At 37.8% G+C, this 144,179-nt stretch overlaps 1 protein-coding gene across 5 annotated transcripts; it reads right to left on the minus strand.

Moving 5' to 3' along the window:
- Positions 1-23,420: 23,420 nt before the first annotated feature.
- Positions 23,421-119,114, minus strand: EPB41L2 (erythrocyte membrane protein band 4.1 like 2). 5 transcript variants are annotated; one of them, XM_083379929.1, is made up of 21 exons: positions 119,083-119,114; positions 90,285-90,724; positions 84,082-84,282; positions 70,643-70,747; positions 66,845-66,887; positions 59,788-59,863; positions 58,626-58,844; positions 57,229-57,316; positions 55,489-55,641; positions 53,920-54,017; positions 49,278-49,450; positions 47,900-48,057; positions 41,289-41,351; positions 38,455-38,601; positions 33,215-33,268; positions 32,446-32,991; positions 31,338-31,460; positions 29,934-30,026; positions 27,932-28,012; positions 26,323-26,428; positions 23,421-24,806 (listed from the first exon to the last, which is right to left on the minus strand). In XM_083379929.1, exons 2-20 carry the CDS (start codon positions 90,708-90,710, stop codon positions 26,324-26,326), a joined length of 2,952 nt encoding a protein of 983 aa, XP_083236055.1. In that variant the 5' UTR covers positions 90,711-90,724; positions 119,083-119,114; the 3' UTR covers positions 23,421-24,806; position 26,323. The 5 variants fall into 5 exon arrangements, with proteins under 5 accessions (XP_083236055.1, XP_083236057.1, XP_083236056.1 ...); XM_083379931.1 differs by lacking the exon at positions 58,626-58,844; XM_083379930.1 differs by lacking the exon at positions 33,215-33,268.
- Positions 119,115-144,179: the final 25,065 nt, after the last annotated feature.

Raw genomic sequence — 144,179 nt, forward strand, 5'->3', positions numbered from 1 at the left:
CAGGATTTGTTTAATTACATGATTCACTTAACAACTGCAGTGATTCACTTGACAACTGTGGCCAAAAAAGGTCACAAAGTTGGGAGAAATCCTGGTTACAAATCGACTACTTGTACTTTCTAATCTGCCTTCTAAAACAGGGGTCCCCAACCCCTGGACCACGGCCCCAGTATCAGGCTACAGCTCATTCGGTACCGGGCTGCACAAGCAGCGGGCAAGCGCGTGCGCAGCTCCACTTGCGTTGAGTGGGAGGCTGAGCATATGTGCCTGCGAAGCTTCATTTGTGCAGGTGGCATGAGTGTGGGCCCGCCGCTTGCGTAAATGAAGCTGCGTGTGTGATCACCGCTGTTCACGGGGAACCATCCTCTCCCCCCCCCACTACCATGGCTGCCGGTTCATAAAGCTGGAAAGGTTGGAGACCGCTGCTCTAAAACACTGAAAGGTGATTTGCTAATACATGATGGGCAAGGCCTGAAAATGAAAGAGGTACCCTATACTTTACACGGGTACATGCTCTGGATGCCTATGTGTCCATAGAAGCTTATTAGTACCCAAACTAGTAGAAGGAGTGGTGGGGGGTTGGTGGGGGAAGGGGAAAAAGATTAAAAAGATATTAGAATCACCCATTGTCAATCATTTAGAAAAATGCCTGGGGCTGTAATATAGAGGCACAGACACTGACCTATATAGCAGCAGCAGTAGCAGCAATAGCCAGCTTGTTTTATTAGCAGTAAATTTTTATCACCAACTAGTTTTCAGTTTAATCCCTTGTTGCATGACCAGCTGGCACTTGTGCTTCTGTTTAAATCCAGTACATCTGCCAGCACCCTTCTTAAGGATGCCCCTCTTTTGGAAGATGCTTACTAGCATTACCCGTGTAATTGCATTTTGATTGCATTTCAAAATGCAAGAGCCAAGGTGGCCCAGTGGTTAGAATGCAGCACTGCAGGTTACTTCTGCTGACTGCCAGCAGTTTGGCAGTTCGATTCTCACTGCCTCAAGGTTGACTCAGCCTTCCATCCTTACGAGGTCGATAAAATCAGGACCCAAATTGTTGGGTGCAAAATGGTGACTCTGTAAACTGCTTAGAGAGGACTGTAAGGCACTGTGAAGTGGTATATAAGACTAAATGCTGTTGCTATTTCCTGGACTATTTAAAAAGTTTTTTTTAAAATGACCAACTTGCCATTGTTCTGCGTGTAGCCTTTATCAACCCGGGACTTCGACTACCTCCTTCCAAGAATGTGACAAAAAGGATGGGAAAGAAACTTGAGAGGGTTCTCCAAACCCTTTGTGGAAATAATTTAGTAACATTTAACACTGCAGCCGTGGAGGGTGGTGAGATAATGTGGGAAGAAGCCCTAAAGAGGGATCCAGTGGTAAGGTATAGCTGTGGGGGGTGGGGAGAGGGTGGAAGAAATGTCGGCCGCAGTTTGATCGTGCATTGTGAGGGCTGAGTGGGACAGCCCTGAGGAAAATCCCAGAGAAAGTGAACTCAGGCAAATGTGATCTGGCAGCATTAATTACTCTCATTTCTTCCGACTTGGTTCCAAATGAAAGAGGAAGAGAGAAAATTTGACAAAGAGGATGTTTCTCTCATCTTTTATCCCTGCCTCATTTCTAGCCATAGATCATGATGACGGGCAAACGTGGGAGTTGTCCTCCAAGAACATCTGGTTGGGAAAACTGATCTATTCCCTAATTTCTCTTCTTTGCTTATTCTGGTTTGTGGGTGTACAAAATGTTTTTAAATCCAATCAAATACCAATTGCCATATTTCAGATACATTGATCATGGTATGCTTCTGGATCATCTCAGAGGATTGGTAGTCGGTGGCATAGTACACCTCCCAGTTGCTTTTGGTGAGATGAGTAGTTATATGAATTTGACTAATAATTAAATAGAATTAATTGAATTTGAATTTTATTGAATTAATGAATTAACATATGTCATGATGATGGTAGATTGAAATACAATTAAAATTATAAAGCATAAAAATGAATAAAACAGTCATAATAAAAATATTTGGAGACTTATAAATGTACCACGGAAGAAGTCCACTAGATGCAGGTGGACTTGCCATCTTCAAGAATCCCCATCCTCTGTTACTATTATCTGCTCCCAAGCAGGATTCCTGATCTTGAGTACAGTTGCAATTTGGGAAGCTAGAATAGTACCTACGAATATGTCTATGTGTTCATCTGAATCCAACTGACAATCACTTAAATATGAGATAGCAGTGTGTGGCAGCAGCCAAAAAAGCCAATGCAATCCTAGGCTGTATTAACAGAGGGACAGAATCAAGATCATTAATACTGCTTTACAATGCCACGACAAGACCACACTTGGAATATTGCATCCACATTATAAAAAAAGATGTAGAGATTCTGGAAAGAGTGCAGAAAAGATCCAGAAAGATGGTTAGGGGTCTGGAGGCTAAAACATATGAAGACGGGTTGCAGGAATTGGTTTTGTTTAGTCTAGTGAAAAGAAGGACTGGGGTGACATGACAGCAGTGTTTTAATATTTGAGGGGCTGTGGACTTCCGGTGGCGGCGTGGCGCCGGAGACAGCCTTTTCGGGCTGCCCGCGGCTCAGCTATGTAATTTTCACCCGAAACAGCGCCGATCAGCTGTTCGGGTGAATTTGAAGCCCCCTCCTCGGGAGAAGAGGAGGGGGTGAGGCCCCAGGTAGGGGTCGAGTTCTCCGGGGCTGCCTGAGCTTAAAGCTTGGGCGGCTGAAGGATCGAACTCCCCCGTAGCCTGGGTCACTCCCAGCTGGTCAGCGTCTCTGCTCCGGATTTCTTGGAGCAGAGCCAGGCGTTTGCGACCACCCCTGCCTGAAGGAAAGACTCTGGAATAAAAGGAGCAGGCAGAGCGGTACAAGAGGAAAAGGTGAAGAGGATTATTATATTTTACTCTCGAGCTTAATGGACTTTTTAAACTTAAAGTGAAAGTGTGTCACAAGTGAAAGTAAAAGATGGCGGCTAAACCTCCTTCAAAAACTCTTCGGAGTGCTGGAACTTCTCCGGTGCAACAGACATCGTTGCAAGCCTTGCTTCCTCCTGCTGCATTGACATCGAAGGATTTACAAGATGCCCTTGAAAAGCATACCCAGGTAATTTTAGAAACATTGGGTGATAAATTGGCAAAAATGGAGGAGAGAATAGAAGAGAGGATGGAAGAGAAATTTAGTGCGATGAGGGTAGACATTTTGTCTACAGTGGAAAGTGTGGCTGAATGTGTACAAGGTTTGGAAGAAAAAGTGGAAGATTTGACTCAAAAAAATGCTGTACTAGAAGTAAAGGTATTGGAGAATGAAGATAAAGTGGACAGAGAGTTAAGCCTTATTCAGTTTCACCAGATGCAGTATGCTATCAGAATTAGGGGCTTAAAAGAAAATATTAAAGAAGATTTAAAGCAGCTGATTTCTGAGGCCCTGGAAGCAGTATTGGGTCAGCCAGCAACTGAAATAAAGGGATGTATGGATAAAGTTTTTCGTGTAAATTCATGGATTGCCAGACAGAGGAAGCTACCTAGAGATGTGGTGGTTTACTTTACAAAGAGAGAAATCAGAGATGAAGTTATCCAAGCTGCCTATGATACTAAAGTAGTGGTTGCTGACCAAGAAGTTTTGGTTTTAAAGGAAATTCCTCCAAAGATTTTAAGGAGAAGAAAGGACTTTGCATTTCTGGTGCAGGAACTTAAACAACGTGATATAAGGTTCAGATGGGAGATTCCAGTGGGGCTGGTGGCGATGCATGAAGGTAAAAGATACCGTCTGGTTACTGTGGCACAGGCGCGTGAATTCTACAATAATGTTTTAAAAGCAACCCCACTATCACTTCTGGAAGCGGCAAAGGGATCTGGTGAAGAAAAACCTCATGAGGCTGAAGATGGTCAGACAGAGGAGGATGGTGCTGGAGGGGATCAAACTACAACTTTGTTGGCTGATGTTGGAGAGCTAAGGGTGACGTGTGCTGCTTTAAAAAGAGCAAAACAAATAAAAGAACAAGACCAGCAGAAGTTTATGGAATTTTCAAAGCGCACTTACAGCGAGGCAGTGGGAGGAGCGCGGCCTAAAGGAGGCAAGGCCATTGAAGAGGTGCTCCAAAAGCTTCGGGGCGACAAGAATGGCGACTAAATTTTTGACTTGGAATGTTAATGGATTAAATTCGCCTCAGAAGAGAAAGAAAGTTTTTTTATATTTAAAACAATTTAAGACTGATGTTATATGTTTGCAAGAAACGCATATTAGGGCTATGGACCAAAAGTTTTTACTGAATTCAAGACTGGGTACGCAATTTGTTGCCTCTGCAATGAATAAGAAAAATGGAGTGGTTGTTTATGTTAAAAGTGCTATAACAGCGGACTTAATTGAAGCAGATAAGCATGGAAGATACGTAATGATAGATTTGTTGCTAGAAGGTAAAAAAATGCTTTTAGTTGGACTGTATGCTCCTAATCAACAACAACAACAGGCTGACTTTTTTAGCTTACTTCACACAAAGCTTACTCAGTTGGATTACAAATCGTTTATTTTTATGGGGGACTGGAATGGCGTTTTGGACGTACAGATGGATAAGGCTGGTTTTTTTAAGCGTATTCCGTGTCATGCCAGACTGCCTAAGTCTTTTTTTGAAATGAAGGATGATTTGGAATTGCGAGACATTTGGCGTGACACACACCCGCATGAAAAGGATTATACTTTTTTTTCTGATAGACATCAATCTTTTTCTAGGATTGACTTTATTTTGCTGACTAATGATTTTTTTTCTAGGATCAAGAAGGTAAAGATTTGTGCAAGAGCTATTTCTGACCATAGCCCAGTATGGTTAGAGATTAATAAGTATAATAGAGATAGGCGCTCGTGGCGCGTAAATGAGAATGTGTTTAGAAACCAGAAAAATGTGGAAGAGTGTAAACAGCGAATGAAGGATTTTTTTGAAATTAATATGAATAAGGATACTTCTATGGATATGGTCTGGGATGCTAGCAAGGCCTATATGAGAGGAGTGTTGATATATATGAACAACAAACATAGACGTACTTTGGAAGCTAGAAGGAAAGAATTGGAGAATGAAATTAAGGAAAAAGAGAATGCTTTGACTTTGAATCCATTGGATGTGAAGACTAAGGAGGCTATTAAGCTATTAAGAGGACAATTTGATAAATTAATGGCTGATCAAGTGGCAACCAATTTGAGGTTTGCCAGGCATAATACTTTTTGCAATGCTAATAAGCCAGGTAGATGGCTAGCTTATAGACTAAGGAAAAAGCAGAGGGCTTCTAACATAGACAAAATTGAACACAAGGGAAAAATGGTGTTTCAACAGGATTTTATTAAGGAAGCCTTTGTGGATTTTTATTCTAAATTATATGCTAAGGAGAAGATTAATGAAAAAGACATTGATGAATATTTGGAGAATGCTAGCATCCCGGTGCTTACACAAGTACAAAAAGAGGAGATTAATCAACTGATTACAGAAGAAGAAATATTTACAGTAATTAAGGAGTTGAAGGTTGACAAAGCGCCAGGTACAGATGGTTTGACTGCGGCCTACTACAAAAATTTACAATTGGAGATGGTTAAACCGTTAAAGGAATTGTTCCAGACAATCCAGAGAGGGGGAAAGGTGCCTCCATCTTGGAGAACTGCCTTTATCTCTCTGATTCCGAAGGAAGACCAAGATGCTACTCAAGTAAAAAACTATAGACCGATATCACTATTAAATACAGACTATAAGATATTTGCTAAGGTGTTGGCTAATAGATTGATGAGGGTTCTGCAACGGGTGATTCATGGGGATCAAACTGGGTTTATTAGTGGTAGGCAAATGAAAAATAATGTGAGGCATATAGTAGATGTGTTGGAATTTTTGGAAAGGAACAACCAGATCCCTGCGGCGCTAATATTTTTAGACGCTGAAAAAGCTTTTGATCAATTGAATTGGCAATTTTTGATGAAAGTTTTAGATAAAATGAATTTTGGGGATAAATTTTTGCAACCAATCAGGGCATTATATCAAAAACAAACAGCCCGAATAATAGTTAACAATAGCCTGACAGAAGTATGTAATATGGAGAAGGGCACAAGGCAAGGGTGTCCGTTATCGCCCTTGTTATTTGTGTTAACATTGGAGATATTATTGGTAAAAATACGAAATTCGGAAAGAATTAAGGGTATACAGATTAGAGATCAGGATTATAGATTGAGCGTTCGCAGACGATCTGGTTGTTACAGTGACCCAGCCGGAGAGCTCTGTTGTGGACCTGATGGAGATAATAATGCAATATGGGAAGGTTTCTGGATTCAAAGTTAATGTACAAAAAACTAAAATTTTGGCTAAAAACATGATAGCATCGCAAAAGGCCCTTTTAGAAGGGTTAACTGGATTTGAGATTGTCAAAAGGGTTAAATATTTGGGGGTGTTTTTGTCGCCCTCTAATACAAAATTATATAAAAATAACTATGAAAAATTATGGGGAAAAATCCAAAAAGAAATGGAGAGTTGGGAAAAACTGCAATTGTCTTTGTTGGGGCGAATCGCAGCAGTAAAAATGAATGTCCTGCCTAAATTTTTATTTTTATTTCAAATGATACCGGTTCTTAAGAAAGATTCTAATTTGGAGGAATGGCAGAGAGGTATCAACAAATTTGTTTGGGCAGGGAAAAGGCCACGAGTTAAACTTAAGATTATGCAGGATACTCGTGAAAGAGGTGGGCTTAAAATGCCTAATCTTAAATTATATTATGAAGCTGCTGCATTAGCAGGCATAAGTGATTGGATTAATTTGACACAAGAGAGATTATTAAATCTTGAGGGCCATGACTTGCTGTTTGGCTGGCATGCATATTTGTTGTATGATAAGAAGGTAGATAATGTGTTTAGAGTGCATATTTTAAAACAGGCATTGCTGAGAGTTTGGAAGAAGTACAGACATAAGGTAGATTGTAAGATACCATTGTGGGCAATTCCAAAACACGCAATAGAAAATATACATGCTGGTTTCAAACATGATGTGACTACGTACAAGGAGATTCTAAGCTTGGAAAGAAATGTTTGGTGTTTGAAGCCATATAGTCTCTTGCGAGACGAGAAGATTGTTCAAAATTGGTTTCAATATACTCAGCTACGGGCCAGGTGGAAAGAAGATCAGAAAAATGGTTTCACAAAGACTGATGAAAATCTGATAAAGCAAATTAGAAATCAGGGACCAGCACATATTAAACGGATATATCTTGCATTGATAGAGATTGATTCAGAAACAGAACTTGTTAAGGATTGTATGATAAAATGGGCCCAAAACATCCAGGAAGTTATCACAATGGACACGTGGGAAAAGATTTGGGTGAGGAATGTAAAATTTACACAAGCTCAAAATTTAAGAGAGAACTTTTATAAAATGTTTTATAGATGGCATCTAGATCCTAAAAAGCTTGCAAGTATGTATCCGAATTATCAGCCAAAATGCTGGAGGTGTGGTGATGAAGATGCAACATATTTTCATGTATGGTGGACTTGTAAAAAGATCAAGGTTTTCTGGATAAAAATTTGGTGGAATATGCAGAAGATTTTTAAGCAAAGGATAAAGTTTTGTCCGCAACTCTTCTTGTTGGGAATAATCACGGATGCTACGGTTGTGGACACTAAGTTGATGTTAAATTTAATTACGGCAGCAAGACTTTTGATAGGTCAGTATTGGAAGAAAGAGGATCTGCCGACCATAGAAGAATGGACTTTAAAGGTTTCCGACCTGGCAGAGATGGCAAAGATTTCGGCTTACTTGAAAGATCACTCGCAAGAACGTTATATTATGGAATGGAGAAAATGGATTGAGTATATCCAGAACAAATATAGGGTTAAGAAGTTTCATGTAGCATTTGAATAGGTCTTCTTTCTTTTTTTCCCTTTTTTTTATTTCTCTTTTTTTCTTTCTCCTCTATATATATTTAATATTACTAAGGTTTGTACTATCCTATATAAGCTAGAGAGTGATGGATTTTAGAGTTTATGGTTGTTAGTATATGGTTGTTTACGATTGTTTTTTTTTTATATATACCTTGTATTTAGCTCTGGGAAGTCGGGGGGGAAGGGGGAGGGAGAGGGGGGAGGGAGAGGGGAGGGGGAGGGGGGACTGTTAAAGATAAACTGTGTTAAAACTTTTCAATAAAAAAAAAATATTTGAGGGGCTGCCACAAAGGAGAGGAGGTCAACCTATTTTCCAAAGCACCAGAAGGCAAGACAAGAAACAATGGGTGGAAATTAATTAAGGAAAGAAGCAACCTAGAATTATAGAGTAATTTCCTAACAGCAAGAACAATTAATCAGCAGAACGGCTTGCCTTCAGAGGAAGTGGGTGCTCCATCACTGGAGACATTTAAGAAGAGGCTGGACAGCCACTTGTCTGAGATGGTATATGCTTGAGCAGGAGGTTGAACTAGAAGATCTCCAAGGTCCCTGTTATTCTGTTACTTTTGTTATTTATGTTTTGGCAAATAATAGGAAGTGCAAAAGTCTTGCCATAGTATTTACTGTTTTACTCAGCTTAAGCTCCCAATCCAAATGGAGTTCCAAAAGAAACCAAGACTAAAGTTTATCATTTATTATCAGGTTATAGTAAAACTCTGAGGATGAAAAATAAGATGAAGCTTAAAATAGAGCTTTCCTGTTGGGAAAAGATTATGAACAGGGAGACCACTGAGCCTCATTGTGATGCAGAACTATAGTACTGAAGGGCGAAATGTGATAAATTAAATTAGCATTTACAAGAAATGAATGGCATGCTATTATGAATGCCAAATGCCATTTATTATTTCTTTTTGCAATACACCTTCAATCGCTAAGTGACATAAGGTATTTAATTCGTTATGGCTAACAACTGGGTGAACTAAGTCTACAGCATTCATAAATACCAATCTTGGACCTAGCAAGAGTTTCAAAAGGGGTCTTCAAACTCACGCTGGCTGAGGAATATCTGGGAGTTGAAGTCCACAAGTCATAAAAGGGCCAAGTTTGAAGACCCCTGGTTTAAGGGTTTTGGCTTCAGCCTCAGTCAAGAGACAGACTCCAACATATTTAAATGAAGCTCTCTTGAGTCACTGGGGCCCCCCAAATATTATTCCAACCTTAACCACACTTTCCTTTTATATTGCCCTTTGAAAATTTAAGAGAAGGTAGTTGTGCTCAGCCACTATGAGATCTGTTGTGATGAGATTGGCAGAGCATAAACTGCAGAATTACCTCAAATCCTCTTCCCCGTCCTAGAAATCAATATTGTTGGTAGAAGCAAATTAAACATCTGGAATCTGAAGTTCATTGCACAGAGCAACACTCTGCATGCAAGAATGTCACTTTACTTATTATTTGGCTGACTCACAGACATATACTACACTACTCTTATTTTGATCACTATTCAGATTGCTTTCCTTGCGCCTTGTGTCACAGCATATTTATTTTAGCTCAGAATAATAATACTAAGTTGAATTCTAATATAGACGCTTTGTGATAGCTTCCAATTTTCCAATATTTTCCAGTGCTGAGGGTGCTTGACTCCTGAATAACTCTGGGCTGCTTACAAATAAAAAAATTGTCCATATAAAAAGAAATCACAGCCAACTGAAAGCACAATACAACCAGTCACAAAACCAGAGTTAGTTGAAGGAGATTCCATATCCATCCTGTTCCAAGATTTCAGACAACAGCTGTGTTTTTAATGATTTCTTGGAGGATAAGGATGCGACATATGTTTGAGGGAACTTAATATTTAAGCACTTCTACATAACTGAAAATCTTGAATGACATTATAACGTCTAGCTGACATTACATGTTGACAGTTTGCAGAATATAGTTTAGGAAAACAGCAACAGAATGTCTGAACCAGAAATCTGTATAGCTCCAATTCTAACGATGTTTGAAAATTTATATTGCTGATTCCGTGCCTGGGAACAAAATGGTTGTTGAAACTGTTGTTGTTGTGGGTTGTTGTTTTTTTTTTGGGGGGGAAGAGAGGGAGAGAAGTACAAACTACCTCTAAATTTGTGGGCATTCTCTTTAATCTCTTTTAATTTTTGTATTTTGTCTTTTAACATGCATTGCCCTGTTCACCGCCCTGAGTCCTTCGGGAGAAGGGCGGTATACAAATAAAATTAATAATAATAAATAATAATAATAAATTTAATGAGATAGATATATACAGTATATACACACACACACTTACACAAACATATATATAATTTGAGGAATGTTTTTAATGGGGCCATAAAAGTTAATCAGATAAATAGTAACTATCATTACTATGAAAACATAAAGTGTCCCTCACTATCACAAAGTTCATTGTCTATTATGTCTTTGCTGTTAAGACATAATAGCTACCCCATATACGTTAATTGGATATCTGCTAATACAAATTTGTCTAATCCCACATCTAGGCTTTAAAAAGGTTTCATTAGTTAGAATATGTATTTTTTTCAAACGTAACATCTGGTTGTAATGTTCCCAGCTTGTTATACATTTGTCCCCTTTTTAAAATTAATCTAAGTGGGTTTACACTCCAATTGACTACCTTAAATACCATACTTTCTTGTAGTCAAAATATTTCTCAAGGTCATTTTCCCAGGGTGAAAAGAACTTAACACTGTAGTAAGCCTAACAAATAGGAAAGACATAAAGAAGAAAAGATTTAACCATATGTTTCAATAAAGCAATCCTTTACTGAAATTTGACCCTAGCACAGATAGCTATCCTAATTCTTACTCTAGCTCTTAGTCCCAGTGGTATTCAAGCGCTTAAGCTTTGAATCATACATTGCATCCTAATTGCCAGCTAACCGGAAAGATGGAAGAACTTTCCTGCAAGACCTATTCTTCTAAGGCAGACATGTCAAACACAAGGCCCGGGGGCCGGATCCGGCCCGCGAAGTGGTTTCATGTGGCCCGCGAAGCCATCCTGGAAACAGTGAGGGAACGGCCCCCACTGCCTTGGCCCTGGCCCAGAGACCCTCCTTCTGCCAGAGACCCTCAGATCTGTCCCACTCCTGCCCAGGCCCCCATAGGCACCCTTGATGCGAACGATGTAGAGGTGGCCACACCCACCCAGTAGGTCATACACAGTTTAGCCACGCCCACCCAGCAGGCCACGCCCACCCAGGCCACACCCACCCGGCCCCCTGATGGCAACCGCAATGCTGATGCGGCCCTCAATGAAATTGAGTTTGACACCCCTGTTCTAAGGGCTCCAGAAGATTCTTGATAGACTGCCACCAGCCAGGCTGAACCTCCTGACTCTCTTTCATCCTGTGTTTCTCAAACTTGGCAACTTTTAAGATGTGTGGACCCGAGAAAGTCCAGCTATCTTAAAGTTGCCAAGTTTGAGATCCGAATTATGATTTCCCCAGCAAACATTGGCAACTTAAATAGTGTGGACTTAGCTGGAAAATTCCAAACTTCTAAATTCTAAACTTTCTAAAATTTGCTCAGTTTGAGAAATACTGCTCCAATTGATCCAGCTGAATAGTTCTTCTACCAGACATCTCTCCCTTCAGGCCATCTCTGGAAAAACGGAAAGAAAAATGCTTTGGATCTTCTTGTCCAGAAATACAGAATTTAACAACTCTTCTGCCAATTCTGAAGTAAAAGGGATAGCTCCACAAGTCATGTAAAATTAAATGAGGCGCTTCTTTTTTAAAACCAATGTAGCTAAATCTCCAGTTATAAAAAGTTCATTAAGGAAATAGCATGTAGGAAAATCTAGAAAAAACCCAAAAATCACACAAATCAACACACCCAGCCTAATTTAACTTGGTACTGTCTGCTTGAATACAATCTTAGGAATGGCCACCTAGTCAGAGTTCATTTCAGGGTGGATAGCTGGAAAAAAGTTAATTTGGACCTCCTGTTTAGATGTTAATAAGTCTTCTTTGCTTCTTCTGCCTTGAGCCAATATCTTTGTCTTTAAAATTAGCTTGTGAAAGTTGGACTTTGGGGGGGGAACTAACAATGGCTCATCCAATGCTGATGGCCTATCTTTAATTAGCAAATAACAAGTTATTTCCCTTATGAGTCCAGATGGAATGATAAAGGTGCAGATTATTCTGTTATATAAAGAGGATTATATGGGAGAAAACAGGCCTCACAGCATGGATCAACTTATCAAATGCTTTAAGGGGCACTGTTTTACTAACCAAAATCTAGGATGTTCTTGTAATGTCCAAACTACATAACAGTACTTACCATCATATACATCTAAATTATATAAATATTTTTAAAATCCTAAAATTGTTATATACTATATTATAGAAAACCATTAATGAAGAGCTTCTTAGCTGTTCTTGGGACAAATCCATAACTAGGAAGGCTACTTCCATGCCCCATCCAAATGTTTATCAGACCATGGGAGAAAATGCCAGCAAAAGGCAAGTTCTCATGGAAAATTGCCCTTTATTGTTGATAAATCAGTCTGATGACAGCTTTTTGCCATTATATAAAATGTTTCCCCTAAAGAATTTGCATGATGAGACACATCAGCAAAAATAGCAGATGTAAGAGGTGAATGCAACAAAAGGAAAATATAAAGAGACCAAACACGAGCAAATACAATTAGATTTCTATAGGCATAATTTCAACTCAATAAGTGGCTAAAATAAGCACTGCCTTTGAACTGGTGCATGGCCCATTCATGGTCTCACTAGCTACGCTACAGTGCAAAAATAAAAAGCTTGCTTATAACTGGTGTTGCTCAGCTTAAACCTGAGTGATTCTTTTAAAGACAAGTTACAATCCATCTCATGCTTAATGTTAAAATATGTAAGTGCCTCAAAAAACTGCAGTGAATATTCAGAAGCTTGATCATCTGGAAAGAGTATTACGTAAGAGTGCTTCAGTTTTATCTTTGCTAGAATATCTGAAGATAACATGAATTAAATGGAAAGATTGGCTTGTTAAAAAAAATAAGTGGCTAAAATGATACACCACTTGTATACTGAAAGACATGAACACCGTATAAAATAAGAAAAGCAAGTTCAAAAATATGTTGTCACTAAAATGCACAAATGCAGGAAACCAAGTAAAATTTGATAGACATGTGCAATTTTGAGCGAGAAAGTAATGGTTTTTGACATGACACTGTAATATAATAGTATAGAATAAAAAAAATCATGAATAGGTTATTTATTTTATCATATTTATTAAAACGGTTGCTTAATAAAACATGTCATTGACAAGATGTTTTGATTTTTCACTTCTTTTAGCACAGGAACATTAATATTACAAATACATAGAGCATGTGGGATCCATAAAGTAAGCTTGCCACTCTAAAGTAATCAGTTGCCTGTTGTTCTCTCATTCTGGTTTTCATTTGATCAAATGCAGTCTTCCACAGGTTTCCTTGCTTACAGAGTTCTTACAGTTTAGAAAGTTCAGCAGCCATCCTTAGGGAATTTGTTTTTATGCTTCATTTAGTTGTGTCACCAAATAACGGAGCTTCAAGAATAATTAGAACAATGCAGAGCATTTGAATTAATTACATGGAAGCTACAGGTGATTAAACCTGTTCTGTATTTGGGTATGTCAATATGTTTTAATATTTTTATGTGACTGACTGGAAAAATGCAATCCAAATAAAAGAGTTTATTCAGCTCAGAATCAAAAGTGCTGTAATAAGAGCAGAACAACACCAAGGAACAAGTTGATATATCATCTTTGGTTTGGTATCATCATATCTGCTCCTGAAGATAGCAGAAGAGATAAACAAGAGACACCAAGGAAATGCTCAGTGAATTTGTTGGCATTTTATGTATGATTAAATTTATCTGGGGGTGAGAACAATCCTAGGACTTTTATCTTTCTGTTTACATCACTAGTTTTATTTAAACATCATTTTGGAAGGTAACCTCACTTTCTTTAGTGATACCAGGCTTCAGAATTTCTTAGGGGCAGCCAATGACAGCATCTTTCCCCCAAATATTATACCATATTTCTGGGAACAGAATGAGAGATAAGAAATAACAATATTCACCCTTTAACTGTGCACAAAGATAGCTTTCAGCGCATAGCAATGTAAGGTAAGTGTCAAAAATGCATCTTATATAACACAATTACTCTTACGTTAACTGTCTTGATTATAATAAATGATCAGGGAGAAAGATATCCAAAAAATGATTGACCTCAGAAAAGAAAACAGAGCCTCTTCTTTCAGAGTCTACTTTAGTTAGACAACTCAAGAGTAATTCCAACGTGCTGTTTTAAACTTTGCTCTGAGTGACTCTGTAACTAAGTGGCCTTCTTATTAGAAATTACAGGCTTGTATAAACAAAACAAAGTCCAGAAGGGGGGAAATGTCATAAGAACTGAGCAAAGGCCCTTCGGCAGAAGCAAGCATTATCGGGGAATGCAAACACATGAAGACGGTGGTTTAGTAGGCCTACAAAAGCAAAAAACCCTGCTTGTGTTTAATAGGCCATGGGATATACTCTAGCAGTGTTTCTGAGCAAGGTGCCTGGCTGGTTTCTTTTCATTGGAATCTTCCTGCCCGGAACTTTACTTCTGTTACTGCTCATTGCCTACCTCCGGATCAAGCTTAACGAGGGTAAGTGAGCCACCATGCGAGGTGAGCAAGAAGTCAGCAATATCATAATGTAGAAGGCTTTGCTTTGAAGTTATATCTGAATTAGAGGGATATTGTTATTGGTACGTTGTTTGTAGTTATGTTAAAAGAGAGTTAAAGCGCATTATGAATTTGGTTAATTGTATATTATGCATAATTTTAATTTAGAATATGATTATTGTAACTATAATCCTGTATTTAGCTCTGGGAAGTGGGGGGGGGAAGTGGGTGGGTTTGGGGTGGGAGGGATTTCGGGATATATTGTAAAATTTTGTTTTTTGTAAAACTCTTTAATAAAAAAAAAAGAAGTTATATCTGAATTAGGACCGAATAGTTCAAGCTGTCTGATTGAAAGGCTAAATACCCACTATCTTACTTGTAGTTATGCCAAATACATTCATACCTGACTGCTGGGACTGGTGGTTGGAATTGATGGAAGCTGAAAGAGAGTGTTTGGTGGGGGGGGGGGAAAGGTTATCCAGCCTCAAACTATCTTTTTTGAACCCTTCGCCCCACGTCCACTTTCTGTTTCGAGTTCTGCTAAAAGAATTTGACTATTCTAACGTGCAAAGTCTTTTTCTGAGATGTGAGTCATTATCTTCTCTCATTTATTTCTACTCTACACTTCAGCTCAGCCCCCAAAGCCAAAAAAGTATTCTAATCACAGCTGTTCTCATTGTTTAAGATGGGAACTAAGGTAGACATAGTATGCCTTCGATGCACTAATAAAAAAAATGTTTTTCTTTAATAAGTGAAATGTTCAAATTGGCCCCTTATTTTATCACAAGGGTTTTCTACCTAATTGTGTCTAATTGGCCTTCTTGGCACTCAACACCGGCAAATGTTTTTATTCTTTTCAGTGAACAAGCAATTGTCTCTGGCCAATAACCCCGCAGACGCTGCCCTCCAGTACTATGCCAAACGCAGCAAATTGAGGAATTCAAAAAGAAAGCAAGATCATCAGTAAGATGACGACAAACCTCTTTAGAGCATGTCACTTTGGATGATAGGTTCAGCTTCAGCTATTTACTGGGGGGAAAAAATTCAAGAGTAGCTGTTATTTAAAACCCAGGAAAGATATTCCGATAATGTGATTAAGAAAAAGATAAAAAAAAGAAACCATTATTTAAAATGACTTTTAGTTATTTTGCTTCTTCTGATGAGCCCACCACGTTTTGAGCCTAATTCAGAAAATAGCTTCACGTTCTCTTGGGGGGGGGGGAAATAAAATTTCTCACAAGGTAGAAGCACCGAGTTTCATTCTGTTTTTTTGTATTTTGAAATATTTGCAATATTTCAGAAATAAGTGAAATGAAATGTTTTTATCCAGCATAAAATTGTTCTTATACAAAAAGCTAAGAGATGACATACAAAAATAAATACATCAAACACGGCTGCTTTCTTGTGTCTGATGCTTTAGTCTTTATCTTGCTTAGGTCTAATGAATTGATTTTGGTTTTTTGTTGCCAAGTATTGACTTCCCTGATTACACTGTCTTTGTGTAGGGGTTTTTAAAATACTCATATTTGCTGTCATTGATAAAAAGCAAATATTTCTCTTCCAGATCACTTCTTGGAGATCAGATAGTTGTTGACCCTCTTTGATACTTTTGGTAAAAAGGAAACTCTACAAGTTCTTGATTTACAGAATTATTGAAACTGCACAAACTACAGAAAATTTGTGAGAGTCAATGTAAGGTACTCACCCAAGTATTGGAGTAGTAAGAGGTCTGGGTTCAAAATCTCGCAAAGTAGCAGCCAAAGGGGCTATCACATGATGAGAACGGCCAGCCAGAAATTGTTAAAAGGGGAAATTCTTTATTGCTATTCCACTTTTCTATCCCCTTTTTTGCTTTAATTGAAAGACTGACCGTCCCCACAAAAGGAAGTGGATCATGAAACCCAGCAGGCAAAAAAGGAGCTCATCTACTAACCTTAATTTAAATTATGAGAACCAAGAAAGTAATAGTCAACAGGTTTTGCTTTTTTTTGCTAAATACATAACTATGTGGACTAATTTTTCAAGCCGAAGCATCTGAAATTAAAAATAATGGATTTCAACAGCAGGAGCATCCACAGGATCTATCACATTCATCAAAATGATGAAGGCAATTTTATGCTGTCACAATACAAGCTGCTCCACTTTTGTCCATGCAAGATGTCAACATGACATAGAAGCATTGGAATTTGCACTGTATCAGCATGGCATTGTTTTCAACATTTGCATATCGTGCCTTGGATGCCAACAAGTAACAGTTAAGGCATCGGCAAGGAAGAGTTCAGAATAGAGTATGGATATGCCTCCAGAAGTGGTGAATGCTCCAACACTGGAAGTTTTTAAGAAGAGACTGGCCAGCCATTTGTCTGAAATGGTATAGGGTTTCCTGCCTGAGCAGGGGGTTGGACTAGATGACCTCCAAGGTCCCTTCCAACTTCTTCTTCTTCTTCTTCTTCTTCTTCTTCTTCTTCTTCTTCTTCTTCTTCTTCTTCTTCTTCTTCTTCTTCTTCTTCTTCTTCTTCTTCTTCTTCTTCTTAGTATTAGTATTATTTAGAGAATCAGGACCTATCTTTTGTCTTAGGGGGAATTCTTACCAATCCTAAGTAGGCTTGCTTTCTAAGCAGGGAATGTGTGTTGCCTAACCTGGTAAACTCAGTAGGCTCACATAAGGTAGACTCCAAGGCCTTTTTTGCAGCTCAAAACCACCTCCAAGAGTTACCTTGAGGTAAATGGGTGGCCTACAAATTTTATAAATAAATAAGTTACTACTAGTGAACATTGATGATGTATTTCCCCATCATTTTGAGGAAGGAGATACACAAAAACTCTGGTCTGAAAATAAACGTAATCACTATAAAAGAACAATAATCAGTATAAAAGAACAGGAAAAATGATCTTACTATCTTTGGGTTATCATTCCACCAACTGCCGCTCTTGGATCCACAAAAATGTTAAGATTTATCATGAAGCTGAGCAACTGATGTATAGCCCTGAGTGTTTGGGAAGACATATTTTTCAATCTGGGTTATGGCCTGGCTAGCCTGATAGATGACTTATTGTTGGAGAGAAAGAAGGAATAAGGGTAATTTTACTCTTCTGATTTGCTTTGTATCTCAGCAGCTTTTGATAGTGTACAGTACACTATTTTCCTGGACCATCTGTGTGAATTGGGAATTGGAAGAACTATGCTAGATGGATTCCAATCTTACTTGAAAGGAAAATTTCAGAGAATAGCATTTATTGACTATGCCTCTGCTCCCCGACTGGTAAAATGCTATAATGCTCTCTTTTACTCACAGTGCAGTTTAATATCTACATGAAGTATAAGGGAACAGTCATCAGCAGTAGCATCCTATTCAGAACATCTGGTATGCACATTTCACTCTGTTGGAGCAAGTGCACTGGCTAACAATTAGCTACCAAACCAGGTTTACCTTGGACATGTAAACAGTCTCAGACACTTGACAGATCACTTCCTCCAGATCACTTCCTCCTTGCCAATCAGTAAGATTAACAAAATACAATCTGCTACATTTGCTGTGATATATAGTCTGCAATCTTGCAGCCACTTGCCCTCTCTGTAGTAGTACCAACTGTATAGATTACATCCCTTGGTATCAGTGAGGTGCTTATTATTATACTATTTAATAAATTTAATTCTAGTATTTATACATTGCTTTAAAACTAGGGATTAACCAGGTTAAAATCCACCCTAGTGCATAAAATGCAAGAATGCAGGACATAGGGTTATAGAATTTAGCAAAGTGAATTCATGCTTCACTGCAACCTGTTTTAAGCAACCAAAACTCAGGCCACATCTCTGGTGTGACTGGTTGGAAAAATTGGAATACAATTGACAATATACTAGAAAATGCAAGATGGGGAAGTAGAATCCAGTCAGTCAGTGCAGTGTGGAACAGTTCATGAATTACTGGTGTCATATCTACATATTATGACTAAAAAAATAAACAGAGGGAGTATTTGAGAAAATATTTTTTGAGAATTTAAAAAGTTTTAGTTTTGTTTTATTGATAATAGCAAGTTTGTTTCGAGGGTAGCTCAAGGCAGAATGTGAAAGTAAAGTCAGTGGATGTGCTAAAACATTTGCTTATTCTTTTGAGGATTCTGCAGTGAGCAAGAAGCTACTGTTTAAGGATGGAGTTTGGAGAAACAGAATTGCGCAGAATAATGTATGGAGTAAGAGAAGGACGCATACTATTCCTGAATTAGTTTAACATACACTGATTATAAGAATAGCAGTGTGAATGAACAGTTGCTCAAACTGCCAGCACCTGTGCTGCTTCTGGCTTCTCTTTAAGCCCTTTCCTGTGTGGTAGGACAGCAGTTGTCTCTAAAAGCTTTGCTGTGAAACAGCTGAAGGCGTGTGCTGGGGGGTGGGGGGGGGAGAAGTGTTTGTGTGTAGAAGGGATGTTTCCAACAGCAATACTCATAATGAGTAGGAATAGCAGCATTAATAGGAATGCGGAAGAGTGAGTAGTAACTAACAGTATGTGAATGCTTATGTGTGTTTTCTAGGGACCTGGTCTGTTGTTGGCTCTTTTGTGTCTTGAACCCAACAAATTGTGTATAGTTTTTAAAATCCTGTGGCAAAGTGGTGCCAGTGGTAGGATATCCCAAAAGGGCTGGGGGCTGGGATGGGATAGCCAAACTTTAGCTGCAAAAGGAATGACTTGGATGAGGGGATAGATGGGGAAGTCATCAAATTTGCAGATGACACCAAACTGGCAGGAGTAGCCAACACTCCAGAAGATAGGATTAAGATACAGAAGGATCTTGACGGACTTGAACACTGGGTGCCATTTAACAAAATGAAATTCAATGGTGAAAAAAGTAAGGTTCTACATTTAGGCAAGAAAAAAATGTACAGGCACAGTATAGGTGGTACCTGGCTCAGTAGTAGTAATTGTGAGAGGGATCTTGGGGTCCTACTGGACAATCACTTAAACATGAGCCAGCAGTGTGTTGCAGCTGCCCAAAAAGCCAACACAGTGCTAGGTTGCATTAACAGAGGGATAGAATCAATTTACAATGCCTTGGTAAGGCCACACTTGGAATACTGCATCCAGTTTTGGTCACCACGATGTAAAAAAGATGTTGAGACTCTAGAAAGAGTGCAGAGAAATGCAACAATGATGATTAGGGGGCTAAAACATATAAGGAATGGTTGCTGGAATTGGGTATGTCTAGATTAAAGAAAAGGACAAGGGGTGGCATGATAGCAGTGTTCTAAAATCTCAGGGGTTGCCAGAAAGAAGAGGGAGTCAAGCTATTCTCCAAAGCACCTGAAGGCAGGACAATGGATGGAAACTAATCAAGGAGAGAAGCAACCTAGAACTAAGGAGAAATTTCCTGACAGAACAATTAATCAGTGGAACAACCTGCATCCAGAAGTTGTGAATGCTCCAACACTGTAAGTTTTTAAGAAGAGACTGGACAGCCATTGGTTTGAAATGGTATAGGGCAGTGGTAGGTAACCTTGGCTCTTTTATGATTCGTGGACTTCAACTCCTCAGGAATTCTGGGAGTTGAAGTCCACGAGTTATAAAAGAGCCAAGGTTGCCTGCTCCTGGTATAGGGTTTCCTGCCTGAGAAGGGGGTTGGAGTGGATGACCTCCAAGGTCCCTTCCAACATTATTATTGTTGTTGTTGTTGTTGTCTGACCCTTGCAGAATTTAGACTTTTCAGGCAACAGCCAACAATTCTGGCAGCAGAAACGACTTCACACTAGAGCCTGCACCAAACAAACAGGAATGTAAAAAAGTAGAAGGGCCAGATTCTCCCTTAAAAGAGACTATTATTTTGGTAGAGACAGGTATCTACCCTAGCAAAAGAAGGTAGACCAGGCAGAAAAGTGACTAACTTCAGATACTTGGGCCAATATCATTACAGGAATGTTGAAGTAACAGCAAGTGGACAGGCTTTAATCTAAAAAAAAAGCCTTTGGAGAGAAATAGGAAATATAGGCTAGAATGGGAAGAGTGAAAAGGAGGGGCATATTCACCTCTAGGGTTTTCAGAACATAGAGAGAGGAGAAATGGTCCCAAAGATCTCAAAATCCCTAGGTTAACCTAGGAAGACGATATAGAGACCTATTTAATTATGTTTGAAAGAGTTGCTACTTATAAATGGACAATGAATGGGTGGCCAGATTAGTCCCATGTTTAACAGGAAATGCTCTAAGGGCTTATAACAGTCTTTCAGCAAGGGGAGTAATAGATTATCATATTAAAGAGGTAATCCTTTACAGGTGTCACATAACTCCTTACACCTAAAGGCAGAGGATTAGGTCCTACACAGATGACAAACAGGAAGGGATTCAGGTATTGTGGGGAAGACGTAGGTAGGAAATGGCTGAGGCCAGAAGAAGCAAAGAACAATTGGTAGAGGAAGTAATTTTAGAACAGTTTCTTCATGTACTCCCTACTGAAGTGAGATTTTTGGATGCAAGACCACCACCCAAGAATGGGTCAAAAGGCAGCAAAATGATCAGAGGCTGTTTGGAAGGAAGACATAGGAGAAAGAACAATTAAGAAAGCCTGTTTCAGAAAGTAGGAAATATAAAGAATCTGGAATGGTTAAATGAGAAAAGTCTAAAGGAGCATTTACACCCTGCCCAAATGAAAGGAAGGCCTTTGATAAAATGAAAGACACACAGTGTGTGAAGCCAATATTGAAAGGGCCGAATTTTAAACAACCCTTTGTCCTACAAATAGACACATCGAACAGGATTAAGGCACAGCGCTTGTCATAAGTCATGAAGGGATGGACAACCCTGTAATTTATCTCTCAAAGAAGCTCCTCCCAAGAGAACAAAAATATGGCAGCATTGAAAAAGAAGCCTGTGCATTAAAAATGGCCAATCTGTGTGTATATTTATGAGGTTGGGAATTCACTGTAATAACCATCAAGCACTCAGCTGATGGCTGCAACAAATGAAAGATACCAATTCACAGTTAACCCAAATGGTATCTCACATTACAACCTTTGCCAATTCAGTATCATATATCAAGATATGGGCGGCAAAATGTCATTGCTGATTTCCTACCATGGCATGGGAAAGACACAAATGGCGTTAGCCTCATGAAAAAAACCCATCAGGGTTGATTTTTCTTTTATTACTATTAAAAGATAGGAGGTGTGTGTGGTAGGCTACTTAAACAATTTCCAGCATCTGTGCTCTTTTCTGTCTCTTCTCTTTAAGCCCTGCTCCCCAGTGTCAGCATGGCAGATGTCTATAAAAGCTGTGCTGTGAAACAGCTGAGGATGTTGGGAAGAGGGATTTTTTCTCTAGCAATATTTGTAAGGAGTAGAAATAGCAGGAGGAGTGGAGAAGAGTAAGTAGTATTGAGTAATATGTATAGTATGTATGTTGTCTAGGGAGCTGTGCTGCTGATGGGTTGTTTGTGTTTTGAGCCCACCAAAATGGATATAGTTTAAAAGAACCTGACAGGCAGAATTGAATCTTGGAATCAAATTTGGAGGTTAGGCACTAATGAGATATGCAGGGCATGCTATTATATTATCTGAAAATAAAAATGATTCAGAAGAGCTCCTTGTGAAAGTAAAAATGGAAAATGAAAAAATCTGGACTAATGTTAAATAACAAGACAACAAAATAATAACAACTAGCATGCTTAGTGAACCCACAATGAAGGAAACAGACGCTTATGGTTTTTTTGTGAGTTCAGCAACAAAAATGGGTATAAAGCATTAAAAATGAGATTAGTCCTAGGGAAGAAGGCAATGACAAATTTAAACAAGGTAATGAAAGCTGAGGACATTGCCATGACAACAAAAATCAGAATAATTAAAGTAATGGCTTTTCCAGTAGCAGTATATGGCTGTTGAGAAATAAGATACATGTCTTTAAATTATGGATTTTAGAGTCTGTTGCTAACAGAGCCACGGATTGGGAAAAAATAAATATGTCCTGGATGAAATAAAAATTTACTATTCACTTAAGAGAATTATCAGCAAGCAGAAACATACTTTGGTCATGTGATATGAGCAGGTGATAGATTAGAAAAAGATCTGTTCCAAATATCCTTTGAGGGAAGGAAAATAGATAAAATGTAGTGGACAAAGGACATTATTGCAATGTCATTGAAAAAGCTGTGGATCATCACTGGGGACAGACTGAGATGACTGGCAGTCACCAAGTTTTGACTCAAGAGTTTAACTCATAAGCAAGCCATGTTCTTTTATTACTCCACTATCTGAATTTGTATTCCTTAAAAACGTTACAATTGCTCCCACCTATAATTAGTTTTAATGAACTAATACATTCTTCACAATTCTTCTTTAGTCACCAATTATTTTATTTATAAAAATAGGACCTTTCATGGAAATAAATGGTACAAACCCTACCTAACACTAACCGTAAAGCATCAATATTTTCAACAAGTCCACTGCAGGTTTGGGATCTGAGAATGGAAATCAGAGGTAGTGTCATCAGCACACTACTGACATTTCAGTCCAAATCGTTTAGTTTCATGTAAATGCTGAAAAGCACAAGAGCCACAAAGGACGTGTATAGAATCAAAATGATCACCAAAGGCCACAGAGTGGGCCATAACTCCATTTCCCCACTTCTCTGACCGATCCTCTGAGAGTCAGAAAAACATTTTCTCTAAATATGAGAAAGGAGAAAAGCAAAGCATTTAAGAGATGTGTTTAAGTATATAAGAATATCTTCCTAGGAATTCTTTTTTTAATCCCAGCACAATATAAAGTCTACGTTATGCTGATAGGTTTACATTATTTCCAGTGTCAAATATTAAAAGCAGTGAAACATTTAGAGAATAAAGAAACTTTATTTTATAACAGTATTATGAAGCAAAATATCACTTAATACAACTTCAAGCTGCTATAAATTTAATATGGCATCTTAACTATACAGTTCATATGGTGAACAATGGAGAAAAATGGATATAGTTAACAGGTTTTCATAGAGACCTCCTCAGTAGCAGGCACCATTTATAATGGGCTGAGGCCATACTCTTGGTTCCTTCTGGTCCTCAAAACCTGTTCCTATTATTAGGCAAGCTACTTAAACAATAACTGCCCAACAAATGTCAGTTATAACAGGAGTTAATGAGTTTTTATTAGGGCTGGGCAGCAGTTAAGATTCAAAGACAAAAAGGCACTTCAAAGAGTCCAAGAGAGAGACCGTCTGTGGTACTGGACTGCAACTGCTTAAGTGAGATATGTCTATTCCTGGGATCGCGCAGACAAACCTATGGAAAAATTCTGCTTTGTTCAATGAGTTGCAGAGAAATTCTGCGTGTTGCTTTCAGTTGTGTGCTCTGAAACACTTTCTGCATTTGAATCAGAAGCACTGCCAGCCCTGTTTTTAGGCAAAGCAAGCTTTCAGCAGATGCATTTATATAATGGAAGTATGTGACATTTAGCGTATTAAGAGAAAAGCATAAGGTTTTAAGCTGCCTAAATTTGCTGGAAGGACAGAGCAAAGTCCTTCCAACTCTGGAATGTTGCAGACCATAGGTCTCTTTGAAGGGACTGGCTGAGGACAGTGAAGTGCAAACAAAAGGCTACTTGAACAGTGGTTGGTCAGTAGAAATATTTTTTATAACTAAAACAAAAATCACTTCTATATGATACCAGCACCAGTTCCCTCACAAAATAGATCATCAGAATAAACAGAAAAATTTTATATAGGAATCTATGTAAAATCATACAGGTTTTCGGTTTACTTTCCCTGCCAAACTATAAGAAAAATTTGTATTTTTTTAATAAAAAGAATATTTTTATTGTATTGTTTGATATTTATCTGAAAAACTAAAAATTTTCCAGTAAGTCTTTGAGACATTTTGAAAAGCATATATCTAAATTAGTCAGGGTTTCTTTCCCCTGCATATTAAAACTGCTCAAGTAAACAGTGCTTTCTAAATATTTTTGCTTACTTTCATGCAATCAAGAAATCAGTTACACAAAAATAGCAGGGAACTGAACAAAAAAAATTCTCTAAAGCTCATAAAAAAAACTCCCAAGAAGTTAAAAATCGGTTATAAAAATAAAGACATACATGAGAAACTGTAAAGTTGGTAATTCGGTTTGGAGAAGTTTGGTCCCTGTGGTGAGGCTTGGTATAGTCAGTGAAAGACTGGCTGGGATATCAACTTGGAATTATTTAAGTTCTTCATAGTCTCAAAGCATTCTTCATAAATCTAATGAAGCAAGCAATTTAATGCAATTATTGTTATAAATCTTAAATTATATGAAAACATTTTTTTACTAATTTGTCTTTTTTCCTCTTTTGAAAACAGTTTTCCTTTTCAAGGCCTCATGCTACATTTTTCAGATAAATTTCAGACTTTCTATAATTGTTCCAATCACCATTAAGCCTGAGATGGACAGACCCTACTACTTTATTCTATAATTATAAAGAACAATATTATACAATATTATACTTAGAGTGTAGAACTCAAACCCAGCGATTATTAAAAATCCTTTAGATAAATCTTTAGATAAACATAACTTCTACGTACTTCTGAAAACATCTCCTGTTTTACTTATTTTTTAGATTTATTTGCTGCCCATATGGCCTCAAGTTATTGAAGCAACCACTAGTCAAAAAATAAGTCGCAAAATAGAAGCAAAATAGAAGCATTATGTAATTTTTGAAGTAGGCATGCCCAGTTCTGCCTGTCTTAATGTTGGAGACAAAGTCAGATATTATGTGCTACTACCTCTCTTCCACATCTGGCTAGCTTTGGAAAAGCTGTGATGTGAGCAGAGACTTGATTTCTGCCAACATAGGTCACAAATTGCTTCGAAATCTGTGAATCTCTCAAGGAACTGTCACACTAAATCCACAATTCTAAGGGCAGGAATATAACTGATACTTCCCTGATATCCAAATACAGTTGTGACTTCAAGGCAGGATCAAGAGCTTTTTACTACTTAATTTACAGTAAAGTCATTCATCGGAACAGGAGAGAGTGCTTGGCCTCCATTATGCAGAAATGTAATAATTTTTTTTGGTATTATCTACATTAAAATTCAAGGCTTGTAATTTTGAAAACATAGGGTTACCATAAAGCTCCACATTTCCATCAAGATCACTGATAATGCTGGAATATATTGTTCTAGCTTGTGAATATTCAATCTGATATGTTAAAAATTATTTGAAAATCCACATTATTAATTCACCTAAAACATTTACATGGCACTTGGGATTCGATCCGCCAAACTGCTGACCTTCTGTTCTGATCGAGAAGCTCAGCGTCCTAACCCACTGAGCCACCAGCCTGAGGATGACGGATGAGATTTCGTCGAAACGTTGCTCTTATACCTTTAATTCTACGTGGGAAAAAAACCCGAATGACCAAAGATCTACATCTTTTATATATATATATATATATATATATATATATATATATATATATATATATATATATATATATATATATGTGTGTGTGTGTGTGTGTGTGTGTGTGTGTGTGTGTGTGTGTGTGTGTGTGTGTGTGTCTATATATATATATACACACACACACACATACAACATTCTTTAAAAAAATGGAAGGAAAAAAAATTCCATTTACCTAACACAAAGAATATTCAAGTTGAGATTTTCATGTGGTTGGCATCAACAATCAGCACTTCTAAAGCCATTATGGAGAAATTCTCCTACAATTAATCCATCAAGTATTGTTGTATACATTATGGGCTGAAGATTCATACCTTAATGGCCTTCTTCTCCAAACTCACTTTCCTTTTGCACCACTACTTTTGTTACGGACATGTCGGGGTGTTGCTCTTTGGCTTCTTTAATGGCTTGTGCCAATGCCTGCAATGCCAGAAAAATGGAATAACTATGGCAAATTAAAATTAACAGAGTTTAATGTGTAATGGCTAGTAAAGCTCTTAATGCTAATCTTCCTGGAACAATTTGAATTAAATATTAAACTAATCATACCATTTCCGTAATAAAACAATCAACTATAGAAGAAGAAAACTTTTTAAAAGTGTTATAATGAAAGCTAATAAATACATTTACAAATTTGTTTGAATGATATCAGGTAAAGTATTAACATTTGTAGAAAGCTTGTTAAAGTAAGGATTCTTTTTCATGTTTTGTTTTGTAAGGGTACTGAAGACTACTCAGTATAGCATATGTAGTGTATGTATGCTACAGTAATTGTTTTCTTTTGCTACTCTCCAATATGCCTTGTTCTAACGTTTAGCCCATTTTTCCCTACTTGAGCTGATCTACAATCTCAGACTAATGAAAATACAGTTTAGAAAACAAATGGCAATTGGAAGAGTTAAATATTTCCTTCTTGTTCATCATTTACATTCTACAATTTTGTCTCTCCAATTTGTGCTAATGTGGTAACTGCAGAATTTGTAAAATGTATTGCCAGAACACTAGGCAGTAATTTTACTCTACAAGTTTATTTGTTGATGTGGAAGAGGTCAGCAATCTCGATAGAATCCCTAAGCCAAAATTAACACCTGCTTTCTATATGTAGTTACCCTAAAATTCAGTTGAAAAATATGCAAAAAACCCTAAGGAACTGCATGAAGAAATGTACAAAGACATTTTTTCCCTCTGCCTGACATTTCTTTAGTAGTATTTTTTTTAGAATGTATGGAAACAAAAAGAATACAACTGTATATATAAAAAAAGATTCTCATTTAAAGGTCTACACAGAAACAATGATAGGTATACTACTGAAAAAAGCACCCATGTATTTTACACAAAAAAAATCAACATTTATGGATTAGTTTCAAGCAAATTCATAGGTACCACTGCAGGATTACTTTAGGATGTTATAATTTTATAGACTCCTAAATAGAGACGATACATTTAATTTTATTAAAACAAACATGTTGTCTGACTTTTTCAAATTCCCCAGCTGTACTGAGCATGTGTTGGGAAGGATATCCCTCAGACCTGATGCTAACCAGCGCTGCCATTTCATTTCAAGCTTCAAGGAGAGATTGAACTTGTCACATACATCCAAATCTCAGATTAAATTTATTTAGAGTCCTTGATACATTATCATTAAGAAATTAAAATTGAATTTTGGTTAGATTTATTTATGAATAGTTTAATAAGGGCATGCTATGAATTTAATGAACATTTGTGATTTTTTTTGGCTTTCCTTTTATCTACAATAATCAATCTTTTTGTATATAAAGCATTTTGCAAATTAAATAATTTAACTATTGTTCATTTTATCACTAGTTCCAATTCTTACACCTTATACATATTCTTCTCTCCATGTATAATTCCCTCATTACAGGACATACATAATTCTCTCATTATAACCATTCATTGTCTCACCTGATCATGATCAAGATCTGTATCTCCTGTGATAACAATCCGCTTTTCAATTCTGGTTTCTGACACACCACCTTTTACCATCTACAGGTTTCACCAGAAAAGGATTATTTAATCTTATAATACAGTGACTTTACTTGACAAATATTGCAATGAAAAAGAAATTCAACAGAAGCTACAACACACACTTAAAATAGAATTGGAATAAAGAAGGAAAAGCTAATGCACTGTCACTTCTAGATTAATATTCCTGTTATCTAGAACTGTTTCTGCTACAGGTGCATTTTATTGATAACTGCAATCATTCCTAACCTCTCTTCAGCACACCCTCCTCTGCATGCATCACATTAGGAAAAAAGATGGCTAGAGAACTGTTAATGGTACAAGAAAGAAAATAATTGGAAACACAATTAAAAAATATGTCCAACTGAAAAAGAGTTGGAACCATTCTGATATTCTACCAGGAGCCCTTCATTAAGAAAAACAGGATTCCAAATGCAAATTAAAATAGTTCTTGCCTAGAAAATTTAACTGAGCCAAAATCAGTGCATCCAACACTTAATGGGATGCACTAATGCCTCATAGATGGGAGAGATAAATATAGGTTTTTTGCTTCCATCCCAAAGACTCACAACTATTAATCTGTTTGCTGGCTTCATTTGATTCATATTTTTATCAGGGAGGGAGAAAGGAGCAGTATTCTGTTCAAAGGTGGGTATGAAACCCTTTCTGAGAAGGAAACTGATAAAGGAGGGGGCCTGGGGTTATATATTCTATGCCAAGGGTCTTCAAACTTGGCCCTTTTATGACTTGTAGACTTCAACTCCCAGAATTCCTCAGCCAGCAAAGCTGGCTGAGGAATTCTGCGAGTTGAAGTCCACAAGTCACAAAAGGGCCAAGTTTGAAGACCCCTGTTCTATGCCCTATGCTAGGATAGAAAAGACTTTTCTTCTACCAGTTGCCTGCCTTTTTATTACATTATTTGGAAATTAACATTTTTAGAAAGTCCACAAGCAATAAAATAGCGGAGGGGGGGAGGAGAGGCAGAAAAATTAATCCAGTCTACATTTAAGATAATCAGCAAAGTCCCACTGTTGAAGAGCTTTGGGATACTCTTCTGTAAATTTTTGATTGGCTGCAACCTTTCCAGTATAGCAGCATGGTGCCTCACGTGGTTAGGATGCTGGGTTGGAGGTTAGCGGGCCTGAGTTCAAGACCCAAGTGCTGCTGTGGAGGCAGGTGAGCTCCTGTTCTTCCTGCTGGGGACAGGAAAGCAGCCTCCAACTGGGCATCCTGCAGGCAATGGTGATGTCACTGGTTAGTCCTTTCAACCCAGAAGTGCCTCGATCCTTCTGACACAAGTGCAATGGGATCAACTGCAATCAATGCAATCAAGTGCAACTCCTCTGTTGATCATTAAATATCATTTCACTTTTATTTCTGACATGGGGGTCATACTTTTATTATTAGAGCATGTTACTTTAATAATTTTATTGTGCAGTACCTAGAAGTATTTGCTAAAATGCTAAAAAAGGAAAAGCCTTAGCAAGAACTATGTTTCCTAGCACAGAGTAACACACAAAACTATAAAGAACTTTACAAAACTAGTATTCATGTATGAGAAGCCAACTACAAAAACCATCTCTAACCAAACCAATTACAATTAAAATAAATATTCCTTAGGGGAGTGTAACTGTAATCACAACAAGGAAAAATGCTGATGTACATGAATAGACTTGATTACTTTGGTTTCACTCATGCTCTCAATAGCATATCTAAAGCAACTTTTATGCCTTATTTATATGGACATGCAAATATGGCCTCCAACTCTGAGGTTAGGAAAAGGATAAGGACTATTATGAACTGCTGAGATGCCCCCACAGCAAGAGGAATCAAATAGAAGCAATTGAACTTGTTTATATAAACCAGAATTATAAAGCTTAAAGATTAAGAAAAAAGTTGAGTGATAAAAGCTTCAAGTTCTAAATTATTTCTTTTCTCCTACCTTAGTAATATGTGTAGTTGTGGTAGTAGAGACAGATTCCGATGTGATTGTCTGCGCACTCAACAACATACCAGCGTTACCACCATCATCAAACTACATAGGCAAAGAGCAAATACTGATTTAAAAATTAAATAAAAACACTAATTTATTATTTTTTAAGCAGAAGCAATCTTGTAAGAAATCAAATGCTGCCTCTCATCAACTAGATCAGGGGTGTCAAACTCAATTTCATTGAGGGCCGCATCAGCATTGTGGTTGCCCTCAGGGGGCCAGGTGGGTGTGGCCTGGGTGGGCATGGCCTACTGGGTGGGCGTGGCCAGCTCTACATCGTTCGCATCAAGGGTGCCTATGGAGGCCTGGGCAGGAGTGGGACAGATCTGAGGGTCTCTGGCAGAAGGAGGGTCTCTGGGCCAAGGCAGTGGGGGCCGTTCCCTCACTGTTTCCAGGATGGCTTCGCGGGCCACATGAAACCACTTCACGGGCCGGATCTGGCCCCCGGGCCTTGTGTTTGACATGTCTGAACTAGATTGTATTCGAGCACTGTGTTTGCTTATATCCTGATTATGAAAGCAATGCCATTTCCTCTTTGTTTGTGACCTGAGTAGTAAACAGTATGATCTTTGGACAGAAAAGTATCCAATTCCAATCCATTTCAATTTGCTGATGCCTAAGATATCAACGTGTAGTTGATTCATTTCATCTTTCATTATGATGAGCTTTTCCATGTTTGTGCTTCTTCTATTTCATGATCGCTCAATAATTCTCTTTGCAGAGAATTCAAATATTATTTCTTGTTAGGCAAAATCAGTGACTAGTTGTCCCAAAGACTTGAATCTAGCAGTGTCATTGAACAACATAAGTACTCCAAAATACCATTAACAAATACTCCTGGCATACACACTGGACATTCTTTGTGCATGCCTCCCAGGAATATCCCACCACTACCACTATCACCACAATGAGGCAGCATAGCATGAATCTGAGGAGGAACGATTCTTCAGAAGAGTTCAATTTGTTAGAGAACAGAACAATAGTGTCTTCTGGTGAGGATATATGAAGAGGTAAGCTCTTACAGTGAATAATATGACATTACAAATGTAAAAACAGGCTTGTGACAGGGCTTACAGACAGGACGGTAACTTATTCATGTTGCAAAAGTACTAGGCATCCTGATTTGTTTAGACAGGCTAATGCAGTGTATGGAAGAAATCCATATACCTTATCATCCTGTTATCTCTATGTGATCAAAAGGAATTATTTCTCTCAATCATTTGGAAAGTATATGGAAAGGAAGCCATGATTGTTGTGATGATTGTTGTGATTCATATCTTCTTAAATTCTCATCTAGATAGGTAGCACGATCCCTTTCATTAAACATAGCTTTTTTAATTTAAACATTTGTACCTGAGGAGATTCATAGGTGATCGTTTTAGTCTCTGTCTGAACAATTGGGACTTCTTTGGTGGATATTTCAGTTCTTTGTGAAGCATCTGAAATCGTCACCATCTCAGTTTTAATAAGTGGAGGCTAGTGTTCAGAAAATACAGAAGACTATATTCAAAAGTCATGAAACAGTAAAGTACACAGTATACAGACTACAATCGAGCTTGATGTGAGAAAATAAAGGTTATTGTAAAGGTAACTTCAATTTTCTAAAGTCAAATCTTAACACCAGGTACACAATTCTGACAAACAATAGCATCAATAACCTACCTATAGAGCATTTTCAAACTATATTAGTAGATATTCTATTCTATATTAAAGGATGTTAACAGATTAAGAAAAAAAGATGTCTAAGCCCTTTAAATATGCAACTCCAAAAATATCTTAAACAAGTATGAAGAACAGAATAAATCAGGCAGTTTGGCTTCCCAATATACCAGTCACACCTGACGAGGAATGGTCAAGTAAAATCTACTAAAGATGACAGTCAGTTATGAATCTATGCTACTTAATCCCTGCCTCTCCATACACCCAGATTTAGCTGATTGGCACTATTATTTTTTGACAAGAATGCTCACTAAATCTATCATGTGCACCAGGATACTTTTAAGTTGTTTTATTCCCTATCATTCACTATAATCTGATTTATACATCCAATGATGCTTTATGAAGTGCAAATATCCATGTAAGAATGTAGTGGCATTGTGCCAAGCTCTAGATGGTAAATTTTCACAAATGTTTACAAAATCTTATATTCTAAGAGATAAATATCATATTAAACGGCTGTTTTTGCCACACACATTACAAAACTTATTATTTTGTCATGAGAGACCGATCAACTAAATCCTCGAAGACTCATAAAGCATGCAAACAGAAGAGGAACATGAGAAAATTAAATAATAAAAAAGATGATATAATCCCAGACAAATTCCTTCTGAGAGAAATGAAAAATTTGACTCCCCCACTCTGCAATATTATGAAATCTGAATAAGATAGAGAAGAAGAAAGGCAGAAATATTTGACCCAATGCTGAAGAAACCTCTGGGTCACTTCCTCTTCTACCATTTACCTCTGAGCAACAAATTAATTGTGGTGAAACATCAATGTCAATATGTGATGCTTCTCCATTTAGTTTAGGTAGATCGTCTTCCTTTTCTTCTTTTAGGCCTTCGTCATCCAATTTTCTTAACTCTGACTTTTCTGATGTCTTTGTGGAAGCTTCATTGGTCTGGACCAGAGCTTCAGTTGACTGCTTGTGCTCAATTGCTGTTTGAATTGGACTGACTTCTTCTGAAAATTTAACACAAACTTCTGCTGCTGAGCTCTCTTCTTCCTCTTTGGTAGTTTCATTTTCTTCCAATTCTTCTTTTATAGTAGCTTGTATAATCTGCTGGTGTGGCTGATACTCTCCTACTTCATCTTCACTCTCACTACTGCTGCTATTGGATGACAGTGATGAAGAGTCTTTTTTTGCTAGGTGTTCCATCTTCTGACCTTCCCCACTACCACAGACAAATGGCATTTTCCCCCCGTTGGTATCGTCTGTGACTACTGCCTCTGCTATCCCAACCTCTGCCTGTTTCTTCTCCACTATGTCCAGAGTCTCATGTGAACTCTGCACAAAACAAATGGGTGAGAAAAAACAAAAAGTAGAACATATGAATAAAAAAAAACAACAAACATAAAACTAAAGGATGGGTGGTTCGGGTCATATGAAGAGCAAAGATGATTTGCAATTGTTAAATGAAAACAAAAACCACAACAATAACAAAGAAAAGACAAAAGAAGATTTTTGAAATGTAAAAAGCTCTCAATGGACTATGGCAAAATAGTAGAACCTTAATAGTCCTGCTGGTTCCAATGGAAGGGTCTTCCGTTTGGAAAGTAAATTTCTGTGAAACAAAAAGCAGTTGGAAGATATATAAATACATTTTAACACTCAACTGACACAAACATCTGCCTTTACATTTTACAACAGCACAGATGGGGTGATTATACACTCATACATTTCTGGGGTAATTTTGTTAGATCACAAACAAGAACATTGAAAATATAAAAATACCTGGACTGGTAACATTACCACGGCTTTATTATGGGCTATGTTAAATAACAGAGGAAATATCTCTCTCTCTCTCTCTCTCTCTCTCTCTCTCTCTCTCTCTCTCTCTCTCTCTCTCTCTCTCTCTCTCTCACACACACACACACACACACACACACACACACACAAACAAACACAAAGGTACTAAAATGCTATTTTCTCATAAATATAAAAAGCCAAAACATCCAAGCTAATACTATCCAGTACAGACTTTGCAGTCAAATCAAAAAACTGTTCATAAATTTCATATATGTACATGCAGTGCTAGTTTCTAGCTAACTGGTAGGAACTTTGGAATATGTTGCTACAACTATCAAAATATTCATATTTCAGTGAACGTAAAAGACTTCCTAAGTTATTATAATGTAGGAACTGTAGAGCTAATGTAGCTCTAAAGAAATGTGAAATTTGTCCATAAAGATACGCATCAGGTGAAGGAGTTTATTTAATAATGGAAGCATAAAGCAATGTTACTAGAACATAGTAACAATTTCCTGCTATACAGAAACTGACATTAACTGTTAACGTTTAGCATCTTTTATGACCTATGCCATAGGTCCTATGGTATATAGACAAATTAGTTTAACAGAGCTTAAAAGCTGAATGATAGAGATATGAACAAATAAGAAAAGGGTATTTTTGTTCAGTTAAACCTAGCACAGCATGTGTGACATAATAGGTAATTTTGGTTTTAATAAGTATAAAGTTTGTCATTCATAGGTTTTTTTTCCAATGCATTATATGTGTGTGTATATCTATGTATATACACAAATAGTGAAAAGAAGTTTTAAGATCTAGCTCCAAGAAACATACAGATTTATGGTAAAATACTTTTACTTTACTAGTTTTTGCTCTACAAAACTTTTTTCATTTAATATTTTGTTAGCTATTGATTTTTTTTAAAAAAATGTAAGTGCCTTTCGTCTAGTCATCTATTCTCAACGCATTTGGGGAGGTAACTCTGAAATTGCACTGATGGAAAAAACCTACCATTCAAATGTTTTCAGCATACTTTTGTTCCCATTGAACATTTAGGCTTTTCAAAATAATTTCAGCTTACATATCTTTTGGACATTGAATTTATTGGACATAAGCACTTATTTGACATGTTTAAAAATTGCCCATCCACCCATCCACAACTCTATGGCTTTGATTTGGGAAAAGGAAATGTGTAAGAGCACCTCAGATAATAGCTGAGAGATGGATGAGGCAGAGAGTTTTTCAGAAGGTACATTATCTTTTCCAACAGCGCCCTCTGCTGTCCACGAGAAAGGTGAAGTGAAGGCAGTTTTCATGCTAGTGGAAAACCCCTCTTTACTAAATAAAATGGATGCTATCTCCTCTTCTAGGCTCTAGACAAGTTAGAAAGTGGAAATCAACAAATTAACAGTAGAAGACAGAAGTGAGCTGAAAGACAGAAAAAAGAGAAAGAAACGGGGGGAGGAAAAGATCATGCAAGAACAGAAATACATAGAACGATATATTCAAATGTGTTTTCTTAAAGATAGAAATTATTTTATTTCTAAGACAAAAATATATTTTAAAGTTAATTCAATATTTGCCATTGCATTTAATCCTCTTCTATTTTTAAAACTATAAATTTCAAATTAAAGCACCCTGACATGACATGTCCATTAAAACTTGATCACATTTTCAATTTCCCGCCCTCTACGTATTAGCTGAATTTGTTTAATAAATTTACTCTTCTTGTAATATTAATACTATAGGTAAGAGTAGGTTCAACTATGAATGTGTGTAATAAACCTGCATAATCAATATGAACCAAATGTTTTTATTCTGCTTAATTCTGAATTTTTACTTAAAAGTTTACCGTTTTGCATGTAATGTACAATATCTCAATATGGAAGATAGACGGTAAAGCTGGAGTTACTGTGTAACACAAACTGTAATAAGAGTACAGTTGAACTAATACTCAGTTTTGATTGTCTAATTATTTTTGAATAAAATGATTTGCATATATAAAAACAAGATGGACCAAATAGGAGAATTTATCCAACAACTGTAGTCTGATTCAAAATACAGCAATATTGACATATTTGGATAATTCTAGAAAGAAAGAATTACAGCTTTGTGAAGGGGGAGAGGGATAAACCCACAATTTTCTTTTTAAAAAATATTTAAATACTACAAAACATCTCTCTTCTTTTGTAAAGCTCTAAATTCATTTTCTTGTTAAGGCTGCAAAAGTTCTACATTTACACTGATAAACTTAATATATTTGCCATACACCAAGATTTCTCAATATGTCTAATAGTAATATGGTTAAAATTACAGTATATCTTGATCAGGAGTATACTAAAAAGGTAAAGATAAAGGTTCCCCCCGCACATGCGTGCTAGTCGTTTCCGACTCTAGGGGCCGGTGCTCATCTCCATTTCAAAGCCGAAGAGCCAGCGTTTGTCCGAGGACGTCTCCGTGGTCATGTGGCCGGCATGACTAGACGCCAAAGGCGCACGGAACGCTATTACCTTCCCACCGTAGTGTTCCCTATTTTTCTACTTGCCTTTTTACGTGCTTTCGAACTGCTAGGTTGGCAGAAGCTGGGACGAGTAACAGGCGCTCACTCTGTTACGCGACACCCGGGATTCAACCCGCCAAACTGCCAACCTTCTGATCGACAAGCTCAGCGTCCTAACCCATTGAGCCACCGCGTCCCTAGGAGTATACTACACAGCATCTAATATTGCTCTAACAGGTTATTATAATATTTACTTTTCCGAAAAAGACTCTGTGCTTTCAAATAGGTAAAAGCAATATGAAATGATTACTGAAGTTGCCTCATTTTAATATGTCCCATATTTTTGGAGTGTGTGTGTGTGTGTGTGTGTGTGTGTGTGTGTGAACATGCACGTGGTCACAGACACGCACACTTTCTAGCAATGATAAAATTCAGGAAGTAGATTTATCAATGTTATTATTTATTTATTTATAAAAAATTTATGCCTCCCATCTCCCCTATAAGGTAACTCTTGGAGGCCTACAAGTAAAAAAAAAAGAAAATATTAAAATGACACAGATTAAGATTTTAAAAACTATACTGAAACCAGAACTAAGAGATGGACAGGATGTAGCGTAAGAAGCTGCAATAGTAACACTGTACAACTGCATGTAACATTCATGTGCATAGAAAAGACAAGAAAAAGAAAAGAGTGAACAGAAGTAGACCCTTCAGTTTGTAAACTTTATAGATTTTAGGTAAACTAGGTAAATCTGTCTGTATATATGATATATTTTAATATTACATATAAATTCTAGCCTACACGAATGAAAATATGTATGAAGGCTAACACTAGTATAATTATCTCATTAAATGGGTGCCATTAAATAAAGCACTACTATATTACAATTATATTCACTTTCTGCTCAGTAATTTGGTATATACCCAGATGAAGAAATATAGAACATTATCGTTAAGGAAATCCAGATAACTGGAAATTATGTAATTTTTGCAAAATTATTCCATCATATAATACGTATTCTATCACATATGCTGTGCTAGGCAATAGTGGATGAAAATGCTGTTCAAAATACCAGATAGTTCATTAAGGGCTGAGCTTGAGGAAAAACAAGTATTCTTGAAACTTAAAAAAACTGCCACTGTACTGGGGATAGCTTATTAAATTTTAAACTGAATATCTACTTTGGAAATTGCTATCTGCTAGAGGGAAAAAAGGCAACATCCTGAACATTCAAGTACAGTAATAACAACAGATAACAGGGCCCCACATGCTTAGAAGTATAGGAATAAAGGATAAGTTTGTAGGCAGCCTCATTTACCATTCCTTTGTGCTCTTCTGTCAACCGGTAGACCCTTTAAGTCCATTCCTATTCCACCGAAGGCATATTCCCATTGCTCTTACTTTACATACATTGTGGAAAATTTGTATTTTGTTTCCAAATCAACATGGAAGAAGAGAGTCGAAGAGCCTTACAAAGTGTCAACCCACAAGGCAGAGTACCTCTCAGAAGCACAGGCACTGTAATGTATGCAATTTTGTATTCAAAACCCGCAGAAATGTCAGACAAGAATGTCCAGCAAAATGGCAGCACATTGAAAAACAGTGTCTTGTGAACTAGCTAAAAAGCTTATATGCTGTCTTACCTGAGAAGCTACATGCTACTTTTCCCAGAATATTCAACAAATGAATGACTAATCTCACTATGTATAGGATATAATTTATACTATACAAATATATCAAACGTATTTTATGACTCTATAATGAAGTCCTGGTCAAATCAAGAGGATAACCCCAAAGTCAACAATTTCAGGACTGCAATTTTCATACCGATTAAAACTGTATTAGGAAAGCACTAAAAAAAATATTTGGCTTCAAAATTCAAATTCAACTAATCTATGCTACCAATACTCAAGTTGGTAGCAATCTCCAACAAGAATCTCTAAATGCCAACTTATTAAAGTACCCCTCTAAGTTGGTATCCTTATTTTTCTACATAATTGTTAGCTATGATTCCTAATTGAATAATGAAGGTATTATACTAAAGTTCCATATAGACACTCTTAATGCTATTATATTTCAGGATCTTCTAATACTGTAAATCCCTGATGTTCTGACTACACTGCATTCTTCAGCAATCTTAAACATATTGGTTTGTGAGATGGAGAGAAATTGCTGTAAATGATGCTTTCCCCCTACTTTCCTTTTTCTGACAGTGTCCTGCCATTTACTGTAAACAGTGAATCAACAAAGCTACTCAAAATCTTTGAATGAATATGATTAGAACTGCACTATTAAATGTTACTCTGATGAGCTATAACTAATATCTTCTGGTTTCTTTACAACTTGTGAACAAAGCAAAACATGCACATAAAGTTAATAAGTATTAGCTGCAAATAAATCTCACATTAGCAGTGAAGAGACGGTTCTTATTTTTCTTATGAATATGAAATAATACATATTGTTTATTATGGAATGCTGACAAGGGTCTTTAATGACATACCCCTTGTGCCTGTAGAGTTAGAGGTGTGATACGCCGTTTTTCCCATTCATTGGGCCGTGGCTCAGGAGTGGATTCCATAAAATTGCGCTTGAGTTCACTAATGCTAGCCTGATGCTTCAGTAATTCATCCTGAGTCTTATCCAGTTCCTACCAATGTGTAATGTAAAAAGAGCAGGGAATTCATACAACAAAGACATTTTTTAAAAAACACCATGAAAAGTGCCTAATGTTTGAAAATATAATAGCAGTTTATCAATTAAAAATATTCATTTATACTTTTTTCAGAAAAATTAATACCTTGTTTTTATTTCCATTATAATGTTGAAAACCATGTAATACAAATATTTCAAATAAAATATGTGTTGACACACTACTAATATTGTGCAGGCAAATTTTAAAGTTTTAATGCACCGTGATGCAACCTGATGTAAAACTGCGGTGAAATGTAGCCTGCATTCCAGAGAACCAAGTTAGACTGAAGTTTAGAATTTAGATAGTTTGACTGAGAGAAAGAGGGTCAAGGCAGGTCCTCCTTAGAAGTTGTCAGTATATCTTTAATAAAACAAGTAGTTGGTTGGCAAAAATTTTGCCTATATGTGAGGAACAATACAAGAAACTCTTAAAAGTAACTTGGCATGTCTTTCTTGGCTTTTGGAAACTGACAAAAACACATTAACTTGGGCAGATGGCTTTGCATTACCTACTAGAATAAAATAAATTCTACAAATATGAGGAACTGATGTTTACACAACAAATGAATTGCTGCCATGAGTCTGCATATTCTAAGCTTTCTTACAAGTAAGGTAAAGGTAAAGGTTCCCCGCGCACATGCGTGCTAGTCGTTTCCAACTCTAGGGACTGGTGCTCATCTCCGTTTCAAAGCTTGCCCGAGGACGTCTCCGTGGTCATGTGGCTAGCATGACTAGACACCAAAGGCGCACGGAACGCTTGTCGATCAGAAGGTTGGCAGTTTGGCGGGTCGAATCCCGAGTGCCACGTAACAGAGTGAGCGCCTGTTGCTCGTCCCAGCTTCTGCCAACCTAGCAGTTCGAAAGCACGTAAAAATGCAAGTAGAAAAATAGGGACCACTACGGTGGGAAGGTAACAGCGTTCTTACAAGTATTACCTTGTAATTATAATTGCCTTTGTTATAAATTATAGAATCAGACTATTCATTTTACATCAGTGAAGTATACATCACATACAGTATATACTAAGAAACGGATTGGGAATTAGAGTAGCTTGGCTTAGCTAACAGAGTAAAAGCCAGCATACGCTCTTGCTACAACAATGATCTTTATCAATGTATTTGCATTTATTTGCAGGAATACAATGCACTGGAGGAAAAAAGTAAAATAATTTATTTGGAAATATTTTGCTGGGAAACCCTCTTTCCTTGTCTGCCAATGAATTTACTAGGAGGAAGCAGAAAATTCCATTATTACCTTTTTTTTAATTGAGCAAAATATAGCTTAATGTCTTTGTCATCCACCTATTGAGCTTTCAGATGAATTATTTCAATGTATAAACCTGACTTCTGCAGTTCTTTCAAAATATCATGTCATTATTAATGACACATGAAAGAGTAGGGACAAAAACTACTCTGCAATTAATCTGCAAATTAATTTATAAAACAAACAAAATAGTAAGGAACTGGGCCAAATTATTAATTTAATTAAACCGAGAAATAACATTCTATTCTTTTATATTATCTTTGTGGCGATGAAGCTAAGAGAATACAAAGAGGGAAGACTGAGAAAACTAATATACTGTATAAGTTAAAGAAAAAAAGAAAAAGATTCAGGATTATGCTGGTGAAATACAACATTAAAACAGCAAGTAGAGAAAATATTTTCCCACAGTCTTGGGGAAACTGTATGCTATGTATTGCTATTCTTATAAACAAATATCTTATTTGACAAGATTCAAGCATAGCAATCTATGTATATAAATACAAATAATTTTGAGGGACAATTGAAATTTTAATGAGAATCTAAAAAATGGTAATTAACTGGAATTTATTACAACTTGTGTCAATGCAATATTTTTAAAAAATATTTTTACGATTAGGCACTTTTCTTGGATTTGTTCAATGCAATGTTATGCAATAATCTCAACAATGTTTTGATAAAATTAGGCCAATATATATTATCAGAAGCTGCCAGAAAGCAATGGAACATGTTAGTAAGGTTACTGCAAATCTACAGGTCTATACATTATGTATCTACCTATCTCTGAGATATCCTAAATTTAATATTGGAAATAGCCCCATCTGGATGATACATTTTTATTTACCAATTATTCTGTCAAAAGAGTCTACATCCACAGTTTTATCTTCAAACCCTTGGCAATCAGAACTTCTTTCTTGGTATTATAAAAACTAATTGATAGTATCATAAAATTAAGCTTACAATGCTTTAGAAAGTTTGGAATGTTGCCCACAAATAATTTAGGAAGAGAACTCGGAATTTCTGTTCTAACTTGAAAGCCACATTTTCTCTATTCTTATACTTCCGGTCAGGTGTAAGAAGTGTTATAACATACTGAAAGTTCTGAGTGCTGTCTCTATAAAGTGATAGGCATTTCTAAAAAGTACTATTTCTTTTAAGTCTTAACATCTAAACAGGGCCATGTCCTGCTTGCCACTGCAAAGTATTTTTAACAGCTGCCAATGTAGCTCATTTTACAAAATTACCAAAATAGAACATGCATGTTCAAATTGAATGTCTCCATGCATTTCATGCGTTGTGCCCAGAGCAGCCTGCAAGTGATTTCCCATCTCATGCAGCCTAGCAGCCCATGAGAACAGAAAGAACTCCTTTAATTATACAGACCTCCAACATTAAATTGCTATGTCTGACATAAATATTTTCCCCATTTACTCTCAAGGAATAAATCTGTAAAATTAAAGCACATACACACACATAAAAGAGAACAAAGGAAAAAAAGCCCATGATCATCAAAAGAGCCAAAAGGTGCTTAAAAATTCAATAAACAGGGCTTTGAAATTAAATACAGAAGGGCACCATGCAAACATAAAACTATAGAAGCTTCAAACACTAATAATACAGACAGCAACCTTCTTGTGAATTTTGTCCTCTTCCATTTCCGTCTATATAGTGGAAACACCCAGAGATCAGCAAAAAAGGAGAATTAGAGGAAGCTACTGGAGCATAATAGAGTCTTTAACTAGAAATATTGCAATCAGCTTAGCCTATTTACAAGCACAGAATGTATTGGCTTCAGATATTGGTCAATGTATTAAACTACTAGTCATCTACCTACAGCACAATGGCCGAAATGGAAATTCTGTCATTCTACAGACAGAACTCTATATTAGTAATTTTTATCCATAACTTTAAAGGAGTTTTAAAAACAGAATAGTTTGAAAAAATAAGTTTTTGAGTTTTCAACTTTCTGAGTGAGCTATTATAATTACAATATAATTAGAATAAAGTCTGCTGTCTATGCTCAATAAAATAGTCTCTCAGGATTTTGTTTTGTTAAAAAATGTTTGAAATCAACAGAGGTCATTCAAGTCCAAAACAAATTGATAAATTTGATCTTGGTACATGTGAATGTCAAACTCAGGTTAGGATTTTAACTTGCAGCTCTCCCACCCATCATACATTTCAATGAATTATTTTATTTTAATACCTATTTATCATTACTGTTAATAATATTTATCTAGATAAGTGCGAAATATTTCAAATTCAAGCTATTTTGGCATGGTGTAGTTGTCCATTTTTAAGCATGAAACTGATTGTTGCATTGAATTTTAGAAGTGTTTTAAGTGTTAGGTATACTTCCAAAATGGTTGAAATAGACCACCTGCCTCTCATAATTGGGTTTTGAAGCCTATTCCTTACATAAGGTAATAGTGCAAACCACCATTTGCAACTGGTTGGCAGTCCTTTACAGGAGAAGAAACACAAGCCATCTTTAGATGCAGTCAATCTGCATTAACAGTAAGACACTACTGGAGTAGACAGACTGAAAATACACAAATACATAGCTCACTCATAATATTGAACTATGGTTTGTTGTTATATATTGAATCATTTCTCCCCTTGCCAGTCAAGAGAGGGCATCTGGAAACTCTTGTTAACCTATAGCATTTTGTATTCTAAAAATCTGGTAGTTAATCTTACTGATTTAGAATCTGCTCTGGATAACACTGGAGAGAAAATTTAAATCCAAAGATTTGTAGAGCAATTATAACCAGAAAAAAAATCAGAAAGTTTAACATTTAATTAATTAACATTTAATTCCTCAGGACTTCCGGTGGCTCCGCGGCGACGGAGGGAGCCTTCCCGGGCTGCCCGCGGCTCAGCTGTTGTTTTTTCGCCCGAAACAGCGCCGATCAGCTGTTCGGGCGAATCCGAAGCCCCCTCCTCGGGAGAAGAGGAGGGGGCGAGCTCCCAGGTAGGGGTAGAGTTCTCCAGGGCCGCCTGAGCTTATGGCTTGGGCGGCTGAAGGATTGAACTCCCCCGTAGCCTGGGCTGCTCCCAGCTGGCCGTCGCCTCTGCTCCTGACTTCTTGGAGCAGAGCCAGCCGTCTGCGACCACCCCTGCCTGAAGGAATGACTATGATTTAAAGGAGCAGGCAGAGCGATACAAGAGGAAATGGTAAAGAGGATTACTATGTTTTACTCTCCAGCTTGATGGACTTTTTTGGATTACAAATCTGAAGTGAAAGTGCGTCATATTTGGTAAAAGATGGCGGCTAAACCACCCCCTAAAACTCTTCGGAGTGCTGGAACTTCTCCCGTGCAACAATCATTATTGCAGGCGCTGCATCCTCCTGATGTATTGACATCAAAGGACTTACAAGATGCTCTTGAAAAACATACCCAGGTAATTTTGGAATCAATTAATATTAGATTTGCACAGATGGAGGAGAAATTGGAGAAATTGGAGGAGAGAATGGAGGAGAGGATGGAACAGAAGCTCAAAGCGATGAGGGTAGACATCTTGACTTCAGTGTTTAAAGTGGCTCGGTGTGTGGAAGAATTGGAGGAAAAGCTAGAAGACTTGTCTCAAAAGAATGCTATATTAGAAGCAAAACTATTGGAGAATGAAAATAAAATGGAAAGGGAACTGTGTCTTGCTCAATATTTCCAGATGCAGTTTGCCATTAGAATTAGAGGCTTAAAGGAGAATACTAAGGAAGATCTAAAGCAGCTGGTTTCTGAGGCTTTTGAAATAGTGTTGAAACAGCCAGCATCTGAAATAAAAGGAGGCATGGACAAAGTGTTTCGTGTGAATTCATGGATTGCCAGACAGAGAAAGTTGCCTAGAGATGTGGTGGTATATTTTGCAAAAAGGGAAACTAGAGATGAAGTTATACAAGCTGCTTATGATACTAAAGTTATGATTGCTAATCAAGAAGTTTTGGTCTTAAAAGAAATTCCTCCAAAGATTCTAAGGAGAAGGAAGGATTTTACATTTCTTGTGCAAGAGCTCAAGCAGCGAGATATAAGGTTCAGATGGGAGATCCCAGTGGGGTTGATGGTGACGCACGAAGGTAAAAAGTACCGTTTGGTTACTGTGATGCAAGCGCGTGATTTCTACAATAATGTTTTAAATGCAACGCCATTAACACTTTTGGAAGCTGGAAAGGGATCTGGAGAAGGAGTGCATCAAGAGGCCGAAGATGGTCAGATAGAAGACAACGGTGTTGGAGGAGATCAAGATACAACCTCGTCGGATGAATCTATAAAACAGAGGGTGACGCGTGCTGCTGCAAAACGATCTAAGAAGAGAAAGTAGCAGGAATTGCAGAAGTCTATGGAACTTTTACGATATAGTCAAGTAGTCAAGTAGGGGAGGGGGGAAAAGATTTGGGTGTAGACGCAATATATTTTTATATTTGGTGGTTCTGTGGAAAGGGTGAGCTTTTTTGGATTGTGGTACTGGAAGAGGAACGGCCGATTACAGAAGAGTTGACTTTAAAGTTTTTTGATTTGGGATCCTTGGTTAATTTGGAAAATTATTTGTAAGAATGTTATATCATGGAATGGATAAAATGGATGGAGTTTATTTAGGATAAGTATAGGGTTGAGAAGGGGTTTTTTTCTTCTTTTTCCTTTTTTTTTGTCTTTAATATATATTTAATACTATTAAGGTTTGTTCCATTCTATATAAGCTAGAGAGTGTCCTTTTCTTATTCTAGGTTTTTTTATACATATATTTAATATTGTTAAGGTTTGTTTTATCCTATATAAGCTAGAGAGTGATGGATTTTAGAATTTATACTTGTTAGTATATGGTTGCTTAGGTTTGCTTTTTTATATATATATATATATATACCTTGTATTCAGCTCTGGGAAGTAGGGGGGGAGGGGGGAGGTAGGGGGGGAGGAGGGAGGGGGAGGAGGGGAGGTAGGGGGGGAGGAGGGAGGGGGAAGGGGTTTTTTTTTAAAGGAAAATTGTATTTTAAAACTTTTCAATAAAAAAAAACATTTAATTCCTCAGGAAATTATTGATTTTGTATGATCCATGTTGGAGCAGATGGAGTGGGGCCAATGTAAACACCAGAGCAGAGGTAGCACAGAAAATTATGGCCCTCTCACTTACAAAATATTATTCAAACATAATGCCAAATACAACTGACAAGATACTTTCAACAAGATTAGCACATTTAACATTTGCCCATATCAAAGAGATATATATTTATGTGCTCTCTGGTAAACACTGGCTTCAATTCTAATTCTTTTTCAAAGTTAAATTCCCCCAATCCCCCCATTCCCTGAAGAAATATTGTTTCACATTCTGATTAACACTGAAATATAATTCCTGCTTTAAATGTACTGTATTCAAAATTCAAGACTATTCTCAGTTCTTTTTCTGGCCCAAAGGTTATATTTGATATGAGTGGCACACAAGATGCAATATAGGATAGATTCATGATTAATGCTTTTGTTTCATTAACATTTAATTAAATATAAGTATATTTAATAAGTATGCTTTTCTAACAAGTTTGCTTTTCAATGAGTTTAATAAGTTCTAATAGGTTTCTAGAGTTTTGGAAAACTCTTAATAAGCCACAACTAAAGTTTCAAAAGTCATATGCAGCTTTGCCATGACATGACAAAAAGAAAATAAGGATTAGCTATTGAATTACTAACCTGTGACCCCGTTGAACAATTCCCCAAATCAGTTTTGAAAAATCATTTATGGACAACAGGAAGAATTTGCTTTGAAGTTGGTTTGTATCGGCAAACCCTAAGACTGTGGTTTATTATAAGTGAAAATAAACGCTTTTGCCCTCCTTCTATAGCTGGGCTGGAGGAAGGGATAGTACACAAACTTGTATTGTATAAAGCCTTGTTCTAATCATAATATACAACAGCTTATTGTTTCATTTGAACAAAGCCTTTTGAGTATTTGTCAAAATGAGACACTAGTATCTGAAAGAAAAAGGCAGAAATATCTAACAGAAATAGGAAGAGAGAACACATATTAAAGGAAACCACTTCAATTATTCTCCAAACAACTAAGGAATGCTAAACAATTTACCGAATATTATATCTTAAGGCCAGTTGCTTGTTTGGCAAGTTGTATTTTCATCTCTGGGAATGTCTTGGCCTAATCCATTTTGGAAGAGATATACCATAAGAATAGCACCTAAGTGCATAGGTTTGAATAGACTTGATTGCTACAAGCATGAAGCAAAACTTCAATGTAAAAAGAGTTTATTTAATTTAGGAGTGTGAAATCTGAGACCCTCCAGTAGCCTAAGATTGCATTTCTGAAATCTGATGGCCGGTTTTTAGCAGTGCAATTTTTGATTTGAGAGTTTCTAAACATACTAGGAAACATCTTAATAAAGCTTGTGTTCTAAAACTTCTCTAAGTATAGTATCAAGTAAATCACACTATTTATCTACTTTTTAATACTGGAGAATTTATATAGATGATCATGTATCAATAGATGGCACTAAATACACAGCCACCTTGGCCTCATTCTGGAAGTACAGATTACCTCTAAACACGTGTAAGCAAATTTATATAAAAGACAATTAGGCAACAAAGTTACACACCTTCTCTTCCTTTGCTTTGTCTGTTAGAGTAGCGCCATTAAAAACATTCAGAGAAGTTGCTTTAGGCTCCAGGTTGCAACAGAAGGATAGGAAGGGACAATGTGAGTGACAAAGGAACTGATTAGAAAGCAAGGAGAAATGACACAAATAATGTGAAAGAAAGGAAGAAATGAGAGAGAAATACCAGAAAGATACTGCTGAACACCAAGTGGGGAGGCAAGATGTACACTCCTGTAAAACTAGGAAGTCCAATGCAGCTATCCTTATCAAACCATGCAGGGGAACTCAAGAAATCCATTTTCTCAAACTAAATACTGTAGACACAGGATCTTCATTTTCAGTAATTTTATCAGCTTCTCTATCTATTGCAAGAAGAAAAAAAAATGCCCCCCCCCATGGGCTACAAGCTACTAGTAGGTAAATGATTTGTCTTTATTTCTATTACTTTCTGGCTTTTCAGCCAAAGGACTGAGAATTCCCGCTCTCCGTGTGGATTTATGGTAGAGGACAGGAAGGCCTGGAGGAACGTTGTTCATAGGGTCGCGATGGGTCGGACACGACTTCGCAGCTAACACCACCAACAACAACAACAACATGATCTAAAATATCTAAAAAGCATGTCAATTTCATGAATATCAATTAAGTTTGAGGAACAGGATGAAAGGGAATGAATGGAAGGTGAAAACTGATGCATAAGTGCATAAAATACAGAGAGAAGGGGGAGAGGAGAAAAAGCAAAATGGGAGGAGTACGGTGGTAGAGAAAGTCTAGTCTCAGATGCAGACCATGACCATAATATAAAGATGTATTTGTAAGCAGAAGGAAAACATGGAGAAGGGGAAAGGGAGAAATTTGTAAGTGAGAATTTTTATTCAGAAATAGGATGAGCAGTACTGTTAGAATATGAATGCATAAACATTTATAAGCCCCATTTGTTATCTAATTAAACAACATACAATCCAAACATTTGGATTATGACATCTCAAACAGCTTTTTGTTGTCTGTGAAGAGCAGTGTAAATGGAAACAGACAGACATTCAAAGCTTTAGCAGAAGGACAGCACAAGGACACACAATGCTTCTAATTATAGATCTTGAGAAACTTCCAGATTTTAAATCAGTCTTACAAAGCAGTTAAATATTTAGAATTGTGAATATTTAATTATTAAAGTACAAACGTTTTCTATTCCAACAGTTATTCAATGGTTTAAAACCCTAAGAGGTAGATCATAATCTGATCTCATGTTATGCTAGTCAGTATACTAGTCCTCACCTTCTCCTACGTAGGCTGGTAATAGTCATAAAAACAGCCATAGAATTTGAAGCTACAATATAACTACTAGAACTTAGGTAGCATTCAAATTTAATGTTATTTGTACAAAATTGATTTTCAACAATCATACCTTTCCATCTTCTAATTGTGACATTTTAGTAATTCCTCCATCCACATCTCTGCCTTCCTCGTCTTTTAACTTGTACTGTCCAGTTATTTCAAAGGTCCTCTCACCAGCAGCAACAGGAAAGTCCTTTAGCAGACTCTGGTCTACAATGCCTACTGGAGCTGCAAAAATATATTTTAAAAAACTCCCTTATTAGTTTTCAGATGAATTCTGACTCATTTCCTTTAAAAACAAACAAGCATTCCACCAAGATAAGTGGGTACATCAGGGTTCAGAGTACCTGGTGGTCAAAAAGCAACTGTACGGGGGTCGTATTTTTTATAAACCAGGTTAGCATTATATGGTTAACTGGGAGTAATGTCAAAGCTCACTCTGGACTTTGCTCTTCATTTGGCCTGTGTAAACCTGGACAAGGCAGCTGCTGTCCTACAAATCTGACATCTATACAAAACTGATATAGAAATTAAAATTTAATTACAAGAAGTGGTATACTTCTTTCTTACCCACATTAACACCAATGAAATAAGTTTATTCATGTGGGGTGGGTGGAGTTTATTATTTTAGGGGACTATGATATCATGTAGTTTGAGAAAATATGCTGTGTCAATGAAGTTTTGCAAAGGGGAGATAAAGCACAGTAAGATAGAATTATAATAAAATTACAATAACATTTGACTATAAACAAATGTTACAATCAGAATCAATATGACTAGATACATTTTATATATGTATAATATAAAAACAATATTTTATCACAGTAAAAAATGTTATAGTTGCAGTATTTACAACATGTCCTATTTCTGCATATTTGGGCATGAATACGAGTGAAAACTGCTGTATAAATTAATTACCTAAGCTTCTGATTTACTGCTGAATGTTCCCATGTCTAATGACTCAAATAGCAGCATATAAATTACTCTTTGTGGTATGTTTGGTTAACTGTATTGTCCATACACAGAACAAAGATCAGTTAATTTGGGCTAAATTCTCCAATTAATTTTGAATTGGCCAATTTTCCTTTTTGAATTTGGATAAGATGCTTAGCTATAAACAAACCATGGACAAGCAGTTTGTCAGCCACAGTTCTGCAAGAGGAAGTAGAGGCAATTTCTATGGAACCATTTTTCAATACATTTTTTAATCCAATCCAATCCATTATATACTGAAAATAGTAGTATTTCTACTGAAAAAGTAGCATTTCTATCTTAAAGAACAGGTTCAGTAGGATTTCTCTCTTAAAAACAGGTTTGTCAAGACTTTTGAAAAATGTACTGGCTACATGAAAGCTAAAAGACAAACAGGGTTACAACTGTTCCAATGTATAAGATTCATTTATAGGGAATAAATAAGAAAATCACTATAGTTTCTGTCCAGCTCTTACCACCATCAAGACTCCTGGAAATTCGTTTGCTTGACGTCCGTTCAAAGTATGGGGCAGGTCTATCTATAAGATTGCTAGCCTGGCGTGTTTGTGCTTGAGTACGTCCACTGTAACGGAACTTGGAGCCCAGTGTCAGAAATTTGGCTTTTGGAGGCTGTTCTGGTGATACAAGCCTACAATCATGAAAAAGTGAACAAGGTCACTTCCAAACATTAAAAGAATAATCACTAAACACAGTACCTCATTTTTTCTTTAATAAATTATACCAACTGAGTTCTAGGAATTATAAAACAGTCTATACATTTCTGAAAATATTCTCTTTCTTAATATTGCCTTTTGTCCATATGTAACATACTGTATGTGGCAAGACTGCCTCATATTTTACTTTTTTATGACAAGAAGGATGACATTTTATTATAAAATTGCTGCCAAAAATTGTAATTCATGTGCTAGAGCAAGATTTCAAATGCTTTTAAGCTATGGAGTGAAAGGAAAGGAAAATAATGAAAGAAAAGTACTGTAACCTCAGATCAAGACCAGATTCAGTTCAGAGAAGGCAGCCACAGGGGTATCCCAGCCCTGAACCAGTTAAGATTTAAAGGTGACAACCAGCACCTTAACTCGCAGCAATAATGGTATTATATGGGTAAACCTTAGAACAGACATAATTACACCAGCTGAAACTTCAAGGATGATCTTTAGAGGTAATCCCATGAAAATCCTGCTGTGAAGTGACACAGGCATGAGTGGCTGTAAGTAAAGCCACTTGATTCAAGAAAGGCCACAACTAGCACACATTATAATTCTGGGACTGTGGGAATTTGGATGGAGAACAAGCTTCAGCTCAACCCTAGCAAGACTGAGTGACTTTTGGGCCCTTAGGTTTTGAAGCTGGATGTGTTGCACTACCCCAATCAAACCCTGTACACAATTTAATCAGTTTTCTGGACAAATGATTCCTATTTGAAGAACAGTTGGCAATCATGGCCTGGATGTCTGACATCTTCACCAGGGAGAATAGCTCTTCGTAGGACATTCCATTGGTATCCCTGGTCCCATTAGCAGCCTTATCTATTATCGGTTGCTAATCATTGCTTCATGGAAAGTCATTTTTACTTCATCTAGGACCAAACAAGTTTCTTTAGGGCAGGGGTAGGCAACCTCGGCTCTTTTATGATTCGTGGACTTCAACTCCCAGAATTCCTGAGTCAGCTGACTCAAGAATTCTGGGAGTTGAAGTCCATGAGTCATAAAACAGCCGAGGTTGCCTACCCCTGCTTTAGGGCTATAAAGATTTTCACAGGTTCTGAAATACAACTCTCAGCAGCCCCAGCCAGCTAAATATGTAGTATGATGAAAGTTGTAATTCAGTGGCATCTACAATTAGAAAATCAAGATTTCTGCCTTAATATGTTGTAGCAATAAGACTCCTGTTATGAACATTTCTTTATGTATTGTCTGGAAAGCATTTTTACTATGGGTAGATTGCATACTAGTGCCAGTAAGCTTATTCCTCATGTTAATTATCTTCAGGGAAAAAGAGATTAGAACAGATTAAGATTTCTAATGCTTATAATCTAAAGCATTAGTCAGTTACTAGATTGAATACAGATGCTCCTCACCAATTGCTGTGTTCAGTGACTGAAATGGCAATGGTTCTGACAAAACTAACTTCAAGACTAATGCCTACATTTACAACCTGTGCAGCATCCCTCATTCATGTGACCACCATTACCGATAGTACTATCGAGTGCCTGACTTGTTTTTTCCTCCTTGCTGAGCAAAGATTGAGAGAATGGGATTACAACAGAGTAAGAAGGCATGCACTGAAAGCACTGTACTGGCATTAGCAGTTGTCAGCATGCCACAATTCCCGATAATGTGCCTGCTTATTCTCTCATAATCCCTTACTCCAAACTCTCTGATCCACAAGGGGAAAAAGAAAAGAAAATATCAATTTCTGTAGGCAATCTCACCTGTACCTGACCCATTCCCTCCACCTTGCAAAGCAGAGATTGGGGAGTGGGAAATAAAGCAGGCTGCTTGCATAGTATGCTGGCATCAGTGCACTACTCCCAATGTGTATGCCCCATTGTGCACCTCCTTACTCTCTTGTAATTCCTTACCCTCCAATGAAAGTAAATACAAACATTAATTTCCTTCTTGCTAATTATCCCATTGCTGGGATAAGCATTCCAAAGTGCTGGGGAACGAACGGTTAGGAAGCAAACAAAAACTGAAGATATGAAACTGATTACTCTGGTCAGTAATTCTCCCAGCACCTCTAGAATGACCTCCAAAGTGGAGGAGGGGAGTGGGCAAATGAAAGCACAGTCCAGTCACATGACTTCCCTCTTAGCGACCACTTTGTTTAATGATGGAGTTGTTGGTCCCAATTGTGGTCAGTAAACCACAATTTAATTAACAGTCTTTAGCTCTAATGTTGTCCTAAACATCTTTTATTCTGTTAAAAATGTGGATTCAGGCACAAAATGGGCAATTCTGGAAAAAGTATGCAATCTTAGAAGGACATGTTTGCAATCCAGAATTCAAATGATATGTAAGTTTAATATAGCAGATGTAAAAACTACCTAATAATAAACAGAAGACAAAACAAATGATTTAGGATCTGTTAGATCTGTTAAAGCCCCATAAACCTGGCTCTTCGAGCTCTCTGGTCCAGGCTGAGAATTTTAATTTTAATTTTAATTGGTTTTTTTTTACTTTTTCAGGGACTGTTGTAATTATTTTTAATTGTTTTTAACTTTTGTATTTCCTCTTTTAAATACCCTGTAAACCGCCCTGAGTCCTGCAGGAAAGGGCGGTATATAAATCCAATTAAATAAATAAATAAATAAAGAGTATCAATTTCTCCTCAATACCAAGTCATTCCTTGCAGAGCTTTGCTTCTTTCCAATAAGATTACCAATGCTTCCAAATGGAAAAAAATTATTCTAGAACATGTTTTTCTGAAAAATTTCAAGACTGTATAATTAAAATGGTTATGCCAGAAGCTATTAACATGATAGTAGGTTTTCTGCATTTTGTGCAGTTCACTCTCCTTTTTCCTACTGTTAGGGTTTTTTTTTCTTGTCTTCCACCTCTAATAAAGCTTTGTTGGTTTCTGGATTATTCTTGGATAAAGATTGAATCAAAAAGTCTTTAGCATTAATGCTTTCAAGGTCCCAGTATTTTCTGCCACCCTGAGCAGGCTTTTAAATATGACAAAATGAGACTAATCAACAAGATGCACAAATGCAGATACTGAGTTTCATTTGCACACACCTGTGAGTTGCAATCACCCAGCACCATTTAATTTTCCTCCCCAGTGAAATCATTTACAGGAATGAATGAAAACAGAACCCATATGCTGGGCAGTTTGATATTGATAGGCATGCTCTTTCAGATAACCTTGTCTTAAACCACTTAAGGTTTTAGAAGCTAAAACTAGCTCCTTAAACTAGAATGAAAACAACCTAACTCCTGTAGAACAGATGTAGCAAATAAGCTTAGCATGATCACTTAGCTCCTTCAAACATATGTGTTGCATTCTATGCTTGGGAGTTCTTGATCATATATAAGGGCAGTCTTCCATAAAGTGTATAATCAAACCCCAATGATCTAAATTGCAAGCAGGCTATAGAGCGTATATGTGAATGATTTTAATAATTAATTAAAAATAAAAGTAAATTGGACAAACTAGCATTTTTAAGTAAGAAAAACAAATAGCAGGTAAAATTGAATTCCCAGAAGGAAGGAAAAAGAAGCCTGGGATAAATATCTAGTTCTTGAGTCCAATAATTTGTCTGCTGAAGCTTTCACTGGAAAGCAAAAAGTAGATATGGGTTGCAGGTCAAAAAGCCAATGATCAGTAGTAGCACTTTCTGTCTGTAGAAATCAGGCAGTATTATTTTCACTCAAAATTCTGTGGTGAATTCCCCTCTAACAAAATTAATATTCTATATTACCATAGCTAACTTATTGCAGCCTACACTTTTATCAAAGGGAACAAAGAGAATCAACTATAATGAAGGCAAAAAATATTGAAGAAATGCAACTTAAAGATGGGAGAATATTAGGATTCAAAACAAATATCTATTTTTATCAGAACACTTTCATTCTATTTATTGAGTCAATTATTTATTTCTACTATTGATAGATGCCATAGGTATCTATCAATAAGTTTCAGATTGCCTAACATAAACGTTTTGCAAACAACCATGATGGGACCCATTGTGTCATATTACAGATAACTAAAAAATATATATCAACTGATCATTTATTCTATCATAACAATATCTTAGGAGAAAAATCCAGCATATAGTTTGAGGGGAAAAACTAAGGGCCTTTTGTTTTGTTATTTTTTTAATAGGTTAGGTGAGTTATCATTTTGCAAAACAAAGGATTTTACACTTTAAACACCATGTCATAACAGAACAAGGGAATAAATTAGGACCAAATCAAACTGCATTGAGACATACACAACTGAAAGGAATTATAAGGAATATGTATTTTTGTCACACGGTAAAAAGAAACTCATTTATGAAAAGCTCAGGGGGCATTTCTATTTCAAAACTTTTCATCAAAAATATAAAAGCCATGGAAATCCCATAACCCATTAATTAAAAATGTTAAGTTTTACCTATAAAAAGTATGATGCTCCACACAAACCTTCCATAATCTTTTTGCAGCCCTATGATTTGGCAGCTTGAAGCCAATAGTACTTTCAAACTGTTCCAGCTGGAAAAAAAAAATCACACAATCAAACTAATACAATTTTTGAAAACTGTTTTGGCTAGCTGTTTAGACCTCATTTTCAATATTATATTTCTTATTATGATTAATTTTCATTACTGCCCTCAATTACAGACACTAATAGTTAAGGAAAATAAAGAACATCCCTCCCCAGTGTTTATAAATCTGTTTTGAAGGCTTTTACTGGGTGGTTCCCAAAATCCTACTGGTAACTTTTCAGAAATTGTTTTCTTTCAATAAGCATTATAAATGTTGTAGAAAAATATGTTCATTTTAGTGCGCTTCATATGCAAACTAAAATTTATTTTAAAAAATAAAGATTACAGTTCCAATTGTACTTGCTCTATCTTATCAAATAGTATGTTATACTAAATCAGTGGGGATTAATTTTTGTTAGCATTTGATTTCATTTACTTTTAAACTTAATATAATCATTTTCAGTCACTTGATGCAGTGGTTAAGGTGCTGAGCTAGAAACCAGAAGACTGAGTTCTAGGCCTGGTGACTTTGAGCCAGTCACTCTCTCTTAGCCCAATCCACCTTACACTGTTTGGGGGGGGGGCGGAAACAGGACACCTTGAGCTAAATAAAAAAATCATCACCATTACTGTCATCATCATCATCTCTTAGTATGCAATTTCATTAACTACTCTAAACCAAAGGCTCAGAGGCCTCACTCAGATGCTACAATTCAAACATAATGTAAGTAAAGATGATTAGATCAGCGCTTTCGTGGAAGTCTTTTCCATAACATTCAACATACAGGAAAGCTATTTCTAAACAAGACAAAATTGCTGCAAAGTAGGAACTGGTCAGAAATAATTAAGAATGAAAATAATACCGTCTATATCCATTTCCTGTTATAGTTAATGTTCAAGCAAAAACATGCATTTATTTTTGTACAATTAAGCTTTGCACTGATTTAATGACTTGCATACAGTACACATCTGGGTAAGTGTCAAAAAGCAAGTCTACAATTGATTAGATTACATGCTAATTCATTTGTAGAACTATTTTTTGAATGACATTTGGAATCTTTTTAATTGCTCGTGCATTGTTAGTGAACACCAAATGTTTTAAAAACAGGTCTTATTGTTCATTACTTATGGATCTGATCTGGTGTATGATTCTGAAATATGAAGCAATACAAAAACAAACTGCTGGAGAAATATCAAAGCGCTGGAAAATATGTTTTTAGATATATTCAATATAGAGAACATCTAAGGAAGGACATGCACCAGCTGAAAGAAGCCTTTGAGTAGCTATGGCTGCTTTACACTGGCTCTTCAACAGATCTAGTATGATTTAAAAAAACAACACTTTACCAGGAAGACATATATCGCACCATGAACTGTTGAACTACCTGACCTGTATTCGGGAAAGGGCGGTATATAAATCTAATAAAATAAAATTCATACAATTTCTAATGTGTGAATCGTGATATCCATGTACTTACTTCAGTTGGTCGGATTTTAATATAGAAATTACTGCGTTTATAAGAAATCTTCAAAATTTTGGGCCATGCAAAACGATTTATTCGAAGTCTGTCTTTGTAAATGAGTAACCCATTGGCACAAACCCCCAACATGATATCCACACCTTCAGAATCCTGTCAAATTGAGAATGAAAGCAATTTCAACCTGATTACAATAGGAATACATGCAGGCAGGCAGACAGTGAGACACCAAGAGTAGAGAAGATTATCCTAAAAGACATAGAAACGTAGCTGAGCAACAATACTGAATCTAACAAAATACTTCAGAAATGGACAGATAGGCAGTTGATAATGGAAATACTGTAAAATAATAGAAGTCATTGCCTTGTTATATAAAGTTGGATATACTATATCAAAACAGTGCACAGAAGATAGAAATCCATCATATGAATGAAAACAAAAACACATTTTAAAAGGTTTTAATGAACAATAATCAGCAATATATTGTTTAATCCATTCAATTTTGTAGTATGCAATATTGTACTTAATATTTCAAGTCATTAACTAGCAAATATTTGGCTAGTAGTCTTCCTATTAGTAGAGGAGACCCATCCTGCTTCAAAACTAAAGCATGGGAGAACCTAGGTTTTTTACAATAAAGTATTTTATAGACAAAATTTCAGGGGGAAATGCAAACATATACACACTTCTATATACCAAAAGGTGTGTATAATACTTGCTCTCTGGAATTTGCATTCATCCCTCCTACTTTTCCAGATCATTCTTGAACGTTCACTACTTCCCCATCTCCTCCATTGTACCAATTGCAGCAATATGCTTATAAAAGTAAGGAAAATTTCTTAGTAGTGAAACTGCCAGCATGATAATCTTTCATTAATACTGTTAACAATGGTCTTTTAAGTGTACTGGGTGAATAGCAGCTTGGCAGTTTCACAAATATCCCTTTGGGGCAAGTGCTCGGATTTTTTTTTTCTTTTTTTCAAATGCCAATAGGCTAATAAAAGTTCTGGAGTGGCAATTTGTTTTCTTTATTGGGTAAGGAGAGGATGAAATAGGAGTTTTGCCATTCCAGGATTTGCAATGACTTGCTGGAGATGGCTCTGATTCAGTAGAATCTTCTCCAGCAAACCAGTTAGAAAAAAACCAAATACTGATCTCTAAATTCCAAAACCTGTAATAGTAAAGGAAACCCCACAGCCAATTTACAGAATCTGGGACTAGAAATGGTATTGTGTGCAAACATCATCACTTCTCTTTTCCCACCTACTACAGAAACAGCAGCACTGGGGAAAGTTGCATTTCCCCCAATACTATGATCGTGGGAAAAGCAACAATTCTGCATTTGCTTGTGTATGTTGGCGGAGAGAATAATACAGGAGAATGCTGTTCAGAAGATACTGCTCTTCATTAAAACAAGCCTAAAATATCTAATATGAATTTCAAATTGTTCTCCAAATATCCCTATCTTTCAAGCAGAAGAAAGAGAATATATAAAAGAATATATACATAGAGGGTGGATTTAGACTGATTCACACATCTGCCAGAAACTGCATCACATATCTACTTCCCGTATTCTAATCAAGTCTCCTTTCAGGTTGCTTTGGCACCAGCAACAAAACTCTCTGCCTTTCCTCACAAACAACAACATCATGTATAATGTACAATAGGTATTTTTAAGAACACAACTCTACCATATTTTCTAAATAAAATTTTGTTTTCTATAGAAATATTGACTAATACCTTAGCATGGTGTAAATCCACTCCATACATAGATAGTCGCTTGGCGTTTTCTATGAATTGGGAATCTGCCTGTGCTGGAGTCAAACCTCTGCAAATATTTAGAAAAGAAACATAAAAAACCAATATTATGTTATGTTGTGTTATTATTATTATTATATAAAAACATAGGCCAGTGGTGGCGAACCTATGGCACGCGTGCCAGAGGTGGCACTCAGAGCCCTCTCTGTTGGCACGTGCACCACTGCTGGCAGCAGCAGGTCCATCAGGCCACCACCGCCGCCCAGAGCAGGAGCCCCGTCCAGCACAAAGGAGGTGAAGCGGCCGACTAGCAAGCTCAAGTAGAGGTGGTACAGCAGAGGTCACCAACCATTGTCGATTAGTGCTGGAAGAAAAGGGAGGGGGAAGCATTTTGCATGCGTGCGTGCACGGGGCCACGAGCATGTGCATGCTGCAAACGGGGCGGGGCTAGTGCCAGCATGATACTCACTAGCCCTGCCCCGTTCTTGCGTGGTGCAGCGTCTTGTAACACGGTGGCCCATTTTTGCGCCCCTGGTTTTTGCATGCCAGAGGCGGCACTCAGAAGCGCCTCGCTGACCCCCCCAAGGGCACCATAATGCTGATACACATCTGGCACTTTGCAATAAATAAGTGGGTTGTGGTTTGGGCACTCGGTCTCTAAAAGGTTCGCCATCACTGACATGGGTCTTGCTACCCGGACTATGGTCTATCTAAGCCAGTACTTTGTTTCTAGATATGGCCAGTTTTTGCAAGGGGTAGCACTGCTGTCAATCCATTTTAAACATCTGATCTCAAACACTGTATTATACATGCTGAAGGAGAGTCTCTTTTCAAATATAATAGCTTCCAGTCTTTGCATTTGTGAAAACTATCAAAACATGCTGGAGTAGAAACACACAGGCACAGGCATGCAAAAAACTGTTACATCAATACCTGATAGTTGGTTACCAACATTTTGATAATTTTAAAAGCTCAAACAATAAAGGGAAATGCCCTGGTGTTTTTCAAACATCTACTATTTAAGCAAGAAAAAAAGAACTGAACTTGCTCTTGAGGGATTCAAACTGTATTATCTCTCAAAATGAAAATAGCCAGGCCTACTACTTTTATGAAAATTCTAATGAAGTAATAAGGATGTTTGTCTCAAATATACCTCCTGCATTATCGAACATCTTTTTTGTACTCTTGAGCTTCTGTGATGTAATCAAGATGTGGGGGAGGGGGAATCCCTAGTTTCTAGTCACCTTAGTTTTAAAATTTCCAAACAGTACTTAGAAATAATTTTATAACCATATCGAAGCTGAAAAATATCTTGCATTTTTAAGTTCCTTTTTTCCTATGAACTTTTTTCCATATGCTTTACATGGAACATGGCGCACCTGTGTGTCTTGTGTAATTCTACTACTTTCTCCTCCAACTCTTTTGTCTGGTTAGGTGCAAACTGGAATTCCTGTATGTAACCACTATTATGCTCCTCAGGATCAAAGTCACCTAACTCCGCTTGTAAAGTATATGAACCAAGTAGAGCATGGGTCACAAAAGAACATGGTAGACGTCCAGAAGCAATATCCTGACGAAGCTGCAAACAAAGAAAGTACCTGGGGGAAAAAACAATGATAACTGTCTGACAAATATTATTTATTTGTTACCTTTTTATCCTAGTCCCTTCATTACATTATAAGTACCTCAAGGTAGTAATCATTCATAATATGCCTTCCTTTTATTTTTCCACACAATAACCCTAATATTCTTCTCTATTTTTAACATTTTAAAAATCTACATAAAAAGTAATCTGCAAACAAAGAAAATATTTATAATAAAAAGGTTATATTTTAATAACTGCAAAAAAAACTCCAAGCACAACCTATTTTTCATATAAAGCTGGAAATTATACTTTCAGTGAAGCCTTAGCACAATTATTCTGACTACTAGTTTTTAAATATTTAGGCAAATGTAGAAAAACCTATTATCATATGACTCTAATAACTGTTCTAAATATTCCCTAACTGGGACACAACTAGAATAAACTATTCTGTTAGCAGATGAGATGAAAAACTGCATGCAGTTGTCTTGAAAAGGTATAGATTCTAATTAAAGAACATAACCATAGAAATGTCAGAGTTACATCATCTGAGAACATTTTCTATCACCAAGAAATCTCTTCATTCAACTAAAAAATGATTTACTGAAGTATTCTTTCAATAGTGTTTCCTCCCTGGCTTATCCAGGTTATGATCTATATTTTGAATCCCTGCAGTGGATTCAATATTGTTGCTTTTCTGCTTTAACCTGTTCCTCTTTTTTCAATAAAAACATTACCATTAGATGATTAGTTTTTCCTAAATTATCTGCAGTAATTATTTGTATATACATTTCTATACTAGATTTACAAAAAATATTAGAAATCAAACACAATAGCAGCTAATAGCTTTTTTTGCATTTGGCCATTTTCTTTAGGCTTATGAACTGTAACATTTTACAGATTTTCCAAGAGACCCTAAATAATGCAGGAATTCAATTCAATAATGCTTAAGAGCATACCTGGTGATTTCTTCTGTTAATTGTGAAGGATCAGGTGGGTAGAACTTCACATTAAAGGTGAACTGCCATGGCAAATCTACATTTAGCACATTCCACAGAGAATACATGGGACAAAAAAATGAAAACATTCCGAGTAAACATTATTTTTATCCACAAACAGGAAAAAATGTAGACAGTAAAGATGGAAGAAAATTCTTTTGTAAGAAAATTTTGTATATATTGTAAAATTACTAATATGCCAGCTTTTAAATTGTTTTGTCCATACCATTTGAGATTAATGAATCTCCCTGTGTCTGAGGTCTATATATAATCCTTTTATTTACTGTCAATTATTTTTCATGAAAGCGTAAGCATTCTTCCCCCTGCCCCCATCCCAATGTCTTAAAGTCTGTACTGGAATTACCACTAGAAGGCACTGAAATAAAAAGATAAGCCATATAAGATCTTCATCTTTACTGCTGCAATTCATCTAAAACATTGAAATATTTTAAAGCCCAATTTCTTAATTTTTTGCATGCTGTTTTTTGCATATAGTTTTTTGTATTAATAGATTTATATCTATCAATAAATATATAGCTATATAGGTATTGTTGATATTTTAGTAACAGCAAATTGTAAATATTTTAAAAATATTTATATAACTGGAATCTCTAAGAGTATGAAAATTTCCTTAGAATTTTTGGGACAGTATGAAAAAGCATCAGATGTGATTTATGAAAATTAACTCATTGTCCTGACACCTCTGCAAATTCCTTTAGTTCCTTCTTAGTGGCTAAGTAACAATTGTTCAAGAGAGTCAAAAATATATAATCTGAAAATAGATTTAAAAGCTATGTCTCCCCCTCCTCTTTTCATCCCACAAATATGATTACTGGATCTAAATGCTATTGCTAACACTTCTGTGGCTAGGTTGGATAATAAAGGCGATAAACAGCAACACTTAAATTTGTAATGGGATCTGAATCATAATTATTAACTCTAGTGTCACTGCGTGTTTTTTAGTTTTGCCAGCTTCGCTCATTCCTAAGTGTACATCTCTTTCTGCTCTGCACCTGTGTATTATCTTATCATGTAACCATAGTGACTCCAGCTATGTCCAGCCAATGTTTTGGTTTTAAACAGTGTTGTGCGCATGCCTAAAAAAAGTTCTCACAGTTACTACCTTACTTTGTTCAACTGCCTGATGAGAGAATGTAGTCAGTCTAGGTCTTTTGTTTTCTCATTAAACAAATTTTACTATAGAACATGTTTTGGATTTCTTTTCTTTGATATTGACCATGCAAATGAACCACGGTCCATCCACCTCTGATCGGACTGTTAATTGTTCCGCGACATTTGGTAGCAGAGGATGGTTTATTTTTATTTTCAAGATTTATTGATAGGCAATTAGCCAGGCAGTTAGTCCGGCACTGAGGAGGCTGTGATTAATTGCTGCAAATATGCCGAGAAATAGGAGAAAGAAGAAGGCCGGTTATCTGTCTGCTGAGGAGTAAGCCGTTTCACAGAGAGATATCCCTTCAAGTTTACAGACTCCGTTGGCATCGGCTACACGTCTTGGAGAAGCAGCCTCTGAGCCAAGGTCAGTTTCACTGTTTTCTGTTTTTACAGACTCTCAAGCTGATGCCCCAGCAGTAACCTCTGCTCATGGGGATCAGGCTGATTATGAGAGATTTGGTGCTAGACCTAAGGCTTCACTAGGGAAGGAGGTGAGCTATTATCCTCCAAGCCCTGAGCAAACTGTGCAGGAGAAGGCTTTGCAAAGTTATTATGAACAAATTGCAGTTTTTGAGCAGGAGCCGCTAAACGCAAAGTTGTGTGCAGCATTGTATAAAAAGCATGGGAGAGCCTCTGCTGGCATTCAGTTGTCAGAATCAGCTATTTTGCCTCCCTCTTCACAAGCAAAGCCACACCCACAAGGAATTGCCATTTTGCCTTCTTCCTCAAAGACAGAGGCACGCCCAGAGTGGGATCTTGTGTCAGACGAATGGGAGCCTGACTGTCTTCTGTGTCAAAGAATGCAGAATGCATTTTCACAGATGTCCCTTCAGCAGGCATCACTCCAAGCTGCCACACCTCCTCATTCATTGGGAGCTTCAGCTAGAATGCCTATTAAGCCTGCTACTATTAAAATTCCTGTCTCAGATGGAGCACAGCAGCCTTCACCCCAAGTGCAGCCTCCACTGGTTCCTCAAATACAAAGGCCAGTGCTGACTGCAGGCCAACTTACTGTAGCAACTCAAGCGCCAGCACCTTCTGCTGGCCAGGGTGGTATTGCAGCTCAAGTACAGCCACCCCCAGCACCAGTACCTGTAGCAGCTTCAATGCAACTGCCGCAGGCCCTGGCTCAGGCACCACTGGTGCCCCCTGCTGGTTATGTCCGGATGGCACAGCCTGCACAACCAGCGCCTCCTGCAGGCCAAGTCCCAATTGCACAACCTGCACAGCCAGTACCCCAATTGCATGTTCCTCAACAGGCACCCTCTATTGTACCACTGGCTGGTGATTCAAAACTGAAGTGGTCAGGACAGAATTACAGGGCATGGGTCAGTGAAGTTGGACTTTTGCTTCGTAGAGAATGTACCCATGTGATGGTGTTTAATCCTCCTGCCCAGCCATGGCCTCCTGACATATGGGACTTGAATAATAGAGCATGCAGAACATTATTGATGTCCATGGACACTGAATTGCAGCTCACATTTTCACAAGATGCAACTGCCCAACAAATTTGGGCTCAATTAGAGGCATGTTACCAGCCTGCGTCCATTGAGTCTACATGTTTGCTTTTGTCCGAGTTCCATGGTTCTAGATTAAAACCTGGTGAGCATATCGGAGAACACTTAACTAAAATGAAAGGAATAAGAAAAAAACTGGGTGAAAAAGGCTATCCTATAGATGACTTTCAAATGATCAGCATTATCATTAACTCTTTGAATTATGAATGGAAAGATTAATTTCTAAGATTAATCAAGTGCCTATTGCTCAACGCAGAGTGGATCATGTATGCAGAATTTTAACCGAAGAAGAGGCACTTAAGCAAGCCGCACCACATTTAAGGGAACCACCTGCATCGAAGGCTTCAGTGAGGCATCCCTTCCGTGGAAGGGCCTACGTTCCAAGGATGCCAAGATGCTACATCTGCAATCGTGTGGGACATGCCACCCGGGATTGTTCCCAACGGTTCCCAGCGCCCGTCATGTACCAGCCCAGAGGAACAGATTCCAGAGGAGGCAGAGGTAGAGGCGGACGACAAGGTCGTGGTCCCAGGCGTGATCCTCAAGCTCCACTTGCCACATTGGTTGTAACCAACGATCCACAACCTCAACCAGAGTACGACAGACGCCTACTTTGGACTTTGGACAGTGGAACAGCGTTACATGTTACCTACAGAAAAGAGCTTTACACAGAGATGCACGAGCCTGAACCTGAACTTCGTGAACTGTACTCTTTTTCAAATCATCCTGTTCAGGTCATGGGAAAAGGAACTGTCTATATTGAAGAGCTCGGTGCATTCATTCCCGATGTTTACTATGTACCATCAGCTAATAGTAGTTTGCTTAGTCAGAGTCACTTGTCTAGGGTGTCAAAATTCCAGGTCCATCATCTCGAAAAAGCAAGTTATGTAGTTAAAGATGGAGATATTGTTGCTGAAACAATGTTGATTGGTGGTGTTTATTATATAAAGCCAAAGTCTAAGCCGCAAGAGCAGGCAAGTATACCAGTTCCAATAAGGGAGAGCACAGGCCCAGTGAGAGATGTCCCAGAGAGAGATCCTGTTGCTACTCCAAAGGCTCCTAAAGCCAACAAGAAGACAAATAAGACACAGGTTGCTCACAGCAAGCCTGAGGTTCCTAATAAAAATGCTAATGTTGAGAATTCACTAACAGGTAAACCTTTGCATTCCAGGTGTATCCATAAGTGGCATAGAAGATTGGGTCATGCCAGTTTCCGTGTTCTGAAGAAGATGCCAGAGTTCGCAAGAGGTTTGGATCTAAAGGGGTGTAAGGTGTTCCTGGACTGTGCTGTCTGCAAGAAAGCCAAATCCAAAGCAGCAACAATTCCAAAACGCGCTACACACCTGTCAACACGCATTTTTGATTTGGTACACACCAACATAGTGGGTCCTTTTGCACCAATTGGTGGTAAAATATATTTCTTGACAATTGTTGATAATTACTCTAGATATGGTTATGTATTTTCTATGAGAGAAAAATCTGAGACCTTTCAGATCTTTAAAGACTTTGCCAATCTTGTCTATACCCAATTCGAAGTCAGCATCGCCAGAATTCAGAGTGATCGTGGTGCTGAATTCATGTCTCAGCATTTCCAGGACTGGATGCGTAAGAATGGGATACTACACCAGACCTCAGCTCCTTACACTCCGGCTCAGAATGGAGTGGCAGAACGCAGAAATGGAGTTCTGCAAACCATGATGTGTTGCCTCCTTGAAGATGCTAACCTCAGTCTTCCATACTGGGGTGAAGCTATCAAATATGCTAACCATATCATCAACCGCACTTGGAGTAGTGTGATAAATCAGACCCCTTATTTCATGTTATATGGACACAAGCCTGACCTCTCACATCTCCATATTTTTGGTTCCTATGCTATGGTCAATATTCCTTTAGCCCAAAGAAAGAAAGGGGTCCTGCAGCAAAAAGGATGAGATTTATGGGCATTGATGATAATTCAAAATGGAGCAAATACATGGACTCTCATCATGTCGTAGTCATTTCACAATCTGCAGTGACATCCCCTTCTTTTGTCAGCGTCTGGTCCATAAATATGTTCAATCATTTTATAAAAACCAACTACAAATTTATATTTAATTAATGTTTTAAAAATTGTATTTCCTGAGAACCAAAACCTTTAATATATCTAAATAACAAATAGCTAGGGAAGATTAATTTTACTACACTGCATAATGTTTAATAATTTCTTGATGGCACAGATGTATTTCGACTTGAAATTGATCCATAAGAATAATTTTACCTATAATCAGTTGATTAGCTAACAGTTTAGTGTACAGTTTACAGACCATGTTAAGAAGTGAAATAGGCCTATATGGTGCCAAATCCTGGAAATCTTTGCCCAACTTAAGGATCAAAATTATACTAGACTGTTTCCAGAACTCTAGTAAAGGATCCCCTTGGTGCAAAGTATTGCATAAAAATGAAAATTCAGGTATTAAAATCTCTTTAAACTCTTTATAAAATCTCCTTTCAATCCATCAGGGCCAGATGATTTTCCATTCTGAATAGTATTGAAAACTTCAGAGAATTCTGAAATAGAAAAAGGAGATTCCACAAATTGGATGTCTTCTGGAGCCAATTCTGACAATGTTAATCTATTTCAAGATTGATTTTTATTGGTGATTGATCATTTAAGGAACTTGAGCAATACCTTTGGTTTTAACAAAGGCACATGGGAGGTCATCTCTAAAACAGAATATGAATCATTATCAGAGATGAAAACCATTGCTTACGATTAACGGAAGCCAATTTCATTCACTTCTCCCTCCACCTCTCCATATTTTTATGTCTATTTTTTATTTTTCTAAATTTTATATGTTTCATTATTTTTCAATAATGATATTTGTTCTCATATTGCAAATATTTTAAAAATATTTGATTGGTCTGTCTAAGGCTACTCTATTGATAATCAACAGTATAGCTTCAAAACAATGAATTGTTAAAACTGCCGAGCTGCTATACAAGCAAATCATTAAGAGACTGTACAGGTGGCACCCATTTGCAGTGCTTCTGTTCCAGATGAACAACAGTGGATAATGAGACTGTGAAACAAGTACTATAAACATGCACAAAAGCCCTTTCATCATTTTCCACATGCATAAATATACAAAAAGGAGGCAAAAAGCATGGACAACAAGGGTCACTGTACATATTGTTTATTGGCCTGCATAACACCTTATGAGCAGCCTCACAACTCTTACAAAATGCTCACAATAAATAAACCTAAAATATACCAAAATGAAAGAAATGTATTTAGTAAAGGTAAGGTAACAGGCAACTTTGTAAGTATGTTCCAATCACAAAAGTTACAAAGGAGGAGAAAAATTTATTGCATTCTTTGTACGAAAATCAAAATAGGATTAACAGACACTGTACTACGGTAATACCAGATTAGATTATGCAGTTTTACCAAATGAGCTTTGGAGTATTGTGCCAGACTAATAAAGTATTCGCATCTGTTCACTTTTCAAAAGCCAGATTTTTCTAGGAACTTTTCTAACAGATAACTTGGAAAATTCACCAGATCCTAAGACATTATATACTGATAAAGATTTAATCTAATTCTTCTTATTTAGACTGAAAGATCTAGATTATTTAACACTGCACACACTGATGAAGATTTCTAGCAATTTTAATCTTAACGTACTTATAAATTCAGTAAATACAGTATTATAAACTTCTGCAACTTTTTATTATATTACCTTGTGGCTTTATTATAAAAGTCATTTAAAATGCAACATTACATAAGAACATTTGACAAAATTAAATATAATCTAAGCCTTAAAGCATAGAAGGGAGCCACCTGTTTTTTGTATTTAGGCAATAAAAACAAAAAGAAAAACTCATGATTTCAGCCCCATTTTTATACCCCATGCATAGAGGGGAGCTGAAATCCTTTGGCAGGCAGCTCTTTCAGCCATCCTCCAGAAACAAGAAGGAGCTAAAATCCAAACCCAGTGCATGGAAGATAACTCGTTCAGCTCCATTTCTGAGCCCCACCAAAAAAATTCAGCTTCCAGCCCCCAGAGATGAGAAGGATTTTTTGGGGAATCCAGCAAGAAAGAGTGCAAATGGCGATCACATGATCATGCAGTGCTTAGCAACCAGCTGTGAGAACAAGCATCCATATCACAATCACATGACCATGGGAGTTATTGATGCAACATTATGTGACAACCAGAAATACTTTACAGGCTCTAAAGCACCCTTTCTGAGGCCATTGTAATTCCAGATTATTGTTAAATGAACAGTCATATATCAAGGACTACCTGTAGCGTGACAATAAGAGATATGACTAGAGCACTTACTGTGAATTTGCTTCTTGATTTCCTTTGAAGAATCAAGCCAATTCTAAAAAAACAAATAACACGTAATGAGAAATAAAATATTTGTGAATTTTATAGCGTAACTGCTATTGATTCATTCAAAATCTGTATATACCGTAATATTCTGAGAATTTTTCATCTATCAATTTCTAAACTGCCTCAACCACTGAAGAAAGTTTGGGTTTACATGTTAGTATTTAAGCTTCTACAGAAGTAATAAAATACAAAAACTGATAATAATAGATGGCCTGGAAATTTACCAACTTTAAACTATTGTTAACAAAAAGAAATAAACTGCCAGTGAGTAAATCAATGAACCACTCCTATCTGTATTGGAAGAGTCAGACATCCACGACTTTAAAAATCTCAACAGCACTGGAGTCACATGAAGTTCATTGTTTCACAAGACAATACAGCTACACAGAATGTATAGAGGCGGCAAATAAATTTAACAAATAAAATAAATAAATACTGCCTAGGTCCCACAAGATCATGGTGCTTTATAATTGGGGTGTGAAATGTGCCAAATCTTAGAGATTTTATTGAACAGGGAGACATGACAAGAGAAAGACTGCTATGTAGATAACCACGTCCTAGGCCACTCAGTGCTCAATAAGAGAATATGCTGAACTGCACCCAGAAATCAGCTAGTATCCTCTAAAACTGGTAGAGTAGAAATCTTACATGGAAAAAGAGGCACAGCCATAACCGCTTGTGTAGTCACATTCTAAACCAGTTGTGACATCTGAGTGGTCTTCAGGGGAAGCACCATGTAGAAGAGGGGTTTCAAACTCACAATGTCACATGACGTGTCAGAACATATTGCGACTTTTTTCCCATTGCTGGAGCTGGGGTGGGCGCAATTTCGGCATGACGCATTCAGCCCATGGGCCGGCAGTTTGACACCCCTGATGTAAAACATTTCAAGGAATTGAGCATGAGGTGATTAAGGTATGAATGGCTGTGAGAATGGCCTGCCAACGATGCAATTGTCGCACAAGATAAATATGTTCAAAGACCTTCCTGGCCATTACTGCCATTTGCTGTCTGAGCCAGGATCTGAGAATCCAGGAGGGCTCCCAAAGAGATCAGGATTTAAATTGAATTACATCAAACTTTTTACTTTCTTTTGCTTTAATTTTTTCATTCACTAAAAAAATAAACCGTCCAATTTCCATATACTTCACTACCTATCAGTGGTAGGCTCCGAGTATTCAAAATAGTTTTCCTTCATTATGAAAAGTAAAAGATTACTGTTTGCTATACAATTATAAAATGTCACTGAAACTCATAAGGTAATATTCACACAGCTGACTATATTGTTCAAATTCTCTCACTGTAATTTTTGGGAGAGATGTATTTCTTTAAAATATGGTCTTAAATAAGTCATAGATCGATGAGGCAATTTTAAAGTTAGGTGCGGGCAGAGGTGTCTACGTGATCTAATACTTTCATCAATTTGACTTATTTTAAGATTTTTATGTTGATGAAAGCAGTGTTGTGCTCATGCTTTTTCATTTGTTCCCTCCTTTCCAGTGGTGACTTCGATATGAACAAGGAACCATTTTTATCTTGGATAAGTTGCTGAGCCAAAAGATGACTTTTGCCCTTTCCCTCAGGATAAGAGATGCACATCAAAGATAGAAAAGAGGGGATAACTTTGCAAACCAGATGGAAAACTCAGAGACTGATATTCCCTGTGCCTATATTAACTGACAATGTGAAATTATTATCTATATATGCTAGCAAGAAGGGAAGCGGTGGCTCAGTGGGTTAGGACGCTGAACTTGTCAATCAGAAGGTCGGCAGTTTGGCGGGTCGAATCCCGAGTGCCGCGTAACAGAGTGAGCGCCTGTTACTCGTCCCAGCTTTTGCCAACCTAGCAGTTTGAAAGCATGTAAAAATGCAAGTAGAAAAAATAGGAACCACTACGGTGGGAAGGTAACAGCATTCCATGCACCTTTGGCGTCTAGTCATGCCGTCCACATGACCACGGAAACGTCCTCGGACAAGCGCTGCCTCTTCAGCTGTGAAACGGAATGAGCACCGGCCCCTAGAGTTGGAAACGACTAGCACGCATGTGCCGGGGAACCTTTACCTTTACTTTTTATGCTAGCAAGCTATTTGCTTTTTCACTAAGACTATAAAATGAAAACAAGATATGTCTCATATTTTCCCATCTGAGGCTTTCTTTCTAGCTGAGGATTGCTAGTGAGCTACCTATGTTTATTTACAAACACTTTCTCCTGCACAAATCACTGTCTTAAAGCAGCAAGTGAAAGGGCATAAAAACGTTTTTTAAAAAGAAAGAAACACAAAGACCTCAAAAGTGTCTATATTTTCCCCCAACGATATTAGATTTTATGGTCATAAAAGATAATTTAATTGCTTCTTCAAATATGCAGATAACACGAGAGAATTTCCTTTTAGATTAGATTGCCCTTTACTGTCTTTCTCTTTATAAATTGTTTTTCTACAGATACTGCTTTTTCTGTGCTAGTTCATGAAAATAATAGTTCGAGACTTAATCACATAAGTGTACTGATGTTCAATATCTCTGTAAACATAGAACTCCAATTAAAATTAGAATGAAATAAAAGTAATCCTTTACAAAGCAGAAAATCTAGCTTTCACAATTAATTACTCATATATAGGATACTTTTTTCTATGAAAAACCTTTGAACTGCAGGTTTTTCTTGCAAAACGTGTATATCTTTTTATTCCCTTCTGTACACTAGTAAAATGCTCATAGTATCTACTTTCTAAGACTCTACAAACTAAAAGTTAAACTAAGACTCTACAAGCTAAAATGTCATTCCAGTTAATGTTATAGACTTGATAATCACAGGGAGAGTTCAACCTCTGGCAGATTTGAACCACTGTGTTGACAAACTGCTGTGAAAAACTGTCAAAGCTGCAAAATGGAAGATAACACTCTTCCAAACTGGGAGATGCCATCCTAAACAAGCCAATCGGTCAACAGCTCATCAATGCTTCTGTTACTATCATAATGTAGATCTGATCCCGAGTTTGTAGCCATACTCAGTCAGATTTACTGTCACTTTGCCTCTTGGACTCATTAATAAACCAAGGAGCTAATCAGAATGAATCAGAAAGAAAGGCTCCTTATAAAAATAACAGAATTTGACCAAATTGTTGAGATATTCCCTAAATGCCTTCAGAAATCTGTCTAGATCTATGTACTTCAAGTAGTTTATTTGTTTCAGATTTGTCTTACATTTTAATTAATTGCTTTAACAATGATGATGTTATTTATTGCAAATATATTTTTAAAAGAAAAGTGAAAATTAGAGTTCAAATGCTTTCAGTCAGCATTCTCTATTTCATCACATCCATATAGCATCTAGGCCAGGAGTCCCCAACTCCCGAGCCAGGGACCAATATTGGTCTGTGGCTTTTAGGAATCAGCTGCACAGCTGGAGGTGAATGGCGGGCAAGCGAGCGAAGCTTGATCTGTTTTTGCAACTCAGCTCCACCTCAAATCATCAGGCATTAGATTCTCATAGAAGCACGAACCCTACTGTTAACTGCACATGCAAGGTTTTTAGATTGTGTGTGCCTCCTCTCTCCCCCCCTCCCCATCCATGGAAAAATTGCTCAGTTCAAAATATGACAGCAAGAGATAGCATTATAGTTACCCTTTTCTGCTCAAAATCTGAGGGTCTGGACTAAAAAAGACTTAATGTTCAGTAACAAAATTCCATATATTACACAAGTTCCCAGTCTTTTAGAAGTCATTTTTACACATTTAGTACATACCTTCTGATCTGTGTGGTCTTGGAATAACAAGCCAAAATAGTCCCTTTCCAGTAGGTTAAGATGCTCACATACTTTGTCAAACAACACCTGACCTTTTGTTTTTTTCTAGGAAAAAACAGGGTAAATCAATGAAACATGTATATAATACAATGCTACATACATTTTTAAAACACATCTATACCAAAGAAAATACTCTGCATTTGTTATCATGGTTACAATTTGTTATTTCAGAAAAAAAAATCAAAAGGGAGTAGATGCTTCACAGTCTATATGCAGCATGTAAGAAAGGACTGATTAAAACCAATGGAGGGGAGATATTTATTTAGATAACAAAAATTTAAGTAGGACAAATGAAAAATCAGCAGCAATTCTTAAAATCCTGAAATACTGGTGTATATTTAGGAATCGTTAATGTCTCTTACAACTTTTTTTTAAAGGAATCAAATATATAGTTTATTATCTGAGTACTCCCCTTCATGGATTACTGCCTTGTCGTGGCGAAGGGGCTTGCATAATTCAATGAAGCTATGAGCTATGCCGTGCAGGGCCACCCAAGACAGAAAGGTCATAGCAGAGTTCTGACAAAACGTGATCCACTGGAGAAGGAAATGGCAACCCACTCCAGTATCTTTGCCATGAAAACCCTATGGATAGTACCAAAAGGCAAAACGATATGACTCTGGAAGATGAGCCCCTCAGGTCGGAAGGCATCCAATATGCTACTGGGGAAGAGCAGACGGCTAGTACTAGTAGTGCCAGAAAGAATGAAGCGACTGGGCCAAAGCCGAAAGGACGCTCAGCTGTGGATGTGTCTGGTGGTGAAAGGAAAGTCCAATGCTGTAAAGATTTTTTCTCCATAGGAACCTGGAATGTAAGATCCATGAATCAAGGAAAGCTGGACGTGGTCAAACAAGAGATGACAAGACTGAACATCAGCAAACTAAAATGGACAGGAATGGGTGAATTTAATTCAGATGACCATCAGGTATACTACTGCGGGCAAGAATCCCTCAGAAGAAATGAAGTAGCCTTCATAGTCAATAAAAGAGTAGGAAAAGCAATACTGGGATACAATCCTCAAAATGACAGAATGATCTCAGTTCGAATCCAAGGCAAACCATTCAATATCACAGTAGTCCAAGTCTATGTCCCAACCACCAGTGCGGAAGAGGATGAAATTGACCGGTTCTATGAAACCCTACAGCACCTTATAGAACTAACACCAAAAAATGATGTCCTTATCCTCATGGGGGATTGGAATGCTAAAGTAGGAAGCCAAAAGATAACCGGAATAACAGGCAAGTTTGGCCTTGGAGTACAAAATGAAGTAGGGCACAGGCTGATAGAATTTTGTCAAGAGAATACGATGGTCATAGCAAACACTCTTTTCCAACAACCCAAGAGACGGCTCTACACATGGACATCACCAGACGGTCAACACAGAAATCAGATTGACTATATGCTCTGCAGCCAAAGATGGAGGAGCTCTATACAGTCCGTAAAAACAAAACCAGGAGCTGACTGTGGCTCAGACCATGAGCTTCTCATTGCAAAGTTTAGGCTTAAACTGAAGAAAGTACGAAAAAGCACTAGGCCACTCAGGTATGAATTAAATCATATCCCTGTTGAATATACAGTAGAGGTGACAAATAGATTTAAGGAATTAGATCTGATAGACAGAGTGCCTGAAGAACTATGGAAAGAGGTTCTCAACATTGTACAACAAGTAGCAACCAAAACCATCCCAAAGAAAAAGAAATGCAAGAAAGCAAAATGGCTGTCTGAGAAAGCTTTGCAAATAGCTGAGGAAAGAAGGGAAGCAAAAGGCAAGGGAGAAAAAGAAAGATACGCCCAATTGAATGCAGAATTCCAGAGAATAGCTAGAAGAGATAAGAATGCCTTCTTAATTGAACAGTGCAAAGAAATAGAAGAAAACAATAGAATAGGGAGGACCAGAGATCTTTTCAAGAAAATTGGAAGGATGAAGGGAACGTTTAATGCAAAAATGGGCATGATAAAGGACCAAAATGGCAGGGACCTAACAGAGGCAGAAGAGATTAAGAAGAGGTGGCAAAATTACACAGAAGAACTATACAAGAATGAGCTTAATATCCCTGATAATCACAGTGAGGTGGTCACTGACCTCAAGCCAGACATCCTAGAATATGAAGTGAAGTGGGCCTTAGAAAAGCTGAGCAACAACAAAGCTAGTGGAGGTGACAGTATTCCAGCTGAGCTATTCAAAATCTTACAAGACGATGCAGTAAAAGTGCTACACTCAATTTGCCAGCAAATTTGGAAAACTCAACAGTGGCCACAGGATTGGAAAAGATCAGTTTACATTCCAATTCCAAAGAAAGGCAGTGCCAAAGAATGTTCAAACTACCGCACCATTGCACTCATTTCTCATGCTAGTAAAGTTATGCTTAAAATCCTACAAGCTAGACTCCAGCAGTATGTGGACCGAGAACTACCAGAAGTACAGGCAGGATTTCGAAGAGGCAGAGGAACTAGAGATCAAATTGCCAACATACGTTGGATCATGGAGAAAGCTAGGGAGTTCCAGAAAAACATCTACTTCTGCTTCATTGACTATGCTAAAGCCTTTGATTGTGTGGATCATAACAAACTGTGGCAAGTTCTTAAAGAGATGGGCATACCAGAGCATCTTGTTTGTCTCTTGAAAAACCTATATGTGGGCCAAGAAGCAACAGTGAGAACGGGACACGGAACCACTGATTGGTTCAAAATTGGGAAAGGAGTCCAGCAAGGCTGTATACTGTCGCCTTGCCTATTTAACTTATATGCAGAGCACATCATGAGAAAGGCAGGGTTAGAGGAATCAAAAGTTGGAATTAAGATTGCCGGAAGAAATATCAACAACCTAAGATATGCAGATGATACCACTCTAATGGCAGAAAGTGAAGAAGAACTAAAGAGTCTCTTGTTGCGGGTGAAGAAGGAGAGTGCAAAATGTGGGTTGAAACTTAACATTAAGAAAACCAAGATCATGGCATCCGGCCCTCTCAATTCCTGGCAAATAGATGGGGAAGAAATGCAGGTAGTGACAGATTTTATTTTCCTGGGCTCCAAGATCACTGCAGATGGGGACTGTAGCCAAGAAATTAAAAGACGCTTGCTCCTGGGGAGGAAAGCAATGGCAAATCTAGACAGCACACTAAAAAGCAGAGACATCACCCTGTCAACAAAACTGCGTAGAGTCAAGGCTATGGTCTTCCCAGCTGCAATGTATAGCAGTGAAAGCTGGACCATAAAAAAGGCTGAGCGCCAAAGAATTGAGGCCTTTGAACTATGGTGCTGGAGAAGACTCCTGCGAGTCCCTTGGACTGCAAGGCGATCAAACCGGTCAGTCCTAGAGGAGATCAACCCTGACTGCTCTTTAGAAGGCCAGATCCTTAAGCTAAAACTCAAATACTTTGGCCACCTAATGAGAAGGACGGACTCACTGGAGAAGAGCCTAATGCTGGGAAAGATTGAGGGCAATAGAAGAAGGGGACGACAGAGAATGAGGTGGCTGGATGGAGTCACTGAAGCAGTAGGCGTGAGCTTAAATGGACTCCAGAAGATGGTAGAGGACAGGAAGGCCTGGAGGAACGTTGTCCATAGGGTTGCGATAAATCAGACACGACTTCGCAGTTAATAACAACATCTGAGTACTTGTTAATTATCAAAAACAGATAGTCCTTGGCTTACGACTATCACTTAGCGACCGTTCGAAGTTACAATGGGACACACAAAAGAGACTTACAATCCAGAGTTCTGAGTACCACACATTTCCATGGTCACAAGACTGCATTTCAGGAACTTGGCAACTGAACAAACAATCATTTGTGGTTTTTCCAGTGTCCTGTGGTCATGTGACCACACTTTATGACTTTTTGCCGAACACCAGTCTTTACTTCCAATTTTTGGTAAACACATACATGCCATGGTTATTCACTTAACCAGTATCACAAAAAAAGTTGTAAAATTGGATTGGCCAGACTCCATTATTGTAAGTCAAAGACTAGCACGTTACATTTAATGGATAAGGAACTATATTGCTGTCATTAGTGTTTTGTACGTTTTTCATAATAAATCCCCCAAAACAAAAGAACAGTTAAATGCATCATACTTAAGAATCTACTTGGCCATTAATACAATTCAAAACTGTCTACATAGCTGTCTAAAAAATACATTTGACTATTAGTTTGTTTACTAACCAAAAAATCAAAATTCCAAAGTAAAGGTTTAATATACTTCTTTACAGCTTAAAAGATTTATCTCTGACATTTCTCCATATTTTGGTATAACAACTCATGGTTATCTCAGCACTAACTAAACTGCTCAACTGATTTCTGTTATATTTTGCTTTCACACAAAAATGAAACTAAGGAGTATTGCTACATACTCCACCTTGAATTACCTGGTATCTTGGTAAGTAGCAAAAGCCTCATTATTTTTACTTTAAACGTCTAATTATTTTGATTTAAACAGTTAAAACAACTGTTAGCCATCAATGTATTATTGTCTAATGTTAGATATGTAATGAAGAAATATAACACTGAAGTGATTTATTGAATCTTATTTCAGTTCATTAGTTTTCTTTTTCTTTCTGCATTAAATATAACCTTCAGATGCACTCACAACCATAACCATATAGCCCCAATAAAATTTGAATGAATTAGAAGATAATAAAAGTTACTAGAATGATTCAGAGGCTAAGTAAAACATGAAAGAACCAACATTTTTCAAGTCACTTTTACACAAGAGATACGCCCCCAAGTACATAAAAATAAAAAGAATAACTAGTTTAACAACATTTTAAAGAATATAGGGCATAAGATTCTGACAGGAGAAATCTATCAGAAATAACTGCTTTTATGATCATATGATTTTTCATATTTCCATATGACATGGAATATAAGAGAAAATTGTATTACTGTTTTAAATACTTTGGGGCAGCAAAAGTACACAACAGGCAAACAGATAACATTTGAAAAGGTTTGTTCTTAGGTTTTTCTTTCTTCTACATCAAATATTGAATATAATTTTATTAATAGTAAATTAATAATTAGTACTATTAAATAGTAATAACTTTATTAATTATTGACATTATTGAAATGCAGCATGATATATAACACTGGGTGTAATCAACCCAAAGGGAAAATTTGGGGCATTCAAAGTACTATAGTTTGATTTGAATTAATAAATGAGAACAGACAACTTGCCTTTCTGTTTTTTCAAGATTTGTTGAAACATTGAAATAGTGTCTGCTACTGGAAGAAATCAAGAGGTGCAGTATGGTGCCTTTCGTTTTCAAACAAGTCCTACATCCCAATTTGGCTATTTATGGCATTTTAAAAGCAACTATAATGTGACATTTTTGAGACCTGGCAACTGAAAGGCATTTTTGCAACTGCTTATCACGCAGATTTCAGTAGACGCCACTGCAATTCCAGAGAAGTCCCTTCAAGTGCCTATGTGTAGGCTCTTGCAACACTAAAGTTATTGTGCCTGACAGTCAGAGACAGAAAGCTCTAAACTGAACAAATTATCTATGCTGTTGAGCTATGTGCCACACAGTAGTTGTGAGAAACAGTGTACAAATACAAAGGACAAGGGAGAAAAGGTATGCAATAAAATTACCAAGCTCAATAAAAGCATTGTCTGTTGTCCAAAAGAAATCAAAGCACATTCATGCTGAACTGAACTGCTCAATTTATATTCCACATTTACAATTTTAACTGGATCATTCAGTGTTACATCCCATCAGCTGAAACATAAGGAACAATGCAAATAACCCCTGAAACACAAAACTATTTCTAATAATATACCCAGGTACAATTTGGGGGAAAATCGTTTTTTTAACTTGTATTCATTTCTCAAGAGATTTTACTGAGTTTTGCTGCTTACTTTACATTTCAATTTATCATTTAAATAGGATTTTAAACTTTAACAAAAAAAATCCAAGATATTTAGGTAACCTGGTTTAAATTGGATTAAACATGTGGAAAGTTCCAGTTTAGACTTGTATTTTAAAAAGGACATCCATCTGCCAAACATATTAAATTGAGACTTGAAAAAGGGGAAAGAAAGGAGTGAAATCTAATTGGCTATGAAGTTAGGTATCACAGAATCACATAATCCATGTGCTGTTATTATTATTATGCCTCCTACTTAATTCACAACTAATAACACTTCAATGTCCAGAAGATAATCATAGTGTATATAACCAGTTAAATCTTGTATTTTTATTTTGTGACTGTGGTGCTACATTTTTGGTTTCCAAATAATAATATTTTAAGATTCTAGTATGTAAAAATCCTGGATAATTTCCATTTCAATATAAATACTATTTTGCCAAATGACTCTCAGCACTTATAACGCCCTTAGCTTATGTTTCAAAAACATCATTTTACTTGGCAGGTTACCATTCAAAAGCTCCCTTCTCTGAGCAAAAATTCTACAACATACATGCATTAAATTACCATTATAATCTTGGGTAGTATTTAGTTAATAGTAATTTGTTGAAGGCACAAATAAAAAAAATACTTCTGTTGAAAATTTTGTTAGAACAAACCAAAGGAAATGTATTCATGCTGAGAAAATATTGATATTAAATCTATCATCTATCATTTAAAAACTGATTTATAAGATAAGATTTAAATAAAACAAATTCTCATTAATCAAAGCAATGAGCCATCAAAACTAGTATCATGGACTAGCAAAATGGCAATGTTTAGTAGAAAACTGGCATGAACTAAATTCTAATCTGCTGGAAGCTTCTCATTTGTATTTTCTATTAAAAGATAGATGTGAAAAACTGTCAGAACAGATGTTATATATAGCTTCAGTCTATTTCAAGTTCAAAATAAAAAAAACAAATATGTTATTTCATTTTATGTTATTATAGCTATTATAGCCAAATTTAACACTATATTCATCATTACCAAATATTTTAAAGAAAGCGCACAGAGTTTGAAACAAGTAAAATACTTGGAATAATTTAAACAGAGTTTATAATTTTTAAACTATAAATAAAACATTTTATTTTAGCATTCTGCCAGAACATAATGAGATTGACTTAAGAATGTTTGTTTAAAAACATGCTTATTATAGCCAAGAAATCACTGGCAAATTGTAAGACATATGGTACTTGAGCATTTAATTTTTTATAAGATAGCAAGTGCACTTTTGCACTTCAATCAAGCAAACTACAACATCCTTGAAACAGTTATGTCATGCTCAATACACTTCAGTTGTTCAGACGTGCATAAAATATAGCCATTCAGTCATATTTAAATGTTTTTGTCATAACATTTTAATTAGAACAGAATGCCCTGTGTAGAACACTCTAATGAAAGCTGTATTTGCTTTGGAAAGACATTTTACAATAAGTCAGCTGCCTAGATGTCATTATGGCATTCTTTAGACTTGATAGTTATATGACTGAGTGCATAAAATGAACTATAATAAAGCTTGTACATAATCTGAAGCATATATTTAGATATTTTAATTCAATGAACAAGAAGTGCAATTACTGGATTTAGTATTTTCTACTTATTAACAAATGCTATACACTATGTTGTACTAAACTGCAAATAACCAAGAATATAGGGCAATGAAAATATTAAACATTCCCTTAACGTTTATTCCTCTTCCACAAGACTAAAGGCAATTCATCTATAAGAAGGAAAAGGGGGCAGAGAGGAAGCTGACAATAGATTGAAAGCCTTGGTGGAGCAGTGGGCTAACGCCTCCTTAAGTAACACCAGCTGCCTGCAATTATTGCAGGTTCGCATCCCACCAGGCTCAAGGTTGACTCAGCCTTCCATCCTTCCGAGGTAGGTAAAATGAGGACCCAGATTGTTGGGGGCAATTAAGCTGACTTTGTAATAATGCCGCTTGGGGTGTGTGTGAAAGCCCTAATAAGCAGGCATATACATGGAATGAAGGCTACTGCTAAGCTTGTAAGCCGCCCTGAGTCTTCGGAGAAGGGCGGGATATAAATGCAATAAAAATAAAATAAATAAAAAAATATATTTGTGAAGCTAGCAGGATTCTTGTATTTATATATCCATATATAATATATATAGATATATCATATATATGACTTGGCTGCAATTCTTCCTTTTTTAAAATTCAAATATTTAATAGCATCAGAGATAGAATAAGTTCCTTAATTTGGACAAATACATTTACAATATTTTCATAAAAGGAAAGTGATACAGATAAACCCAATAGGTTACATAGACTTCTCAGACAAGTCATAAATGTCAAGTGTCAATGTTAATATTTTACAAGGTTATTCTAGTATTGAAATGTTGCCTAATTTCAATCAATTGAGCTGCATCTGCTGCCTTTTTAATTGAAACTAGAGAAGCTATGATCTATGGGGTCATCCTTTCAGAGATACTTCTTTACCTAAACATAGAATGACCATGGGCAGATTGCTATGGGTTTGGTTTTAAACTTTACAAAGAAAACATCTTATTAAAGAATAAAGATGGATAGCAAAACAAATATAGATGTTTTTCATTTTAATAAGAACGTTTTGATTCCAGCATCTGTGGTTGATCTGCCATTCTTTTAAGAATACTGTTACATTTTCATTTCATTTTCCTTGGCTTAAAGCAACATATACCTATGTTGGAATATTGGTTTCTTCAAATAAATCAGCACATTTTCCATAATTTGTCCTTGTCCTTTATGTATAGTGAGCACAAAGCATAACTGTATTGATAAATACAATTCTTGGAATCATAACATGTTATTACTTGATAACATATTTGATGAGATGGGGCATATTTATTTACTTAATAAATATTTGTTTATGGATTTGACAGATTATTTGACCAGATATTTCTACACTGAGATGACAATTTAACACCTTCAATAGTTGTGCATTATCAGGTATCACCCACTGAGAAGTTAATACTTCAACTCTATCCTGCTTTAGGTCCTTCATAACCTCCCATTTCTGAAGACCATCTCCTGTAGAGAAGAAACATCTTTTATGCTCATTAAATGCTTTTTTTCTAGTGCATGTACCATATTTTTAAAGTGTTTCTACTGTAATATGGGCCATGAATTATGTCCTTCAGTACCAATTAATGCAGCTCTAGATCTTCATTTGAGTCTGGTTTTGGGGCTTGAACAAATGTTATCATAATCTTGTAGTCTTGCCTTCAATGCTTCATCAGGCCAGAGCAGAGTACAAATGAGGTAGACCTTGTTTTTGGTATTCTAAACTTAGCACGTCTTGAGGATACATAAAGCAAATTTAAATAAATTTAATTTACTGGTTGGGGTCTGGCATTAAATGCCTGATTGAATTATGGATTTGCCCTTGAAAAGCCCTAGAAGGATTCCCTTCATTCCACATTGTAAGGACTTCTTGGCACAAAGGCAATGGTACTGTCTGATGCTCTTCCAGACTTCATTTGCAACAGGTTTGTCATTGCTATATAAACTGAGGAGTTCATTAGGTAGAGGTTGAAAATTGCCCATCCTGACCGTTTCCATCATACAGCAAAACTGGTACTTTCTCCAAGAAATAAAAAGAGATGACAATAAAAGCATACTTTGGTCATGGCATCAATATCAGCAGAAATAATACAATGTGCAAGTTGTGCATTTTGCCTTGCTCTTTTTCTGTTGAGGTTTTTCTTGTTGGTAATTGTCCTGAATGGAGAGATCCAGCAATGGCTTCTTGAGAAGAGAATATACCATCAGCTGTTTCCAGGCTGGAGAAATTACATCCTACCTCAAAGACAATGATAACATTGCATGGAATTATCCCTTGGTCATCTCCCAAGCCCCAGCCAAGAAATTAAAAGACGCTTGCTCCTTGGGAGGAAAGCCATGGCAAATCTAGACAGCACACTAAAAAGCAGAGACATCACCCTGTCAACAAAAGTGCGTATAGTCAAGGCTATGGTCTTCCCAGTTGCAATGTATGGCAGTGAAAGTTGGACCATAAGAAAGGCTGAGCGCCAAAGAATTGAGGCCTTTGAACTATGGTGCTGGAGAAGACTCCTGCGAGTCCCTTGGACTGCAAGGCGATCAAACCGGTCAGTCCTAGAGGAGATTAATCCTGACTGCTCTTTAGAAGGCCAGATCCTGAAGCTAAAACTCAAATACTTTGGCCACCTAATGAGAAGGAAGGACTCACTGGAGAAGAGCCTAATGCTGGGAAAGATCGAGGGCAATAGAAGAAGGGGACGACAGAGAATGAGGTGGCTGGATGGAGTCACTGAAGCAGTAGGCGTGAGCTTAAATGGACTCCAGAAGATGGTAGAGGACAGGAAGGCCTGGAGGAATGTTGTCCATAGGGTCGCGATGGGTCGGACACGACTTCGCAGCTAACAACAACATCTCCCAAGCCACCTTGTTAACTCAGGAGGGCCCAAAATTTAACAATCATTATGATTGAGCTAGCAGATTAAAGAACCTCAGTGTTACAGAATTGAACTCAGTCCAGATAACTTTACAAATTTGTGCCATGGGCAACCCTATTTATGGCTTGGACTGCCCAGTCAAATTCTAACTCCAAGTTACTTTATCTGGCAAATAGCATTAATACTCTTCTCTGTGGTCCTGTAGATGGTTGTGTGGCAGAGAAATTTGCTGATTTAACATGTACAACAATTATAGTATTAGAAGTTGGACTAGAAGATCTCTAAGGTCCCTCCCAGCTCTATTCTGATTGATTTAAATCAAAGAGTTCTATATGGGCATGGGAATGTTCCTAACAGAAAGAATATGACTTGACTGAGGATTAGTGAAGCAGATTTCATCAGTATAGCAGAAAAGAGATTTTTTTTACAACTTAGGCTCAGGCAATTCATACTAGTAGGCGGGCCAAAAAAAGCAAATGTTCTGTATCTATGTACAGGGTAGGAAAGGCAGAAGGAACTAAGTACAGATTAACAATCTTTTAGATAAAAGACTGTCTAAAGTGATGGAAAAAGATCTAAAGTAATCCTTCTATCCAGACCCAACTGCCTCTTTATGATCAGTAGATCATGAAGTGTTGAAGAGCCAGTGACATCCCGGCACTACTGAATCATGGGTCAATTCAATATCTAAGTCTTTCCCAAAACCCTCCAGAACAGCCAAAGGAAGAAACCTTCCTAGTCTTAAGAGGTAAGATTTTCAGAAATGGTCTTATAGTAGGAAGCCCACCCTTGGGGTCCCTGATGACATTACTGGTGAGGGGGGGGAGGTACACAACCCATGACAAATAATTCCTTCTTAATATTAACAGATGAGCAAATTTCCCTCTTTCTCTACACACAGCTTTCCTTTGAGAATCTGAACTGATCCTATTCTCAGCTTTTATCAGCAAAGTGAGTACAAATTTTGTTTTGAATTAACAAAACAGTGTGGTAGTGAACAGATATGCCACAAAATGGAAGCACTTAAGTTTCTAAATAAATAAATTGATGCATCATGTATTTCAATCAATGATTAAAACAAATAATACAAAAATACCTTTTCCCACTTCATTCAACTGTACATAGAATACCAGATAAACACCAGTGTAGTATTCCTGTTGATTACTAGATCCTCAGTAATTTTCTGACGATTTAGGGATCAAAGAGCCATGGTGGCGCAGTGGTTAGAATGTATTACTGTAGGCTAATTCACTGCTCACTCCAGGAGTCTGATTCTGACCAGCTCAAGGCTGACTTCCATCTTTCCGAGGTCAGTAAAATGAGGATCCAGATTGTTGGAGGCAATATGCTGACTCTGTAAACCACTTGGAGAGGGCTATAAAGCACTGTAAAGTGGTATATAAGACTAAGTGCTATTACTATCAAGGAAAGCTTCCTTGATATCTGATATGGATTATTAAATTAATATAATCTTGTCTTCCTGACTGAAGATGTCCCAAACTACAGCTGCTGCAAGTTTAAACAACCCACAGTAAATGGTCCACAAGGTTTAGAATCTAGACTTATAGAACTGACACTAATCTCTATGAATAGTTTAAAAAAAATCTGCCCTCTTCTATAACAATTGTTCACATACCCAATGCCATCAGGAATTGTGGTCCATGTATGTTTCTGCAATTCTAACATGCAAGGAAAAGAAAAATATATTGCTATGAAATAGTCTTTGGTAAGGCTTCCTTGTGAATTTCAGAAGGCTGGTAAAAATGTTCCTCTATAGAAAATAGAGAACTATTATACTATGTAAAAATGTACTGCTGAAATGAAATTCATTATAAACCTTTATTCTGATTTTAAATAAAATAATAAATTCAGGTACATAGTTTTAAAAAGCTGTTTTATACATTACATATGAGCATCTTCTGCAAAAACGCATGTCAAACTCATATGAAAGAACTGATTATTAATCAGTTGTACAATATAGTAACCATTTGAATTTCAAAGGTAATTGCTAATCTTCTCCAAAAATATATAGTTTAACATTTAAAACAGGTTCAGTGCCAAATAAATTGAAGATAGCTAGTGTAATACCAGTTTTTAAAGAGAGCTAGCAAGATCTGGAAAGGGAATTATAGCCCTGCCACTTTAACATCTGCTTTATGCCACTTGACAGAAGTGATAATCAAAGAAAAAATAAATAGCTTCATAGAAGATCAAGCTTTGTTGAAGAAAAAACAGCATAAACAAGTCCTAATTTGCCAACCTTTCAGAGATTTCTAAGAGTAACAATAGGACCAGGACAGAGGTAACCCTGCTGTTACTATATATTTGGATTTTCAAAACGTCTTTAACCAAGTTCTTCATCAGTGGTTCTGAAACTTAGTGGTCATAGGATAAGAAAAAATGTTTATGGATTGCTAATTGAATAAAAATGCAAAAGAGTAATTAAATGGGTAACGTTTTAATAGAAGGACATAAGAAGTTTCTTGGAGCCAGTACTTTTTAAGATGTTGGCTTATGAATAAATGATAAATGGGGCATTTATCATGGGTTAAACGATACTGACTTCTGGATAATATTAAGCAGCCTGGAGTCGTAAGAACCAAGTGACTGAAGAAAGTCCAAAAGGATTTTTTTTTTTAATTTGGTAAATGTTTACCAAATGACAAATACAGTTTAAGTAGACAAAGCGATGCACCCTAGGGTAAAAACCCTAAATTCATACATGAAAACTGAATTGATTGTAGGTAACCAGAAAAAAATGCTTTTGGGGTCATAGTGAATGGCTAAAATTAATATTGTTGACAACTATTAAAAAGAAAAATTCCATGCTATGGATCGTTAAGAAAAACACAGAAAATTAAAACTGAAATTATTTTAGATAAATATACTGTGTACTTATATTTTATATAAATTGACTTTGCATTGGGATGCTGTATATTATCAACATAACACAATACATGTTTTAGTCCTCATTTCTATAAAAGTATTGCACTTACTTCCTCTTAAAGAAAAAAAAAATAAAGCTCACTAGCTTACCTCAAGGTCACAACTGTATTCCGTGCCATCCAAAAGCACAACTTTAGCCTGTACTATTCTGATCTTCTTAGCAGTTTTCTGAAGCACTCTTTCTACTTTGACTTCATTTGTTTGAACCTCTTTTGTCTCTCTTTTCGGATCTTCAGTGTCTTGCTTGTTTTCAGTAACTTCAGAAACAATTTCTTTGTCTTCTTTATCGGACTGTGCAAGGAAATGTATATTACCATACAGTAATATTATAGTTTCAGAATTGATCTTGTAATCAATGTAATCAAATGCAGTTTGATTTACTAATCAAATGCAAGTGCAGTATATATTTCAAATTACAATAGCAGATAATCATTATGTAAGTTTAGAATAGAATCAGGACAAATATTCCAAAACTCTATTGCATGAAAGGAGAGGAGACCGGCCACAAAGAACCTAAAGATATCATGACAAAATGATGCCTTGACTTCTTTCTAGAGCTCAGTTAGGTCTAGATATGAAGTGCAAATGTGTCTCATCAGTGCACATACAATCCAGATTGAGAGCTGTGAAACAGCTTCCGCTGAAAACAGGGCTACTGTGGCTTGAGAGAAGCACGTGAGTTTCCATGTTCATGTACTGCCTAAAATCAATTTTTTATCCATCAGCCTCACTCTTTCTTTAACAATGATTTACAATCAACTTAGAAAAAAAACTCATAACAAAGGAACCATATCACACTATTTTTTAATCTATGCTATATACAATCTGTGGAGCTCCCCTCATCCGGGATTTGATCAAGGAGGAACATGCGGATCTGGCATGCATTACAGAAACCTGGTTGGGCTCGGAGGGAGGGGTCCCTCTGACTGAGTTATGCCCTCCAGGTTTCTGTGTGCTACACCGGCCACGGGCTCAGGGTAGGGGCGGTGGGGTGGCGGTGGTTATACGGGAGACCCTATGTCCGCAGGAGACCACCGTTGTGCAGATAGGCAGGAATGAGTCCCTCCTCCTGAGGTGCGGCCCTCGGGTTCAGTTGGGCCTGTTGCTAACATACCTGGCGCCCAGCTGTGTGGCAACGGCCCTGCTCGGGCTGCTCAACACCCTCTCAGGGTTGACGGTGGAGTTTCCCAGGCTTATGGTTCTGGGTGACTTCAACCTGCCTTCCCTGGGAGGGTCATCAGAGTTAGCTTGGGAGTTCATGGCTTCCATGATGGCCATGGACCTGACCCAAGTAATTCAGGGCCCGACTCATGGGGGGGTCACACTCTCGACCTGGTTTTCTTATCTGGACAGTGGTTGGATAATCTGGGAGGGGGTTTGCCAACTACTGTCCCCCTGTCATGGTCCGATCACTATCTCCTGTGGCTGGTCTTCTGCTATGCCACCCCCTGTCGCTGGGCTGTGGAGCCGACCAGGTGGTTCCGCCCCAGGCGCCTAATGGACCCGGAACGGTTCCAGATGGCACTTGGGTCTTTACCTATCTCCCTCACTCACAGCCCGGCTGATGCCTTGGTGGATGCCTGGGAAAGGGCGGCCACCGAGGCACTTGACCGTGTTGTACCCTTGCGACCCCTGACCCGGCACAGATCCCGTTGGGCCCCATGGTTTTCTGTGGAGCTCCGGGAGATGAAGCGTCGGAGACGGGCTCTAGAGAGCGGTTGGAGGTCCACCCAGTCTGAATCGGACTGATTGCGACTAAGAACCTTTACAAGGTCTTATCTCGCGGCGATGAGGACGGCAAAGTCTAATTACTTTGCTGCCCTCATCGCGTCCGCAGATAATCACCCGGCCACCCTGTTTAGGGTGACTCTCTCTCTCCTTAATCAGGAGATGAGGGAGGAGCCCTTACAGGGGCGGGCCAAGGAGTTTAGTCATCATCTGGCAGACAAAATCGCTCAGATCCGGGCCGGTTTGGCAGAGTCTGACGTGGAGGAATCGAGCGGTCTTGAGCATGTTATCTGGACTGAGTTCGATCCTGTGACCCCCAATGACGGGGACAGGATCATGAGGAGACTGAGCTCCACCACTTGTTTATTGGACCTGTGCCCCTCCTGGCTGGTTTATGCGGCCTGGGAGAAGACACGAGGCTGGTTCCAGGCAGTAATAACTGCTTCTTTGAGGGAGGGTGTATTCCCTGCTGCCTTGAAGGAGGCGATGGTGAGGCCCCTTCTCAAGAAGCCTGTCCTGGACCCGGCGATTTTGAACAACTATCGTCCGGTCTCCAACCTTCGCTTTTTGGCGAAGGTTGTTGAGAGTGTGGTGGCGCATCAGCTTCCTCTGTTCCTGGAGGAAACTGATTATCTGGACCCGTACCAATCGGGCTTCAGGCCCGGGTACAGCACGGAGATGGCATTGGTCGCGCTGGTGAATGATCTCTGGCGGGCTCGGGACAGGGGATGTTCCTCTGTCCTAGTCCTATTAGACCTCTCAGCGGCTTTTGATACCATTGACCATGGTATCCTACTGCGGCATCTCAGGGGCCTGGAGTGGGAGGCACTGTTTTATAGTGGTTCTCCTCCTACCTCCTGGGCCGTTCGCAGTCAGTGTTGACGGGAGGGCAGAAATCTGCCCCTCGTTTGTGGAGTCCCTCAGGGGTCGGTCCTCTCTCCCCTCTTGTTCAACATCTATATGAAGCCACTGGGCGAGCTCATTCATAGTTTCGGGGTAGGGTATCATCAGTATGCTGATGATACCCAACTTTTTCTTTCCACCCCGAACCAACCCAGTGATGCCCTCGACGTGAAGTCCCGTTGCCTGGAGGCGGCGCGGGTTTGGATGGAGAGAAACAGGCTTCGTCTCAATCCTGCCAAGACTGAGTGGCTGTGCATACAGGCATCTCGGGTTAACCAGTTTGTTCCATCATTAATGATGTGGGGGTGAGGTGTTACCCCCCGTTGATAGGGCTTGCAACTTGGGCGTCCTCCTGGATTCACGGCTCAGTTTTGAAGATCATATAGGAGCCGTGGCCAGGGGGACTTTTGCCCAGGTTTGCCTGATGCGCCAGTTGCAGCCCTATCTGGACCGAGATGCCCTACGCACAGTCACTCATGCGCTCGTGACCTCCTGGCTAGACTACTGCAATGGTCTCTACATGGGGCTGCCCTTGAGGACCACTCGGAGGCTTCAGCTGGTGCAGAATGCAGCCGCACGAGTTGTGATGGGAGTCCCCCGATACTCCCGTGTAACACCTCTTATCCGCGAGCTGCATTGGCTTCCAGTTGCCCTCCGGGTGAGATTCAAGGTGCTGGTGATGACCTATAAAGCCCTAAATGGCTTGGGTCCGGATTATCTGAGGGAACACCTGCTGCCGACATTAACTCCCCATTGTCCTGTGCGCTCCCACAGGGAGGGCCTTCTTAGGGTACCGCCAGTGAAGGATTGCCGGCGGGTGACTCCCAGAGAGAGGGCCTTCTCTGTGGGTGCGCCTGCCCTTTGGAACCAACTTCCTATGGAACTTAGGACTGCCCCCGACCTCCGTTCATTTTGCCGGGACCTAAAAACTTGGCTCTTTGAGCTGTCTGGCCTAGACTGAGGGCTTTTTAATTGGGTTTTAAAGTTTTAACTTTTGGGCTTAAATTTAATTAATTGTTTTAAATTTATTTTAACTTTTGTATTGTATGGTTTTAATTGCCCTGTAAACCGCCCTGAGTCCTATGGGAATAGGGCGGTATAAGTCAAATAAATAATAATAATAATAATAATAATAATAATAATAATAATAATAATAATAATAATAATAATAATAATAATAATAAATATAACCTAGACATGGAACTGCAAGTCAACCGAGCAACTGTCTCTTTAGACTACCAATCTTAGAGAACAAATCTCTAGGACACTTAGTTAACCTGTTATTTTGAGACCTTGGCCTACCCAACTTTTGTTGGAATGCAAAAAGAAGCAAAGGAATTACAAGTGGAAGCACACACTTAAGTTTGTTCATTTGGAAATAATATCTAGTTACAAGTCTAGTTTTATTTCCTTCTTTAAGAATAAAAAACTATCTATCCAGTTAGCCTATTCTGCTTCAAGCAGCAAGCTACCTGCAGGCTTCTTAAGAGTCACAAATAGGGCACGAATGCAAAAGACTTTACAATAAAAGGAGCTACGAATGCTGCTACCTATCATAGATATTGCAGCATCTAAGCAAATTGCTTAACATCTATTTTCATATTTTTGAAAAAATAAATTATATAAATTAGGAAGACCTGAGCTGGGCAAAACTGGTGATGGATGGATGGAGGGGGAGGACCTGAGCAAAAAGTATTACAATGGAGAAAAAGCAAGGATGATGCAACCTGAATATGTTTTTCATAGTTGTAATTGGCTTGCAGATTAAAGTGCACCAGGTTGTGGAACACTGAATCATATTAATACATTACAATGAGAAAGAAACTGATTAGGGGGGTAACTACAACTCCAAATCCTTATTTTCCTGTTTTACAATGCTGATTATAGAAACCAGAACTAAGCAGATAAAAAGAGACTTTTTTGAAAATTGACATAAATATATTTGAAAAATTTAATAACATCATGAGGTTTGAAATAAAAAAATGTACCAAAGATACAAAATGTTTTACTTACCTACCCAAATCCTGGAGAAAATTTATCTACATGGTCTCTAAGAGTGACACCAATTTGATGGCAAATACAGGTAGTTTTTGCTTAACTGCCACAACTGGAAAGAAGCAGTTATTAAGCAAAATGTCACGTGACTACTTCACTCAGTGGCCAAAATCTCAGCATATTCAGTTGCAGTTACAAAGCAATCTTGTGGGTTTTTAAGCAGGAACACTCTCAGATAAGAAGCGTGAAGTGCCTCTCATTTTTGGCGAATGGCTGAAAAAGGTCCATCCTGAAATCCAAGGAGGATTTTGACACAGAACATCTGCAGCATGCGGCATTTACAGCCAGCTGCAGAAACAAGAGGGAGTCCTTTTGTCTCGATGCTGGCTGAAAAAGATCCTTCCTAAAGTCCAAGCAGGATTTTTGCATGCCTTGTACTGCAAACACTCCATGCCAAAATCCTTGGATTTCAGGACAGACCGTTTTTCAGACAGCCTTCAGAAACCAATGGAGACCTGTCATCAACCTACCCAACAACCCACAACATTATACAGTATTACTTGTCTCACTGTTTTTTATTTAAAGGTAAAGGTTTCCCCTGTCTGGTCGTGTCTGACTCTAGGGGGCAGTGCTCATCCCTGTTTCCTAGCCAAGGGAGCCAGTGTTGTCTGAAGACATTTCCGGTGTAATGTGGCCCGCATGACTATATGCCAAGACAAACACACAGTATGATTCATTGCAAAATCAAAGTACAATCTAGAATGAATGGCGTGAATTCGAATGACGTGAATTCATATTAACAAAAGTAAATGTAACATACAGTCATCCAGAATGTATGGACACATGGACTAAAATTCACATTATAGTTTGAAACAAAACTTTTACAAAATGATGTGTTGTTGGTACTTGACCGTAGATAAGACTAGCGAAAATATATAAAGGGATTTCCAATAAGTACTGGAAATGTAATCAAAATCCAGGTTCATTTTATCATATGTGGCGGTCTTGCAAACACATGAAAGCATACTGGATAAACAATGACAATGCAAAAAATATTTAAGATACAAATATTAATGAAACCTGAAGCTTTTCTTTTAGGTATAATGGACAAGCCAATTGAAAAACAATTTGGGATGCTATTCCTTCACATGGTGACAGATGTGAGGACTGTACTTGCCAAACACTAAAAAGAAAAAGAGATACCAACTGTTGAAGAATGGATTTTGAAATTCACTGAACTAGCAGAGATGAGAAATTAACTGCTTTGATTAGAGTTAATGGACTAGACAGCTTTAGAAGAGACTAGAAACCACTTGTAGACTTTCCACACCCTAAATATAACAAATGGTTAACAGAGGGATTTGAAGATTACTGTAATGTTTAGCTCAACCTGTTGACTTTTTCCTGTATATATAGGTAGGTACCCAGCCAGGGTGGATCCTACATATTAAATTTAATTGATCACTTCTTTTTCTTTGTACACTATTTTTTTTTCTGTTTTATTCTTGTTAAGATTGAATATATGCTTTTGTTTTCTTTGTATTTTATTCTCTATGATAAAACAATAATATATAAAAAAGAAAAGGTAACACATAACAGGAACCACAACAATGCTGAAGCCATTAAAGTGTGCTTCCTAAAGTTTTTTTTTTCTTTCTAGGATGTACCTGTGACTCAACATGTTTTTCTTCTTTATCACCACCCACTTCAGCTTCTTGAAGGTTCTCAGAAATGTCCGATAATTTTCCTTTAGATCGAGCTTCTTCTTCTGAAAGATGGCATTCTCCTTCCTCCACTGCTGTTTCTTCTTCTGATGCTAGATGCTCTCTTTTCTTAGTTTCATCTTTGGGTTCTGATACGCTGTATGATTTTTGTTTCTTAAGCCAGGGGGGGATAAAACGAGAAATGCCCTTTCCACCTGAGCTTTTAGGGCTTTTTTGAGTAGCTGTAGTTGGAAGGACAGGAGAACCTTCTTCTATTTGTTTCTGATCTTCTTGACTCTCTGGTGCATCCCCAGCATTTTCACTTACTGTGTTAGTCCTCAGCTTCTCTGATTCTTTTACTTCAGTATCTGAACCACCTTCAGTCGTCATAATCACTGGTTGCCCTAAAAATACAATATAATTTTTTTGTTTAAAACATTTTTAACAGATGACTTTTTGGTAATTCCAATCAATTATTTTAGGTCTCTAGATAAAGTACAGTATCAAAAACTCAATTTTGAGTTACTGAATCATTTTGCTAAAAATGCAAAAATATGCTGCAAAATACTAGTATGATGTATAGGTAATGAAAATTGATAATAAAATACAAAAAGTAGCTGACCATGCATACACATGTATATTTCAAATTTTAAAAGATTAATGTCAAATCTGTGTCCTCAGATGCATCATTTTTTTAGCCCCTACAAGTATAATTGGAAGCTGTTAACTATATGCATTTCCTCAAATACTGTTTAAGTAACACATTTCATTCTTTCACCTGGATCATCATCATTACTAGGAAAAATGTTAACTGAACTCAGTGGGACTCATTTCCAAGTAGACTTGTATAGAATTATACTAGCAGTGACGTCTAAAAGGCATTTACTGTGGGTTGTTTTCAGTTTGAATCTTATTGCGGTTAAAAGAAACATTTAATATACTGATTGAAAAATTGCAAAAGTTATAAAATTACACTTTGCATTTTTATATATCTTCTACGCTTGACGTATTGCTTGCAGTTATATTGTCTCTCAGTATTGTGGAAATAAGAAGGAAGTTATTTCCTGAAGGATACCTATCGAGGAAGACAATATGAATTTTCCTGAAAATTGTAGAACATGTCATTTTCTCTCACACACTTCCAGTTTGTTATTTGTCAACTTCTGAAATGGAAGTTTATGAAATAATTCATAACAGACACATTCTCAAAATTTAAAATATTGGATCAACAAGGTTTTCAAACAAGTATTTGATTCAAGCAGTCAGCTAGATTTCAGTATCTATGACTTTCTTCAAATATTAAACTTAGTGTTTTTGAGTATATTGTAGGTAGCAGCCAAGAGTTAATAATATTCAAAATACTATTAAGTTCATATACTGCTAGCCTGACAGGATTCATTGGTGCAAAACCTTTTGACTCAGTTATAGTTTACAATACTATTTACCCAGGTCTTGCAATCTTACAATATATTCACACCTACATTATACTTTAAAAAACTGCCATAAGTAACTACTAGTATTTTATTGCAGTATATTGATTGCTACATGGGGCATTTTCTAAAAATTGTTGAAAATCTAACAACCAGGTTGAATTGCTTTTACATAATTGCTGGCAACACTGTACAGCTCAACAGTTTGAGACAAAGATTTCTGATAAGACTGAAACAAATTCTAAAGCCAGGATTTCTTTTCCAACCAATTTTCTTTCCAAATCTTATTTTTACTAATTAACACTAAAGTATATATTCCCACAAAATACACTGAACTAACTTTGTAAATGGTAAGCAGGATACCTTATACTTCCTATTGGAAAGCATATACAGTTTTGGATGCTTTCTGCATAAAACAGAAGTATACTGCTCAAAAAAATAAAGGGAACACAAGATAAGACATCCTACTATTAAATACAGTACATTGTGTTGTTTAAGTGTTCCCTTTATTTTATTTTTTGAGCAGTATATTACTCAATGCCCCAAAACCTTCATATTTCAATAATAAATTTGACACAGGAACTTCAGAGGGAGATTGGCAAACTAAGAACTGTGGCAAAGTCCAAGGACAGATGAGTAAACCAGTTCCTCGAAACCATTTTAGCTAAGGACAAGATGGGAGATTGCTCACACGTGCTCCTCATGAGGAGGCTGCAGGACAGCAGTTTTCCAGGAGATGATGGGATCGCCATTTTCTTTCAATCATAGCAGAGTTTTTTAAAGAACACTAAGTTTACTTTCTAGTCACTTTCAGAAAATGCCTGTTAACCATTTTAGAGCTATTACAGATCTTTGGAATAACAAGTTTGCCAAGTCTTCTTTAGGTATTTTCATCTCTGAACAAAAGAAAAATTAATTATAAGCTTAAATTTTAAGCAGAAGAAAAAAATACAACTTGATGTCAATTAATATTGGAAATTACAAAATGACAAAAAATATTAATACAATAAAAATATTAAAAAGGATCCTTGAAAAATGGAGCAAGAAATTAGTAATCACAATATCAACGTGGTTACTAATGGTGTCTACTTCTATGTACAGACTATGTCTAAAGGTCTTAATGAAGGAAGGATAGATGTGGAATAAAATAAGATGTAACAATACATTTAGCATTTCTTATAAATTCATTACATTTTAGTAAAAATGCTTGTGTATCACTATACCATTTTTTGCAGCTTTAAACTACAGAGTATATCATTTCAAAGTTAAAAGGTATGGTTTTGAACTACACTATTTGATTTATTCTAAGATGAATAACGTGATCACTCATTATACTATACTCATATTAAAACTGTGTACATAAACTTAGACTATTGGTCAAAAACACACTTTTATTTTGCAACAAACTGGAAACAATTCATACTTTCCTATTACTGAAAATTCTATTTCAAAAGTTTTTTGACATATTTATTTAATTTCTACAGCAGAAGTTATATACAGTTTTAGGGAAATCAAACCAGTGTATTTAATCAGTGGTTTGCAAGTCTTAGACACTACGAATTATGCAGTTATAAAGACGAAAATCCAGTCTCTGTAATGAGTAAGAATAGTGCTACCCAACCCCCAACTTTGCTGGATAATTCAACCTTAATAGAAAATAGAAAATGTTTTCCATTCCTTTCATAAATATGTATGAGATAACCTTGTTTCCATTTATCTAATCTCAAAAGAAAACATGAAACAAAGCAATCAAAAACAATTAACCATGACATGTCTAGTTACCAGACAAATCTGCTGCTATTATTCAGTTACTGAAATGAACACAAATTTGGACTGAGGAACTCAAAGCAAATACGGTAATTACGCAAATACTCTTAATCTCTTCTACAGTATACACAAACTGAAAAAACCTAGTTTCTAGTCTTTCTAGAAGCAACAATTCCCCCAGTCAAGGAATGCTGGCTGGCAGGGACCAGGAGACATGCCTTCTCTGCCATCGCCCTTCCCCTCTGGAACATTCCCTCTTGAGAACTGAAGATGACCCCAACCTGATGGCCTTTTGAAATACAGTTGTAATTTGTAGCAGTCATATAATCAAAATATCCAAGTGACTGGATCTGTTTTTCTGACATTTTTCATGGTGGCTGTTCAGCAAATTGTTAAGTGAATCAGGTGGTTGTTAGGCAAACAGCATAGTTGTTAAGCAAAGCCATTCTTCTGAATGGGGTTTTTGCTGGAAAACGACAAAAATGTGGGCAAAAAAAAAGTCACAAATTGTGGCTCTAAAGGTTAGCCAATCATGTGGTAAACATTTTACAATGCCCAGAACTGCTTTATATGCCATTCTGAAACCATATAGTTGTAAAACAACTGGTCATAAGTTGAGGACTGCCTGTATAATAGTTTTAAACAAGTAGCCAAAAAAAAGACAGTAGTATAAAGATTATACATTATGCCAGCCTTGAAGGTAATCCAGTAATTGCATACTGATAATCCTTGATTTATGACTATTCGTTCAAAGGCTGTTTCAGTAGCAGCGGTGCTGAATGAAGGGATTTACAACTGATCTCCAAAATTGCAGCCACTGCAATACATGATCAAGATTTGTGCCTTTGGCAACCTGCCCACGTTAATGACCACAGAGACCACAGGCCTCAATTCCTCCACCTATCTTCCCTCTATCTGTGTGGTTTTAGCCGTCCTGCCCCCAGCAATCCTTGGTAGGACTGCGGCTGAAGTAGAGTCAGCTAGCTGCCACTGTCCCAGGCCTATACTTCTGAGAAGTACTGCTTCAAGCCTCATAGCACAGCCAGCACAAGAGCACAGCACAAAACCCCATTTCCCCCTGCCACCCAGTACTCCACAGCTCTGCCGTGCCCTGTACCTAGAGGTCAGGGTGGCACAAAAATGGTATAGGGCAGAGCACATCTATAGAATTGTCCATGATTGTTCTTCCGTCCCCTGGTGTGATGAATTTCTTTCTGCTTTGAATGCCCAAGGCTTCGGGTTTAATTAAGCACTACTGGGAAAGAATCCAGTTTGAAACTATGGGAAGCAACTCTGTCTATATACCAATACTGATACAGAATGAATGGGTATGACCTAACTGGATGTAAAGAGCCTTGGTGGAGCAGTGGGCTAATGCCTCCTTAAGTAACACCAGCTGCCTGCAATTAGTACAGGTTCGCATCCCACCAGGCTCAAGGTTGACTCAGCCTTCCATCCTTCCGAGGTAGGTAAAATGAGGACCCAGATTGTTGGGGGCAGTAAGCTGACTTTGTAATAATGCCGCTTGGGGTGTCTGTGAAAACCCTAACAAGCAGGCATATACATAGAATGAAAGCTACTGCTAAGCTTGTAAGCCGCCCTGAGTCTTCGGAGAAGGGCGGGATATACGGTAAATGGAATAAAAAAAATAAAAAAAATAAAAACAGCACTCTAAAACAGCACCCCCAACCTTTTGGGAACAAGGGGCCAATTCCATGGAGAGAGATTTTTCCACGGACTGGAGGGGCCATGGTTTCGTGTGCTGCCTGCATCCTGCAGATGGGGCTTTGTTTGCTTACACGGCCCGATTTCTGGCATGCTGCAAACCAGTGCTGGTCCACGGATGTGATGATGCAAAGTTATTCAATAAATGAAAAAGATACGGCTGCAAAAATTTCTTAACATTCTGAGACTGTTTTATTCTATTTGTCTATGCAAAATAGTCAAAAGAAGCAAGCAAACAACGGATTATCACAGTCTACACAGGAATCCCCTAACTCTGGAATAATTTTTGTGGACAACAATAATGAAGGAATTATATAGTATCATAAAATGATTCAAGTAAAAAACGTATTTCCAAGATAAAATATCTTTTAAAAATGGCAATAATGTGGAATGGAACATTTTTTTTAAAAAAAGTTAATGGACTTCATTTTTCTGAAGAAAAAACAGTACTTTCTTAAAAGTAATGAATTATGTTAATTTTAAAGACAATGAAACAAGTCACTTTCACCTTTAGGTGCTTTGAATGTGATTATTCATACATAGAAATCTAGTATCTACTGTATACATTTATCTCTCTATATAAAATAGAGATAAACAAACAATGCATGTTATTAATGTCTAATTGGCATAGAATGCATGTTATTAATATCTAACTGGCATAGAAAAAAAGTTAGTTTAATACTCTTCAAAAAAGCTACACCACTAATAAACAAATAAATTGCAATTCATCTTTTCTTCTTACTCCATAAAAAGGTAAAGGTAAAGGTTCCCCCGCACATGTGTGCTAGTCGTTTCCGACTCTAGGGGCCGGTGCTCATCTCCGTTTCAAAGCCGAAGAGCCAGCGCTTGTCCGAGGACATTTCCGTGGTCATGTGGCCGGCATGACTAGACGCCAAAGGCGCACGGAACACTGTTACCTTCCCACCGCAGTGGTCCCTATTTTTCTACTTGCATTTTTACGTGCTTTCGAACTGCTAGGTTACCAATTCCTAAACAAATATACAAAATGATTATTTTATTTTGGGTAAAACTGACAATTATAATTTAGAAACACAAAAACTGCTGAAAAAAAACTTCCTACATCAGAAAACTCAAATAAGAAGTGCCAATCCTTCAAATACACTATTAACTTAGGTAAAATGAGGACCCAGATTGTTGGGGGCAATAAGCTGACTTTGTAAAAATGCCGCTTGGGGGCCCCCCGAAAGCCCTAATAAGCAGGTATATACATAGAATGAAGGCTATTGCTAAGCACATTGTGCTTTAGATTGTAAGCCGCCCTGAGTCTTCGGAGAAGGGCGGGATATTAATGGGATTAAAAAAAACCTAAATATACCATTAACTAAATATATACTACTCAAATTTTAAGAATACAAAATCTAATATTATACTGTCAGCTAGGCTTTTTGGTAGGTACAATTGGTTTGAAATGTTTTGATTATTCAAAAGCAAGAGAAACACGTGTTTAACATGTTCAGTGCTATTTTCCTACTTCAAAAATTAATTCAGCCATTGATTTGGTAGATACAATTCACAGAAGAGGAATAGATACAATAATCATTATTTCCAGAGTAAAGGGAAAGCCTATGTGCAAAGCAAGAACAGATGCAAGAAAAATATGTATATGAGCCGGAGTTGTATATGCTATGCATACAAATAAACATATGCAATGCAACTGTGTGAGCAAACCCCAAGTGTCCCTAGTTACCTCTGAATGTAAGTCAACAAACAGAAATAGTGTTTGAGAGAAAAACTAAAAACATCAGTGAACTGAATGAACTTGAGGTCAGAAAGAAGTGGGAAATGACTCATCAAACCCATTTGATCTGGTATGTTCCTCATGCCAGATTCCACAGCTATTTTCATGAGGCAACATTAAATTTCTTTGTAGTTCAGATTTGTCATGACAAACAAATGAAGTTTCTCAGTCAATAAAGAGAATGAGTACACAATGCTATTGCCTTTGCTAGAAAATTTTTATTTGCTGAAGTTGGATAATCCGAGGTGTTAATTACAAATCTTATAGAATGATTTATGAATTTGAGTGGTTTCTGGAGAAAGGGATAAATTGGAAAGCAAATAGAATTTCAGTATGACAAAGGCAGAGGGCCAAAAAATGATTCAGATGAAATCTATTAAAATTTTTGAATATTTAAGAATTGCTAATATATTTTTATAACGACAAATAAACTGGACACAGATTTTCAACCATTTAAAAGAAATCACAAACCAGAGTTGTAGCAAAATAAGAGAATATAAAGACTAAACTGAAATTCTTGCCTAATTTCTAAAGCACTGCCATTTAATCTACATTACAGGTAGTCCTCGACCTACAACAGTTCATTTAGTGACCGCTTAGAATTACAACACTGAAAAAGTGACTCATGATCTTTTATTGCACTTAGGACTGTTGCTGCATCCACATGGTCATGTGATCAAAATTCAGATGCTTGGCAACTGGCTCATATTTATGACAGTTGCAGTGTGCCGGGGTCATGTGATCCCCTTTTGTGAACTTCTGATGAGCAAAGTCAATCAGAAAGCCACATTCACTTAACAACCATGTTACTAATTTAACAACTGCAGTGATTCACTTAACAACTGTGGCAAGAAAAGTTGTAAAATGAGGCAAAACTCACTTAGCAACATAAATTTTGGGCTCACTTGTGGTCATAAGTCGAGGACTACCTATATTCATTTAGATTGAGATCCCTGGTCTTGCTTCCTTTTACATGACTAAATTGACTTAAGCCAAATGCATAACTTAGTAGCATATTGCAATCCTGTCTTATGTAAGCTTTGTACCTCCTGAAAGGTACTATACACAAGAGATGTTTTGCATATAGTTTTTAAATTAGAAATGCAGCTTTATGGAACCCAGTACTGTTGTTTAACTATTACTAGAATAGCAATATACTATAGACTTTCACATATACATTTTCTTGTCACCAACCAATATGAGATGCAGCCATGAGCAGCCATGCCTTTCTGGTGTTATTGATTTGGTCCATAAACGTTAAGCAGCTCTCTTTCAGTAAATGGTTATCATAGAGATCAAATCTAGCCAGACGGTGATATTAAAAATTCTCTTGTGCTTTGGTTTCTAAATCTGTGCTAGTTTAATGAACTGTGCTAGATAGGAAGACTACTGCCTTCTCTATAGCTTTCTCCTATAGAAACAGAAGTTTATCATACATATTTTTAATTTTTGTATTGATGTTTTAAACACCTTGAAAACCGCTCTGAGTCCTACGGGAAAAGGGCGGTATATAAATCTAATAAAATCTAAATCTAAATCTAAATATTTTTAATCCTATTTGAATGACAATTGCATTAAATCTGGCCAGCTCATGGAAATGATTTCAGGAATTTTACAAAAGTAAGGTATCAGTTCACCCACCGACTGTCACATAGAACAAAACACACGTTCTGTGTTTACAGGATAAATGCATCTAAAGCAATTTCTCAAACACAACAGGAGAAAATAATAGAAAAATTATTTTAAATTATTTTAAAAATATATCTTCTAATGAGTATAAAACAAAGATGCATCTGATTATTACATCCATTTTATTGCAGCTTACACAATGATGTGCTAAACCTGTTGTCATAAGCTTCTTTACCAGCTAGACATTCTGAATAAAAACATTACTGTAAAAAACTAGTGGAATTAGCATGTTGGATACAGTACAAAGGAGGCAGGACAACTGGGAAAAATGTGTTTAAATGTACTTTCGTATTATCCAGGATATTTCATTAAAAAGAAAAGATATTAAATATAAGATTTAGTTATGTTATTTATGTCTTCAAGCTAAATTTGTTACCTGGATGGGTAATAAAATAATTAAGTTAACAAAAGTTAACAGTTTTAGACTTAACTATAAACTGTCAAGTAAGATACCTTTTGAGTCAGAGAATAAAATCTAGATAGCCAACAAAGGTTAATGTTGATGGCTAGGAAAACTAATAATTTCACGAGTCATCTAAAAGGCAGTAAACAGGCTGATTAAAATCTCAAACATATTATCAAAATATCTAGGGATCCTAATATTTGAGATTTTGTTACACAAAGCATTTGGTAAGCAGAATTTCTACTAAATTAGATCCTTCCCATGCCAAAAAGAAAAAGGTAATGACTATGTATATTATTCATAAATGTACACACCATCTCACAGGAATGAGAAACTTTTAGTTTTATAAATGGTATTATCCTGTAAATGGTATTTAGCCAAACCCTAATTGTCTGCGGCACAATCAGCATTCAGAGCAGTGTTTCTCAACCTTGGCAATTTGAAGATGTGTGGATTTCAATCCCCAGAATTCTCAAGTTCACACACCTTCAATTTGTAGAGATTGAGAAAAATTGGGTTAGAGATACTAAGAATTGAAACTGCAACATTGGGAGGGCCACAGATTTCCCACCATTACAGTAAATACTAATTCCTAGAATACCAAAAACTAAATATGGTGCAGCTCTATGATGTTGTTCTATCTCTCTGCATGTGTTTAAATGTATACGCTCTCCCTTCTACATAAGCCAAAGCTCCTGTATCTTCTAAAGCATAACTTTTAAAGATTTTAACGTTCCTCAAATTTAGTTCAAATTTGCAATCTGTTTCCTTCTCTTGCTCTAGCTCCCATGACAGCTAGCCAGCATGGCTGTTGGCCAGCACAGCTGCAAAGCAAAAGGCTGAAAGAATGTAAGGTCAAACTCAGAGGAGGCTGTGGTGATAAATTAAAATTCTGACCAAAAGGGTCAATAACAATCTGTTAACACGAGATAGGACTAGAAAGGTAGTTCATAGTTTGATTTAGAGTGACTTTTACATATTCTCTACAACCTACACGTCACTTTATATTCAGGTACAAACAAGGAGAGTAAAGAAAGGTCACCATGTGAAAAATGCAAATCTCATAACATTACTGTGTTAAAACTGAACTCATATGTGTAATAATACCAGAACCCTCATTAAGATCATCATTTTTATAGACTACCTTTCTTTAACCATTGTTAAATGGATCCCAATGGCTGGGTTATGCATTGAGCAAAGACACATACAATGGTTTACAAATCACAATAACTGGAGTCATACTATACATTAAGCCCAAACCAAGCAAATCCGATTACTGCTTAATTTGAACCATGAACCGCAGTCAGTTTTTTTCCAAAGATAAACAGCAACAATCCCAACCTGCAAAAATATATCCCTCTTAAACCACATAAATACCTAGAAGTACTCATTTTCTTCTTTTCATTTCAACAAAACTATATGAATCTTGCTTCCATACATTTGCCTCTAGCTCATATTTGTTCTTGCTGATGTTTCATTTTTTAACTAGTTCATCAGTTAACTACTAGTCACATGCCAAGTCATAAGCTTTGCTAAAAAGCTCTTATCTTATACCATGCCAAAATTTCAGACAATTTTGGTCCAAGTGGATTAACATTACCTCTTAAAAGAGAATGATTTTCATTTGGAGTCAATTCTCTATGGAGTAGTCTTCTCTTATAACAAGGTTGGTGCTTTATATTAATTTTTAATAATATATTCTTTTAGTAAAGATATTTTAAAAATATTTTTATAATGATTGTTTTATGTATTTGTGATTTTATCTGATTGTTGTATACTTTTATATAGTCACTATTGCAGTCACCCTAATAGGGTAGCTATTAGTGAGATGGGTGGCTATAGTATGATAAATGAATAAAGATTTGCCCCATTTCTTTTAACATTCTACAAGCTACTCAAGATGGAGTTTTTCTGAAGAGGATGTGGTGGGTAGCCTGTTGCATCCATTTTTATTTTGGAGGATTGTAATTGTGTATGTTTTAAAAGATCCCCATGTATGGAATACATTTTAATACTTCCACAATAAAAATATAAAATAAAAAATAAAAACTACTCTGAATTAGTTGTTTTTTGTTTATTTTTACTTTGGATGTATTAAAGTTCATACCATACATGGGGATGTTTTATTGTCTCATAAACTGCCATGACAGATGCTATTTTATTGAAAATTGATTTCTATGCTAGAGACAAAGCCTTAAAAACACAAAGTAGTTGAATAAAATGTTGATTTTTATCTAATTGTTCAGGATGCATTTTATTTTCTTACTCCAATCAGATGCAAGCAATTGTGCTGGGTTACATCTCTCATTCATGCCAGTATGGTTGATAATATTGGCTGACTTATGAAGCTGTAAGCCACTGCAGCCTTTTCTATTAAACATGCAATGATTATAGTATAGGCATAATGACATCAACATTATATTGGACATGAAAATTTATATTAAAACATAGATCTTATAAAATTAATAACATGTCCACATCAGGTCAGCCTGTCTTGAAAAGATTACACCATTGCCTCTGAAAAAAAAATTAAAATCCAGAGCTGTTCAATAAAATGATGAATTGCTGGATTTAGATTAAACTATTTGTTTCAAACTAGTATTTATTCTTTGAAATATATTCTTCCAAAATTAAAGGCACCCAATTTAATCTTTATTTTTAATCTAAAATTTTCTCCAACTTTCCTCAATATATTTTCTTTCTACATAGTTTCCATATATATTGGAATGTATTGTTAACACAACAATAAGGAATTTCAAATGAATTCTTGTTTTTATATATTTTGAAATAGGCAGTTCAACCCAGCTTTGAAATCAAAAGTATTGTCCTCTATTTTCAATTGAATTAAACAACAAACTATGAAATAACATAGTTAAATTATGTTTTGTCCAAAAACAGCAAAGATCAATACATGGTTTCTAATTCTAATCCAGACCATTTGAAGATTCACAATTAAAATGGCAATTTCTGTTTCAGACAAAATTATCAATTACCGGTAGTTGAAAGTAAAATGGAATGTTTCTAATCACATTCTGAAGGCTGTGAAAGAAAAGAGAAATAGTGCAATCTAAGATCCAAACCTAGCAACAATATATGAAAAATGTCAAGAAGCCTTACAGACTATTACATTTATACCCTGCCTTAAATAGGCATACATAATAGGCATACGAAAATATATTTTCTTTTGTAATTATTAAAACAATTTTATCATTATTTTTTTAATCCTTCCTACCATCAAAAATGAATTTTTCATTTAATATCAGCATACCCAGCTATTTTCAAAGTGCAAATACTCAATTACAATACATCTCATGAATATGAAAAATTCACTACAATGCTTGACTTACAATCATCATGTAGCCTGCCCATTAAGCATAAAGTGGGTTACTCACATAAACAATCCAATTTTATTACTTTTGTGGTGGTCATTAAGAAAATCTGCGGTTATAAAGCAAATCCATTGTTTGCTATGGGGCATTTTTGCCAAAACCAAAAGTAAATACCAGTTTTCAGAAAAAAAAAAATTATTGTAAATTGTGGTCATGTGACCACAGGACATTACAAAAAGCTGTAAATCAGGGCCAATTGTCCAAAATGTGATTACATGACCATGGGGAGGGTCTCTGGCTGTTGGAAGATTAGAACCAGGTCATAAGCACCTTTTGGAAGGGTTGTCATAACTTTGAACAATCACTAAGTGACAAATTGTAAGTCAATGACTATCTATCTACATGAATACAGGCTGATACATTTCATATATAATATCTTTTGATATTTGTTTGATATCTAAAATGGTGGTGGATATGCCTAAAGATTAAAAAACTGCTGCAATTTAGTATTTGCAGAAATAGATAACATTATAAGTTAGGAAATCAAAATAAACCCAGAATTACTGTTGAAAATCTGGAAGACAATAAGAAAAAAATGTAAAGAGTTGTGGTTTATATACTGATTACAAGAACATTTATATAACACAGAATAGGAAGCAGGGAATTTTATTCTTAGATTAATGGTATAAGCTGCTTTACTATATTGCAATGGCAGAAAAAAATCAACCCATCTGTTACATTTTCAAATAATCTAAAGGACACTTTTTGAAATATGGGAAGATATTTTTTCTCAGACAAAAACTATGAGAAAAATTTCCTGTTTGTTATACTCAGATATAGAAATATATCTATTATACTCAAGATATGGAAATATATCTAAGAGGTTCTGCTTGATAGGTAATATTTATAATTATATAGCATTGCTACTGTACCAACCTCTCTGCTGTGTGGTAGTCTCTTCGTTTGAGTTTCTCAACTGCATATCAGGGTTGACAGGGCAATTCAACAGGCTTATACTCCTGGAAGATTTCAACCTGCCTTCCCTGAGAGTAGAACCCAAAGTGACTAAGGAGTTCATGCCCACCATGGCAGCTATTGGCCTACCCCATGTCATTCAGTGCCCTTATGACAGCAAGCTCAGCCATCTGCTCATTAGATCCATGTTCAAGGAGGGTTCTCTCTCCACAAGAAGCTATTGCTGGGCTCCACTACACCAACTGGTGTCCAACCTTCTTTTTAAGGAAGGTTGTGAAAGTGGTGGTTGATGAATCCTGGATTATATGGACTCTTTCCAGTCCAGGCTCAGACATGGGACAGAAATGGCATCGATTGCAATTCTGGATGATTTCTGGCAGAAGAATAGGGGTAGTGCATCCATCCTGGCTCTACTTGAACTCTTGGTAGATTTCAATACCGTTGACCAGGGTAACCTTCTGGATTGGTACCAGAGATTGAGAATGGGTGTCCCTATATCATGCTGGTTCTCTTCCTTCCTATAGGGCCAATACCAATTGGTGTTGATCCTCCTTAGTCCTTAGTTTGTAGGGTACCACACAGATCAGTGTTGTTTCCATTCCTGTTTAATACCTACAAGAAAACACAGGTGGACATCATCTGTCGCCAGTGGGTAAGGTATCTGATATTTTCCTCTGATGTTTTCAATGGATCGATGGTATTTTTAAAAGAAATATATAAAACTGATTTTTAAACTAAATATAGTACTTGCTGTTCCAGTACTAAAATAGCTGAGGAATGCTGGTCAGGTTTTCATATTAAACTTCCAAAGCAGCAAACACAATTCTTGGGAATGTGCTTGAAAATTACTTTAACTGAAAGTGCAGTATTGTACAAAGTAAATATTGTGAGTACAGAAACCCACTTTTTTTTACCAAAAGACCCTCCCAAGATCACATTGCACCAAGCAGTTTACATGAAGGCTATTTTAAATCTTGAGTATAGCACAGGGAAGAAAATTCTCAGAGGACGTCTCAGTGTTGCTGAAAAATAGGAAAAATAGGAACTCTTCCGAACTTATCTTCCAATAACATTTAGGGCCTTTCTAAAGACTTGCAGAAAGTTCCATCTCTGATCAGGTGCTATTTAGAGATAAGAATTTTCCCCTTTTCCTTGCCTGAGGAAAAGGAAATAATTATCCTACTGTTGACCATATTTTCTATAGATTATGAGAAATTTATTCTCTGGATTCTGGATTCATTCATTCATCCAATAATGAATCTGTCTAATAGTTTATTATCTAGCCCATATTTTATGATTTTATTAATGGGTTATCTCTAGAATTCATTGGGTGGCTTACTGAATTCAAAATATAATATATACCTTATTAGGTAATTATGATCATGTCTGAAACCTCTTTTTATAGAAGCTTGTTGTGAAGGTAGTGAATGAACTACAGATTCAGTTGTGGAGGAAATGTAACTAGTCACTTTTTAGTCTGAATTCAGGCCTAGATGTGGTGCTGAAATCACACTAATCACTCTTGTTCATGATGTGTAATAGATCTGAGATACTAGTACTCTCCTAGTCCTATTGGATCCCTGTTGCTTTTGGTTTCACTCTACATGGCATCCTCCTGGACAGATTTCAGGAATTGGAAATGGAAATTATTGATTTCCAATGTTTCCATTTCTTCATAACAGGGAGATCTCAGTCAATAGTAATTTGGGTGAAGAGGTCATGCCTTAAAGGATTGAGATGCTACAGTTCTTAAACCCTCACTCCTCCTATTCAACTTCCCTTTGAAGCAACTGCCTGAGAAGTGGGTTTGGGGTAGAACTGAAGATAGCCAGGTATCAACAGCACATTTATGATATATACTTGTAACATCTCAATTCCAGACTGAATAAGAGATCCAATAGGAATCCTACCTAGATGCCTGGAGGTTCTTATGATCTGGGTGAGGAAGAACAGGATCAGGTTTAATTCCAGAAAACAGAATGAATATGGGCGTAGAAACATTCTAGTTCCAGAGATAATAAATCCTCGCTTCTGGATCACATTTCCTCATGAAGTGATGGTTTGTAATCTGAGAGATTTTTAATTCACAGCTCATGCTGAAAGAGTAAGTAGCAGGTATGGGTAAAAAGGCTTTTGTACAGCTACATCTGGTGCATCAATAATGGCCATTCTTGGATTGCAAGGCCTTGTTTCTAGTTATGCCTTAATTACCTACATTTAGTAAGTTATGTTAAGACTACCCAGAAACTTCAAATGGTCAAGAATTCAGCTACCTGTGTTATAAATAAATAAAAATAAACCTTTATTGTCAAAGTACAACATGTGTACATTGAAATTAGCTGAGCCTCCCTCCCCCCCGTGCTCTCTCCCCCCAACACACAGTGATAACAAACCCTCCATCCCACCACACCATGTGAACCAACTACACCACACACCGGCCTCCCAAGTCAATTCTGCATAAGATTATGTCCCATTTAAAAGCCTAACAGCCCACGGATAAAAGCTATTTTTCAGCCTGTTGGTACGGCTGGCTATATTCCTATATCTCCTACCGGATGGTAGGAGAGTAAAGAGATACCGTCCAGGGTGGGAGTCATCCCTGAGAATCTTCCTCACTCTTCCAAGGCAATGAGCCCTGGCGATGTCATGCAGTGGTGTCAGGGAACAGCCCACAATGTCTTGTGCTGTGCTCACTACCCTCTGTAATACTTTCCTATCCGCGGCTGTCAGACCAGCATACCAAACCACAATACCATACGAGAGGACGCTCTCTATAGTAGACCGGTAAAAGAGGGTCATTAGCTGTTGTTCTACCCTGTTCTTCCGCAAGACCCTAAGGAAGTGAAGCCTCTGTTGGGCCTTTCTAGCCACCTGAATTGTGTTAACTTTCCAGGTCAGATCTTCACAGAGGTAGACTCCCAGAAATTTAAAGGAGGAAACTCTCTCTACACAGTTCTCTCCGATGTAAAGTGGGGCAGGTTCCTCCTTTTTTCTCCGGAAGTCTAACACCATCTCTTTCATCTTGCCGATGTTTAGGTGCAAGCTTTTGTTACTACACCATATGGATAGTTTTTGTACCTCCGCCCTATATGCTGTCTCATCCCCACCTGTAATAAGACCCACCACAGTTGTATCATCTGCGAACTTGATTATTGCAGTGGATGGGTCAGATGATACACAATCATGAGTGTATAAAGAGTACAGGTAAGGGCTAAGCACACAGCCCTGTGGCGTGCTGGTGCAAAGCTTCAGGGGGGTGGACAAAGCAGAGCCGACCCTCACTGTTTGTAACCGATCCCTAAGAAAGTCTTGAATCCAATCGCAGATGGCGGGGGAGAATTTCAAGTCAGTCAGCTTCTCGATGAGAATGCTTGGCAAAATGGTGTTGAAAGCCGAGCTGTAGTCAACAAAAAGCATCCTGACGTAACTTCCAGGCTTCTCGAGATGACTTGCTACAGAGTGTAAAGCAGTAGCTATGGCATCGTCTGTCGACCTATTTCCCCTGTAGGCAAATTGATGTTTATCAAAGTCCAATGGGAGGCATGTCCTAAGATGTTGGAGAACCAATCTTTCGAAGCATTTCATGACTACAGACGTTAATGCAATAGGTGTGTAGTCATTCAGGCACTCAACTGCAGTTTTCTTGGGGACTGGGACAATGGTAGCTGCTTTCAAGCACGATGGTACACATGCCGTTTGCAAGGAGATGTTAAAAATCCTTGTCAGGACCCCTGCTAATTGATCAGCACAATTCTTGACCACTATCCCCAGCACCCCATCTGGGCCTGCGGCTTTGCTGGGATTCACAGCCTTCAATACAGCTCTCACTTGGTGTTCACACAGGGTGAGTGGCTGAGAGTCAGAAAGCCGGCCAGCAAAGGCTATGGGGTCTGGTCTTTTAACCTCGTAGTGGGTGAAGAAGATATTCAGCTCCTCAGCCAACGAGGCATTGGTGTTTGCCATGCTCCTCGTGCTGCCCTTATAGTTGGTTAAGTGCTGCAGTCCCTGCCATACTTGCCTCGGATCGTTGTTCGCTAAATGGTTCTCCACCTTTTGTTTGTATTGTTGTTTTGCCATCCTATGACAGGAGCATCTACATCTTTACATCACAAACTCTTTCTAAATATAATTGAAAGTGTTGGTTGTCACCCTCTACAGGCCCAATAAGATTAAAAAGATAGGTTCCTTCCAAGTCACTTCTCTTGAAGACTAATAAGGAGCCATGTATTCTCCCTGCTGCTCTCATTCATTGCAGCAACGTACTTCTCAAGATCAAATCCCATGCTATTAGGTTTTAGGACAGTTATCAAGAGAGTCCTGGAAGTGGAACTTTGAGTAATAGGCCTCCATTATGGATTTTGGCCTGATGCTGGATTGTTCCTCAATGTCTACTTTACTATAATTGCAATTATCATAGTAAATTGTTATGTTACTCGTTTTGATTTTAACATTCTTATTATAGGAGTGTTAGCCACACAGATGCCTTCAGAATTGGAGATTATAATCCTAGGAAATAAATTTGTCTACAGCAGTCCCCCAATCAATTAAATTAGCAATTCTGTCAAAAGGGAGATAAACTACAGTAGTCCACCATTATTTATTGTGACCAGACCATATTGTTCATTACTGCTTTGCTATCCAAGTGTTTATTAACACGCTCCTTAATCTGCTCAAAAACTTTGCACTGTACAGAAATCAAGCTGACAGGTTTGCAATTTTCTGTCCCTTCTGTTTTTTGCACATGTGGAGAAAATTTGTTCTCCTCCAATCTCTCGGAATTTTGCCAGTTCTCAATGAGTTCTTAACCAGTACAGACAGCACTAGCAATAGTACTTATATACCACTTCATAATGCTTTACAGCCTTCTCTAATTGGTTTACAGAGTCAGCATATGGCCCCCAACAATCTGGGTCCTCACTCTACTGACCTCAAAAGGACAGAAGGCTCAGTCAGCCTTGAGCTGGTGAGAATCGAACTGCTGGCAGTCGGGAGAATTAGCCTGCTGCATGCTAACCACTGCACCATCAGGGCATCACAGATGCTGGTTCTGTGCTAACCTCTCCCAATTCTTTCTGAATCTTAGGATACATTTCATCTGGCTCAGGAGACTTGAATTCATCTGAATTAGCTATTTTTTAAAATCTTTCTTTGTCCATCCTAAGTAGCAATCCACTATCACCACCCTTTCACTATAGACATAACGATGGCAACCTAGCTCATTTTTCTGACAACAAAAAGACAGCTATAAAATATAAAACAAGACATTCTGTCTTGTCACCTGTTTCCAATTCATCCCTTTCTTCTGTCAGTCTATTTGCCTTCCTTTTGGTTTCTTTCATAACTAAAAAAAAGGAAAATACTTTCTTGTTGTTTGGGACATTTCATAAAAGCTTTGGTTCAGTTCTGCATTTTAATTGTTCTGATCCTTATCATTTCCAGAGACTGCCTTGTATCTTCCTTTTGTTATAGGTTCTTTCTTCCATTTCCTACAGATGGCTCTTTTCCTTTTCAGCATTTCAGAAACTCTAATGAACATCAACATGGTGTCTGTCCTTAGATGACTTACATTTTCCTTCTAGAAAGAATTGCTTGCAGTTGTGCAATATCTCAATGCAAAATATCTAAATTTGCATTTTTTCCCAACCTTGTCAAAGACTCTTCACATTAAGGATTTCAAGCCTGTAATATATATCCTATGGCAGTATACTAAAGATTTTAATTGGGTTGTATCTCTCAAGAGTATTTCAGGAGTTAAATCAAAAGTTTTCCCAAAAAATTAAAGTATTAGATTGAAAAACGAACTAAATCCTGGAGCAAAATCGATCAAATAGACAACAATATCAGAACTTTTGAAAAATTTTAACACACTTATCTTATTTTACATATAGTAAAACAACATCTCTGCTTGAAAATGGTGACACCTAAAATTTAAACTAAATAGCTTTCAGATTCCTCATTTATGGCTTACTCATGAGTATGTTTATAATTGGTATATATATGGTGGCTACATTTAACATTATGTAAGTAAATAGCCATTAATACAATTTGACACGTTTGATTCTCCCTTATCCTCATACCAAAAATTTGCTCTGAGGGTTATTATCTCCAGTTGATTAAACAATAGAATAACAGTTAGAAGAGACCTTGGAGGTCAAGCAGGAAACTCTATAACATTTTAGACAAGTCGTTGTCCAATCTCTTCATAAAAACCTCCAGCTGGAGAACCCACAACTTCTGGAGGCAAGTCATTCCATTGATTAATTGTTCCAACTGTCAGGAAATTTCTCCTTAGTTCTAGGTTGGTTCTGATTTTTTATTAGTTTCCATCCATTACTTCTTATTCTGCCTTCAGATGCTTTGGAGAATAGATTGACCCCTTTTCTTGGTGGCAGCCCCTGAGATATTGGAAAACTGCTATCAGGTCACTCCTAGTCCCTTCTTTTCCTTAAACTAAAGGGAAAGGTAAAGGTTCCCCCGCACATGCGTGCTAGTCGTTTCCAACTGTAGGGGCCGGTGCTCATCTCCATTTCAAAGCCAAAGAGCCAGAGCTTGTCCGAGGACGTCTCCGTGGTCATGTGGCCGGCATGACTAGACGCCAAAAGCGCACAGAACGTTGTTACCTTCCCACCAGAGTGGTCCTATTTTTCTACTTGCATTTTTACGGGCTTTCGAACTGCTAGGTTGGCAGAAGCTGGGACGAGTAACAGGCGCTCACTCTGTTACGCGGCACTCGGGATTCGACCCGCCAAACTGCCGACCTTCTGATCGACAAGCTCAACGTCCTAACCCACTGAGCCACCGGGTCCCTCTTTCCTCAAACTAGACACACCCAATTCTTGCAACCAATCTTCAAATGTTTCATCCTCCAGTTCCCTAATCATTTTTGTTCTCTGCACTCTTTCTAGAGTCTCAACATCTTTTTTACATCATGGCAACCAAACCTGGATGCAATATTCCAACTGCAGTCTTCTCAGGGCATTATAAAATGGTACCGTATTTTCTGGCGTATAAGATGACTTTTTAACCCATGAAAATCTTCTCAAAAGTCACGGGTCGTCTTATACGCCAGGTGCTGAAACTTTAGGGACAGGGCTGGCTGGAAAACCTGGAGCCGATCTCCCATTTGGTCTGCGCAGGGAAAGCGGGACCAATTGGAGTAGAAGCTGCAGTCTGTGATTTTTTACAGGCTGGGGTCTGGGCGTCTTTCCTTCTAAAGTTGAAGAGCAGCTGCAGTCTATCCCAACTTGAAAGGCAGATGGGGAATGCAGCAGCCAGAGCAGCTGCTTAGCTCTAAGGACACATTTGACTCAGGAATTGGGCGGGCGGGCTGGAAAACCTGGAGTGGATCTCCCTTTAGGGAAAGCTTTAGAGTGAATTAGGAAAAGTTTAATCCACTTGCACTGTTTTATGTTTACATGTTTGATGACAAACAGCCTTATGTTTATAAGTGACAGTTTTCCTACTAAGTACCTGCATATCATAAGCATTTGAATTAAAATTACCATATTAAAATCAAATGTGATGTTTTTTAATTTTTATTTGGTGTGCGTTGGAAGAGGGGTAGTCTTATACGGCGAGTATAGCCCAAACCCTATAATTTAACAGGAAATGTAGGGGGTCGTCTTATACGCCCAGTCGTCTTATACGCCGGAAAATACGGTATTAACACTTCATGTGATCCTGATTCTATCCCTCTGTTAATGCAGCCTAGGACTGCACTGGCTTTTTGGCACCTGCGGCACACTGCTGGCTCATATTTAAGTGATTGTCCACTAGGACTCCAAATGTAAAGAAACAGTATAAATCAAATCAAATTTCTCCAAGAAATTTTTACAATTCCACGAACATTAAATTTTCTTAAGCACTGGTGAAAAAGTTTGAAAATCTAAGCATGCTGTGTCAACATTGTCACCTCATCCATATTTCTGCTGGATCTAAAAAAACCAAATCTCTAAAATTTTGGTAAGATGCAAATACCCTGATAAATTACTTTCAGTAAAGTCTGTTCAGACATGTGCTTATTTTTTCTTTGATTGAAATACAATTTCAAAGATTTTTAAAGATTCATCACTCACAACCAATAGCAATACAGCTATTCAGAAAGACATAACAGCAATAGAACTTATACTTAAATACAACTCCATTGTGTTTTACAGCACCCTCTGAGCTGTTTACAATAATGCTAACATTGTTTACATTCCTTACTCAGTATTATTATTGTCATTCAGATTGCTTATTCAACATACACATTTCCATTAAAAAATGAATGTATTGCAATCCACCACTGATAAATATGTAAAGGAACACTTGCAAATCTGTACTTGAATTTTTCTCTTTGCATTTTAAATTTTCCACTTATGGATTATTTCCCATTAAAATTTGAATAAAATTGCAAAATAAATAAATGGGACAAGCAGATTCCGTTATTCATATTGCTATAGAACTGGTAAGCACGCAACTCTTAGCATATGTACACACTCACCGCCAGCATTTAGTACTTACTGTATACAGAGTACATCATTATCTGACAGTTTGGGTTACCCCTCCAATTATCCAGCAAAATTCTTTGGTAAACAATAGCTGTCATGTCTACAGAATTAACTAGCATCACCTCAGGAATAGCCTGACTTGGGTTCCTTTTGAATTACATGCAATTATGGGAAGTTATTTATTGGGAAAAAAATGTTCATACAACAGTGATGAATATACAAACATTTTGAATTTAACTATATAAAAAGTATGACTGCTTATTAGATACAAATCTACATATACAATATAAAACTACAGGTAGTCCTTGACTTACAACCGTTTGTTTAGTGACAATTCAAAGTTACAATGGCACTGAAAAAAGTGACTTATGATCATTTTCACACTTATCAACTGCTGTACCATCTCCATGGTAATATGATAAAAAAAATTGGATGTTTGGCAACTGGTTCATATTTATCATGGTTGCAGTGTCCTGGGGTCATGTGATCACCTTTTGCAATCTTCTGGCAAGCAAAGTCAATGGGAAAGCCAGATTAACAAGAAAGATTCTAAAATGAGGCAAGAAAGATTCTAAAATGAGGCAAAACTCACTAACAAATATCTCACTTAGCAACATACATTTTGGGCTCAATTGTGGTCGTAAATTGAGGACTATCTATGTTTCAAATTCAATGAAAGATAGTAAACTTTTGTGAAGTTAATTACCATGTTATTTTTCAATGGGCCAACTTAACAGACAAGAAATTTATGCTACATCAAAAAGCAAATGCTTTCTTTCAGAAAGCATGTTGTCATAGTCCAGCCATTGTGAGTTATATACCATGTAAATCATGATGGCTTGCTGAACTAATTGTGGTTAAAACTTTGCTCATTATTATGCATTTTAAGATACAAGAATGAAATTTCTTTATGTTACACCGCTTTGACAAAACACTAGATTTCAGGATTCATTTTATTTCTTACCAGCAGTAAAACATTTTGATTTTATGACAAAACAAATACAATTTGTACCAGTTGAGAAAAACAGGATAGTTGCTTTCAATAGAATCCAACAGGTCTAATTCTTTGAATATGTTAAAGCAACTAAACATCCATCTGTCAGAGGTATTTTAATTTAGACTCCTGCATTGAGTAGAGTAGTAGTATAGTTGATGGTCTAGCAAGAACTTTCCAAATTGCAAAAAAGCTCTGTATCTTTTAGTGAAACTGGGAATGCCATGAATGAAAAGACTCCCACACCAATAAGAGTAAGAAAGTGTTTTAGCTAGCTTCTTCTTCCTGTGGCAGCCCCACAGGCAACACATAAACTTTGTTCCAAAAGTAACACAATTTTTCCAGACAGCACAGGAGAGTGCAAAAGCAAAGAAGAATATATCTTGTTCCAATAGAAGTATCTCAAAAACTGTTTCTCAACCTCCTTAACTTTTGATTTTTCTAATGCAAATGCAAGATGTAATCCATAACCAGTTTAAATGCACAGCAACTTACATCTGTGCATTCAACAAATGTGCACTGTAATCAGTTTCAACACTTGCTGAATAAAGAAAAATAATCATAATATTAGTAGCATATCTCAAATGTTTAAAAACAAAACTACTTATGCAAGACAAAGGAAGCAAACCATCAACAGGAAACAAAAGAACAGCTTTCTGATCATACAGCACTATGCTGACAAGTATGATGCTGCCATTTGGAATACATGTGAAAAAGGCAAAGGTTAGATTGCAGGCCTACTACTAGGTTTCCTGAAAATCAGATTCAATCTACTTCAAATTATATTTTAAAAAATCCCTAACATTATTTTGTGCATATATAAAGACAACGGTAACACATTTCTCAGTTATCCTTCCTTAGAAGATAGTTCAAGCAATGCAACATGTGGATTTCCAGTGACATAGCAAGTCATCTCTTCCACTTTCACCCTTCCATAGTCTAAATCAAGGGTGTCAAACTGCCGACCTGCGGGCCAGATGCGTCACGTGGAAGACACACCCACCCCATTGCCGGCAATGGCAAAACTGTCCCGATACTTTGCGCGACATCACATGATGTCGTGAATCTGACATGTCTGGTCTAAATCACCGCCAGGTGATCTCTCTAAGGACTACCTGTATTCTAACTTTAACTTCTTGAAAGTCAACAATTATAGGCCAAGTGTCTTTTATGCTGCATTGAATTCTTCGACGAAATAAATCTAATAAACAAATCTCATAACATGCATGTGAGAAATGTGAAGAAACAACTTTAAGAAATCGGTAAAAATTCTAAGACACATCAAAGGGAATACAATGGGAAAAGTTAAACCTAGGGACAGATTGAATTAACCTCTGCTTCCTAATTAGAAAAAAATAAATAAAAGGGACGCGGTGGCTCAGTGGGTTAGGACGCTGAGCTTGTCGATCAGAAGGTCGGCAGTTTGGCGGGTCGAATCCCGAGTGCCGCATAGCAGAGTGAGCGCCTGTTACTCGTCCCAGCTTCTGCCAACCTAGCAGTTCGAAAGCACGTAAAAATGCAAGTAGAAAAATAGGGACCACTACGGTGGGAAGGTAACAGCGTTCCGTGCGCCTTTGGCGTCTAGCCATGCCGGCCACATGACCGCGGAGACGTCCTCGGACAGGCGCTGGCTCTTCGGCTTTGAAATGGAGATGAGCGCCGGCCCCTGGAGTCAGAAACGACTAGCACGCATGTGCGGGGGAACCTTTACCTTTACCTTTTATGTTAAAAATGTAAATATGTTTTTATTATACTAAATAACAGAATTAGATAGTAAAGATATTAGATTTCTAGAAAGATGTCCCTAATGCTACAAAATATATTATACAGCTATTCTGTTTTCATCCTGAATTGATTTTTGTATTAAATGAAAATGGTAAAAAAAGAGATGGAAAATACAATTACAAATATATGGCATTTATAATAAAATCTCAACAGCATAGCATGATGGCACCCCCCCCCCCCACACACACACACACAAAGGCTGGAATCACAAAGAATGTAAAATTACATTTTCTAATTAAATATGAAAAACACACCTCCTGGAGATCTAATATTGCTCTGATTTCTGACAACACCAAATATACTATAAAAATAGAATGGATACCTTCATTCTATTTAATATTTTATGCATTGCTCTTTTTTGCAAATGTCAGTATGTTTTATAACAGAAAACTTGAACTGTAACAATACAATATGCCCAGATAGCACCTAATTCTGGATGACAGTGAAAGACCACCAAATTAGGCTAGGCTTATCAGCATCCTTGGAAAAGACAGTAACAAAACATTTTCATGTGACTGTCAAGAAAATAACACACATTTGCCCATGCAGTCACCCACAATCGAGCTCAACTTGAATCTTTACTTTTTAATATAGTAGGTTAAAGCAGAATAAAAATAGTATTCATTTTAAAAGATGGGAGAGGAAACAAGAAAAACATGGAAACTATTCATGCAACATTCATATAGATAAGTTCTTATGAAAAGGCAGATCTTCATTAAGGACCTTAAAGATGCCATTATAAATGCTTCACTAATATCAGAAATGACAGCATTCCATATAGAAAGTAAAAAGGCCATCTGAGGTTGGGCAAGATGGCATTCTGTGGTTCTCAGCACATGCAGGTGAGCTGTTTCCTTCTCAAACTAGAAGAATCAAAGACATGTCTCCTGAAGCATAAAAGAATCAAACTTCCCTAGAGTTTTAAAAGAAACATTCTGTTTCAGTAAAGTTGAATATAAGAACAATATGGCTTTACATATGTTTATTTCAGAATTACACCTACATGAGGGGGGGATCCTTTTTTGCTTCACTGGCCTCATTACACTTTCCATTGTCTTTGTGTGTAAACAGGGAAAGTAAGACAATTAAAGTAAACAGTCTCAAAAGGAGTGGCATTTTATTCCTCCTCTTCAAACAATGGAAGGTAATAAGTTTACTTTTCCCTAACCCGGAACTCAATCATACATCCCAAATCAGGTAATTACCCCAAATACTTATAATAGTCCAATCATAATAAAAAAAATCCCATTTGTAGACCTGGAAGAATGTTTTAATGCTTCTGTAGAAGATACTGGTAGTGGACCTGAAGAACAAAGTTAGGGACAATCATCATGGAGAAAATCTATGTGGTCAGGAAGAGTTGACATTGACTTGATGGCACATAATCAATATGTTGCAGATCTTGAAGGACACTCAGTACTATAAAATTTTGAAATAATTCCTAGAAATATATTCTTTTATGACAGATTTTTCTAAAAAATCTCTATAAATCAGCAGTATTTTTGCTGTTTACAGTAGATCAGCTCATGTTACATCTGAACATTATTAACTTTTCAGAAATTTGGAGATATTATAAAACTTGCATTAACTGAAATACACTTGTCAATTTTTATCTGTTCTATTACCTAGTTACACTACGTCTCTGTACTGTATGTTTACTAAATTTCAACCAATTCCCAGGAGAGGGAACAAAATTGCTCATAATTATGGCTGCACAAGCTGCTTACGTTCAAAAACTATTACCGTGATTGTATAATAATCAAATCCTTTCCCCCAAAAAATAATTTTGAAATCATTGTACTTAAGACTGAAGTTTTATTTCCAGTATGTTCTAAGCTTAATCCAAAAACTACTGATCAACAAGCTGGACTAAATTTCAAACCAATAAATAAACTATACTGAGATAATATATTCATTAAAATAATTGAAAGTTTACAAAACAATTCTATGTTCAAAGTTTAAAAAATGTTTCATTAGACAAGACAGACAAAAATTCAGGAAAAAAGGGTGTGGCAAAGTAAGTGTTCAAGCCACATCTATACTAAAGTGCAGTACATTCTTACATGAAATATCCGTAGATATGTACATTGGGCCTTTTCCAGGACAGAAGATAGTTTAAATTACAGAAAAATTGTCTGAAAAAATCAAACAAGGCAAATATAAAGGCAAGCTAATAAAGACAAAACCCTTTGTATTTTGCATTTGTACCTATTAGAGTATGTCACAATAGAAAGATATGAGTTCAGTTTATCCTTTGAGATTCAGAACTGAAGCCAATCTAGACAGAGCTCTGTTGAAATAAAAAAAAATCTATATTTCCACAATCCTTCATAGTACCCTAGCCTAAAACTTTCATTTTTATCAACTATCCAGAAACAATGTTTCTCCATTAACATTATAAAATAAACAAATCACAGCTTTTGTATTCCATCCATTACATTTTCTCATACCATACAACATCCTAGCCTGGAATATCCTGCATGAATGAAAAACAATTAGCTAGGTAAGATTAAAAAATGGGACACAACAGTCATTAGTCTTCACTCTTCAAAGTACGAAGCTAACATTTTCATCAGGTTGAGGCCAAATCTTAGTGACTTCAGTCTTCTCCATCTCACTTACCCTATATCACCTACCCTAAACCAGAATTATCACTTTCTAACCGAAGCAATGCAGATTGTGCATACAATCCTGAGTAATCATTTCTCTATGTACATGTCCTGATATTGATTCAGGCTTACGTTAGCATAATCTAATACCAAATGTGTCCTCCTAATATTCATTTTTAAATTTCAGAAATTAAATTTAGGATTTTACAAGCGCCACTACTTTTGGGGAGAGGGACAAGTTGTTTTCCAGTAGAAAAATGTTTGGATTCATCCTGAATAAAACCTGTGGTATAATGCCACCCTCTCAGTATTTAGATTATCAGGACAAAAAGAAAAACTTACAAACATCATTGTAAGAGTGTTACTGTGGGTTTTAGATTTTTAAAGAGCATCATGTATGCATAATTGTGAAGATGGTAGATGTTGAATTGGAGAGGCCCAAATTAAAAGCACAGTGTCACCCAAAGCTTTGTGGATAAATTTTCTCAGTCCAATTTATCTCGTAAGAGTTTCTGTTGTGAGAAAAAATTGGGAGGAGAGCACTACCTACTGTACACTATCTTGGCCTCCTGCAGAAAAGATAGGATATAAGCCCCACAAATATTGTAATATTTTTCCAAAACGGTTAGAAATACCATTTTTTAAAATAACTCCGATGCTTCATATGTTAGCTGCGTTCATAGAATACTCCTGCATTCCCTCTTAAAAAAAAACGAAACATTTTTACGGTGATCTTGCCCGGCGGTTTTTCCTCCCCAAAACGAACCACAGCAGCCGTCTCCAATGTGTAAAAAAAAAAAACCAGAGATGACAGATCTCCCCACTTCCCACTTGCAGCGGCTTCCCTAATAAAAGTTACGAGCCTGAGATTTTTGCGGGCGAACTTCCCAAAAACGTGTCGCCGCCGCTCCTTCTCTCACTCGCTCCAGGGCGCATTTTGGGGTGTTTGTTTGAACACACGCGGCAAGGTGTAAAAAAAAAAAAAAGAGGACGATTGCAACGAGACGAGCGCCGGCTCCAGGATAACAACTTAACTCAAGGAAGTTTCCGACGGCGCAGGAGCTTTTTTTTTTTTTTTTTTTTTTGCAAGCGGCAGTGAAGCTGCCTCAGCCTCGGCGCGAAAAAAATAAAAAAAAGCCTCTCCAGGCCGACGCGTATCTCTGCGTCTCATCCCACCGACCGCGCTGCAACTCGCCGAGAGCGAGAGCCCGGCTCGGCCAGGGTGCGAGGCTGGTCGTCCGTCTCTCCCACCCACCCACCCCCCCTCTCGCTGGACCACGCCAAAAGGGAAAGGGGTTTCCCGAGGCCGAGCGGACAAGCGTCTTCCCGGCGGAGTTGCTGCCGCCCCCAATCTTCCTCTCAGCCCGGGATGACTTTCGCTGAGGCGGAGGCGGCGGCGCCGAACTACATCACCGGTCTGGCCCAGAGGACGAGGAGGCGAACGGGCGGGAAAGAAGGGCGGAGAGCGGAGCAGGAGCAGCGCTCGGCTCGCCACACGAGCCTGGGGCTGAAAAGGAACGGGAGCCGCCCCTCCGTTCAGAGGCAGTTAACCGCTGCCGGGGGAGCAGAACCAACGGACCTCCGTTCACCTCAGGCGCTGGAAGAAGGAAAGGGGAAAGCCGAGCGCCTTTCCGCGCTCCGCCTCTCCCGCTCCCTCCGTGCCCCGCTGCCCGCCTCACGCCTTCCCCACTCCGAGCCCCCTGAAGGGAAGAGAAGGCGCCTGACGCCAAGCCCCGAGCTCAGCCCGCCGAAGCCAAGAGCGGACGAGGCAGACTGGCTCTAACTGCCCGCGCTGGTCGCTTCCCTACCCGACTTTCCGCCTGCTCGCTCCCCGCGCACCGTCTCTTTCAAGTCTGACTCAAAATTGAAATTCCCTGGCCGAGGCCGTCGGCCCCACCCCGGCCCTAAACTGCCTCCGCCCGCAACCACGCCCCCTTGGCGTCTCGAAGCCAATCGAGGGCTTGGGACAGCTCTCGACACCCCCCCACCCCCCCCCCACCTATGCCCTCTGGGGTTTGTTTGTGTTTTTTTTTTCCCCGTGGCCCATCAATCACGAACGTGGCCAATTGCTTGCCTCCCTCCTGCTTTTTTTTTTCGAAGCCACGCCCAGCAATCGGCAGACTTGAAGTTTGAAGAACCGCGCCTTCGGGCCCGCGGGGGCGCCGCGCGCTGTCTTCGGCTTATTGTTTTCTGTTGTGAGGGACGAGAAATGCAAAAAAAAGGGGGGGGCGGGCGGGGAGGAAACAAGCTGCCCTTAAGTGAATTGGCGACTTAAAAGTGCTCGGCGCTTCCTCTTTCCTGCCAAATCGTTTATTGCAAAATTTAGGCGGGAGGCAAATCCGGGATACAACGCGGAGACTTGAGTTTTCTTGGGTCGGGAGCTTTTAATGTCGCTTGCCTTATGTCAAGGGGTCTTTACACTTGGCCCTTTTATGACTTGTGGACTTCAACTCCCAGAATTCCTCAGCCAGCAAACCTGGCTGAGGAATTCTGGGAGTTGAAGTCCACAAGTCATAAAAGGGCCAAGTTTCAAGAGCCCTGCCTTATGTCAACCGATGTGTCCCATATGCCAGCGTTTCCCAACCTTTAGGAACTTGAAGATGCGTGGACTTCAACTCCCAGAATTCCCCAGCCAGCTATGCTGGCTGGGGAATTCTGGGAGTTGAAGTCCACGCATCTTCAAGTTCCTAAGGTTGGGAAACGCTGCTATATGCATTGCCCTCGGGATGACTGGAAATGCAGCCATGTGAGATACTTTCAACCCAATGGGGACGAAGCAGCAGTCTTTGTTAGCTCACTTAATAATATTTTTTAGTTTCATTGGTTCCAGGGTGTCGTCTCAATCGCTAGGATTCTGAACGATTCACAAAATTCAAAAAGGGGAAAAGTTACATAAAATGAATTTTAATATAATAATGACCCACGTGTTATATAAGCTGCCCTTTCTTGGACTCTGGTATCTTGAAATCCAGTCAATAAATAAGATAACTTTTATTGAGACTTTATTTCTGTGAACACAATGGCACACATTAAAAAATAATCATAACTTTTTTTCTGAATAAAAGGAAAGTTGGGACCAGCTATATTTCTAAGATAGAGGAGGTGGGGCAGTGACTCCTATTAAGAGGGCTTGACATTTTGTCTGAACTCCACCAATCTGGTGGGTGCAGGAGGAAGCAGGATTCTCCATAGGGCATTTTGGATGGGCAGAATGCCTTTGGTTAAAGCAATTCTGAGTATATCCTGGTGCCAGGGTTTAGAAATAGCCAACCAGCATTTTGAACTGTAGGTAGAGTATTGGTAACCTGTAGATCTAAGAATAAATATTCTACAATGGCAAATTTCCCTAGCTATCAATCTAGCCACCAAATTTCGGATCAATTGTAGTTTCCATTTTGTATTCAAAGATAGTCCTGTGTAGAATAGGATGAAACAGTCTAGTTCTGTGAGGATCAGGGCATGTCTCTTGAACATCTTGGTCCAAACCAGGCCATAAGTGATACCCCAGCTGGAGCTGAGCAAAAGCACCATGGCTTCCACCGATGAATCCAGGAGGATGCTCAAGTCACAAACAAGTATTAGTGGAATGCAACCCTATCATACAGCTGGACACTTACAACTCTTTCTTGGTAGGAATTTTTTGAACTCATTTCGCCTCACACAGGTTCCTTTCACTTCTGGATACCAATTCAGGAGTTCTATAGCACAGGTCCCCAACCCCCGGTCCGTGGACCAGTACCTGGCCCCCAGGCATCGATGTCGTTGAGGTTGTCCCGCGGTTTGCTCCTGCAGATCACCTGGATGTGGCCGGTCTTGCCACAATTTCTGCATTTGGCATTCCGGAACCGGCACCTGGCTCTGGGATGATAGAATGAAGGCTACTGCTAAGCTTGTAAGCCGCCCTGAGTCTTTGGAGAAGGGCGGGATATAAATGGAATTTAAAAAAAAAAATTCCCCCACAGCTGCTGCACTTTATTTCCGTGTCTTTGCGCCTGTTGACTCCGTCCTTCTGCATTCGGGTTGTTGGAGTCATTGGCGGTCTCCTGTACCGGTCGGGGTTGTCACGACAGTCGGTCCTGATAGCTGCTCTCCCGAACCTTTGGGTGACTTCGTCAATGTCGGTTTCATATTCGTAGTCCTCCCCTCCACCATCCACAAGGCTTCCCTGGTGAATTGATCCACCCGCGCCGTTGCTGTTGGGGGGGGTTCTCGTTGGCCGGTCGCTTCATAGGTTAGCAGTTCGTCCAGGACCTTCTGCAGTGTCCCCGTGGGCTTGGCAATTATCCAGTTTTTCAATTGCTCATCTCTGTCTTTTGGAAGGTAAAATTAGATAACAAAATAATTATTTCTTATGTTAACTCCTCTGCAATGAAATCAAAGGTAACAGGAAAGAAATGAGAAACATTTGTCTCAATGTAATATGTCTAATTTAGCTGATTCTAGAAAAAATAGTATCTTTTGTACACTCTTGAAAACTATTTTGAATCTAAACAATTCTTAAGAAGGAAATATTCTTAATTTGGACTTTATTTTTACTGTTTGGACTGTTGTGTGTTTTGAAAAATAGATTATTTAGAATTTAGTTATGTTGCACTTCAGTCTTTAAATAATTAACCTAGTATATACATAACAATATATGATGTTTTCCCTGGTGAGCTTAACATCAATAAAAACATTTATTAAAAAGGCTAAAATAATTTCTGGTGGTATTATCTGTATAGTAAAATTGTGGACAAGCAGTGATCATGTTACATATGTGCATAAGCGTAGTCAGTAGCATATGCCTTTTTAAAAATATCAAACATGCAAAGAAACAAAAATAAGTCCAAAATATGTGTATTACATCCAGAAATGCCAACTTTGCAACCAATATTTCTCATCCATAACTATGGCACTCTAAGGATACCTGCATACATGCAAATGTTTCTCTGGGATCAGTAACGCAGCAGGGATTGCTTTTTCCTTCCAGTAACATATACCTAAAACCAGTTTGTTGCATTTGGCAATTGTACTAAAAAAAATCTCATTGTCAACCAATATAATTCATTTAATTTGAAATCAAGTGACAAATTGATTTAAATTATTTTATTAAAACAAATTAATGGCAATTCTTTTATAAAAAGTTGCCTCAAACAAAATGAGTTTGACATGCCTGCTCTAGATAGTTGAATGCTCCAAAATAAATTCTAGACCAGGCCTGTACATGCAGCCTACCAAGCACCCTTGGACAAAGCACAGACTTTTTTTTAAAAGTAATAAAATCACCACCACTGCCCTGAAAGTCATGTTACCTAGTGCCTCCATGGCTTACCATGACCACGAACTCCAACACTGTAGATGCTCCTCTAGTCACCAAATCATTGATTAGCCCACCAGCATTCCTTTGCAGACCACAAAGATTTTTAATTTATCAGTGTGGGCTTTTCCCTTCTACAAGTTGCACAGATCTCTTCTAGATTTTCCTCTTGCCTTTCCGAGTTAACTCCTTGGTCTGTCATTGAGCAAGAATTGACTTTGTAGGGAAGCATATTATCATTTGATGTATATTTAACATACAGTCATGGCCAAAATTGTTGGCACCCCAGAAATTTTTCCAGAAAATCAAGTATTTCTCACAGAAAAGTATTGCAGGAACACATATTTTGCTATACACAGGTTTATTCCCTTTGTGTGTATTGGAACACAACAAAAAAGGGAGGAAAAAAAGCAAATTGGACATAATGTCAAACAAAACTCCAAAAATGGGCCGGACAAAATTATTGGCACCCTTTCAAAATTGTGGGTAAACAAGATTGTTTCAAGCATGTAATGCTCCTTGAAACTCAACTGGGGCAAGTAACAGGTGTGGGCAATATAAAAATCACACCTGAAAGCAGATAAAAAGGAGAGAAGTTCACTTAGTCTTTGCATTGTGTGTCTGTTTGTGCCACACTAAGCATGGACAACAGACAGAGGAGAAGAGAACTGTCTGAGGACTTGAGAACCAAAACTGTGGACAAATATCACCAATCTCAAGGTTACAAGTCCATCTCCAGAGATCTACAGTAGATTTGCCTTTGTCCACAGTGCACAACATTATCAAGAAGTTTGCAACCCATTGCACTGTAGCGAATCTCCCTGGTCGTGGACGGAAGAGAAAAATTGATGAAAGTTTAAAACACAGGATAGTCCGGATGGTGGATAAGCGGCCCCAAACAAGTTACAAAGGAATGCAAGCTGTCCTGCAGGCTCAGGGAGCATCAGTGTCAGCGTGAACTATCCGTTGACATTTAAATGAAATGAAACGCTATGGCAGGAGACCCAGGAGGACCCCACTGCTGACACAGAGACATAAAAAAGCAAGATTACAGTTTGCCAAAATGTATTCGAGTAAGCCAAAATCCTTCTGGGAAAACGTCTTGTGGACAGATGAGACCAAGATAGAGCTTTTTGGTAAAGCACATCATTACTGTTTACCGAAAATGAAATGAGGTGTACAAAGAAAAGAACACAGTACCTACAGTGAAATATGGTGGAGGTTCAATGATGTTTTGGGGTTGTTTTGCTGCCTCTGGCACTGGGTGCCTTGAATGTGTGCAAGGCATCATGAAATCTGAGGATTACCAAAGGATTTTGGGTCGCACTGTAGAGCCCAGTGCCAGAAAGCTGGGTTTGCGTCCGAGATCTTGGGTCTTCCAGCAGGACAATGACCCCAAACATACGTCAGAAAGCACCCAGAAATGGATGGCAAGAAAGCGCTGGAGAGTTCTGAAGTGGCCAGCAATGAGTCCAGATCTGAATCCCATTGAACACCTGTGGAGAGATCTTAAAATTGCTGTTGGGAAAAGGCGCCCTTCCAATAAGAGAGACCTGGAGCAGTTTGCAAAGGAAGAGTGGTCCAAAATTCCGGGTGAGAGGTGTAAGAAGCTTATTGATGGTTATAGGAAGCAACTGATTTCAGTTATTTTTTCCAAAGGGTGTGCAACCAAATATTAAGTTAAGGGTGCCAATAGTTTTGTCCGGCACATTTTTGGAGTTTTGTTTGACATTATGTCCAATTTGCTTTTTTTCCTCCCTTTTTTGTTGTGTTCCAATACACACAAAGGGAATAAACCTGTGTATAGCAAAACATGTGTTCCTGCAATACTTTTCTGTGAGAAATACTTGATTTTCTTGAAAAATTTCTGGGGTGCCAACAATTTCGGCCATGACTGTATGTTCTACCTTTATTTACCAATAATATAATATTTGTATGCAATCCACATGGCGAGGTTTGGGGAAACTTACAATAGAAAAAAATATATTTTTAAAAACATAAGATTAAAACATCGCCTGGCCCGCACCGCGCAGCCCTGCCATATAGAGTGGGCTCTGCTGCTCCCACAGCACCAGCCGCGCCAGCTCCAGCCCCAGGAGGGGAGCCCGCTGCCAACACCCTTCGCACCTGTGACTGCAGCAGTGCCCCCCACCCCCACCCACCTCCTGCGCCCGCCAAGATGAGAGTTCCAGCACCTTTTTTTTTTTTTAGAAAAAAAGCACTGCTAAGAATAATAATAAAGTTGGAAGGGACCTTGGAAGTCATCTAGTCCAACCCCCTGCTCAGGCAGGAAACCCTATACCATTTCAGACAAATGGCTGGCCAGTCTCTTCTTAAAAACTTCCAGCGTTGGAGCATTCACCGCTGCTGGAGGCAGGTTGTTCCACTGGGTAATTGTTCTAACTGTCAGGAAGTTTCTCCTTAATTCTAGGTTGCTTCTCTCCTTGACTAGTTTCCATCCGTTGCTTCTTGTCCTGCCTTCAGGTGCTTTGGAGAATAGCTTGACTCCCTCTTCTTTGTGACAGCCCCTGAGATATTGGAACACTGCTATCATGTCACCCCTCACCCTTCTCTTTAGTAAACTAGACGTACCCAATTCCAGCAACCGTTCCTTATATGTTTTAGCCTCCAGTCCCCTAACCATCTTTGTTGGTCTTCTCTGTACCCTTTCTAGAGTCTCGACATCTTTTTTACATCGTGGTGACCAAAACTGGATGCAGTATTCCAGGTGTGGCCTTACCAAAGCATTGTAAAGTGGTATTAATACTTCACATGATCTTGATTCTATCCCTCTGTTAATGCAGCCTAGCACTGTGTTGGCTTTTTTGGCAGCTGCAGCACACTGCTGGCTCATATTTAAGTGATTGTCCACTAGGACTCCAAGATCCCTCTCACAGTCACTGCTATTGAGCAAGGTACCACCTATACTATACCTGTGCATTTGATTTTTCCTGCCTAAATGTAGAATCTTACTTTTTTCACCATTGAATTTCAGTTTGTTAGATAGTGCCCAGTGTTCAAGTCTGTCCACATCCTCCTGTATCTTAAGCCTATCTTCTGGAATATTGGCTATTCCTGCCAGCTTGGTGTCGTCTGCAAATTTGATGAGTTCCCCATCTATCCCCTTGTCCAAATCTTTGATGAAGATGTTGAAGAGCACCCGGCCCAGAGAGCCCTGGGGCACCCCACTACACACTTCCCTCCATGTAGATGCAGTTCCATTGAGGACCACACGCTGAGTACAGCCTTAAAGAAATCAACATTATTCTTTTATATTAAAATGGGGGGGTTGTTACACATCAGTTAAGAATTAATTCAGTTTCATTTTACCTGATGGGCCTTCCAAAATGTCATTCCTCATACCAGTTTTCAAACTGAATAGCATGATACCTCCCATGGTGCTTAGCACAGTCATTCTTACTTAACCAATCCATTGCTGTTGTTTGAACCACAGAAGAGCAAAGCAATTACTTCTCAACAGCATACATCTTGGCAAGATTTGCACTTGCAGTTGAGTCAACACAGCTTATGTGTTTTCTCCAGATTTCTGTTTTCCCTAGGGTTTAGAAAATCTCAGAAAGAATGGGAAGAATGTTCTCTAACGCTGGCCCTGTTTTCTCCAGAAGCAGCAGCAACTTTTACCTTTAAAAACTGTGAGCCTCTGAAGACGCGTAGGAGACATGCAAACCAGTTCCTCTTTCACTCTGATGCTACAATGGCTTTTAATGATTTTAATGACACTAGCCTCAGCAGGTTTAATTAACACAGTCTTATAAACAACTGGAGCTACGAGCCCCTTCTCTCAATTAAGCCTCCCAAGGATATTGTCACTGGCAAGATGTTTTCCTGGACAAGATAAAGCCAAACAGGAAAGGAAGCATTTTGCAAGTCTCTTCTTCCCATTTTTCCTTAACCAGTTCTCTTAATAGTCAGAGAAGCTTGGTATCTAACATTCCTTACATTGCATACACAGATTTTGATTCCATTCTGATACTTCTCATGTTCTTAAAGCCATTTGTCTTGGCTGAAAATGTGACCCAATGACACAGATTTGTATAAAGAGAAAAGAAAAACCTCGGCAGAAAGTAAACAGTCTAGCTGTCAGCAATGTTGGTTTAAACAACAATGCTGTCTCCTCGCTCAGTCATGCTTTTCACTTATGCTTTGACAAAGAGGAATTTATGAGCTTGAAGCAAGCTTTTGAGGGACACGGTCTCCTTACAGCCCTCGCTGCCAAAAATTAAACTGCAATTCCATAAAACGTTCATTCATTCTGGAGGTGTCTATTTCCAAATGGGGTTAATGGTCAGGGTCTTGAACTAGAAATTTTAATTATTGTTTGCTGCTGTTTTCTTTTTTTTTCCCTCCATTTTTTTTATTTTGGTAATGACACAGCATCAGTTTGGATTTTAATAACTGCATTTTTGTGTTTCCACGGAATAAAAAGGGCATGGGAGGGAATGAGGAAAAACTTACGGTGACACGAATTCATAAAGCTCTCAAAATGATCTATTTAGAGAAAAGAGGAACTTAACTACAGCTCTGAGAACATTTTTCTGGAGACAAACTTTGGTTCCCAACACACACTGCTGCAGTTTGGTGGACTGGCAGCTAAAAGATGACTAAGAAGTATTTATGTTGTCCATTATTTTGATTTCTGTTATAGGTCCCAGGATCAAGGGAATTATATACTCATAATCATGCGTTTGATCTTGCCGGGGCGGAAGCTATTACCCAGGACACCACTAAGGGCGGCCGGTTGCTGAAGGAGGCTTGGCTGTTGGACAAGCACTCAATCACCACATAGACTTACTGCCTGCCTATCAGGCACTAAGGAAGTGGGAACAACAATGCAACAACTTACAATGAGTGCAACGAGCGCCGCCCACACAAGATCAGTACCGCTGGCTCACGCGACAGCAAAGAACTACAACCGGTGAAGGGGAGAAATCCCCAGCATGGTCTACACCAGAACCAAGGCCATACATTCAACCACACGTACAACAAAGGGTGTGAGGGGATGGCCATAGGACAGGAGGCATTGGGGGACCATCCTATAACAACGTGTATCCAGACACAGCCAAAGTGGGCAAGGAGAGTGACAACGAGAGAGGCAGTGATTCCCGAATCCAAGAACATACAGACGGATGTGAGACAATTAGAAGCATTACAACCAACCGGGGCGGGTAGACCGGTAAAGCGCTGGATGAGCAGAGCACTAAAACAGCTGGTCTTATAAGCAGGCTTTCGAACCTCCAGCATTCACTCTGACGACGGCAGTTAGCCAATGAAAGCTTAGTTTATTAAACAGTTGTTTTTTATATTTTTCCTGGAGTTCAACTATTTCTCTCAATACTGTATATTACATAAATTAACAGAGATATTTAGAAGGACCAAGTGAGCGCTATTTTATCAGGAATACATAAGAGAACATCAACATTTTCCCTCAGGTCTGCCAATCATCCCAATGTCTTTTCCCTGAATGATTAACTGGTTGGGGCTTAAGTAAAATTTCTTCCCTGTTCCCACAAAGTAGGATCCAGTTTCATATTAATGGGCACCTGTCCAGGCTTACTGGGTTAGTAATACCTTTGTCAATGCTAACATCAGATGTTCTTGCTTTGACAACAGATGGAAATGCAGCCATTTTCTCTATTGCTTTTAGAATTAGTTGCTGGTGGGAGAGGGAATAGGGATGAGAGTCCAGGTAGTCATAACAATAATAACTTAGTGTGGGAACCCAAGGACATTGGGCCCAGAGCTGATAGTGTTTTGGCGGGCTGGAGAGCTAGGGAGAAAGCCCGCACTTCAAGCTAATTGGGGAATGTGATTTATGACTGTTTATTGGAGGAAGGAATTGCGCTTTGTTACTTTGTATCCAGGGGAGGGGAAATTAGTTTCTGGTTTCAACTATGTAGTGCCGATACTTTGTTTCTCGAATAAAATATTCTCTAAGGTAAACAATGCCTTGAAGTTCTTTTGAAGACTTTCATCTATCAGAACCATGACAACCTCAGTGGAGATGTGAAAATCATTAGCAGGAAGAAACTAACAACATCCAAGGATGTAGTTACTCTCAGTTCTACTGCCATTCATTTTCCTTTTGATCATAATGGCTAGCCTCTTGCTTCTTCTAACTAACTTGTTGGAGCTTCTTGTAACCCAACAGCATTATATTTCCAGATGCATCAAATCTAACTAACCAGGAGTGTATTTTTGAGGTAGAAGCCCCATAGGGTAATGCTTCCCGCCTCCAGGTCATTTTAATTTTCTTTCTGCTTGCATTAATGCTATTATCTACTTTCTAATCAATGTCTGCACATTAGCTTGGTTTGGAAGCTGCATATTTAAATAGCTTCACTAAATCATCTGTGAGCGTTTTAACAGTTATTGGCTCAGATGAAATGTGGCTGATTATATGTACAGCAAGTCTCCTTAATAGAAATAAGATAAAAGTCTTATCGTATCCTAAGCAATCAAGAGAAACAAGGGGGCCCACACTCTTAAAGTATGTTTGAAATTGTTTTACTCTGAAGAACAAGCAACAATGGCACTCACAAGTGTAAACTGAAGGTGGTGACAGGTCCAGCCCCCACTGAGCCAACCACTGTCATCAGCTCTTGTAAGTAGGGAAGCAATGACCAACAAAGAAAAATACCACCTGAGACTCAGATGCCTATAACTTATTTTGTGTTGTCAGAGTTGGGGTGGGCGCAGCCTCCGTCTAATGCAACCGGCCTGTGGGCCGGTGGTCTGACACCCCTGCTCTAGTATGAGGCACACTGAGTAGATAACTGAGAATGTGACAAAGGAGAGTCTTCACAGATGTGACCTTTGGATGAAAGTATAAAATGAAGCTATGAACCGGCACAATGCAGATGTATGAGTAGTTCCACTACTTATAATAGTAATTCCATCTATCTTAAGATGGATAAGTATCCATCTTATCCCTTTTACGTCTATCTGGGCAAGTTGTTGTTATCTATGACCAGGAAGAACAGTCATAACCAAAACATCTAGGGAAATCATTCAGTGTAACTGAGACGTTCAAGATTTCACACAGATGCTTTGTCCTCATTTTTGTATATAGCAACTAAAAATGGTGGAAACATGTTTTCTGTTTTGTACTCAGTCTACTATGTGTAGACTTTTGGGGATATTTGTTAATTGCCTGAAGATTGTCCTATATCTCCCCACCCCACCCCCAGCTAAAAAGTTTACATACAGAATAGCTTTCATTCAGATAAAGTCTTATCTCAACTTTCAGTCAAATATTCCATTACTCTTGAAGTAGCTTATTGCAAGCAGCATTTTGAAAGGCAAGTAGTAGTCAGAAGTTGGCTCTTTTGAGCAGGCATCTGTCACATACCTAGTCTGGATTAAAAGCATATTTCAAATCAAGCCCTTAAAGCTGCTTTTGCTTCAAAATAAAAGAGTTAGTTTATACCCAGTTTTGAAAGTGCAAATATCTAATGAAAGTGTGGCTAAAACCAAATAGGAGAACAAGTTTATTGGCTACAATATTGCTCTGTTCTGTTTTGATATTCATGAAGCATTTGCTTTTCCTGACACCTTTTATTTTGCAGTTCAGTTATTTTCAGCTTACTTAATTGCAATCTTTCTCTTTAACACATAAATAAAATCTAATTAAAACAGAAAGGAAGCATTATTTTATCTTTCAGTTATTCTTACCTAAGATAGTACTAATGTTTACATAATATTTGCATACATAGATCTTTCTACTTTTATAAATAAACAGCAAATATTTTCACACCCTACAAATATTGCTTTGATTAGGAGATGAAAGACTATATAAAATTATGTGCATTATATTTTGATCATTGTGTATGTGGTATCATTTATCATTTGTCACTGGTGACTTTACAAATGTCATGAACTAACCAAGTAACATTCTTAATTTCACTTGCACTGATTTGGCTCTGACTTGATAATCCTTGAAATATCAAGGATTTAAGTGGTTCCTTACATTATTAAGGATTAGCATGTAAAGTTCCACTACAGTATACAAATTTCCATTTGAATAGTGTGATTATTTTTAAAAAAATATTTTAGTTGCAAACTGCCAGAGTAGATCAAAATCAGATGGCATATAAATTTAATAACTAAATATGATAATGAAGGGAAAAACAAAAAGCTTTAATAGCTATAATGAAGATTTTCCCCCTGGATATATGCTTAGCCCAAGCTAAAAAAAAACCTAAATCCTGTACAGGTTTTGTACTAAATAGAACATACATGTAGCAGTTAAAATAGAGGCAGTTAAAGCACAGGTTCAAAACTGCCTATACTTTAATTGCTACATGTATACAAAACTTGTAATGTTAGCATTTATTTCCAATATAATTTCCTTTTTGAAAAAAATATACATAAAATTTAAAAAAAATGCAAATATACATAAAAAATATACATAAAATGAAAATATATCATACAACTCAAAACTGACTCCTTTGTTTTTTATTTATGTTATTAAATAGAATTCCACCTTAGATTTTGGTCTTTTATTATTCCATTGAAGAAAGCCCAGCAATCTTTGTCAAGTGTCTATTTATGCATAATTACGCTGTCAGCAAAGCTTGTCCTATTTATCTGTGATGCTTCTAATGCAACCTCTTAAACATAGTTTGTCATGTTATTTTACTGTGCCACTAATCACACACTTTGAAATGAACAGCATGTAAATGGCATAAAGTATTCCTAGTTATCTGTATCAAATAATCCTCAAACCTTATGGTTCTTTCAATAGTTGTTCTCTAGTTATTCATATTCTAATAGATGTAGATGTATTTCAACCTCAGAATGAAAAAGAAACCATAAATTAGAGAGTTAAAAGGAGATGACACTTACTTTGAAAAGCAAGTGTTTTTATTTTATTTTATTAGATTGCAAAAACAGTTTGAAATTACATTCTTTATAGGCTGGGGTCTCTCACATATCAGTTGCAATCTTATTTGAGAGTCAGTACAATGGAGTTCAGAGATCATACATACTAGTTTGCACAAACTGGATTATGCAGAAAGTCAAATAAACAAAATAATTTCTGGGAGCAAGATCCAATGTTGTAAAAGCAGATGTTCACATCAGTAACAGGATTTTGTGCTCATACTTCCTGTCTTGAAAAGAAATTGCTCCAGAGGTCTTCAAGTCCTCCAGAAATAGAATCTGAGATGATACTACAGAAAGCAAAAGACAGGGAATCTGTGATTCCAATGATGGTGTGGACTTCCTTAATGGAACAAAGAGTTCCATCAATGGGAACTGAGTACTAGATTCTTCACATAATATATTGTTATTAACACATTACACTTAACATCCTTCTTTAAAACCAGAAACTTAGATTTATTGCATGTTATAGATTTGCTTCTTCTTTATTCTAAACATTTATTCTAAATGTGTCAACAATATATCGATGACATGTCAACCTAAAGTGACAAATGAATCTCATTTAATGGTTTCATCAATAAATTAAATAACAAAAAAGACAGCACATGTGCCTTGGACACTTCATACTGGAACAGCCAAGGGTTACAGCTCTGGTCCCTCCTGATTGCATGCTATAACTGCCCATTCAGAAGAAAAACTATCAAAGTATGCTTCCCCCAACTCCTTGCAGATGGTTTAAATAGGATACCATGGTTGACAGTATTAAAAGCCAATAGTGCCCAGAGTGATGATTTCCCTCCATCAAGATCTTAGTGACAGTCATCAACTGGAGCATCCAGTGCCATTTCTGAACGATGTAAAATGATTAGCATTGAACCTTAAGTGAAGAGGATTCAGATAAACTGTTCCTTATAGGATCCTCTGTATCTGAATTGCATTACCTTCTCAATAACCTTCCCTTAAAAAGGAACAGTGGGAAATTGAGCAATAATTATAAAAAATGGTCAGATCAAGTGAGCATCTTCGGATGATGGTACACTACCACCTCCTTCAAAATAGGCAGCATTCCTCTCTTGCTTCCTCTCTCAAAAAAAGAACGTAGGTGGGAGGGGGACTGTTTGCAAGTGATTCATGTCACAGATCCCCTTTCTCAGCTTCTATAAGCTGAAAAGAAGCCTAGTTAACTTCATTAAGATCTTGCCTCGTTTCCAACTGTGGATTCTGCCCAGCCAGCACCCATTCAAAAGTGGTAGGTAATCCAGACAAGAAGCACTGCTCTAACTTTCTTGTAAGGTTACATTAAAACACACCTGGGCTTTTTATGCCTCCAGGGCCACATCTGTCATTTTGGCTGTCCTTGTTGGAAATTAAAAATCAAACGCAAATAAGTGTATGCCATGCCTGCAATACAACTTACATTGCTTTTATTTTGAAGGCGACTAATATTTTTTCCCCCAATTTAAGTATGTGCATGCCTGCATGCCTACGTACCTTCATAGCCCTGTTGAATCGGCCCTTCACAACAGTCCCAGTTTCTGATGTGGCCACTTGGGAAAATTAATTGCCCATCCCTGCATTAACAGAATCTTGCAAGTCTGAAAATACATCTTCCCATCCCCTTCAACTTTACAATCCAAGAAATTTCTAGAATTTCTAGAATGTTTGCCATGTTCCCATTTGTTCTGTGGGCAAAGCTGCCTCTTATCTGATTCCACCTGTTTCCCAAGGTCATTCTCACTTACCCTTACAATGTGATTTTATCCAAAAAATATACAGAATTCTTTCATATTCAATGGTTTAATTAGCAGTTTAAATCGGGCTAAAGACCGTATTCCATATGTTGCCTTCACTATTATAATGCAGGTGCTGTTATTCTTAATAAAAGCATTATTACATTGAGTGTTCTTAAAATGGTATAGTTTTCTGCCATTAGAGAGGCTATAGAAATGTCTTGTATAATTAATTTCAGTTAACATTGCTCATGAATTTGTGCATGAATAAGGTAGACAAGAAGTGTGCATCTATCCATTTTCTGAATCATAACTAGTACTGATTGAAAAAAGTGCCAACCATACAAATGTTCATCATCTTTCTGTTGGCCTAAAAAAAAAGCTGGACTGCTACTTATTAAGGTCTACCATAAGAACCCATGTCAATATTAGTGTCATGCTGAAGTTGTATTGGTATTGCTGAGCAAATTAGGACCAATAAATAAATAGATTCACTCATTGGCAATTCCAATATCTATAGCAACTATTTCTAAAATTACAGGACTGCAGAAAATAACTTCTCCTCCAATTTATTACCATTTATAAAGTGATAGGTAAGACAAAGTAGTTCAGTTTTAATGTGCAAGGATGACTAATCTTAATTATAGTTTATATTTGGCATGATATATTAATAATTTACTGAGCTCCCTGTGATTAAGAAACATTGTCCAAATGCAACGTTTGGCCAGGTGCTCACATACAAGCAGTCACAACAGTTTAATTACAAGTTATTGCTGAATCAAGGACCATACTCAGAGCACTCAATAGCAAGTTTTGTTGGCTTAATATACTGTATCTGAATGTCACTAGTGCTACATTATCATTAATGTCACTAGTGCTACATTAAGAAATTAATGTCACTAGTGCTACATTAAGAAAACCAAGATCATGGCATCTGACACTCTCAATTCCTGGCAAATAGATGGGGAAGAAATGGAGGTAGTGACAGATTTTATTTTCCTGGGCTCCAGGATCACCGCAGACAGGGACTCCAGCCAAGAAATTAAAAGATGCTTGCTCCTGGGGAGGAAAGCCATGGCAAATCTAGACAGCACACTAAAAAGCAGAGACATCACCCTGCCAACAAAAGTGCGTATAGTCAAGGCTATGGTCTTCCCAGTTGCAATATATGGCTGTGAAAGCTGGACCATAAGAAAGGCTGAGCACCAAAGAATTGAAGCCTTTGAACTATGGTGCTGGAGAAGACTCCTGCAAGTCCCTTGGACTGCAAGGCGATCAAACCAGTCAGTCCTAGAGGAGATTAACCCTGACTGCTCTTTAGAAGGCCAGATCCTGAAGCTAAAACTCAAATACTTTGGCCACCTAATGAGAAGGAAGGACTCACTGGAGAAGAGCCTAATGCTGGGAAAGATTGAGGGCAATAGAAGAAGGGGACAACAGAGAATGAGGTGGCTGGATGGAGTCACTGAAGCAGTAGGCGTGAGCTTAGATGGACTCCAGAAGATGGTAGAGGACAGGAAAGCCTGGAGGAACATTGTCCATAGGGTCGCGATGAGTCGGACACGACTTCGCAACTAACAACAACAGTGCTATATTTATCATTTCAGTTCCAGCCAGGGCTGGCATAAAATAAAGCAATCTTTGATTTTACATTACAGGTAGTCCTCATGACAACAGCAATTGGGACGGGCACTGCTTTCGCTAAGTGATGCGATGGTAAAGGACGGTATCATGAGAATGCATCACTTAATGACGATAATCTTGGCAGTCCCAGCTGCTGTCATAACCCCAAGATGGGCAAGATTTTACACAAAATGAGTTGTTAAGCAAGAAGCATTGGAAGTTCCAGGTAATGAGCGCAGGAATGGCGCAGGCGGTGGTGGTGGTGCTGCAGGAGGGATGGGGGAGACAGGCTCCATGTGAGTGCAGGAAGATCAGGTGTGAATGATGCAGCAGGGCACAAGCACAGGAAGGATGGGGAGGGGATGGGCAGGCAGAGACTGATTGCATGAGACTGGTGGGAATACTTTCCCTGCCACCTTCCCCATTGACTTTGTTTGTGGGAGATTGGCAAGGAAGGTTGCAAATGGCAATCACATGATTGCAGGATGGTAAGTATAAGACAGTTGCCTGAATTGTGATCATGTGACCATGGGATGGTTACAATAGCCAGCTCTTCAGTCATAAATACCAGTCATTCAACACAGTTGATTTAATTAACTTAATTTATTAGATGTGTTAAGGGAGGGGGCACAATGGCTCAGCAATTAAAGATGCTGAGCTTGTCAGCTGGAAAGCTGACAGCAGGAGTTCAAGACCCAAGTGCCATGCGATAGGGCGAGCTCCTGTTACTTGCTCCAGCTCCTGCCCACCTAGCAGTTTGAAAGCATGCAAATGTGGGTAGATAAATAGATACCACTTCAGTAGGAAGGTAACAGCGTTCGATGTGCCTCAGCGTATAGTCATGATCATGGCCACATGATCATGGAAATGTCTTCAGACAATGCTGGCTCCCTCAGCCAAGAAACAGAGATGAGCACCAGCTTCTAGAATCAGACACAACTGGACAGGGCAAACCTTTACCTTTATTAGATATGTTGCAGCCACTCATTACAGAAGTTTTTGGGTGGCTTACCAAATTCCCCAAACAGTAAAAAATTAAAACAGTTAAAACACATATAAACAGATAGCCCAGACTAAAACAACTATAATAATAGATGGTACATTTATTTTTTTATTTTTATTTTTATTCCATTTATATCCCGCCCTTCTCCGAAGACTCAGGGCGGCTTACAAGCTTAGCAGTAGCCTTCATTCTATGTATATGCCTGCTTGTTAGGGCTTTATAACAGGGATACTACAAATATATCAGAAGCACATTAACCCCAGGCCTTGGTACACAACAAGGTCTTTAGGGTTTTCCAGAGCCACAGGAGAGCAGTTGCTTCGAGGTGAGAGTTAAATAAATAAATAAAATGTTCCACACATATCTCTGGAAGGATGCTGTTCCTGAGGACAGAGGCAATGATAGAAAAGACATGTGTCCTCAGTCCCGCAAAATGGCAACATTTAAGGAATCTGGAGCACACTCATTGGGCTTGAATTTGGTGGTCAGGCAGAAACAATTGGAGACAGGGTGCCCCTCAAGGTTAGGCTGAGACTGAACAACTGGCTCAAAGTCATCCAGTGAATTTCCATAGCTCAGAATTTCCATAGCTGAGGGTGGGCATGAAACTTAGGACTTCCAAGTTCTAGATCCATAACTGAACTATTACACCACCCTGGCTCCCTTCATATCGCCTTTATTATTTTTTTAAAGCAAGGCCAAATAGATACTGCAAAGCTTACGAAAATCTTTACTTAAAGTTGGAATATTTTTTATTTATTTATTTATTTATTATGGGACTTATATGCCGCCCTATCTCCCAGAGGACTCAAGGTGGCTAACAGCAATAAAAAACAACAGTACAAAAGTTAAGAAAAAATTAAATAACAGCCCCAAATATTAATTACACAGTTAAAAATTAAAACTTTTAAAAACCCATCATCAATATCCACAAATACACATCATAAAGTGGTTAAAAAGGGATAATCCTCCTAAAAACATTATCTAGATTTAATATAGTACTCCAGGATGTACAGAAGTTCCATTCCAGTTCTTAAACACTATGAACATGGAATAAGCATTAAGCACATGTGCATTTCAGGAAACATACTTAAATACTGAAGCCTTCCATTGTGTATAGCAGCAAGGTGTGATCCCTTTGTCCAGTGAATTGCAAAAGGTCTGCAAATAGGTGTGTGGTAGTATGAGAACCTAGAGAGAGCAGTGGATTGAAGTGAACAGATGAAATCCATCCAGCTTTGTCCCAGTTCAGCAGCCCTCCTGTCAATCAGGATATATATATCTCCTCATAGGCAGATGTATCCATTAACATACGTAACTAATCTGATTAACTGGGGGATGTGCAGACATAAGAAAACACATATACAGTGTTACTCACTGCAATTCTTTTTTGAAGCCTTTCTTTTTATATATTTCTATTTCAGTGTGCAAATAAATCTCTGTGTATCTGTGCATAGCTTCTGCAATCCTGCCTACTACGTTGCCACATCATTATCTATTGCAGCATCATTATATCATCTATTTCCACTGTTCATCTATGAGCAGTTACTTCTGCAACAGTATCTGTGTACTGGAAGAAAGTGCCCATTGGCTTTAAGGAACCTAGTGATTTCTCTAAGTGAAAAGACGGGGTTGTTTGTTTTTATTTATTTATTGAATTTGACACCCGTTTCACTACAAGGTGACACTGGGCAGCTTACAGTGTTAAAAAACATAAAACAGTACAGAAACATATATGCATACATATACAGAATGTATATAATAAAATACTATAAAATACAAATTAACAGCTATAACTAAAAGATACATTAACAGAGGGATAGAATCAAGATCAAGTGAAGTACTAATACCACTTTACAATGCCTTGGTAAGGCCACATTTGGAATACTGCATCCAGTTTTGGTCACCACGATGTAAAAAAGATGTCGAGACTCTAGAAAGGGTACAGAGAAGAGCAACAAAGATGATTGGGGGACTGGAGGCTAAAACATATAGGGAACGGTTGCTGGAATTGGGTATGTGTAGTTTAACGAAGAGAAGGGTGAGGGGTGACATGATAGCAGTGTTCCAATATCTCAGGGGCCGCCACAAAGAAGAGGGAGTCAAGCTATTCTCCAAAGCACCTGAAAGCAGGACAAGAAGCAACGGATGGAAACTAGTCAAGGAGAGAAGCAACCTAGAACTAAGGAGAAACTTCCTGACAGTTAGAACAACTAACCAGTGGAACAACCTGCCTCCAGAAGTGGTGAATGCTCCAACACTGGAAGTTTTTAAGAAGAGAATGGCCAGCCACTTGTCTGAAATGGTATAGGGTTTCCTGCCTTAGCAGGGGGTTGGACTAGATGACCTCCAAGGTCCCTTTCAACAACTTCTTCTTCTTCTTCTTCTTCTTCTTCTTCTTCTTCATCATCATTATTATTATTATTATTATTATTACTATTATTATTATTATTATTATTATTATTATTATTATTATTATTATTATTATTATTATTATTATTGGAAGGAGTTGGATGAGCAGGGAGGGGGAGGTGGGATCTGTTATTAATCTATCAACCACCTCTAGCGTGAAGTTCCTCCATTGGAGTCCCAGGCCAAGTAGCAGATAATAAACCTTTATTGTCAACGTACAACATGTGTACATTGAGATTAGCTGAGCCTCCCCCTGTGCTCTCTCCCCCCAACACACAGTGACAACAAACCCTCCATCCCACCACACTATGTGAACCAACTACACCACACACCGGGCTCCCAAGTCAACTCTGCATAAGATTACATCCCATTCAAAAGCCTAACAGCCCACGGATAAAAGCTGTTCTTCAGCCTGTTGGTACGGCTGGCTATATTCCTATATCTCCTACCGGATGGTAGGAGAGTAAAGAGATACCGTCCAGGGTGTGAGTCATCCCTGAGAATCTTCCTCACTCTTCCAAGGCAACGAGCCCTGGTGATGTCATCCAGTGGTGTCAGGGGACAGCCCACAATGTCTTGTGCTGTGCTCACTACCCTCTGTAATACTTTCCTATCCGCGGCTGTCAGACCGGCATACCAAACCACAATACCATATGAGAGGACGCTCTCTATGGTAGACCGGTAAAAGAGGGTCATTAGCTGTTGTTCTACCCTGTTCTACCCTGTTCTTCCAGGTCTTCAAGCTCTTGAAGAAAGTCAGGTGGGTGGGATTTTGCCCCCAGGGGGTAAAATGTTCCAAAGGGAAAGAGGGATGGCAGAGAAGGCTGTTCTCCTGGACTTTGTAGGTATTCTTCAAGTTCCAGGTAACACTGAAGCAGACAGAAAGTGAAAGGGTTTTAGAAGTGGTTAGTGAAGGAGACAAAAGGCTGTCAGTCCCAGCTGTCTTCCTCAGTGCACTGTGAGAGTTGCATCATGGCCATCAAAAATCCTACCTGTTTTAAGTCTTGATTTCAGGGACATTTTTGCCTTACAATACCAAGGCCAACAGAAGTTTCCAATAAATGTGTACATTTTCAAATTCAAATGAGGTTGGTAAAGTGAGGACCCAAATTGTTGGGGGGCAGTATGCTGACTCTGTGTAAACCCTTAGAGAGGGCTCTAAAGCACCGTGAAGCGGTCTGTAAGTCTAAGTGCTATGGCTATTATTCCATAGAGTTTACAAGTGATTAGAGCAGCATCTTATTCTGTTCACCATCTGGTTTACAAGGTGGAAATAACTTTAAAGACATCAAATCAGCGATAAGTAAAGTATCTCTGCTGGTGGACAGAGCACCCTGTTGTGAAATTACAAATACAAGTTAACCCACAGTATGACATATTTCAAAACATCACTATAAGCAAATGTTCTTTTTCTCCATTTCCAGTCCACTGGTTTACATTACTTATCCCCTGTGCACACATATACACCACTAACAAGGCTCATAATTCAAATGTATTCTCCATGTTAAACATGTGGAGAATAAAGCATTAATTTTTCCCTTTAAGAGGTTAGCTGCGTGTTTTTATCTCAACAAAGTTCTTGTTTCTATGGAACCCAAAATATGGAACTACCCATTCAGGGACCATTGCCAAAGTACAATATTATAGGTTTGAATTTCAGTCCAGCTGTTCTCTTGCAAATCAGTACTATATACAGTATATCCTGGTGAATAAAATATCCTTTTATAAACAAGGACAAAAGATCGGCTTCTCTGCTCTAGTAATGTTACCCGGAATAGAGACTCAGAAAAGTGCCAAGACACAGAATATAACCAGCTTGTGTTGACAAAGAAGAGAGAAAGTCTATCTGCTTTTCCCATAATGGTTAGCTGCTGGCTCTGTCAGAAAAGACAATCAAAAGTTATGTTCAGATGTTTGTGCAAGAAAGAAAAATTGCCTCTTAAGAGTCGTACAGTGATGGATTGAATTGGTCAAAGTCACTTTGGCCAGTTGGTAGGGAATGTTCAGAGAACAAATCCATGAGGTGCAAGATAGAAGGACAATCCCTGCTAAGTGGTATGAAGGAATCTGTAAATGTTTTGATCATTTAAAAATTGTGGCTATCGCTATTTTTGATATTCGGCAGTGAGGTCTGCAACTTCTAGTGGTGCTGCTGGATACTGCCTGCCCGCCTGGGCGGTGCTAAGTTGAACACAAACTAAACTAACATAAAGCCAGGCGGTCAATTTTTTTGTCTACAGCCATCTCTGTCAAAATGCAGACATGACCTGGATGCTGTGTTTCATTAAGCAAGATGGTGTTCTTTGATCCAAAAAGTGAACCTGCACTTGCAGCAATAATGCTAGGAAAAAGAAGAGGAGGAGGAGGAGGAGGAGGAGGAGGAGGAGGAGGAGGAGGAGGAGGAGGAGGAGGAAGAAGAAGAAGAAGAAGAAGAAGAAGAAGAAGAAGAAGAAGAAGAAGAAGAAGAAGAAGAAGAAGACCACTTACTTTACTTACTTCACTCTAAGTGTAGCAGTACAAAATTATAAATTAGGCTTCCCTAACTAAGAACTTGCTATAAATCAGAAACAGGATAGAGACCTGCATTTTGGCTGCTACAACTGAGATTCAGATTATGAAAACCCATACTGAATCACTTTAAATTAGTAATGTACATTCAATAATTTTGAGTTATTATTATTGCCTAGCAAGATCATGCATGATCAGAGGTCTCCAAACTCTTTAGCTCATCAATCCTTTCATGAAGCTTCAGATTGTTCATCGACACCCCCCCAAATATTCATTACATGAAAATAATTTAATAAATACTAACTTAGTGGTACCATAAATAACAATAATAATTATAATGATCATAGCTCATAGATAATGCAATTAGTTCACATGGTGTAATAAGATGGAGGTTTGTTGTCACTGTGAGTTGGGGGGGTGGGAGCACAAAGGGAGGCTCAGCTAATCTCAATGTATACATGGTTGTACTTTGACAATAAAGATTCATTCATAATGATGATTTCATAAAATAGGTACGGTAATACTTAAAATATGAACGATATAAGATTTAGCATACCTTTTTTTTACTGAAACTGTTAATAGCCATCTCATCTTCAGGATTAGAGACTGATGGGGAACTCTATAGAGATCCCAAAAGATTAACTGATCACAATCAACCTTCCATCATTTATTGTTCATCTGTTGATCTCCAAGCATTTAGTGACCCCTTGATAGTCTCTTCAATCTGGGGGTCAATATTCGCTACTTTGAGGAACCCTGAGCCTAGTTGAATCTCTACTACTTACTAGTCCAAATACATTTCTTAGTTTACTATTTACACATATCAATAATTCATTCAATGTCCTTCCACATTCAAGTTGCTTCTGTCCAAACACCAATGCCCCGATGTGCAGGGCACAATAGACTGCAATAAGAAGCAAGACGGGTGTTGCAGCCTTTGGAAGCCAAGGTGTGTGGAAGAAACTCTTACATCCCCTGAGTAATATTTTACAGGGGTAATGAAAAGCTTGCAGAGTCAAGAACTGGGGGCAGAGGGAATAAAAGAACGAAAGCAGCAGGCAAAGGCAAACAGTGGATTCTAGCAAAGAGCAAGAAGAAATAGAGAAACCAGGTTCTGGAGCTGGATGGAGAGATCTATACTGAGAACAAACGAGGGCAACTTGTATCCTCTTGCACAGATTGAAAGATAAATTTGCAAGATATTGCTATCTAAAAACTATTTGCTGCAAGTTCCGCCCCCCCTTAAAAAAGCTTTGCATGATCTAATAAGATGATCTTTAATAGGAATGTGCAATTCTACTTTCAGTCTGAAATGTGGAACAGTCCTGGAAAGAGAAACATAGAATGGACGCCCATATTTGTTTTATGTTTTGCCCTTAGGATGAGAATTAGTCTTCCAGCTCGCATGCTATGAGGATGTGTAAAATGATCCAGTTTTTCCTCTGTAAAAACAAAGGATTGCCACGCTTGTTGTTTCTTCCATATTCCCATATAAATGTGTTCCTAAATTACATGTATTAACCTAACTTCCTCAATCCTTATTAAGTAAAGTGTATTTTTGCATTACTTTTGTTAAATACTGTTGGAGTTTTGAATGAAAATTTGAACTTAATTTGTGATTCAAAATACGTGTGAAACAAAAATAACACAGTACCTAAATCCATTTTCTGCTTTGGATAATTTAGGCAACTGACCCTACATAAGAGTGTCTACCTGTGTCTGTGTGTCTATGTGCACGTGTACACACACACACACACACACACATGAATGAATGAATTTGGAGCTTCATGGGGCAAGAGGAGCTCCTGCAAAATGAGAGGAAAAAAATGAGCAAACTGAGTTTAAAAGAGGCTGCATGCTTATTCAACATGCTGCTGAATTTCTATAAACTTTTCATTTTGGTCAACTAGCATTCTGTAGCTACTGGATATTATTAAGCTGTCTTTTCTTTGCATCCCTCATTTACTGTTTTCTTTAGCCTTTTATAAAACTTGAGCTTCCCTGTTGTGCAGAGCTGTTTCATGGCACCCTACGTAATGTTACTATCAATATCCTCTGCACCTAAGAAAAATAAAGAGATAACAGGATCCTTTATTTCACAACATAGCCCTTTAGACAGAAAAAAAGAAGTAAAAATCTCAAAAGGTTTTTTTTTTTAAAAAAAGATATAACTGTAATGAAGGATAAATTTTTTAAAAGCATACATAGAAAAATAGAAACCATAATGTTTCACAAAAAATAAACAAATGTTGTGGAAGCAGGTTTTACATCTGGATTTTTATCCAACAATGAATTTGTTCTTAAAACAATGGTTTTACTAGGTTGCAAATGTGCATCTCTTCCAACTGGAACATGTTGGATCCAGTTCTGCATTCCTCACTGAAAATCCCAGTGAAATCAATTAAGAGTGTTCTGTTTTGTTGAAAAGGATAGTTATGTACACACATGAGCAAAAATGCAAAATCTAGTCTTTTCCTAGGAAAGGAAACCATTACACAGCTTGTGCGTCAAGCTGAAATTATGTCTTTTATTGTTGATGTTGCTTTTTAATGATCTGTTTGACACATTTTCTCTGCACTCCATTTCAGACTGAAGATTAATTCAAAATACTTACTGTGTTGGAAGATTTCCATCCTCCCCCACCCTTCTCTTTTCAGAGTGCAAATATTTTCCAGTGTTGTTGTATGAGAGAGGCACGTTTTCCCCCATCAACCTGTTTTAAAAGTATGAGATTTTTGGATTTTAGTGAGCTGTTTCATGGCATTTTGCTTTGGTGAATAACTTCTGATAATGGCCTCTCAAGCGCATATCCTTTTACTTAGAGATACGTTTTCTTTCCGAAAGGCAGGAAACAAAAAGGCAACAGACATCCCATTGAAACAGTTTCCTGCTTTGTGCTGACTTCATACAGTAATGCAATGTGGCATCCTGGAATGGTGTCAAAATTCTGTACTCAGAAACTGTAAGCTATATGCATTTTGCTTAGAAGAGTAATAAACCTCACCATGTAATGTCGAGAAATACCACTTGGAGATCAATAAGGCCTGGAAGTGTCTTGGATCCTAAGAATACAGAAAGCTCTCCGATAGAATCAGATCAATTGCAAGTAAACAGAAGTCCTCCCTCAAAAAGCCATGCATCACAGCAGCACAATTAAAGACATCATCATACCAAGGTAAGGTTACATGTTTTCGAAATAAGACAACTGAAACCATTGTCTTCATATTTTAGAGAATTAAAATGAACCCCAGCTATAATAGTTGTAAGCGCGTTTTCCACAGCATGTTAGGGAATTTGGAAGACCCACAAGAATACGATTTTGAAAACTAAATTGCAATAGTTAAAAAAGTAAACATCCCAAATTCATAACATTGCAGCTCAACCTATGCAAACTAAAAAATAAAAATGGCATAAATTAGTTGGAAGCAAATT

Source organism: Vipera ursinii, assembly GCF_947247035.1.
Source record: "Vipera ursinii genome assembly, chromosome: 1".
NCBI lineage: Eukaryota > Metazoa > Chordata > Lepidosauria > Squamata > Viperidae > Vipera > Vipera ursinii.

Excerpts from the sequence above, each read along its gene's own strand:
- EPB41L2 (XM_083379929.1), bottom strand. The coding sequence starts at position 90,710 with ATGACGACTGAAGGTGGTTCAGATACTGAAGTAAAAGAATCAGAGAAG. Across the intron at positions 49,451-53,919 it reads GAGCATCATACTTTTTATAG|GCTTGTATCACCAGAACAGC; the intron begins GTAAAACTTAAC and ends TCATGATTGTAG. Across the intron at positions 33,269-38,454 it reads TAACTCTACAGGCACAAGGG|AAATTTACTTTCCAAACGGA; the intron begins GTATGTCATTAA and ends TTTGTTTCACAG.